This window comes from Ceratotherium simum, chromosome 34 (assembly GCF_057802395.1).
Source record: "Ceratotherium simum simum isolate JZ-2026a chromosome 34, ASM5780239v1, whole genome shotgun sequence".
Lineage (NCBI taxonomy): Eukaryota > Metazoa > Chordata > Mammalia > Perissodactyla > Rhinocerotidae > Ceratotherium > Ceratotherium simum.
Window position 1 is genome coordinate 1,032,939 of NC_141933.1, and position 109,338 is coordinate 1,142,276.

The following is a 109,338-nucleotide window of genomic DNA, read 5'->3' on the forward strand; positions in this document are numbered from 1 at the left end:
ACACCCCCCTCTCCCCCAAGGCGTCCACCATCACCGCCACAGCCACCCCCGTGTCACAAAGAGCCACGTCAACCGCTACCAGGCCCCGCACTGCCTCCACCACTCACTCCTCCGCCCCCACCTCTTCTGTCGCCACCAGCTCCCGAACCACAGGTCCGCCCACGGGAACATCCTTCCGGACCACCAACACCTTCCCCACCCCGTCACGCCCCGAGACCACTCTCTCCACTCAGGTTCCAACCTCAGCCACCTCCTCGGTCACTCCAACTTCCCACCGAGTCATCACCCCAACACAACCTGAAACCCGGTCTTCCTCACCCACTCAAACGCCAACGGCCACCTCTCCCCCATCAACTGTCGCCCCGTCACAGCCACAGCGACCACATCCACACCCCGGCCAGTGACAGAGACCACAACTCGGACCTCCCAAGCCCCCAGCTCAGTCAGCACAGCCAAAACCTCCCCTTCCCCGGTGACACAGCCCTCCTCGCCTGTCAGCCCTGAAGCCACGTCGACACCACACACCACCCTCTCCCGCAAGCCGTCCACCACCACCGCCACAGCCACCCCCGCCAAACACAGCGCCACGTCCACCGCTACCAGGCCCCGCACTCCCTCCACCACTCACTCCTCCGCGCCCACCTCTTCTGTCGCCACCAGCTCCCGAACCACAGGTCCGCCCACGGGAACATCCTTCCGGACCACTAACACCTTCCCCACCCCGTCCCACGCTGAGACCACTGCCTCCACTCAGGTTCCAAGCTCAGCCACCTCCTCGGTCACTCCAACTTCCCACCGAGTCTTCACCCCAACCCAACCAGAAACCCCGTCTTCCCCACACACTCAAACGCCAACAGCCACCTCTTCTCCATCTCCTCCCGTCCCCGTCACACGCACCAAGCCGACGTCCACACCCCGGCCAGTGACAGTGACCACATCTCGGACCACCCAAGCCCCCAGCTCAGTCAGCACAGCCAAAACCTCCCCTTCCCCGGTGACACAGCCCTCCTCGCCTGTCAGCCCTGAAGCCACGTCGCCACCACACACCACCCTGTCCCCAAAGCCCACCACCACCGCCACAGCCACCCCCGTGGCACAAAGAGCCACGTCGACCGCTACCAGGCCCCGCACTGCCTCCACCACTCACTCCTCCGCCCCCACCTCTTCTGTCTCCACCAGCTCCCGAACCACAGGTCCGCCCACGGGAACATCCTTCCGGACCACCAACACCTTACCCACCCCGTCACGCCCCGAGACCACTCTCTCCACTCAGGTTCCAACCTCAGCCACATCCTCGGTCACTCCAACTTCCCACCGAGTCATCACCCCAACCCAACCTGAAACCCGGTCTTCCTCACCCACTCAAACGCCAACGGCCACCTCTCCCCCATCAACTGTCGTCCCCGTCACAGTCACCGCGACCACATCCACACCCCGGCCAGTGACAGAGACCACAACTCGGACCTCCCAAGCCCCCAGCTCAGTCATCACAGCCAAAACCTCCGCTTCTCCGGTGACACAGCCCTCCTCGCCTGTCAGCCCTGAAGCCACGTCGACACCACACACCACCCTCTCCCCCAAGCCGTCCACCACCACCGCCACAGCCACCCCCGTCACACACAGCGCCACGTCCACCGCCACCAGGCCCCGCACTGCCTCCACCACTCACTCCTCCGCCCACCTCTTCTGTCGCCACCAGCTCCCGAACCACAGGTCCGCCCACGGAACATCCTTCCGACCACCAACACCTTCCCCACCCCGTCCGCGCTGAGACCACTGCCTCCACTCAGGTTCCAAGCTCAGCCACCTCCTCGGTCACTCCAACTTCCCACCGAGTCTTCACCCCAACCCAACCAGAAACCCCGTCTTCCCCACACACTCAAACGCCAACAGCCACCTCTTCTCCATCTCCTCCGTCCCGTCACACGCACCATGCCGACATCCACACCCCGGCCAGTGACAGAGACCACAACTCGGACCTCCCAAGCCCCCAGCTCAGTCAGCACAGCCAAAACCTCCCCTTCCCCGGTGACACAGCCCTCCTCGCCTGTCAGTCCTGAAGCCACATCGCCACCACACACCACCCTGTCCCCGAAGCCCTCCACCATCACCGCCACAGCCACCCCCGTGTCACAAAGAGCCACGTCAACCGCTACCAGGCCCCGCACTGCCTCCACCACTCACTCCTCCGCCCCCACCTCTTCTGTCGCCACCAGCTCCCGAACCACAGGTCCGCCCACGGGGACATCCTTCCGGACCACCAACACCTTCCCCACCCCGTCACGCCCCGAGACCACTCTCTCCACTCAGGTTCCAACCTCAGCCACCTCCTCGGTCACTCCAACTTCCCACCGAGTCATCACCCCAACACAACCTGAAACCCGGTCTTCCTCACCCACTCAAACGCCAACGGCCACCTCTCCCCCATCAACTGTCGTCCCCGTCACAGCCACAGCGACCACATCCACACCCCGGCCAGTGACAGAGACCACAACTCGGACCTCCCAAGCCCCCAGCTCAGTCAGCACAGCCAAAACCTCCCCTTCCCCGGTGACACAGCCCTCCTCGCCTGTCAGCCCTGAAGCCACGTCGACACCACACACCACCCTCTCCCGCAAGCCGTCCACCACCACCGCCACAGCCACCCCCGCCAAACACAGCGCCACGTCCACCGCTACCAGGCCCCGCACTCCCTCCACCACTCACTCCTCCGCGCCCACCTCTTCTGTCGCCACCAGCTCCCGAACCACAGGTCCGCCCACGGGAACATCCTTCCGGACCACCAACACCTTCCTCACCCCGTCCCGCACTGAGACCACTGCCTCCACTCAGGTGCCAAGCTCAGCCACCTCCTCGGTCACTCCAACTTCCCACCGAGTCTTCACCCCAACCCAACCAGAAACCCCGTCTTCCCCACACACTCAAACGCCAACAGCCACCTCTTCTCCATCTCCTCCCGTCCCCGTCACACGCAGCAAGCCGACGTCCACACCCCGGCCAGTGACAGTGACCACAACTCGGACCACCCAAGCCCCCAGCTCAGTCAGCACAGCCAAAACCTCCCCTTCCCCGGTGACACAGCCCTCCACGCCTGTCAGCCCTGAAGCCACGTTGCCACCACACACCACCCTGTCCCCAAAGCCCTCCACCACCACCGCAACAGCCACCCCCGTGGCACAAAGAGCCACGTCCACCGCTACCAGGCCCCGCACTGCCTCCACCACTCACTCCTCCGCCCCCACCTCTTCTGTCTCCACCAGCTCCCGAACCACAGGTCCGCCCACGGGAACATCCTTCCGGACCACCAACACCTTCCCCACCCCGTCACGCCCCGAGACCACTCTCTCCACTCAGGTTCCAACCTCAGCCACCTCCTCGGTCACTCCAACTTCCCACCGAGTCATCACCCCAATCCAACCTGTAACCCGGTCTTCCTCACCCACTCAAACGCCAACGGCCACCTCTCCCCCATCAACTGTCGTCCCCGTCACAGCCACAGCGACCACATCCACACCCCGGCCAGTGACAGAGACCACAACTCGGACCTCCCAAGCCCCCAGCTCAGTTAGCACAGCCAAAACCTCCGCTTCCCCGGTGACACAGCCCTCCTCGCCTGTCAGCCCTGAAGCCACGTCGACACCACACACCACCCTCTCCCCCAAGCCGTCCACCACCACTGCCACAGCCACCCCCGTCACACACAGCGCCACGTCCACCGCCACCAGGCCCCGCACTGCCTCCACCACTCACTCCTCCGCGCCCACCTCTTCTGTCGCCACCAGCTCCCGAACCACAGGTCCGCCCACGGGAACATCCTTCCGGACCACCAACACCTTCCCCACCCCGTCCCGCGCTGAGACCACTGCCTCCACTCAGGTTCCAAGCTCAGCCACCTCCTCGGTCACTCCAACTTCCCACCGAGTCTTCACCCCAACCCAACCAGAAACCCCGTCTTCCCCACACACTCAAACGCCAACAGCCACCTCTTCTCCATCTCCTCCCGTCCCCGTCACACGCACCAAGCCGACGTCCACACCCCGGCCAGTGACAGTGACCACATCTCGGACCACCCAAGCCCCCAGCTCAGTCAGCACAGCCAAAACCTCCCCTTCCCCGGTGACACAGCCCTCCTCGCCTGTCAGCCCTGAAGCCACGTCGACACCACACACCACCCTCTCCCCCAAGCCGTCCTCCACCACCGCCACAGCCACCCCCGTCACACACAGCGCCACGTCCACCGCTACCAGGCCCCGCACTGCCTCCACCACTCACTCCTCCGCGCCCACCTCTTCTGTCGCCACCAGCTCCCGAACCACAGGTCCGCCCACGGGAACATCCTTCCGGACCACCACCACCTTCCCCACCCCGTCCCGCGCTGAGACCACTGTCTCCACTCAGGTTCCAAGCTCAGCCACCTCCTCGGTCACTCCAACTTCCCACCGAGTCATCACCCCAACTCACCCAGAGACCCAGTCTTCCATCTCGCTCTCACCTCCCTTCATTCCTACTTCTTCCACCTCTGCTCCGTCCACCACACTCCCTCTGCATATCTCTCCCTATCCTCCCCAGGTCCCCACTTCCAGCACCATATCTCCTGTGTCTACATCCAAGACTACCGCTATCACCCGTGTCTCCTCCACTCTGTCTTCTCAGTCCACCACCTCACAATCTACCTCTCTCACCACCCAAGCTCCCACCCCTGCTCACATGTCATCCTCCCAGGGGGTGACTGCCATCCCCAGTTCTCCCGCCACCAACCTCACCACCCAACAGCCTAGTACCACTGGGCTGCTGACCACTGTATTCCTGACCAGCTCCGTCACTGTGCATGCAAGCTCTTCCTTTCCCACTGTGGGGTCCTATTCCACCAGGCGCCCCTCCGTCTCCTCTCTCGTCACATCTCTGCCAATCTCTTCCGGTAAGTGACATCACTCTAGGCCACCCTTGTGATCCTTGGTGCACATCTTCCTCTTCATGTTGCCTCTCCACCTTCAGCGCACTCTGGGACACTTCCTGGTGACTATCGTGGCCCTGCTGTCACCTCCCAGTCTCTTTTCCCATCACACCGCGCATGGCTGTCAGAGATTCACCCAGTCGTCCCAGTGGGAATGCCTCCTTTCCTCCCCCTAATGCATTCCATGCTCCTGGGGACAGCCTGGTGAGACAGGGTGCTGAGCACGGACTTGGAGTTGCACTCACTCAGGCTGCAGCTCCAGCTTTGCTTCTGAAAGCCATATGCTGTGTGTGTCACTCTCGGTCTCAGAGCTTTGGTGTCTTCAGCTGGGCGCTGAGGGTGTCTGGGAAGGACATCACCTCACCACCAGGCAGTTGCTGTCTGAGTCGCGCCGCCTCCTCTCTGTCTCCCCTCGCCCCCTCCCCTCTCCCTGGCTCATCCTCTGCTGTGTGTTGCCCCACGTCCTCAGGGCCTCATCTCAGCCCTCCTCAATTGGGCTCCGGTGCCTTTCTCCCCTCCTGACACCTCTCCAGCTAACTCTAGTCTGGCCAAAATAGGTGCCTGGCCTCCCCCAGATGGTCCCTTTTCCCACCTCTGGGTCTGTCCTGCACTGGGCTTGCTCGTGCCCCACCCCCTACCCCTCACGTCCCCTGTTGCAGTCCTGGCCTCCCTTCAAGGTGACCCCCTCAGCGGCCTCCCATGGCTGCCCCCGTCAGAGCTCAAGAGAGCTTTGGGCTGGCAGGGACCCTGGGGTTCAACTATTCCAACCCTCCCCCCGGTTGCAGAAAGGAAAACAAAGTCCTGGTGGGAACGTGCCTCAGCTTGGGTAGGGACTAGCAGCCTGGGCTCCAGCCCTCCAGTATCAGCGCTTGCCCCAGTCTCAGTGCCATAGCCTCCTCTGGCTCTGCTCTGCTCTCCTTCCCCTATGCCTGCCAGAGCCCATCCTCTTCTCCGGAGACGCCCCTCCTCTCCCTTTTGGGTGTTCCCTCCATGGCACCCGTCCTCCTGAACCAGGCTCCCCCCACACATCCCTGGCCTTCCCCCAGGCAGGTCTGTCTGCAATGACATGTTTTCTCCTGTGAGACGAGGACTGGGTGCAGGCTGTCCATGGGGGGGACCCCAGTAAGCAGGGTGAGGGAGCAGGAGGGGAGGACAGTTGAGGGCAATGGGAAGCCACAGGGACACACCCAGAGCCCCATCCCCACTAGCCCTCTCATTCCCACCTCCAGCGGAGAAGCAAGGCAGGCAAGGGCTCAAGGTCATGGGGAGGCCTTAACCATGGGCACGGTGGGGAAAGCAGGGTAGACTGTCCAGTCTTTGCTCAGGAACCTCTTTTAGCTTTTTCACTCAAGTTCCACACTGACAGCTTCTAATGTCAACGCTGTACTGCCAGCTGCCAGGGTGCCCAAAGTGTCTCGCCAAAATTGTCCACTGGGATAGACACAGGCCAGAGCTCACAGCTAGGTCTGCACTCCACCCCCTTTGTGAGCACAGACTCCTGCAGGGGGTTCCCGTGATGCCATCTGTTCCCTCTGGGGACAGTGACATCCTCCCCTCGTCCCTCCCGCAGGTTCTGGGCCCAGCAGACCAGAGACAACTACGCCCACAGGTTGGTGTCAGGCCCAGAAGGGAGGTGCCCAGGGAAGGCTGGGGCTGAGGGTGGCTTACATAGGCCCAGTGCTGGGAATCTGCCTCGTCCTCTGAGAAAACCCTTGACCTGGGGGACTCCCAGTGTAGCCAACTTTCAGGAGGAAAACACACAGAATGAGAGCCCATCAGGCTTTGTTCCCAGCAAAGCTGTGAGGTCTGAGCTCAGGGGAGCTCGGACATGGGGAGACAGCCTGGGGCGGGCGCCCAGGGAAGACGCCACTGCAAGCGCCCCACACGGGGCCCCAGGCTCATCAAAGCAGTTACGCAGCTGGCGGCTGCAGCTTCCTCGTTCCACTGAGCCAGTGCTGCTCACTATTTCATACAGAAGTTTTAGAAACCCGAAGCCCAGTGCTGGGTGTATCAGGTCCTGCCCTCGTGAGGGGCAGGCACAGAGGCCCCAGAGGCCACACCCGCCCTCCAGCCATGCCCTGGGGCTGGCAGTGACCACCCAGCTCTTGGCTCCCAGGAGTCTGCAGTGTGAAGGAGCTCGAGGAGGAGATCACTTACCAGGGATGCAAAGCCAACGTGACAGTGACCCGCTGCGAGGGCATCTGTGCCTCCTCGGCCAGGTGAGCTGTTAGCCCCGGGTAGCCTCCGTTCGGGGCTGGGCCCTGAGCTTGGAACCTGCCCTGTCCAACAGAGGCAGCTCCAAGTGGGAGTCAGGGAAGATGTACCTGTGAAGTAGCCCCAGCCCACACCCTGCCCCAACTATGGGGAGGTCAGCAGCGGGAGGCCACGCCCTGGGGGCCCCACCTGAGTTCTCGGTGTCCGCCTTTCTCTGGACTGACCAGGGAGGAGCGGGAACACTCCCTAGGCGGCAGCCCTGACCCATGCTCCCTGTCATGGCTTCTTTGCAGCTTCAACACTGACACCAAGCAAGTGGAGACGCACTGTGGCTGCTGCCACCCCGTCAGCTCCTATGAGAAGCAGCTGGTGCTGCCCTGCCCAGATCCTGGAGCACAAGGACAGCAGCTAGTGCTCACGCTGCAGGTGTTCAGCAGCTGTGCGTGCCAGTCCCAGCGCTGCGGGGACTAGGGGCGCGAGCACGGAGCACCACTCCCGACACCTCCCCTGGCTGGCTGTGTCTGGCAGCCCCTTTCCTGGCCATAGGCCCGGCCTCGGACACAGCTCACCCGGGCACCTGCCAGGAGGGGGGCTGCCAGGCAGGGGTCCTGCAGACCCTGAACAAGCCCAATGGGCTGCACAGGGCACTTCCTGGCCATGCCCAATGATCATCCACACAGCCTCCCAGGCTTTGAAGGCAGCTGCCTGGCACTGCCAGAACCAAACCCTGGAGATAGCCCAAGGAGCAGACACCAGGGTGGGGGTGGCCAGGAAGGCTGCTCCAGAGGGAGCACGGGGCAGGTGCACAGGTCATGAGGCAGGCAGCAAAGATGGCAGTGAGCAGAGGAACCGTCCAGTCAGGAAAGGGAGGGTGACCTGCCGGAGGGCGGAGCAAGCACCAGCCAGCACCAACACCTGGCCCGCCGGCCGAGCTCACCCTGGGAAGGGGATGTCACAGGCACTGTGCACGATATGCCCACCATGAACAGATGAAAAATAAACTAGCATTCGTCAAGCAAAGAGGCTGGCCCATGAGCTCTGCTGGTGTCGTCTTCCGCACCCCTCAGGCATTCATGAGCCCTAGACCCACAGTGCTCCTCAGGGCCTGACCCGGCAGTGGTCTGGGCCGGGAAGGGACACCACTCCAGGCCCCGGACTCTCCCCATACCTCCCCTCAGAAACCCTCTCGCCCTTCCCAGGCCCACCTCCAGGGTCCCTCCCTCACTCAGGACCCTCCTAGGACACTCTCCATCCTGTGGGACTCTGCACCCTATCTGGGGTTGGGGTCACCCTCATGTGAGCTCTTATCCCTCAGACCAGGAAGGAATCCCCTGGGCCCACTTTTCCCTCAGACCCGAGGCCTCCAGAAGGCGGGACCCCAACACACACTGTGCCGTGGGTAGCGCCAAGGCAATGCTGAAGGCCCCACCAGGATGAGTCCCGCAGGCTAAACCACACAGCCGGAACCAAAGCACAGCACAAAGGCATGTCACCTCAGACACACCTAAGCTTCCACCCCTGTGACCCAGGAGAGCGGGCCCTGCTCCAGGGCAGGCACCATGCCCGTGTCCTCGGTGTTCAACATCCCACACAGCCCAGAGGACACGGCCTTGAGCTGAATGTGGGAGGCTTTTCCCTCCAAAGACAGCACATGCTCCGGTCACTGTTCTAGCATTTATTTTTCTTTGGAAAGGAACATGCTTTACTGATGGATCCTCACCTAGAGTGTCCCACACTGAGGGCCTACCAGAACCATCCTGCCTCTCTAGGGAGGGTGTCGACTGACACAAGAAACAACCGCCGAGCTGGCAGTCCACATGTCGGTACCCAAACACCGCGCACTGTCCAGCAGGTTGAACAAAAGCACGAGGAGCGTCACTTTGGTGGCATGGCCATGCTATCAATCTGCAATGCAAACCCGGTGCTGTCAGCTGCTATGTCACCACACACTGGCACAGCTGCAGACTCCATGGGACACACAGGCACCAGTTACTCAGATCAACATGGATCACAGACTGCGCAGTCCAGGGGCTACACAGAGTGATGGGTGTGGGAAACTTGAGTGGGGGTGTCTGCAGTGTGGCAGGGCCCCCAGCCATGCTACCCTGCAGTAGCACCAGCACCCACTCAGCAATTCCCTGAAGCTGCCTCCACAGGACTCACCCCGTCACAAAGTGCTGCCTGTGCTCCTCAGTGCCCCGTGTGGCTCCCCCACGGTGCGTCTCTGAGGACCCTGGTCCCTACTGGTAAACCAGGGGAACCGACAGAGGGCCCTGAGTCTTTCTAGGTCACTCAAGTGCCGATAACAGACACGTTTGTTTAGGACAAACCTGCCACCCTGTGCCTGTCACCCAGCTGGCACATCAGCCACTAACGGAACAGAGGCCCTGGCTCAGCTCTGCTCCTGTGGCAGCCACCTCAAGGTGGAGACCTGCAGCCGGGCAGCCAGCGCAGGCTGACGCCACATGAAAGCCGAGAGACCAGAGCAACTGCAGAGGATGGGCTACAGCTCTTCCCCAGCCCGGCTCTCTGCTTCCTGACCACACACAGGCCTTCCTCCTCCACCACACAGGCCAAGGTCCACAGCACCCCGGCCGCAGTCATGACCCAGGGCAAACGGCATCGACAGGTTAAGGCCACTGAACAGGTTAGAAACCAGCTCACCTCCTGGCCCACATTTAGCCCTCCAATCACAAACGGAACCACCACTTGGCCACTATGGTGACAGTGCACTTACTTGAGACCCAAAGACAGTGAGGCAACAGCATACCCTCTGGGGCCGCCAGTAACCCTCCTCCCAGCAGACTGCAAACGGAAGGTCTGAGACAGTCAGAGAGCATTACAAATACCCCTCTAAGAACACAAAGCTGGGAGAAGGGAAACAGGACACATCTGGCCAGGACACGTGGTTTTGTTGAGAGTCACTAAAAACACCAATGTTCCTAACTTCTAGATTTAGAACCCTGCCCAAGGAACACCGTCCAGCCGATGCTGCAGCAAGCCCACAGGCACCATACTCACGCACCCAGGGCCGAGGATGGCACCCAGGCTGCACGTGGACACGCCTCACCAGCCCGTGAGACACATCACGTGCCTCCCGCACCCGGCATCACCCAGCAAAATAGCGAAATGGCCTAGTTAAGATCTAGCCCCGCTACAGACAAAATGCCGCTTCTTCTCTCAGAAAATCAGAGATGAACCGTCAGCAATAGAGCAGTGGTATTTTGATAAAATTTCAAAAAATTTTCCATTTTCATTCAAATTTCTAATTTCCCTTTAATTTGCAGATTTAACCACAGAACTGTCTTGATTTCTATAAAAACTGATCCCAAGATCCAGACTCCCTCCTTCTGACTTGGCAGGCCGGCTGCAGTCCAGGCTCAGGCTCTTCCAGAACTGCGCACTCGTGTTCCCGTCCATCCCCAAGAGGGCCAAGGGCTGGAGAAGCAGGGCTGGGAGGCGCTGTACTGCGACAGCAGACAGGGGTATTTATTTGCAGCATGGTAATGAAGACAAATGGTAGAGACGAAGAAAAATGCACAGACACAGGAGCCTGATCCTCCATCCTTGTGGATTAAAACTGTTCTGACAGCAATTCACACAGTCTCTGAGAGACGGTTTCCTTGCTTGTCCGCAGCGTGAGTCGGTACATCTGAAATCAAGAACACAGCAGGTCAGTGGGCAGGCCAGGGCTCACGCAGCCCTGGGAAGACAGCTCGGGGCAGCAGATGGCCTTGGCGCCAGGCCCCACCCAGCAGCCACTCGAGCTCCCCCTGCTCAGCCTCTCTCTGGAGGTGCCCACTGTTTTACAAAGACTCAAGCATCAAACACGCTTTCAGCAGCTAAAGTAAAAAAGTTTGACAATAACAAGGACCAGTGCACGAGTGGAGCAACCGGAACCTTCATATGCTGTTGGTGGGAGGATAAAATTGTGCAGCCACTCAGGAAAACAATGTGGCAGCTTCTCGTAAAGGTAACTGTGCACATACCCTATGAGCCAGCAATTCCACCCCGGGTATTACCAAGTGAAATGCAAACACATGTCTGCATAAAGGCACGTCCAGCAATATTTCTAGCAGCTCTATTCAAAATGGCCCCAAACTGGGACAGCCCAGATGTCCATCAACAGGAGGACTGGGTAAACCAACTGGAGCACGTTCCTGCGAAAGAGTGCCGCAGGGCCAGCACGAGGGCCAACCATGGACACATGCAGCAACACAGCGGACTCAAGGAGCTCAGGGCCATGGCAGCCCGATGGCAGGCCCCGTGGTGGCTGCCTCTAGGGGAGGCCAGAGTTGACAGAGAGGGGGCACCATGGAACTTTCTGGGGTGATGGAAATGTTATATGTATCAACAGGGTACATATCTGTTGAAACTCATCAAACTACTACACTTAGGATCTATGTATCTCACTGTGTATAAATTACACCACTATAAAAAACCAATTTAAGTGTATTTAGCCATTTCCTCAAGAGGCCTGACCTGGGCTTGTAGATTTGGCTCCAAGCGCAATAAGCATCCAATCTGGGTGGTTTTGGTATGTATGATCCCGGCTCCCACAAAATTTGCAGGGTTAGGATCGACTTCTTCCAGGAGCGCAGAACCAAACCCAATAATCTGTGCAAAAGACACAGGAGAGTCAGGACACTGGCAGCAAGATTGGTAGACCATTCAAAGGGTGGGAATACAACCAGCCTCCTCAGAGCCCAGTGCAGTGTCCTAACTCTGGGAACGCCCACAAACAAGGATCTACCTTGGCTTTGGTGATCTCTGTGTCCATTGGATGCTTTGCTTTGAAAATGTTCTGCACTTCCTGCTGGGGACTGTGAGAAACAAAGACAAGCGTAAGCACTCTCAGCCGAGTCAGAGACTAGAAGGCCCTCCCCACCACTCCCTGCTTACCTGCTCAGCTGTTTCCAACGCTGAAAGAAATCCTGAGAAGCCATTTCTGTGGGCTGGAAAAATTTGTTGAGTGTGATAGGCAGCTTAACGGACACATTCTGAAAGGTTCCCCCATACCTATGAGCAACAGAGACATGTTGAAAAGAGCACAGGAGAGCTGAAACTCAACTGGAGAGCCAAATTCCTAGTTTGCAAATCTCCAGGGTGGGGCCAGGCTCCTCTGCCTACCAGTGGGGACTGTCCTGTCAACAAGGGCAGGACGGAGAGTTCTGGAAGGGTGGCACTGAGTCACAGAGAGGCTCAGTCTACCTCAGAGTGAAATGTCATTCATAGATGGAGACCCACGAGCTGGGCCCACGAAGTGAACTGCTCATGAGGGCATGTGGGTAGATGGGCCCATGAAACCCCAGGATGAGCCTGGGGACCTCCATCCCCTCCTCACTCTTCCCCATCAGTCCACCTCCTACAACTCCAAGTTGGTGTCAGTTGTGTGGGCTTTTTTTTTCTTTTTTCCATGAAAAGATTAAAGAGTTTGCCTTCAGAATGAAACAAGAATTTGCATGTCTATTTCCCTAAATTCTACAAAGTACACAATCTTCACTTCTCTATGTTTTTAATTTCAAATGTGCTTTTAAAAAATTTAACCTTACGAACACCCAACAGGGAACTAGTTGATCATGTACACTCTATTGTAGAACAGTAATGAATCCAGCAGCAACATAAAATACATTTTTTATTTATTTATTTTTTTTTTTTTTTAAGATTTTATTTATTTTATTTTTTCCCCCCAAAGCCCCAGTGGATAGTTGTGTGTCGTAGCTGCACATCCTTCTAGTTGCTGTATGTGGGACTCGGCCTCAGGATGAACGGAGAAGTGGTGCCTCGATGCGCACCCGGGATCCGAACCCGGGCCGCCAGCATCGCAGCGCGCGCACTTAACCACCAAGCCACAGGGCCGGCCCTAAAATACATTTTTTAAAAAAATAATCAAGATGGTGTGTGTGCTCGGAGTATGACTATGCAAAAACTCACACACCCAGACGAGGATCCGGAGGGACCCCATCACCCTGCAGCTGACTTCCAGAGCAGCAAGGCAAGCAGCAGCACATGGGACCTGGCTGGCCCCCAACCCCGTGGGGTAGGCCCCTCTGTTCCTCAGCTTGGAAGCACTCGCCTCACCAAGATAGCACCGCTTGCCAGGAATCTCAGAGGCTGGTTCATCCTGGCCTCACAGAGTCCTGGGCACACCTTCTGTCCCCGCACCTCCCATCCTCGCCACAGCTAACACTGCTGTGTGCAGAGCATTTACCTGGCCACTCCCTCAGTCCTCATGACACCCTCTGAAGGAAGGATGCTGAGCCTAGCGAGGACAAAGAGCTCCCAGGGACACAGCTGTGTGCAGGCCCAACCCCCACACCCCAACCTCCAGGCCAGAGCGGGCCAGTAATACAGCCTGCCCGGCTAGCAAACCCGTGACCCAGGGCTACTACCTGAACTGGATGTTGAGGACCGGCGCCTCTGTGAAGTCAGACACACACTCTATGTTGACAACCTGCTGCACCTGCGCGCCCCCGTCCACAGTCGGGTCCACAGGCTTGGTCTGCAGGCTCAGATGTGTCCGTGTCAAGGAGGCCATGTCAACGTTGGGAAAGTGGGCCCGAGCCGAGCAAGCCCTTTGGGCCCAGGGACCCAACAAGCCCAGGAGTGAGGCTCTGGAAGAGTCGGCACTCACATTCCTGATCTTGGATGAACCTTTAAGACAGGTGAGCCCCCATAATGTGTCTCTAATGACTATTTTGAAACACTTAGCTTGAAACACTTAGCCTATGTTTAAAACGTATTTATCTTACGTTTTGGATCTGGGGCTGGCCCAGTGGCGTAGCAGTTAAGTGTGCACACTCAGCTTCAGCAGCCCTGGGTTCGCAGGTTTGGATCCTGGGCTCAGACCTACGCACTGCTTATCAAGCCACACTGTGGTGGCATCCCACATATAAAGTAGAGGAAGATGGGCACAGATGTTAGCTCAGGGCTAATCTTCTTCACAAAAAAAAAAAAAAAGGATCTGGCCTGTGGTAAGGAGGCTACTGCTTCACACGAGTCTTCTTCAGGGAAGGCGGCACCCTTCTCTGGTCAAGCTGGGGCCTTCTGCACCCTCAGCTTATCTGGTCGTCCCATCCTTGGAGGAAGAGGTATCTGGACACCAAAGCTGACATTAGCTGGGAAAGTTCTAATTACATTTCTGGTATTTATTAGGGACAAGTCTCCAGTCGGAACACAGAGCCTCTGGAAGCAAACACAAGCTCATCCCAAGCGTGTGGCCTCGGTCCAGGGCAGCCCGTCCACCGCTCGCTCTGCTGTCAGCAGCAGCAGCTCGCTCCAGGGAAACTCCCAGAGAAGGAGACCAGAGCTCAGAGAGACTTAAAAATAATGTCCCAGGAGAACAAAACAAGTGAAAGAGGAAGTGACTCCAACGAGCCAAATGAAACGGGAGCAGACGCCACATGTCATTTCTACACGCACCATCAATAAATAACTCAGATGTGGGAAGACCATCTGATGTTACTACAGCACCTGGAAATACCTTGCTATTCTGATCAAGAGGGAAAAAAATTCCTCAAAACCGTCCTCTAAATCCCAAATTACTGTCTATCAGGGGCACGGGGAAATGGAACCAAGGATATTGGCCCGAAGGTCGTCTGAACAGATTAGTGTTGGAGTGAAACTTAAGAACTGCGTGGAGGTCTTATTACCATAAAATATAAACATCCGACCTAGAAGGACACAAACACAATTTGTTTCACACACGTCATTTCACACATATCCTGAATATTAACAGTGAAAAACAAGAGGCCCCCACCCCCAGCTGAATTTACGTGAAGTGTTGTGATCCACGACTCTGGCCACAAGGACACAAAGATCACCTCTCCTACTGCTGAGGGACTCCTGCTCTGCAACACCCCGCGTGCACGGCCTCCATTTACCCACCTTCCCACGACGGATGGGGTGCACCCACGTGTCAACAGGGAGCACACTCGAGCACCCCTGCTCCGGGGGTCCTGTGCCTCCAGGCCACCATAGTCACTGCCAGTCCCGCCCTGCCCGGGACCCCCCAGGGAGGCCTGGCTGGACCTGCCTCCACCACGGGGCAGGGTGTTGGTGCCCCCCTCCACAACGAAGCCCCTGAGCTCTCCAGCGGAGCAGCTCATGAACTCCAAGCTGGCAGGCACTGAGGCTACTCAAACGTCTTCAGTTATTTATAGCACAACAGAAATCTTTACACAAACCTCTGTGAATATTTTTATACCCTTTGAATTCAGAATGGAAAGTAAACCTCAAATATCCTGAAAAAGACAGGCAGTTTGGCATCACTCCTCCCACAACTTAAAAAACCACCAAAACCAAGGTGAAGCCATCGTGGCCCAGAGTCTAACACCTGAATCAAATCAGGAATAAACTATCCCACTCTATTTCAACACACAATTTCCCACAAGCACTACTCTGCTAATCCTCACAACATCCCTCAAAGATCCCTAGAAGGCAGCTGGATGACTTCTCTTTTTCTCCCCACACTTTCACATGTTTTTACAGACGAGAGAAAAATGAGTCCTCACAGGCTCAGTGACAGCGCCCAAGCAGGAGGTGGGCCGCCATCAGTCCACAAGTGCCTCCCCTCGGCAGCAGCCCCCACGGTCAGTGGGCATAATTTTGGGGGGAAGGGACTCAAAAGCTTTTTTTTTAAATTGTGGTAAGATATACATAACATTAAGGTTATCATTGTAACCATTTTTAAATGTACAGTTCAGGGACATTAAGCACATTCACATTGTTGTGCAACCATCACCACCATCTACCTCCAGAACTTTCCCTCTTCCCAAACTGAAAATCTGTCCCCTTTAAACACTGACTCCCCCTCCCCCAGCCCCTGGCACCCATGACTCTACTTTCTGTCTCTACGAATTTGACAACGCTGGGGACCTCACGTAAGTGGAATCACAGTGTTTGTCCTTTCGTGACTGGCTTACTTCACTCAGCATAATGTCCTCAAGGTTCATCCATGTGGTAGCAGGCGTCAGAATGCCTTCCTTTTTAAGGGTCAGTAATATTCCACTGTGTGAACAGACCACATTTTGCTTATCTATTCATCCATCAATGCACACTTGGCTTGCTCCTACCTTTTTGCTGTTGTGAATAATTCTGCTGTGAACACGGGGAGTGTACAAATATCTCTTCAAGACCCTACATGCACTACTTTTGGGAATAGACCCAGAAACGGAATTGCTGGATTATATGGTAGCTCTGTTTTTAAATTTTTAAGGAAGTGCCATACTGTTTTCCACAGCAGCTATACCATTTTGCATTCCCACCAACAGTGCACAAGGTCCAATTTCTCCACATCCTCACCATCACTCATTTTGCCCTTTTGAGAGTAGCCATCCTGATGGATGTGAGGTAATATCTTACTGTAGTTCTGAACTGCATTTCCCTAATGATCAGTAATGTCGAGCATCTTGTCACGTGCTTTTGGCCATCTTGTACGTCTTCCTTAGAAAAATATCTATTCAAGTCCTTTGCCCATTTTTTAACTGAGTTGTTTGTTTTTCTGTTGTTGAATTGGAGTTCTCTATACGTTCTGGAAACTAGACCCTTATCAGATACATGATTTGCAAGTATTTTCTCCCCATAATTTCTGAGAGAAGTTTTCATTAAGGAATTAAAACACATACCTAAATTCTGCCGAAATTCAGACTTCAGTCCAATTTGAAGCAGCTGGTTTTCAAATAACACACCGTTATTTTTACAGACAAACCTAGGGGAAAAGGGACATGTGAATCACTCAAAGCCGTCTACTGAAAACACAGATTTATTCTGAAAAAGGGATTAACAAACACTAAGGCCAGAAAAACCTTTATGGGACGTGAGGGAAGGGAAAAGCAGTAAAATATTCCAAAGAACACCATGAAGAGCGTCCACTGGAGACAGAGAGTGAGCAGAGAGCAGTGACACAGGCACGCTGAGGCATGACCACGGGAGACAGGTTGGTCGTCTGCTTCTCACCAGAGTGCTGGTCAACAAGTAATGGCAGGACACAGGCACTGAGGCACATGCACACACTTTGAGGTCGGACCACAGGCTCTCCCATCTGACTCCAAGCACTGGCCTCAATCCTGGGATCAGCATCCCATCCCAGGCTGTCTGTAGGCCACGCACACTCACGCCCGGGCAGCCCACCCCTTGGCAACTTGGTGCTCTGCTCCCTTCCCCTCTCTCCTCTCCTCTCTTCTCCTCTCCTGTCCTCTCCTCGCTCCCTGCTCCTCAGGGCAGGGTTAGCGTTTGTACTGCACAGGGGCCCAGGGTTTTGCTCACTACAGGTCTCTACACTACACAGAACTGGAGCAAAATAAAATAACGTGTGTGTTAGTTTTTACTTGTATTTACCTCAGAGGAGCTGAAACTGTTCTGGCCTCCTCTAACATAAATCATAATTACATAGTGAACTGGGACCAAAAGGAAGGGGAGAGGGAGTGGGCGGGCGTCGCAGTCGTGTGGACGCAGCAGGAGCCAGCCACTCTCGGGGCCCAGGCCTCACTCTGCGGCTCCTCAGCCAGCATGTGAGGGAGGAGGTGCAGTTCAGAGGAGGAGGTGGGGCGAGCTCTCCACACCGAGTGCTCCACGGGCATGGTGGCAGGGTGGCCTGAGAGACAGACACTCCGCAGCAGCTGCCCCCCACCTTGAAATCTCCAAGTCCAATTGTGCTGTTGGCTTGGAGAAGCTCAAAGCCAGTGATTCCTGCATTGTCCTATTTTGTTCGAATTTTACTGTTGGTGCCCACCCGCAGAGGTTCGAGCATTGCTTACTCGCGTATGAGATCATCAGCATCGTGCACAGTCAGCTGGTCTCTCAGAAACTCCCTCTGCTGAAGCCAGGTCAGGGCTAATTCAAGCAGCACAGAAGGAAGACAGAGGAAGCAGCAGCAGAGACGGCGAGAGGTGTGGTTAGTACGGAGAGAGCTGAGCCTGGCTCCACCCTGTGTCCACTCACCACAGCACAGGGCCCTGCTCCCCACGCGGCCCCCACAGAACACCGAGGGCCACAGCTGCCCCTCCACCTCATCCAGTCTTCCAGGCCTCAACACAAAAGGCTTTCTATCCAGCCTGAGCTACGATGAAGCTTCACAAAGTAACACAATGCATTCAATACGCACAACCATCTTCCAAAACACACCTGAGAACGTGCACAACTGCGTTTCCCGGAATCAATCACAGGGACCCAGGTGCTCCCAGGACTCTCAGAGCAAGAGGAGACTTGACCGAGGCGGCTGAGCCCCAAGCCACACAGCCACAGGATCGCTGCCCCACCCACACTCGACTCAAATCTACAGAAGCAGCATCCCACTGCGCCCCACGTCCAGACACAAGGCCGTGCAGCGTACGTGCTACAGCTGGTTTGCACTAAGCCACTTTAAGCTGACCTTTGTGAAGGAAACGGGAAAGGCATTGAGGCATCACCCACTAAGGGAGGGAAGTAACCTAACAGTCAATGTCTGGTTGGTTAGTTGTTTTTTCAAAGGGTCATCTCAACCAAAACGTGCTCCTGTGGAATTTATGGGCTAATAAAGGCCACTTTGGAAGGCCTATGAGAGTGCACACCTTCCTACACCATGAGCTGTGGGCAGCATGAACTGCGCCTGCCCCAAAGTGCTCTGCACCTCCACCCCCACCAAATCTGCATCAGGTACCTAACCACCCTTTGCAGCCATGTCAAGGCCAGACAGCCAAATGCCTGCACACCTGCTGAAGGGCCTAGGAACGGGGCAAGCCACTGTGAGATGGCACCAAGGCCTCGGGTTATAGCAAACTGCCTACTCATTCATGCCTTCCACCCACTGGGGCCTTCCCTGGCCCAAGGGGACACTCAAGGGTCACCTGGGAAGCTGCAGAAATGCCCCTGCCCGAGCCCAGCGATCGAGGAGGCCTGTGGCACGGGCACTGCACATTCCCGAAGCTCCTGGGGCCTGCAAACACAGCGAGGGCTATGAACGCTGAATGAAGCCCCTGCCCCAGACCACCGCCTAGACCAGGACGTCCAGCTAGGAGCCCAGCACTCTCCCCAGAACATGTGCTGCTTCACATCGCAAGGGCCTTGCAACCTGGGGTCTGTGGTGCTTCTCAGTCTCAAACTCAGCAGTTCTAAAAGCAGTAAAAAGTCTGTTTTCAGCCAAAGATGGGCAACTCACACCAGCCCAAGCCTGCCTTTCCTCAGTCATTTTCAACAAGTAACAGGAAATAATCAGCACGCACTACGAACACAAAAGAGACAGGGAAAATTGTAAAACCCAAGAATTCTGCTGTCTTCACAACAACCAAAGACAAGGAGCCATTCCTGGAAGACTCTCCACTCAAAAGCAGAGCCCTCCCACACCGCCTGGCCAGATTTAAGATCAGCAGAGACAGGGAGGGACAGAGAGCAGGAAGGAAAAAGGCACAGAATCTGCAGATCAAAAAAAACGGGAAAGAAAACATGCTGGGAAGAGCAGTTTGACAATTATATTTTGAAAATGGGGGCAGAGGGGCAACGACGACAGCATAGGAAGGCAGGGCTTGGCACCCAGCAGGTGTGTGAGCATCTCGATGGAGTCAAAGTGATGCTGACAGAGCTGGTCACAGGAGGAGGGTGAAGCACACCTCAGAACACAGGCTTTATGGGACCAAGCAGCGATTATGCAACGGGAGCGTGTTTCTTAAAACAAAAAGGCTTGGTAGCTGGAAGGCAGACAGCGAGAGTGATTTAAGGCAGAGTTGAAAGCAGCCTGATTAAGAGGAAAAGTGGTGAAGAGAGAAGAAAGAAATACAGCTCCGGAGAGAAATAAACATCCTGAAAAGAAGCAACAGCTGAAACAATACAATGAAACATCAGCACACAAACGAGACACAACTGAGCACCAGCCTGTGTGGCTTTTTTCACCCGTTTTTCTTCTTTTTGAGAATGTTAGCTATCTTCGCCTAGTGAAAACTGACAGTCCACGAAGTATGGGGGAAGGTACAGAGCAAACCCGCCAGAGCACAGCAGGCGCCCTCGCCTCGCCAGTGAGCGACCTGGAGGTAAGGACTGCAGCCCACTCCTTCCAGGTGACCGCTGACTGAGGGCCGGGCAGGGGGGCAGGTAGAGAGAGTCCCGGGTAGGGGGTCGGGGTGGAGCAAGTCCCTGTCTTCAGGACGAGGGAGACCGACTACCTGGCAAAGTTGTCCTCGGAGCCGGGAGCGAGAGGCGCGACCGCGGAGGGTGAGTCTGAGAACACGTCCACAAGCAGCCCGCCGGAGGAGGGCGGGGGGCCCGTGGGGGCAGGGGGTGCGGCCCCCAGACCCAGGAGATCTGCCGAAGGAGAAGGCGTGGACTGGAAAACAGGGAAGGAATGGGTCAGTGCCGAACCTTTCAGGCATGCCGCCACCAAGAAAGCGCAAGTGCCCACAGCTCTCCCCCACTGCCCACAGCTCCCAGGCCGGGCTGGACTGTGCAAGGATCCAGGAAGTGAGGGGTGCAACCACTTCTGGGGCGCAGCTGCACCCCAGAGTCAAGCCTGAAGACCATCACACTTGCAAGATTATCACAACCTCACATGACTGGAAAAAGAGCCAATCTTTCCTCACAAATGTTATTTGAACGAAAAAAGGTCCATAGAAACTTTGGCCATGAAAGAAATCAAACAGAAGTGTCTGGTTTAACAAATGAGACCATGAACGTTACTGAAAACCATCCACAGAGTAAGTTTGAAGAGCTGAAAAGTAAGCAAGTAACTTACTACGGCTCATTTTTAGTTTAACCATTGTTAAGTTTTATTGAGTTATGGAGAAAAAGTAAATAGCCTACAGAAGAGACAATTTTTAGAAAATAATTTGCTTTTTGATCCTAGGCAAAAGACAAAGAACAGAGCCACTCAGAAATCACTCTCAAACCCACACGGTGAGACGCACACAGCACAGCTCCTTCCACACTTGCTCCCAAAACCAAACACCACAGCACCTGTGTCGTCCCCCATACTCCCATGGGAGCGCCACATGATAGGGCCCACCACCGAGCCGCACACCAAAGCCGAGGCACGTGGGGCTCAGACGATCCCCAGATTATGCTGTAGGCAAGGACCAGGGAGGTAAGCAGCTCTGCCTTGAGAAGTCATCTGAATGACTTTTGAATGTTCCGCTGGACATTCACAAAGGTAAAAATCAGTTCACAGTTATCTGAGACTATATCCTAATGTCATCTTACATTATTGCAATTAATATTTTCCTCGGTTTTAATAAACACTCATCTGTCCAGGAACGCAACCACCCTGTGAGCTGAAAGAGGCCAAAGTACTTTCTTTCTCCGGCATGCAATGTACCTGCCCCGGGTACCGGCCAGTGACTGGCTCCTGCCTTCCAGTGGAGCCACGCTGAGCACTTACGTGTGAAATCAATGTGTCCATAGATATAACCGCTTATTTCTCTTTTATATTACATTACACTGAATTTCTAAAAAATTACATGTGTAGGGAGGTGATAGTACATATGAATTCCATTTCAAGATAAAAGAGGCATTACAAAATATATGTTTGGGGCCAGCCCGGTGGCACAGCGGTTAAGTTCGCGCGTTCCACTTCAGCGGCCAGCGGTTTGCCAGTTCAGATCCTGGGCGTGGACCTACACACCATTCATCAAGCCACGTTGAGGTGGCGTCCCACATAGAAGAGCTACAACTCTACAACTATGACACACAACTAGGCACTGGGGCTTTGGAGGAGAAAAAAAAAAAAAGAGGAAGATTGGCAACAGATGTTAGCACAAGGCCAGTCTTCCTCAAAAAAAAAAATATATGTTCTGCAAAGAGGGCGTGGGTCTGTGCAGGCCAAGGAGCCTGCTCTGCATGGCGGCCCTCCTTCCTCAAGGCTCCAGGAGAGGCAGCGCACTGAGGCCAACCCTGAAGAGAGAAGCAGGCCTGCCGGTGGGGCAGCTCCAGGGTGAGGGGCTCGCGGGCAGAGCGGACAGGCTGGACTCCTCAGTAAGGGGAAGGCCCTGGAGAAGAGGAGGTGGCCACGGAGGAGCTGTCAGGATAAGGAACATCAGAAATTTCTGCCATGTCAGGAAGTGTCCAGATGAAATTATCTAAAGGTGGTTCTCCGCCCTTATTGCACCTGGGATGGCCTCCTGCAAACACAGCCGCTCACAACACCGTCTGCCAGGCTGGATCACCAGGAGCGTGACCACGTGGGGAGGGTCAGGAGCTGATTTCAGGTGGCTAGAGCCTCACTACAAATTATGCAAGGAAGGTACCTGTTGTAGCTGATGCACCTGCAGCGAGAATGGGGATCATCTCCCCTCTGCACCTACGACAAGATTTTTACCACTGGTTCCTCAATAACGGTCCGAATGCTTTTTAAAGTAGGAAAACTCTTTTGTCCAATTAAATAAAATATGCACCCCAAAAGTTATGACAGAAGCAAGCCTGTTCTGCTGGGTGGACCTACCAGGATGCCATGCGCCCTCCCCAGACCCACGTGCCAGCTCTCCCCCACAGCCTGTCGGGACCCACTCCTCTTCTCCACCTCTCCTTTCAGGACGTGGGGACATCCTCCCAGGAGCCTGCCTAGTGCCCAGTCTGCACAAGTTACACCTCCTCAGTCTGACAGCAATGACGGCAGGAATCAGAACAGCAAAAAGGCTGGAACAAGACGGCTCCAGGCTCCTCCACCAGCCTGAAGGTCCACTTCAGGAAGACTGGGCAGTCTCCAAACACCCACCAGAGGCGGTCTGGCATGGCAACAAACACTCCAGATGCACAGATGTGCAACCAGGAGCTGCAGGTGTAGAAGCACCCAGGCCCACAGGACTGTGAACACAAGAAGAGCAGACTGTTGCAAAGAAAACAATCTGCTGGCATCACCTACAACCAGAAATCCAGGACATTCTGGCCAATATTACACCAAAGTAAAAGGCACCACTGGTTTTCATGTAAAATCCACACATCTCAATACCATTTTGAGGTGGGGCTCCCCTCTGAGGCTGAAACAGGAGGACACGAGGAGAATTCCAGTCAGGAGGACCCTCCCCTTTCTGTCCTGCTTCTCCTGTCTCAATGCCCCAGCCCCTACCACGGTCTTTCTCCCTTTGGAGGGGTTCTCTCTGATCTGACCCTCAGCCGTGTGAGCGCTGAGAACAAACAAGAACTCACGTGATCACGCTGCTATCCACAGCACTGCAGGCTCTCAATTCAGAAGGGCAGCCATCTGCTCACAAGGAACATCTGCTCCCTAAGCACACACGTGCCAGGCACGACTTACCATCCACAAGAAACCTTACAGCCCACGGTTAGAAAATTTACTCAATTAACCTGAAAGCAGGCCTCCCCCGTCTCCCCAAGCGCCCAGATTGGCCTTATCGAAATGTTAAATCTTCTTCTGGTTCCGTTTATCTCGCATCTGCCTTTTCAAAGTGGAGCTCACTGCTGACATCCAGGGTTAGGAAGGTTCCATCAGATTCTGGCTAAAACACTCAGCCAAACGCCAGAGCCTGGATCCCAGGCCCTGCTACATCCTGGGCATAGCTGGGCAAACCCAGGTGTGGCCAAAAGACCTGGTGTATGTGCACATTTCAAGAAAAATCAAGTAAGAGAGACCAATGACAACCATCAAAATAAGACATTAAAACCCATTTCCCCCACTCACGTTAGCTCACAGTCAGAGCTGCTAGGGAAGAAGGAGGGTGCCTGGGCTGCCTCCCTGGGTGCAGACGAACCACTGCAGTCTCTCCTGGGAGGCAGCCATGAGGAAGCCCCTGCATGCCCCACCTCACACAGTGTATGTCTTCCTTCAGAGACCGCTGCTGCCTCTGTGCAGGGCAGAGCTGCCATTGTCTCTCACTGGAATGGCACCGGCAGAGTAGCGGCCTCCTCCAGCACCATGGAAAAGGCCCCCAATCTGGTGTAGCAAGAACACCAGTTCATAAATAAACATGCACACACACTGTCTCCAGAAATCACGTCACTTTGCTAATCTATCAACAAACTCTCTGGCACTAGGATGAGCTTCATGACCTCTTCGCAAGTGTCAGCCTGAGAGGGTGAGCAAGTCACTGCCTTCAGGCTCCAGGTCCACTCCGTGCCCACAGGACAAGATCAAAGGCACGGGCTTTGAAAAGCCAACCCTATTAAATTACTCAGGTACCAAGGGATGATGACCACTCGGAGAAAAAGCACGCATTTATCATTCACTCCAAAACCAATTCATCACGAAATTCAAGCTGCCAAGAGCCACAAGCAGGCATCAGACGGAAACGCAGCAGAGGGTCCGGACTACAGAGGGCACCTCTGGAGAAAAGGTGTCAGGGCTCAGGGGAGGGGTCCTAACCAATACAGGACCCCAAGTAAAGGCTCATGGCGGGCACAGTGTCCTCAGCCTGAGGAGTAGGACACATGATCAACGGAGGCACACAAGCAGACATGGGGTCAGGCCAAGGGGACCCCGCCAAGGAGCACCTGGGCTCAGACACAAGCATTCAACAAGCAAACCACTAAGGCCCTGGGCTGTCCACGCACAGACACACGTCACCTCCGAAGCTCATCCTCACAAAGCCCACCTGACATGGCTAAGTGGCATTATTCACATCCCTGGGCCAGCACCCTGAAGACGAAACAAAGCTCTCCAGGCTTCCTTCCAGATGGACAAGCAGAAAGCCCACAGTCCTGGGTCCCATCAAAGGACATATTTTCATTTACAGGTGAATATTCTCACCACGTTATACACAAAAGGGCAATTTGCTCTAATCCAATTTACTACTGAAAACCTCTAAAAACAGCACAAAATGGGTCCTTCAACCAACCCAGAGCAGCTGGACAGGCCTCCTACACAAGGCAGTCCTACAAAAGAGGTGAGTGACGGTATATCCTAAAACAAAAGTCAAACCAGAGAAGATCTGGGAGAGTCCAGAAGACAGAACACAGGCGGTCTGCATGAGGCCGGCCATCTGGATGAGAGGAGTCTTGGGGATCCCAGGGGAAGGAGAGAGGAAGGCCTCAGGCTTGATGCCACCGATAGGCTCTTGGCACACACTCATATTTAACAGAAAATTCTCCCCAACAGGCAAACGCTCTGCTGGTCCCGAATCCCGGGGACTGGGCACCCCAGCACTCGTGCGGGGCACTGCCATCAGGAAGGGCCCCACCATGGTGCTGGCGCTGGCTGGGGCAGGCTCAGGGCCCCCATTGACGTCAGCGCTCCTCTCCCGCTTGGCCTCCTCCAGGTCTGTGACCGTGCTCGGGCCCTTCTTCTTCTTGAGCTTGGCTAGGATGGAGGACTCGCGCTCCGGGAACGGGGGCATCTCCTCCAGGACGGTGGCCTGGTGGGAAGGAAGCCTAGGGTCAGCACAGCTCTAAGCCACGCAGCTATCGACCCCCAGACAAGCAACACCACTGCAAGGGGTGGGACAGGGCAGTGCAGGGCCCACCAGGATGTCAGTGCTGGCGACCGTGCTGAGCCGCAGGTACTCCACGGCCCGCTGCTGCAGCTCCACGTCGGCGTTCTTCAGCTGGCTGTCGCTGCGCAGCACATCCTGAATGGTGGTCTTCACCTCCGGAAAGAGGTTCACGAACTTGATGTAGGTGGATAAGAGCAGCGCCCTGGTGGGGACGCTGCACAGGTGGAACTTGGAGTGCAGCAGGTTGAACTGGATCAGAGGACTGTGACGGGCAAGGAGAGCAGACAGGGCAGGAGCAAAACGTTACCTCCTCATCTCACTACCACTACACACCCACCCCACCCCTGCGTCGTCTGGGCCTCAGCCCCCCGCCGAGTGTCTCAGCAGGCGGGGGAAGGTGAGCGAGGACAGACTCGGGGAAATCAACGCCACACTAAACCAGAACCACTCTCGTGAAGGTGAAGGTGTCCAGGGAGGCATGCATTTCCAATTCCAGATGGAGCGCAAATTTCCTCTTTGAATAATGTTAGCCATAGACCACATCTCTATATTTTCAACTAGAATCCCTGTTTTTTGTACAGCTTGAAGAAAAACAGGAAGATGTCAATCCAGAGTGGAAGTGGTCTTGCTCTGGGCTGTCCCGACAGCACGTGAGGACGTTGGCCAACCTCTACTCAGACTGTCAGGGTGAGAACCAGGAGGCGCGGGCCCAGCATCAGAACTCGATGCTCACCTGACTCCAAAGGGTCTCTTACCTGGATCTTGGGTCCCCAGCTATCAAGTTTCCAAACTCCCCCAGGATGTAGCCGCCCACTTTGACCAGGTTCTCGTGGCATGCTGGTGCCTGAAGAGCCTGTGAAACAGCGAGCATGATGAGCCAGAGGCACAAGAGCTCAAGGCCCAGGCAGAGGAAGTTGGGAGGCATCCGACTTCAAGAAAAGTAGCTAAGTCGTGGTGATATGCCAGAAGTAAAGAGAATTCAGGTCACTTTCCTGTGGAGTCTATTTTTATGCTAGTGCAAGCTTCCCCAAAGCTTCCTAGAGACCCTCCTGATTTTAGTTCCCACCCCTTTCTTCCCTGGAGGCTACTTCAGCAGATGTCAGTAGCAGGGGAGCCTCACAGGCAGAGACGTGGCCAGTGCAGCCCTGGAATGGGAGCTGCGCACCCGAGAGCTGACACTGGGGCCCCAGGCGGAGGCAGGTGCTCACAAGCCCCCCACCCCCGCTGATGGAGATGGAGAATCCCACCACGGCAGAGCCCACAAGTACTCTCGTGCATACAGAGGCGAACTCAAGGCGCGGCCCTGGGCAGTTTGCTCAGGTGGCCCCTTGAGAGCTGAGAGTATCTCACCCGTGGCGACTGATGTGGAAATCGGGGTGAGAAGGAACTAAGACTCAAGCAGAGGTGTTAGCAATACAAGAGCTCGAACCTCCAAGAATGGCTGACAGGAGAAAGAAGGGAGGCATGCGGACCATACCTCAAACACCGTCTTGGCAGCATAGCCCTGCACGTCATCCCGGTTGATGACAATCTGAATGACGCGGTACCACACCTCTTCGCTCACGTAGTCGCCAGCAATCCGGATCAGGTTCAGGATGGTGTCCACGTACCACGTGTAGTCCACAGCGTACTTCTCCGCCAAGATGGCAACCTTCAGCACCTACAGAGGACAGCCACTCAGGGCAGGTGCCTACAGGCCCCACAATAGCAGGGTGAGCTGCTGCCGGGCATCAACACAAGGGCTTCAAAAGGACTAAACGCATGCGCCAAAGCTCAGGTGTGTGGGACACTTCTGCCAGATTTTCAAAGGAGCCCAGAAAGTTTAAGATTTGCAGATTTTGGGCCGGACCGTGGCTTAGCGGTTAAGTGCACGTGCTCCGCTGCTGGCGGCCCAGGTTCGCATCCCGGGTGCGCACCAACGCACCGCTTCTCCGGCCATGCTGAGGCCGCGTCCCACATACAGCAACTGGAAGGATGTGCAACTACAACATACAAATATCTATTGGGGCTTTGGGGAAAAATAAATAAATAAATAAATAATTAATTAATTATAAAAAAAATAATAATAATAAAAATAAAATTGGTTTGTTTAAAAAAAAAAAAAAAAAAGATTTGCAGATCTAACTGAGGAAAGCCAAACCGCCCTCCAGGAATAGACAGAAAAGGACACGGTTGAGGAAAACACAAGAGAGATGGGGCACAGCTGCAGGAGGGCACAAGCAGCCTTGCCGCCCTCCATCCAACCATGGCCAAGCCAGCCCTGGGGTGGGTCCTCCCCACCCGCGGAGCAGCAGCACTCTCTGGGTCTCCCGCTGCTCTGGCTGGCCTGTCACACCAGTCTCCCCTCTATTCTCCATGGGAGACCCCACCCACTCACTTACCCCACACACACCCCAGAGGACTCTGCGGGCCACATTCACTGCCCAGGGGCAACTGCACCAGGCTATCCAAAACCAGACCCCTCGCCTCCCCAGAGTCACCCTCCCCAGTTACCCCCCTGGCCCAGCCCTAAACAGCATCAGCTGCCCCCCTAATGTGGGCACTGCCACCTTTACACCACACCTTCCTCTCCTTTACCCTCCCAACTATGCCCCCAGAGCCCCTGCTGGAGCCTGGACCACCACCATCCATCTGTTCTGCCCACCTTCTGACCTTCAAATCAACTCTCCATAATGACCCCAGAGCATCATTCGCTGCCCTTGGCTTAAAATCCTTCGAGCCCAGAGCTCTCCCTGCAGCCGTGCACTCAGGACCCCTCAAAACCACACTGGCCAGTGTGTCAACTGCCTCGACCCTCGCCATGTACCCTCTGCTCCCACCTTGCTGAGCCACCTCCTGCCCCCCAGTAGCCTCTGTGCCTTCATCCTCTCCTGACAAGTTCACTACCACTTTCTGGAGAAGTCCCCTCAGTGTCCTGTGACGGACATGCCTCCCCGAGGCCCCGTGGGATCCAGGGCCCTGCCTCCATCCATCCTCACCCACACCATAAGCAGGTCTGCTGTCCTCCCCGTGGACCAAAAGGCTCCCTGTGGGCTTGGCGTGCAGCATGGACACATTCTCTGACATGCCTGGCTGGACAGATGGTTGGACAGAGCACTTACCCTGGGACTGAGAGTGTCTGTTTTACTCCTCATATGATTAAAACTGACTGAGGATTGTCACTCATCATTTAAAAGAGACTAAGAGCCAACACGGAGCTAACACTCAAGACCTTAAAAACCTACACCATTACACTGAAGAACATGCCCCTTCTGTCTCTGCTCAGGACACCCAGAACAGCAACGAGGAACGACCTTCCCAGAGTCAGCCCACTGCCCACAGGCGTCTAGACCAGGCCCCACTGCCCAGCCACACTCCAAACATGACCCCCGGCCCACCCCACACTGACCTCACCTCTCCCCAGCGCCTGTTCCTGGAGCTCCCAACCCAGAGCCAACTGGCCCCATCCCACCCTCCCCTACACCCGAACTCCCCCACTCCCCATCTCCCCCACATGCCCTCACTTTCCCCTACTCTTCCTGTCTCCCCAACATGCCCTTGCCCTCCTAGCCTCCCCAGCCCTCTTTCCTGGCTGGTCAACAGTTCAGCTCAAGAGTCACTTCCTCTAAGAAACCTTCCTTGACTTCTGCTCTAGGGCAGCCCCGCACTCCTCACTGAAACACGGCCATGTGGTAATTAAGCCCATGCCACTCAGCACTGAAGGGCCAGCACCTGGTCCCCAGCCTGGCCATGGTGGTCACAGCCATTCAATAAATGACCCCAAATAAACCTGCGAGTCTGACCACATGCAGAGTCACACAAGCTCAGAAACTCCTAGCCTTTTGTTTTCAAACCAAACAGCGCCCAGGAGCAATCCTGAAGCCACTCATGGCCAGCTACGATACTGCACACTCACTCTACAAAGTACCCAAGGAGGCCTCAGCTGTACTTTGCTCCCCAGAGAAACAAATAATAAACACTTATAAAATAAGCATTATAAGCTTATAAATAAGAACATAGGTTCACGCGGAGCCCGAGGTGCCTTGCAGAAACCAGCGCCAGACCTATGTGAGTTACACACATAGCTCAGGCCCTCCTCCCTGCTGGCCGCGGGCTACCAGGAATCCCACGCCCTCAGATTTTGTATTACGATCAGTCTTTCACACGGTAAATAAGTATTTGCTGAACTTCGACAATTTTTTAGGTGTGTGCACCCATTTTGCAGGTGACAAAATAATATTATAAACTAAGACTGCCATGTAGTAAAATGGTGGCTCAGACTCTTTCCTTCCGAGACACATCAGAGACAGATAAGGAAAATATGCCAAGTAAAGACGTAGGAATTCAAAGCTTCAAAATTACACAGACTTTTGCCCACAGGAATCCAAATTCATGCCCACCTCAGCCACAGACCACTGAAGCCTCATTTGGAGCCTGAGCTACAAGTCTTTCACTGAAAGGCTCGACAGTGCCAGAAAACCTTGCTAGCAGGGGACTGTTTAAAGTTATTTTGAAAGACTGAAAGGCTCTACCAAAAATGTTGATTAAAAAGCTAAAGCAGGGGCCAGCTCGGTGGTGTAGTGGTTAAATTCGCACACTCTGCTTCGGCAGCCCGGGGTGTGCAGGTACAGATCCTGGGCGCGGACCTACGCACCGCTCGTCAGGCCGTGCTGTGGTGGCATCCCATATACAAAATAGAGGAAGATGGGCACGGATGTTAGCTCAGGGCTAATCTTCCTCAGCAAAAAGAGTAGGATTAGCAATGGATGTTACCTCAGAGCCAACATTCCTCATACACAAAAAAAAGCTAGAGCAAAGGAATCTTTTACCCAGTATCTAGTAGATTCTCAATAAAGTCTGTGGAAAAGAATCACCAACACTGAGGAAACGCTTCGGCTGAGATTCACAAGCGTTCATGAACAGTGAGGGCACAAAGGCCGTCAGAACTCACGATCTCCTCTCAAATGGAGTAGTCGGCCGTCTCCAAGTAGCTCAGCATCTCAGCCACAATCTGCTGGGCATTGCTGCGGTCACACATGGCGTAGAGGAGGTCCACGGCCCGCTGCCGCACACTCACGTCCCGCTCCGTCTGGGGGAACGAGGCACAGAGAAGCCGTGAGCAAAGCCTGGTGAGGGTGGACGGTGGCCATCCACTGCAATACACGCGGCACCCAGGCGCAAGTGCACCCAGCTTTCCCACGGCCCCCAGCCAGCCGGCTCAGCACCCCCTCCGTGCCAACACTCACTCTCAGCTCTCCTCACTCGCCATCCGAATCCAGGGACCCCAATAGAGTCTGGTCACACAGAGCCCCTCACATGCCAACTCACTGCGCCCTCGCTCCCCACTTGGACCAGGCAGCTCCATCCTGCTCGCTGCTCTCTGAGATGGAGCGCCTGCCATCCCTGGGGGGGTCAAAGGCCGGCACCCTGCGTGCCACCTAGGAGCTTGTCACAGTGCCAGCTCTTTGGCCCCCTAGACCTGATCCTCAGCTTCTGCGTCAGAACAAGACCACAGTGGTCCCTTGGCACAGGACAGCCTGAGAAGTGCTGGTGAAGAACCGAACAATGTGCAAAAGCAAGGGCAAGTCTTTCTGACTCAGGCAGTGACTAGAACAGACACCAAAACCAGGACCAGGCAGAACTCAGAACACCAAAAAGCTAAATCCAAACCCAAAAAGCTAAATCCAAGCCCTTGCATGGCCTCTTGTACAAAAGACGCACCGGAAACGTCTGTTAAGCTACGAGCAAACAAAGGAACAGAATCAGACCTGTTCTTAACCACAAGTCCGGGACCAGAACAATGGGTTTTGTAGCTTCCCCGCCAGCCTTTAGTTTTCTAAGGCACTTGCCCTGACAACTAGGAACGTAGTGAACGCTGCTACGTCTAACCATGAGGAATGAGCCCTCAGAGCCTGTTTTGGAGACTCATAACAGCAGAGGACAGGAACAGATCACCTCAACTTGGCTCTTCTAGCTCTGGAATTTTAATTCCTTGAAAAAAATAAATTTTCCTTTGCAAAGCATGAGCTTTCTTGGAGACAAGGACAAACTATTTCATCTTTCTGCCAAAAAGAACTGTTCCTATTAATTCAAATACTTATTGCGACTCTGTTATGTGCAAGACATGGTGTTAGATTACACCATTACGATGGTCATCTCACAGACAGAACTGCCCGGGAAGACGGTGCATCTAGCAGAGCACGGAGAGTTGTAGACCTGGAGCAGCAGTGTGGCCACACCCGCTCCAGGGCCCAAGCCACATGGCCTTGAGGGACCTCGGGAACTCACCGATGGCTCTCGCACCCAGCTGCTGTGCTCACCACGAGCAAGCGACACAGCTGACAGAAACACCAGCACCCGACTAACGGCAGTTCTCCCCATGGTGATGAAGGACCCCCGAGGACAAAGCACTTGCCTTCAGAGCGTTGGTGACCGTCTCGATGTGTGTCTTCACCGCCTCGTGGGAGAACTCGGAGCTGGCCAATGTGCACATGCTCTCCAGGGCCAGGTAGCGCAGGTTGGTCTCCCGGTGCTGCAGGAACTGGCCCAGCTGGTTACAAGCACGAACGAGCAGGTTTGGCTCACTGGATGGACGGCAGAAGTGGGTTGGAAGCCGTGCGCATGGCAGGTGGCAATGTCACACCGTGTTCATGGTCACCACACTGCTGAAGTGAAGACTTCAGGGGCCTCCCAAGACATAAGAGCCTTCAACTTCAACCCTGAAGTCAGTTTTACATTCACAGTGAAAATCAACACATCATGTACCCACTGGAGCTTTCCGAGCATATCTGCAGAGTTCCACCAACTCCTAAGAGTTGATGACGACAGAGGCACCTCACAAACCAGGCAGCTCCTGAGCCTCTGCAGCCAGCTCATGAGTCATGCCCAGGGCTTTGGTCAAGGCGTGGTCAGACATGTGATCTCAGCCAGGGGCAAACAGCCCTGGGAAACGGCTGAACAAGAGCCTAGATGATGAGAAGACTCTTGAGAGATATATGAATAGACGTAGATACAAAAAAGATTAGTGAATATTTAAGTCCCAACTACCATGAAATGTAGGTTAAATCTCTACTTACTCTTTACTTTGTCCCTAGGATGATGATGTTCTTTAAATATGTTTAATAAAGACAAAAAGGCTTCCTCTAATATCAAAAATGTTGTTTTTAACAGTTCCCAACCCTGCTGCAGGAGCACTCTGAGGCTGAGTTCTTGTCATGAGAAACTACAGTTTTCCAAAAACACAGAGGTAGAAGATGGTGGAGAGAACATCTGCCCACAGCCCACTGTGCTCCCTGCACTACCTCATGGTGCACAGCAGCCTGCTGTCATTGGGATCCTGGTGGCAACTCCCACAGCCCTGCCTGTGAGCCACACTGTCACTCTAACGGAATTTAAAACATGGCACCACACACAAGGCCACGTGCAGGAAGTCCAACTACAGGAGCTGAGCAGAGAAGGCAAGGAAGCAGACTCCCCTGTCCCAGGACACCTGTGCCCTTTCACTCTGTACTGTACTGACACACTCGGTCATCTCGATCACTTCCCCTAGTGACCTCGAGCTACACTGAGCACTGCTGGGTGCTGCAGGAAAGCTCACAGGGGCACACACCCCCATCCTTCCTGTGCAACTCTGCAGGAAGCTGGTGAGGAGCGGGGTGCTCAGGAGAAACAGGAGAGGCCCCACGGGGGGAGGTGAGACCACAGCCCATGAAGCCAACAGTGTGGGAGTTCTGAAGCCAGAGAGAGAGCACGGAGCACTGGAGAAGAGACTAGAAAAGGGACAGCACAGGGAGCGTGCACCTGTGAGAGGAGGAGGGCAGAGGCAAGGCGTCAGGGCCTGCAGGATGGACACACACTCAAGAGCCCCTGCTAGGCCTGCTGTCAGCGAGAAGAGCACATGCACATGTTCAAGAGGACCACATTTTCAAACCTGCTTTGGGGAAAAAAGAGGTCACTGGAACAAGAACACCATCAACCACCGACTCACCTGTCGTGGTGAATGATGAGGCTGATCGCCTCAAAGAGCACAGCGTTCTTGGCATTGGAATGTTGGACTTTTTTGGACTTGGGCGGTTCTTGGGCTTTGTTCAGAATCGTCTCCAGGCACTCGGTCAGGCGGCCTCGCACAGCAGGGTCTTCTGGGCAATACAGAAAGCCGTTGGCGGGGCTCCCTCACAGCCCACCCCACCCTCCCAGCTGCAGGGCCTAGAGGACACCACGCTTCATGGCCTGACTATGTGTAATAAAGTTCTACCGAAATCAGAAGAAAAGAAATAATAGACCAAAAAAGAATAAGAAAACAATAAAAACACCAGAACATCATGGCCAACAGGCACATGAAAAGATGTTCAACGTCACTAATTAGTAAGGAAATGCACACACCTGTGAGAACAGCTATAATTAACAGGACAAGAAATAATAAGTGTTGGAGAGGACATGGGGAAAAGGAAACCCTCATACGCTGCTGGTGGGAATGCCAACTGGTGCAGCCACTATGGAAAACAGTATAGAGAGTCCTCAAAAAATTCGAAAAACCATATAATCCAGCTATTCCACTACTAGGTATTTAGCCAAAGAATATTAAATCAATAATTCAAAAAGATTTGTGCACCCCTATGTTCATCACAGCATCATGCACAATAGCCAAGATGTAGAAGCGACCCTAGTGCCCATCAACAGATGAATGGATAAAGAAGATGTGGTGTGTGTGTATATATATATATATATATACACACACACAATGGAATACTACTCAACCATAAAAACAAGACAAAATTGTGCCATTTGCGACCACATGGATGGACCGTGAGAGTATTAAGCTAAGTGAAATAAGCCAGACAGAGAAAGACAAACACCGTATGATTTCACTCATATGTTGAAGATAAACAAACACATAGATAAAGGGAACAGATCAGTGGTTACCAGAGGGGAAGGGGTAGAAGGACGAAAGGGATAAAGGGGCACATATGTATGGTGATGGATAAAAACTAGACTACTGGGCCGGCCCGGTGGCTTAGCGGTTAAGTGCGCGCGCTCCACTACTGGCGGCCCGGGTTCAGATCCCGGGTGCGCACTGACGAAGCACCGCTTCTCCAGCCATGCTGAGGCCACGTCCCACATACAGCAACTAGAAGGATGTGCAACTATGACATACAACTATCTACTGGGGCTTTGGGGGAAAAAAAAAGGAGGCGGATTGACAATAGATGTTAGCTCAGAGCCGGTCTTCCTCAGCAAAAAGAGGAGGATTAGCACGGATGTTAGCTCAGGGCTGATCTTCCTCACAAAAAAAAAAAAAAAAACTAGACTATTGGTGGTGAACACAATGCAGTCTATACAGAAACTGATATATAATAATGTATGCCCAAAATTTACATGTTATAAGCCAATACGACCTCAATAAAATAATTTTTTAAAAAAGAAAAAACTTGTGCAACCTGTCTGCCAAAACCACCAACACAGCCAGGCAAATGCAAAACCAGCCATTCAAGAGAGACAGCATCCCGTGAGCCCCATGCAAGTCACACGCAGAGCAGAGCCCCGCAGGAAGCTGCCCCACAGGGCTTGAGCAGAGAGGCATGAGGGTGAGAGGCAGAAGTTTCAGAAATAGCCGAGAAAGAATCAGAAACTCAAGCCTGAAACAGGCAAGTGGGGAGGGGTCTGGGTCTGAGTCTGTGCTGCCCCAGATCTCAAAAGGAAGAAGGCAGCTGCAGCTGAGAAGTGGGATGGGCTGCCCTGTGGGGCCTGGCAGGGATGGATGAGGCAGTGGCTGGGCCCCCGGGGAGGGGGGGAGGAGCCGCTGGGCAGCTCGGTGGGAAGCCCCTCCCACATGCAGACTCTGCTGCAGGGTCTGCAGTTCATACTTTAGTATAAAAGACATTCAGTATAAAAGTTATTTGAACAAAGAAATATCCTGCACAAAAAGAGATTAAAAAATAAAGGTTACAAAAACAAACCAATCTCAGTGGAGGGCAATTTGGAAGCATCTAACAAAAATTTTCATGTACATTCAACCAAGAAATTCTATTTCTAGATACTTACTATACTAGTCAAATGTAACAATTTAGAATGAAACATGAATATAAGATATCCTTAATGTGTATATTAAGGTTAGGAACACTATTAACAACTTAGGATACAAAGTTTCTAATGGTTTCAAGTTTTATTTAAAAAGATTATTTCAAAAATCTGCACAGATCTGATACTATAGGAAAGCAGAGATAATTCCAAATCTTAACAAATTGTGAGTTCTCTACTGGCTGCTCTGGGAAAGCCAAGATGCGGGCGCCTCACAGAAGGATCACAGAACAGGAGCCAGCGCCAGTAAAGGACTTTCAAAGACGACAAACAAACGAAAGCCCCTGACCCTGCGACACGAGGTAACCCTCTGGATACCCTTTGCTGCGCAACTGTTACCTGGGGGTGGATAGCACTGGAGCAACCTCAGCAGTTTTACCGACAGCCAGGGAGCCGGGACAAAATAGTAAGTATAATCCTGAAGGTCTGTTGATGCAGACGTCACAATCTGTAAAACAACACAGGGTGATGAGACACGCTGCGAGCAAGTGTCACCACAAGAGGCCCCCCCACTGTGGGGGACCCATAGAAAGCCACACTCGGTCCTCAGGTCACACAGTAACTGAAAAAAGGGTTTCGTTCAGTGTGCTGAGAATACTGAATACAGTTCTCTGTATTTTAGAGGTAAAGGAGCACAGAGACACCAAGCTCACACTGAGAGCGGCTGCCCGTTGTCACTTTCAGGGACAGTGCCGCTGGGCAATGGCAATCCCCCTCTGCAGGACACAAACCGGTAAGACCACTGACCTCTCAGTACAGAATCCTATGGCGCCTGGACTGAGAATTCAGACTTCCTTTGTGGACCGGAAAGATTTGAATGAAACACAAAAGGGAGAGCTTTGGTGCCTAAAAAGGGAGACGTTAGCGTTCTGACCCCAGAGGCACTCCCCCCACCCCGCAGTCCCCAGGTGTGGAGAGCTGCCATGAGCTCCTCGAGGCCAGGGAGCATGCTTCCTTCACTGACAGTTCCATCTCCTTGTCCAAAAGAGCCCCCGGCAGGGCAGACACTCCATCAACCCTCTGAATCCATTACTGTCCCTAAGACATCACATTTCCATTAACACACAGCCCAGTGCCTTCTCCATCTCCTGCGTCAGGGAGGTCAGAGTAGCTCCTCCCTACAAAGCTCACAGGTGTGACACTTTAGGCCAGAAGTGAGCACATTCAGGAAGGTTCACCCTGACTCCTGCCCTCAGCTGCAAGACACCAGTCCAGACTCGGAACGCGGCCCGTCCTGCAGGGAGGTGAGCTCCATACTGTGTCAAGCACTGACGGGACAAGCAGAGCAGTTAGGGGACACGCAGGCACAAGGCAGGCACACCGAGCAGGAGGACAGGGACCATGCCACTCCATGTAACACAAAAATGGCCCAACACAGACTACCTTTACAACACGTCTCATGCAGCTAAAGCCGTGCTGACAGAGAAATTTACAGGTTTAAATGTACACATTTGAAACAAATATGAAAATAAAAGCGATGAAGAATTCATCTCAAGGGTTTAGAAAGAGACTAGCAAATTAACTCCAAGAAAGTAGAGGAAAGAAAACAATGACAATATAGCAGAAAGTAAACAAGGTAGAAAAAAACACAATCGAGAGGACCAGCGAAGTCCAAAGAAATCATCGCACAGTCAATGAGACAAATCAAGGAAAGAGAAACGCTGCAAACACTCAATATCAAAACTGTGAAGGGAGGGGCCGGCCCTGTAGCTTAGCGGTTAAGTGCACGCTCTTGGCTGCTGGCGGCCCGGGTTCGGATCCCAGGCGTGCACCAACACACCGCTTCTCCGGCCATGCTGAGGCTGCATTCCACATACAGCAACTGGAAGGATGTGCAGCTGTGACATACAACTATCTACTGGGGCTTTGGGGGGAAAATACATAAATAAATAAAATCTTTAAAAAAAAAAAAACTGTGAAGGGAGACACACTACGTACGGATCCTACACACAATACTTTCTGTCAGTACATGTGAATCTTCAGATAAATTAGCAAATGTCAAGAAAATGCAACATAACCAAAACTGATGAAAGAAGAAACAGAAAATATGAAGTCCTGTAACTTATAAGTTGAATCCATAATTAGAACTCATCCCACAAAAACACCCTAAGATCAAATGGTTTCACCAGTTAATTATGATAAAAATGTTAGCAAGGATATAGAAAGGAATTTCCTTAATGTGATAAAGAGAACCAACAGCAACAAAACCAGCAAACATCATACTTAATAGTGAGATATTGAAGACTTTCCCTCTGAGACTAGAAGCAAGACACTAATCATCTCTCATATTCAACATTGCAGTGGAGGGCCAAATTGGAGTGATAAAGTAGGAAACACAAACAAATATAAATTGGGAAACAAAAACACTGTCATTGTCCATAGACAACATAATGGAAAACAAAGATCCAAAGCAATCAAGCACATAGAAAGGACTGAAGTTCATAAGAGAGTCTGGCAAAGTTGCCAACTCCAAGATCAATATAAAAAAATCAACTGCATAAACCAACACACAGTAGTTAAAAATCACATTTTTTAAGGTATTGTTGAGAATGCATTTTAAAAAAACAAAATAGAGATAAATCTAACAAAAGATAAAGGAACCTCTCCTCAAAAAGTTATAACACATTATATGGAAAAACAAAAGACTCCAAATAGCGAAAGCAATCTTGAGAAAAAAGAACAAAGCTGGAGGCATCACACTCCCTGAATTCAAAATATACTACAAAGCTATAGGATTCAAAACAGCATGGTACTGGCAGCAGAAAAAAAGACACACAGATCGATGGAACAGAACTGAAAGCCCAGAAATAAAACCACACATCTATGAATAGCCAATCTTCAACAAAGGAGCCAAGAACATACAATGGAGAAAGGAAAGTCTCTTCAATAAATGGTGGTGGGAAAACTGGACAGCCACAGGCAAAAGAATGAAAGTAGATCATTATCTTACACCATACACAAAAATTAATTCAAAATGATTGACCTAAAACCATAAAACTTCTAGAAGAAAACACAGGCAGTATGCTCTTTGACATCAGTCTTGGAGGTATCTTTTTGAACACTATGTCTCCTCAGGCAAGAGAAATAAAGGAAAAAATAAACAAATGGGACTACATCAGACTAAAAAGCTTCCGCACAGCAAAGGAAACCATCAACAAAACGAAAAGACAACCCACCAACTAGGAGAAAATATTTGCAAATCATATATCTGACAAGAGGTTAATTTCCAAAATATATCAAGAACTCATACAACTCAACAACAAAAAAACGAATGACCCAATCAAAAAATGGGCAGAGGATACAAACAGACATTTTTCCAAAGAAGATATATAGGTGGCCAACCGGCACATGAAAAGATGTTCACCATCACTAATGATTAGGGAAATGCAAATCAAAACTACAAGATATCACCTTACACCGGTCAGAATGGCTATAACTACCAAGACAAAAAATAACATATGTTGGAGAGGATGTGGAGAAAAGCAAACCCTCATATGCTGCTGGTGGGAATGCAAACTGGTGCAGCCACCATGGAAAACAGTATGGAGATTTCTCAAAAAATTAAAAACGGGGGCAGGCCTGGTAGCGCAGCAGTTAGGTTCGCGCACTCCACTTCAGCAGCCCGGGGTTCACGGGTTTGGATCCCAGGCACAGACCAACGCACCTCTTGTCAAGCCATGCTGTGGCAGCATCCCATGTAAAGTAGAAGAAGATGAGGCACGGATGTTAGCCCAGGGCCAGTCTCCCTCAGCAAAAATAGGAGGATTGGCAAGGGATGTTAGCTCAGGGCTAACCTTCCTCACCAAAAAAAAAAATTTTAAGACAGAAATACTATGTGATCCAGCTATCCCACTACTGGGTATTCATCCAAAGAACACGAAATCACTAATTCAAAAAGATTTATGCACCTCTATGTTCACTGCAATGTTATTCACCAACTGCCAAGATGTGGAAGCAACCCAAGTGCCCATCAACAGATGAATGGATCAAGAACATATGATATATATATATACAGTGGACTACTACTTGGTCATAAAAAGGACAAAATCGTGCCATTTGCGGCAACATGAATGGACCTTGAGGGTATTATGCTAAGTGAAATAAATCAGATGGTGAAAGAGAGACACCGTATGTCTCATTCATATGTGGAAGATAAACAAACACAAACAAATAAGGAAAACAGATTAGTAGTTACAAGGGCGGAAGGAGGTGGGGGGAGGGCAAAAGGGTGAAGAGGCACATATGTATAGTGACTGATAAAAACTAGACTATTGGTGGTGAACACAATGTAGTCTATACAGAAGCTGAAATATAATAATGTACACCTGAAATTTACACAGTGTTATAAACCAATACAACCTCAATAAAATAAAAAGTTATAACACCTTAGTGAGAGAAATTAAGGGCTATCTAAATAAATGGAGAGATAAGCCATGGTCATAGATTCAGACTCAATACTGTAAAGATTTTAATTCTCTCAAAACTGACCTACAGATTAAAGCCAGTCCCAGTAGGATTTGGGGGTGGGGGAAGAAGACATGAAGACTTGCTCCTCTAGACATCAAGACTTACCCTCAAGCTCCAGTAACTAGGACAGCATGTCACTGGTGCAAAGATGAACAGAGAAACCAACGGAGTGAGGCACAGACACAAGGCGGCACTGCAGAGTTGGGGGGTGCTTTTTAGCGGTAGTACTGGGACAACTGGATGTCATTCAAGAAAAAGTACCACCACACACAGAAACCCAGCCCCATGCGAGTTGTCAACCTGAATGTGAGAGCTCAAAGCAGGGAGAGACTTCATAAATAGGACACAGACAGCACTACCCATAAAGGAAAGGATGAGAAAATCTGACCACATGAAAATGTAGAATTTCTGATCACAGAAGACTTCATTAAGAGAGCCAAATGGCAAGTAACAGAGCAGGACATGATTTTTAAACAGAGTAGGTTGAACCATACAAAGCTGTCATTTTTGAAGATCAATAATGGTTAAACGTTGGCAATTTTGTTTGGTTTAACCTAATATAACCAACAAAGTGCCTATATCTAAAATATATTTAAAAATTTCTATAAAACTACAAAAAAGACAACTCCACAGAAAAATGGGCAAAAGACTTAACAGGCACTTTATAAAAGAAGATATCCAATGGCTATAATAAACAAGACAGGAAACAACATGTGTTGGAGAGGATGTGGAGAGAAGGGAACTCTCATACACTGCTGGTGGGAGTGCAAACTGGTGCAGCCACTATGGAAAACAATATGGAGATTCCTCAAAAAATCAAGGATAGAACTACCATATGATCCAGCTATTCCACTGCAGGGTATTTATCCAAAGAACTTGAAAACACCAATGCATAAAGATACATGCACCCCTGTGTTCATTGCAGCGTTATTCACAATAGCCAAGACTTGGAAGCAACCTAAGTGCCCATCAAGGGACGAATGGATAAAGAAGATGTGGTATATATACACAATGGAATACTACTCAGCCATAAGAAACGATGAAATCCAGCCATTTGTGACAACATGGATGGACATTCAGGGTATTATGCAAAGTGAAATAAGTCAGAGGGAGAAGGTCAAATACCGTATGATTTCCTTCATTAAGTAGTAGATAATAACAACAATAAACAAACACATAGAGACAGAGATTGGGTTGGTGGTTACCAGAGGGAAAGGGGGGAGGGAGGAGGGTGAAAGGGGTAATTCGGCACATGTGTGTGGTGATGGGTTGTAATTAGTATTTGGATGGTGAACATGATGTAATCTATGCATAAATAGAAGTATAATGATGTACACCTGAAATTTATACAATGTTATAAACCAATGTTACTGCAATAAACAAAAAATTAAAAAAAAAAAAAAAGTGAACCCTAATGTAAAAAAAAAAAAAGAAGATATCCAAAAAGCCAATAAACATGCAAAGTTGCTCAACCTCCTTGATAATCAGGAAAATGTAGATTTAAATCACAATGAGCTACTACTCTGCACCCAGAATGGTTAAAATCTCAAAGGCTGGGCTGGCTCCGTGGCTTAGCAGCTACGTGAGCGCGCTCCGCTACTGGCGGCCCAGGTTCGGATCCCGGGCGCGCACCGACGCACCGCTTGTCTGGCCATGCTGAGGCCGCATCCCACATACAGTAACTAGAAGGATGTGCAACTATGACATACTACTATCTACTTTGGGGAAAAAAAAGGTGGAGGACTGGCAATAGATGTTAGCTCAGAGCCTGTCTTCCTCAGCAAAAAGAGGAGGATTACCACGGCTGTTAGCTCAGGGCTGATCTTCCTCACAAAAAAAAAAAAAAAAATCTCAAAGGCCAAGCTGCAGAGCAGCAGGAACTGTCCACACGGCCGGTGGGAGTGCCAGCTGGTACAGCCACTTGGGAAGCTGCTCTGGCACTGTCTCCTCAAGGTGAAGAGTTGCTACCCCCTGCCCCAGCAACACCACTTCCTGGGGTACACCCACCAGCACTTCATGCACATGTAGCCAAGAGACAGCCACGACGTACACAGCAGGTTATTCACGACAGCCTCAGAGTAAGACGAGCCAAGTGCTCACCCAGACGATGGAGAAATACGTTGTAGTCTATTCCTACAAATTCTACACAGCATCAAAAACGAAGGAACAGCACACAAAACAAATGCAATAATTTCACAATGTTGAGCAAAACAAATCAAACACAAAAGAATATACGCTGTATAATCCATTCACATAAAATTCAAAACACAGTCAAAGCTATAAGACAGGTTCAGGATGCAGCCTCAGGTGGTGAAGGAAGGACGCAGGAGTGAAGGCCCCGAGGTGAGGACACCGGCTCCCCGCAGTGGGAGGGAGGGAAGATCAGGAAGGACCCAGGGCGCCTGCCCACCGACCCGCGCGGTGACACAGCATGCAGGCTCCCGGACATGAGCTGGGAGCTGCGCTCTGCGCGCTTCCCCGTAGGGACAGGACATTTCTCAACTGACAAAAAGGTTGAAAGAAAAGCCAACCAATGACTAACCAAGACAAATTTTCACTTGTGAATTTACAAACTGGGCCAAATATCTTGCATTCTAAAAATAAACTAATACATTAATTAAAGAAAATAACTAAGACCAATACCCACCCTGAGTTCCCGTCCCCATCACAGACTTACTCTGCTTAATCTGGAGACAGCCAGAGAGACAGAAGTTTTAAACTCTTCTGGGTTCTTTTGCGCTAAGGTGGTGATGAGGCTTGTGGCGGCAGTGACCACACCCTGCAAGAAAAATACACACATCACACATTTCCACTCCAGTCACATACCTGAAGCTGACCTCTCGTTTTAAACTCATTTTCCAAATAAAACTTGAAGAGAAACAAACTGGGCACCATGGCCACCCCAGGTCGACTCTGATGGGCCCACCAGGGTTGCAGAAATTGAAAGAGCACATACAGGTTGTCTTCTTTGGAAAAGCTTTTCTCTGAACATGGGGAAACCCAGCAAGGCCTCAGCCCAGACTCTGCCATCGTGACAGCAGCACAGGCAGCAGCAGCACCAGGCCACGTTTCCACCCGCCCTATCGTCTTTTCTGGGTCCGGTCCCCTGCCTGGCCCTGTGGTCGGCTGTGCTCGCTGCCCCTGGCTGACATCATTCCGTGTGGACTAGAGAAGGAGACACTATCTTTAGACTCATGTGAATCTTTACAAACCAAAACTAAGACAGTGGAAAACCGCAAATGAAAAAGTCCATTCTCCCCTTTTTGAAAAGTGGTCCAGGCCGTGTCTCTGTCACCCTGGTCCCTGAAGCGCCACCAGACCCTCTCTCCCTGTGGAACCCCCACACATCCCGGCCTCAGCGCACGGGGCAATCTTTGCTAAGCCCCAGGACAACTGGCAGTTACTCCCAGTAACTCGTGGCTCTTGGAGAAAGACACTGGTTACGTAAAGAAGAAGTCCTCTTGCAAATATAAAAAACTTAAGACAAACAAATGATACTTATTGACGGTGAAAATGCAAACAAAGCTCAGGGAACTAATTTAATCCTAATTTAATCGCTCCTGTCCCTCCTCCACCCCCACTCCTGAGCGGTGGGAGGACGACAGCAGAGTTTCTCCAGCAGGAAGCAGATGAGAAGGTGCGGGTCGGTGCCACAGCAACTCATCCCAGAGCCACCCTGTGCTGCTCCTTCAGCTTTCTAATGAAAACATAAAAGCTAGATTAAAGAAATGGATCCAACTCGCCTTACTCTCCATTTCTCAGTGGGCAAGATAAATGCCAACAGATTTCCCACCCAAACAGAGCGCTTTCACAAACTCGGTATTTGTAACATGCAAATCCCACTAGGCCAGGGGGCATTCCACGTGGCTCCTGAGTGTTCAGGGCCGGCCTGGTTCAGCAGGAAGCAGCAGCAAGTCTCTATGGATTAATCAAGAATGTTCTGACAAGAGCGGGTTGGGGCTCATGGGCTACTCTCTGGGCCCCTACAGGAGTCTCTGAGGGGAGGGCAGTGTGGGGGAGACTGGGGAGGCCCACAAAGCCCACCGCTATGCCCTTCTGGCCACAGCTGGTTGCCTCAATGGCCCCCAACCCCTCCCCCAACCAGGCAGCCTTCTCCACATGGCGGTCCTCATCCGCGCCATGAGAGGGGCCTGCTCTGACTCACACAAGGCTCAGCACATCACAGCCTGTCCCGCCCCACACAGAACTCCCCCCAGGCTCCCCTGCTGCTCTCAGAAGGGCACATGGGGGCTCGCTCGCTCCGGGTGGGCAACTGACACTCTTTCCGGGGATTCCTGACCTGGTGACCAAAGAAAGCCAAGTCTCGGGCCTTCTGCAGTGGCAAAGCCAGGAGGTATATGACACAGAAGCCACGGCCACTGTGGAGGACAGCAGCCAAGAAAACGACAACACATGCGAGAACAGCAGGGACGAAGAAAGAGCAGGGTGGGAGCACAGCCTTCCCACGGTCTGTCTGTGGCACCCCTCTACCTCTCCCACATCAAGCTGGGTTCCTGGGGCCTACAACCAAGAATGCGCCAAGTGCACCTGGCGACACAGAGTTGAGGACATGACAAGACAAAAGCAAGCGAAACAGCTGGAGTGCAGGATCACAGAGTGTCACAGGAGAGGAGCCCTGGTGGCCAGCTGATACTCGGCCCCCACCACCCTGAAAAGCACTTGGTGTAGACGCCCACCAGCCGAGGGCCTCGGCATCTGTCAGCCATGAGGCTGCAGGAAGCTTCCCTGACAAGGCAAGAGTGATGACAACATGTACCAGAATTTCACAAACCGTCACAAATTAGGTCTGCAGAGAGCACTGTGTGAGGAGGAGCCTACACACGCACTAGCGGCCCAGTGGCCCCACCCCAGGCCAACAGAGCAGACCAGGCCCTGCCTCCCCACCACCTCCTTCACCAACACTTGGGTCCTGGGACAGCAGAACACTCCAGCTCTGACCCTTCGTCAACACCTAGTTCAAGCTTGGATCTGTGCAAAGCCACTCAATCCCTCTGAGCCTTGGTTTCCTCATCTGAAAAACTGGAAAAAGCCCCACTGCCTCACAGGGTCCACCTGATGAGCGACTTGTGACCCGGAGCCTCACAGCCTCCAGCATCACTTCTCTGACTCCATGGGTAGAATGTGAACCTGAACAGACTGAGTGTGACCCAGCGTGCGCGACTGGCATGTGAAGGTAGCATTGCCAACCTCTCCTGCCAGGTCCGTCCCCTCTGCCTACAACACGGACTGCAGATGCCCAGCTCCACCCTGAGGAATGGCTGCCCCTGCTCAGACACGTGTGCCGAGTAAGCACGGGAAATGAGGATGGAGGAACAGCTCACAGGCTGTCACACGACAGCAAGCGTGCCGACACAACCACCAGCACCTTCCTCTGAATCTACAGATAATGATCATTTATTTTTAATTTTTAAGGCAGATCTCTCCTCTGGGAAAAAGTGTAGTAACCAGCTAACATACTCAACCTGCGTGCTCAGCAAGAAAATCTTTCTGTTTGTGCTGAATTTTAATTCTCTCATTTATACAACAGAACTCAGGCAGGACAAGGCCACTCTGTCCAACATTTGCTCCTACTTGACCCCGCATCCCAGGGCCATATCCCCGTTTGCCCCTCCAACGTGGACACGCCCTGTGAGTCACATCTAACAACAGCCACTGACTCCCTCTCTACCTCCAGCCCAGCTCGTGGAGTGGCAGTGCAGATTAGTAAGAGTGCATGCCGGAGCTCAGGTCAGGACCACAGGACACCCCCACCACAGCCCTCACGAGACGCAGACAGGACGCCACGTGGGAATGCCCTCCCTGGACGGGGTGTTTCCTGAAGACGCTGATCTTTGTCTTGTTCATCTATGCCGCCCCGGCATGCAGGAGGTCCTCCAGCGCCTCATTATAGGGTGAGCCAGAGACCGTATCTGACTCATCCCATCCCCAGGAGAGGGTGCTCCTCACCCCTAACTGCAGGCACTCACAGGCTCGATGGACTGAGCTGTGTAAGTGTCCCTTCGCATCGTAAGAAATCACACTGAGCTGCTTTCACAATGGCTAGTCCAAAAAAGGTTACTTGGTGAGGCGAGGGTGGACTCAAGTCCAAAGGCGTTTACCAAATGCTGGTCGTTGAGGAGGTGCACCACTCGGGACGTCCAGTCACCCATGGGGACGAGATCGGGAGACGTTCGGTACAAACGCAGCAAACACAGGGCAGCGCTCTGCTTCACACTGTCCATGGTATCCCTGGAAGACAGACACCGGCCGTCATGTGAGAACACAGCCGGCACCCCCCGTGTGTACCCGACAAGCAAGCAGAGCCCAGAGCTGCACGGAGAACACCCCAGAGCAACCAAGAGACCAGAGGCACCTCAGTGGGGTGGCTGAACGACATTCAGAATAAGGTCGCCTCAACCTGTCCGCATGATCAAGCTCATGCCCACCTCCTGCGACGGGTCTTCGTATGGACCATGTTTGGACAGTGACGGACAGTGACAACGTCTGCTCTGAAGAGCTACCTCCATGGACTTCACATCAAACACAACCAACAGGAAAGAGTCCTGCCGGCAAAAGTCTCCCACCATTAACCTTCTCATCTCTAAAATGATCAGTTCTAGTACTTTTCCCAGCTGCTGAATATGACCTTGGCTATGCAGGCTGATTATATCCAACTAGCGTTCCTCTGTAATTATTTGAATTACAGTATTTTTTTCTCCAATTCACTTAATAACACACAATCAAAACAGAAAAGTGTCAGAGAGCTTTGCACTACCACAGAACTCGGTGTCAACCTGGTGATTTCCTCCCCTGCCTCCAAAACAACCATCAGGCGCACTCCTCAAGCACCCCCCTCCCGCCCTGTACCCTGCCTTCACTCTGCACTGAGAAAGCAGAGGCAGCAGCTAGATGCCCTCATGCCTCTCGCAGTGGCTGACTGAGAAGAGTAGCACTTCTGGGCTGGGGAGCCCCGCATCCTAGAGTCGGCACGAGCACTGAGAGGCTAGGTCAGAACAATCGCAGACACCCCAGGAAAGGGGCATTTGGAGGGTTTTCTGTTCTGGTTTTAATACTGGTTGAGGGCACAGAATGTTTCCAATGCTGTTTATCCCTCCTCCTCCCTAACTCCAGACAAATTCTGCTAAGCAGCCGGGAAAGCGACAGGCCCACCAAGGAGTACTCCAGTGGAGGCTGTCCAAATACGTCTGAAAAAGAACTAGTCGGCGTCCTCAAAGCAGTGATGGAAGCAAGGGAGGCTCCTGTTCTATCTGGAGAAAAGAGAAGGGTTTGGGGCTATCTTTACCATTTATCTCCCTTTTGGATTTTTTATTCCTAAATGAGTCCAAACTAACATGAGAAACCCCCAAACTGCCCCCCATTCTATTCCAAAGAAAAATTACTTTAGTAAAAAATCCTCTTTTGGATGCAAACACCCCTGGGGAGCAGTAGATACCTGTCCCTCTCTCTGGCCCCAAGCTAGCCTCACGAGGAGCAGCAGGGCAGCCACGTCCTCCAGGCCTCGTGGCAGAACCTCAAGCCCACTCCATGAGCTTCCTTTCGTGCAGGTAGGTTGACAAGGCCATCATGGGTATCTGCCATCTGTGCCACCCAGTAATACATGGCTTTGGCTTAAAGTAGCCAGTTTGTTTCTATGCTTGCAGCTACAAGTCCTGACTAATACAGGAGGGCCTATCTGCCCACCGTTCCCACACTGCTCAACACCTTCATAGACAGCCACTCTCGGTAAGAACGTTTGAGGAGGAGAGGGAAAGACAACGTGTGACATCCAACAGGGAGACTAAGGGAGATGGCTGCCTACTTTGTTTCAATTCTGTCTTGAGCTGAAGGCCCAGAGCCCAGTACCTGGACAGCTTCTCTTTCTGAGCACCAACTGAATCCCGGCATGAAAGGCGTCCTATCATCCCTCCCCCAGCATCCCAGTTCTGGTGATACGACTTTTACTTTGTTATAACTAAGTTACAGCAATACACTCTCCTCTGCACCCATCATCCTTCCAGCTACTAGGCTCCATCTCTGGGCTCCTCCATCCTGAGCACTTTATTTTGAGTCCTCTATTAGTGAGCCAGATTTCAAGAGTTGATAATTTTTTCAAGTAAGGCTCGTGGGTGCCACGCTACCTAGACTTTTTGGTGTAGAACGCCTGCCTGTGACCTTAATTCTGACAGGACAACTCAGCTGGGGGTGACAACACAAGGTCCCACGGGCCTTCTAACTTGTAGACAGCGCTCAACTGTCTTCTTGATGCAGGACTCTTTTCTTATCCTTCCATTTCAATATTCTCGCAGCCTGTGTTTCAATGAACATCCTTCCGTGTCCTTTCAACCTGCAGTGGTGGTCCATCCTTTATTTCAGGGAAATGTTCCTGAATTATCCTCTCAATCCTTTTCAGAGATCACCTCTGTCTGTTTTACATTTCATTCATCCAACAGATATTTACCAAGCACTCACTATGTACCAGGTACTGTTCAAAATGCCGGAAATAAAGCAATAGCCATGGCAGACAATACCCTCAGACCCCGGGGAGCTTGCCTTCTGACAGGAGAGACAGGCAACACAGATGTGTTAACTGGGGTGCGCCGGGGGTGGGCAAAGGGCCCAGGCAGTGGCCAGTGTGGGAGGAAGGAGGGTCAGGGAAGGCCTCGCTGGACCTGGGGCAGCCCTAATAGGTGAGGAGGGGCAAGGGCGCCACGTGGCCCTCAGGGAAGAGTGTGGTCCTGAGCCGGAATCCTCTCCAATTTTCTTTCTGATGGTTTCTCATCTCCAGCCCCTCCGCCCCCCTCAAGTTCACTGTGATATCAAGTCTTTCTTTCGTCTTGGTGACTTTATTCTCATGGCACCCGCCATGTTCTCTGTGATTTCTGATTTATGGGTGTGCAATGGTGTCATCTTGGCTCTCCCCGTGCTTCCTCTGCTCTGCAAGTCCCCTTCTCGTGCTCATCCTACTGCTGGTCCACCAGCTCTGAGCTCTCACGCTCCAGAATTCGAATCTCCCCCAGGCTGTTCTGGGGCCTCTCTCAGCCTGGCCCCTCGTCTGCCTCTGCTGTGACACTCCTCCAGGGCTTGTGCAGCCACCCCGCTGCTGTGATTTCTGCTGCTCACTGTCAAGGTGCTCAGTCTAGTCCAGGGCGTCTCCCTGGCAGCACGGCTGACACTTGGGGCCGGATCATTCTCTGTCGTGGGGCCCGTCCTGTGCACCGTAGGATGCGGAGCAGCATCCCTCCCCGTTCTCCACCCACGAGATGCCAGTAGAACATCCTCCATTTTGACAACCAAACATGCTGAGACTTTGCCCGAGGTCTCCTGGGGCAACACTGCCTGTTGAGATGGGCCTAGACCCACTAGCACTGACAAGGTGTGGGTGAGTTTTCTGACAACCCCCCACCACCACCATCCCTTCCCCCCAACCACCACCCCACCACCCCACCACCGACCCCGCCATGCCGTCCGCCTGAGGGCCGTCCGCACTTTCCACAGCCAGAGGAACTGGGAGTTGCCGGATCCTGCTCCGTCTGTGCGCTGGGAGTCATCCTGGAGGACCGAGTCCTGAGTCCTGATGAAGGGCCCTGGCAGGGGGCTCTTGTTCAGCCAGGAGTGTTGCCCAGGTGTGGGCTCTGGGTTAATTTCTTTTTGTGTGTGTGAGGAAGACTAGCCCTGAGCTAACATCCGATGCCAATCCTCCTCTTCTTGCTGAGGAAGATTGGCCCTGGACTAACATCCGAGCCCATCTTCCTCTACTTTATATGGGACGCTGCCACAGCATGGCCTGACAAGCGGCGCGCTGATGCACGCCTGGGATCCAAACCTGCAAACCCCAGGCCGCCGAAGTAAAGCGCAAGCACTTAACTGCTGTGCCACCAGGCCGGCCCCTGGGTTAATTTCCTTTTTTTTTTTTTTTAAATAACATCATAATTTTATTTATTTATTTATTTTTCCCCCAAAGCCCCAGTAGATGGTTGTATGTCACAGCTGCACATCCTTCTAGTTGCCATATGTGGGACACGGCCTCAGTATGGCCGGAGAAGCGGTGCGTCGGTGCGCACCCAGGATCCAAACCCGGGCCGCCAGCAGCAGAGCGCGCACTTAACCGCTAAGCCACGGGGCCGGCCCCTGGGTTAATTTAACTCAGCCGAGTGTCCTGGAACACGAAGTAGGCCCTGCTTCGGCCAGGCCCCGTGGCAGAGACGGCCCAGCGCTGGCTGAAACTCTTCCAGAGCTGCCGGCTCAGCCCCACGCGGCTTCTCTCCAAATGGAAAAGGGTGGGAGGTGGGTTACCAAGAATTCTCAGCGTTTGGGTGCTGACCTTTTCCTCAGTAATGCTTCTGGGAAAGGGCAAGAGGCGCCGTGCCACACCACAGGACGACTGCCTTCCTTCTTCTGTGGCCCCGCGTGAGGCTGAGGCCCCTTCGTGGTTGGGTTGTGGTAGGCAGGGTTCGGCTTTTTTCTTTAACCCACTTTAAAATCTCAGTGGTCCTGGGGGAGGGAAGGTCTAACTGGACTTCACCTGACATCTAAACTCGTAGTTCTTGATCCCACTTTCAACTGTGTCACATCTCCCCACTACATGAGCTTGGAAGATTAACTCACTCTATAAATTCTTTTTTTTTTTTTTTTTTTTTTTTTAAGATTTTATTTATTTTATTTTTTCCCCCCAAAGCCCCAGTAGATAGTTGTATGTCATAGCTGCACATCCTTCTAGTTGCTGTATGTGGGACTCGGCCTCAGGATGGACGGAGAAGTGGTGCCTCGATGCGCACCCGGGATCCGAACCCGGGCCACCAGCATCGCAGCGCGCGCACTTAACCACCAAGCCACAGGGCCGGCCCTATAAATTCTTTAAGTAGTTACCTATTTGACTTATTCAACACGAGAGAGAAACCTATTTTCAACAAGTCACAAGACACGTACCCAGCTACGAGGATTTTAGGAATCTCCCCAGCAAACGCCTCGGCCATCTCTCGGCTGCCCACGTTGGCGATGCAATGCAGGGCCAACCCCATGAAGGTGGGGTTTCGACTAGCCAGGTCATTCTTGATGGCGTTGTTGATCAAACGGATCAGCTCACTATTAGAGTTCACCAACACAGAGATGAAGAGATATCCCTGGGTTCCACAAAGACAAGAGAACAGAAAGCTCATGACAATCTAACTCAACAAGGGCCCTGAGATACCTAGAAGACAACAACACAGACACTTTCCACCTTCAGAGGGCCTCCAGCACTATTCCAATCTGTTCAGTGTACTGCTATAAGACTCGTGCCACCTGCATTGTGATGAAAACATCAGTTCTGTTACAGAAGCAAAGTCTCCGCTTCCAATTCTGCCATGGGACAGTCCTGCAGGACAAACCTAAGCGGTACTTAGTCAGATGTCACCCCAGGAATCAGACATCTTGGTCCTCCCCAGTCCCACTCACCTATCTGTGGTGACACGTCTGAGAGACCTGGACTCACCACTGTCCTGAACAGGATAGGAAGGGGCCTTCATTCAGTGGGCTTGCCTTGGCTGTAACTAAGAAACTGGGGTGATTTCCAGAAACCCAGCTGACTGCTGTTGCCCCCTCTCCTGAATCTGTCTTTGTGTCCCCAGCTTCCCCTCACCATCCAGGCCAAAATCCAGCCCCATGTCACCCCCACTCTCTACGCCCTCCCCAGGCAGGGGGACACAGCGATTTTCTCGAGACTCGTCTGATCACTGACCACGCACGTTAAACTCCTGCCCAGCTTCCCGTCAGTCTCAGGAGAAAGGCCCCATCCATGAGCCCACTCCTTCTCTCCATCTGGCAGCTGCTGCCCTTTCAGTTCTGCACTCCCACGCACGTGCCCTTGGCTGGGTGCCACGTGCTCTGCCCACCCTCATCCCCCAGTTAACTCCCTGCTTTCAGTCTCAGCTCAGGACGCCCTCCCCAGGGAGCCCTCCCTATAGCTACGTCCTTCTCAGGGTCCCAGAGGGTTCTGCAAGCCTCCTTCCCTGGCACAAGCCGTTATTCTCTATTTCTGGGGCTGTCTGATGCCATCTCCCCACTGGACAAGAGCAGGGCCCGCGACTGCTTTTGATCACTGACTGTGTCCCCAGGGGTCTCCCCAGCACACTAGTTGGTCCATGGCAGACACTGAATAAATTCTTAGTGAGTAAATACCAACACTTAACAAAATTCCTGGGGCATCGAGGGTATTTTTTTACTTTCTGTAAGTTAAATTTTTGGACAAATAGGGGGAAATGTTTCTTTGTAATACTAGAGAAAACATACAGAAATAATGTTACTCCAACAGGATGCAGGGCTAAAATTACAAAGCTGAGAGGCTTCAGAAGCCCGGGTACAGCACTGTCTGAGAAGGTGCTGGGAGCAAGGGCACATACCCATCTGCATGTGGGTGTGATACCCGTTTCAGAAGCAGAACCTTGTACAAGAGGCCACGAGGTAAAGTGATTTGTGACAGTGCATCAGCAAGGCACTGTAGGGAAGGACACAGCCTCCACTCCCTCTGAGGCGGACCTCAAGGGAAACAGTCGCACCCAAGGCACCATCACAACACAGCTGGGCTTTGTGCAGCCCTGTCCAAACCCACAGGAAATTCCCAGACTGGATGGAAGTTTTAAAGAAAGAGCAAGAAAAGAAATGGCCACCTGATCAAAAGAACCTTATCCCCGATGCCTGGAGAACACTCGATGGTGGGAAAGGGCAGGGAGGCCCCGGGGCCAGCTCAGGTGTCAGCCCCTGCAGCTCCGTGGGTGTGACAGGAGGCCTCAACTCCATCCCGCCCCACCCCCACCGCCACACTCACAATCTGCTTCTCCGTGTATCTGTTGGAGCTCAGCAGGTTCACAGCCTCCATGTGTCCAAAGTCAATGTCGTGACCCAAGAGAAAGATGAAGAGCAACTTGCAGACGTATTTTTTTTTACTATAGCCATCAAGAGCCTTGTCACCTATGGAAAAGGGGGGTGAGGCAGGGAAAGCAGAGAACTCATCAGCAGGCAGCATATGAACCAACCTCCAACAGCGGGGCAACTGGGTCCCCAAACAGACACACCACAGACACTGTCCAGCATGAATGGTACTTCTAAACCGGGTGGTGCACATCAGAATCCACGTTTGGCTTCTCTTAAAAAATAGAAACCAGAACACATGGCAGCAAGAGTTCTGCCCTCCCAGGACAGCCCTAGGCAGGCGCTGTCGGGCCAGGCCCCCGGGCCTCACCCCACCCTGCCACAATCCACCAGGGTCCCAGGAGCCAGCTGGCCTTAAACCAGCAAGTTACTCTTTAAATACGTTTATCAATTTAGGCAGATGAACATACTCTAAATAATCTTCCATTTCACACCAGTTTCAGGACAAATCACCCATTCACAGAGATCACACACACAGGGATCAGAAGGGCATCTGCGTCTTCACCTAATCACGGCTGACTGGGCACTTCACTAGAGGTCCTAGCACAGCAGACTCCAAACAGGTCACTGGCAGAATATAAAACGTCATTTTGAAAAGGACCACATGCACCCCCGTGTTCATTGCAGCGTTACTCACAACAGCCAAGACGTGGAAGCAACCTAAGTGCCCATGGAGGGACGAATGGATAAAGATGATGTGGTACATATACACGATGGAATACTACTCAGCCATAAGAAATGATGAAATCCAGCCATTTGTGACAACATGGATGGACGTTGAGGGTATTATCCAAAGTGAAGTAAGTCAGAGGAAGAAGGTCAAATACCGTATGATTTCCTTCATTAAGTAGTAGAAAATAACAACAACAAACACACACATAGAGACAAAGATTGGACTGGTGGTTACCAGAGGGGAAGGGGGGAGGGAGGAGGGCAAAAGGGACAATTCGGCACAAGTGTGTGGTGATGGGTTGTAATTAGTATTTGGGTGGTGAACATGATGTAATCTATGCAGAAATAGAAGTATAATGATGTACGCCTGAAATTTATACAGTGGTATAAACCAATGTAACTGCAATAAACAAAAAATTTTTAAATAAATAAACAAATAAAAAGGACCACTCAGCATTGCTGTTTTAAATACCAGAAGTTCTTATTTCACCTGAGAAGTGCAAAATATCCCTTAGAGTCAATCTCTAGAGACTGTGGAGGTGACAACCAGAAAGCGTGATTGTCTTATTAAGCTAGTCTTACGGCGACACTGCTGCCACAGTATGAAGGGCCCGTGTAGGACATGGGGGACGCGGAAGACAATGACACGATGCTCCTCATTGGTAAGGAGTTGGGACACTCATGTTCCGTGAATGCGCACTGGCAGACCTCAAAGAGCTGTCTAGGAGAAAGAGCCCCCCCCACCGATTTCCTGGGGTGACAGTCGATTACATGTCAGCCAGCCAGCTGGACACCTCACCTTGAAGAGCTCTTAGAACCCTCCCTCCTTTTCAGCAGCAAACTGACATATAATTTAATGACCAAACAATATAAAAGCAGACCGGGCCTGGTTCCCCCCAACACCCCCCACCAGCTCATCTGCTCGCTGTGCCCGAGGAGCCCGGCTCTGTCACTTTCCGACTGGAACACGTCCCTGTCAACTATGGGAAAGCGTCTGTAGGTGTAGAGCATGCAGCCCACTGCAAGGGGCAGCCATCCCCCATCTCCCACCCACCCAGCTGTCCTTCAAGAACCAGCCCAGATTCCATTGCCTTCTGGAAGCCTCCTTTGACAACCAAGTCAAAAGTACCACCCTATATCCTCTCCTTCTGGAGACAGGTCCCTGCTCCTCAGTTAGAGCACGTCTTACAGGAAAACCTAGCAGTGCGAGAGAGGAGAGAGCGAATAGCCCAGTCAAACTGAGCTCTGTGCAGACGGCCGTGGAGGCACGTGGGGCTCTTTCCCTGAAGCACCTTGACTGGTTTCTGCTCCTGCAGGACCCCAAACGCAGGGTCCCTCCTACAGCCCTTCCCAACACTGGCAGACTCACAGCAGGCACACGTTTAAAGGCTGAGCCCCCAGGAAAGGCAGGCTGTGGCTAAGGTGAGAAGAGTCACATGTCTCTCAGCCCTGACGCTGCGCTGACACGGGGTAAATGCCCACACCCAGAAGGCAGTGTGGGCACTCACAAAGCACTGACAAGAGCTGGAGACCAACCTGGGTCCCAGCCCAGAGGGGAGACAACAGGGAACCCTGCCTGAAGCCAGAGCACCCAAAGGGGCTACATCCTCAGTGAGACGGTGGCGGGGGAACCTGCACTCGCAAAGGGAACCAAAAGGGAGACTTGTCTGTTTGTATCACAGCTCAGTGCAAACGGGAAAAAATGACAGTCCCCGAGAATACGTGGCCCAGGCCTGCTCTCCTCTCCCTCAGGTGCCCACCCTGGTCTGATGCCACCTGGTTTGAGGTACTCCCTTTCCACTGATTGCATCCAAATGAGGCCCAGCCCTGAGTCCTCTCTTCATAGCGGTTCTTTCTCATCGGGAACTGTGCGGCTGGGCGGGCGTCCGCAGTGCCTCCCTCCACTGAGCAGCTCCCATGAAGACTCGGGCCTGACAGCAGGAGGCACCATCACTTCCCGAGACATATGCTGGAGTCAGGCTGGGGGGTCCTGCGGAGCTTCAGTTGGGTCTGGTGGGTGCTTGCTGCAGGCTCGCCTGCTGGTCTCAGGGTTGATGATGACCCCACTGTTTTCTCTGGCAAGTTTCAAACCATCAGCCCTCCCAGACCCGGCTTCTCAGCAGCAGCCAGCTGTGAGGGCTGCAGACTAAGGGGCAGGGTCACCTCCAAGCTCGAGAGCGACATTATAATGCATCCTGCCTCGGGCACGCCTCACACGTTCCAAGAGTGCCTCCATCAGGGGCAAGGAGAGTCACCCCAGGGGCTCGGTCCCACTGCTCCAAGTGACAGCACGTGCACTTCAGACTCGGAAGGCCTTGAACACAAAAGCCTGCTCATTACATGCAGCCTAGATGCTCATCACTGTCAAAGCGTGTTCACTGGCTCCACCTGCATTCACCCCATACATCCCCAACACCTATCACCTACCCATCCAGGAGCAAGGCCCAGGGATGGAGTGCGCGAGAAACCCCTTCCATGTGCATGAGGAGCCCGGCATCCTGACAGCCCTCCACAAGGCACCGCTGGGCCTGGCTCTTCATTCTTCAGGAGCCCAAGCCAGTCTCCCAACTTCGAAACTCACTGTCAAGACACAGAGGCTCCTCACACCACTGGTCAGCTCCAAACACATGTCCACGGATGCTCCAGCCCAGGGCATAACACCTCTGTGCACCTCTCCTTCACGGTGGTCTCCGTAGGCCACGCAGAGGGACATGGCTGCAGGAAGGGGCCCACCCGCAGTTTAGGGGGAGGACGGGAGAAGCTCTGCGGTCCCACAACACCTCTCACCCCACCCTGGCCATAACCTTCCCACGGCCCTCTCTACAGGACCCCAGTGGCCAGACCGGCTCCTGCCCTCATGAGCACCCAGATTTGCCTAGCAGCCCCACATGACTCATCTGTGGATAGGGTGGGTCCCCGCCCTCTGCCCACCCCCAGTGGCCTGCACCCTGGCCAAACCAGCAACGACCTTCTCTGCTCTCCGACCTTCTCTGCTCTCCGGCGGGATGAGCTACCCCCTACCCCAAGCAGAGGCCTCCAGATCTGTTCTCCTGGGGGCTCTCCTTCAGCCCCGGCCACACGGTCCCCTTGTGTCTTACAGTCACTCTTATCAGAGTTCAGTAATTCTTTACAGTAAACGTCCCTACTCCCTGTGGATTCTCTTCCTGACTGGACCAGCCTGAGACAGTACTCAAAATGTCACTTTTAGTATTGGGCTAGAATTGTTTTTGATTCCAATAATCTCAAACTGTTAAATAGAGCCTTTTCTGAGCTGTAAATGGGGATGATGATAGTGATTCCCGTGTCCTGCTCGAGAAAGCTGGCCACAAACCACAAACGCATCCTGACTGAGGATCGGGGTCCAGGCTGTGTCCTGGGGTCTCTCAACTTCTCTAAGGCCCGTTCCTCAGTGGGCCATTACAGAAATGAAGCAGGACACTGCTCCTGGGGCTCAGTGGTGCCTGGGACAAAGTGAGACACAACAGAAGCTAATGAGGACCACATTTCACTGGCTCTCGAGATGCATGCTGATTTCAGAATGTGAAAAATGTGAAAAAAATCTATCTTAGAATGACTAAAACCTGACGTTTTTATAACAAAATATCAAATAGATAAGACACAAGACTGGAGAGTGGGCTAGTCACCACAGCATCTGGAGGCACAGACATGTTCCCTCTTCCTCAAGTGCTGGGGCCAGAACGAAGGAGAGGCACCCTTGACAGTCACTCGCCATCTGGGCCAGAGCCAGGTCGGCCCTCCGTACCCCCATGATGGGGGTCCCCAGCACCTGCCCCTCCTGCCACACTGCATGTGTCTCCTGCCTGCTTTGTCCCTGTCACACCCCAGCACCACACCCCAGTACCAGCACCAATTAACCTAATAACAACCCATCTGGTCACTTGTGCATCTCAGGCCCCATCCTGTGTCCTTTCAACAGTGGCCATGGTCAAAATTAGTCCAATATAACCACTTTTTAGGGATGGGGAAATGTAGCCAGCCCAATGTCTGTAAGCTTTGCTTATGACCCTAGGAGGCCTCAGGCTGACACGAATTTGCCATCTGTGCCTTAAGGACAGGACCCTTGTGCTAACACAGACATGGCCCCAGACAGGTAGGTTTCTAAACCTCTAGGCTTTATCGGGGTGGGGAGGTCACACATGTACCCACATAAAGGCAGGAAGAGGGCTCCTAGCCCACTGTGATAACTGAACCTGACCACCCTAGTCAGACTCTACCCTGCCAAGAAAGGTGTTCTCATCTGACAACTAAGACGCTAGGAATAACCTACAGGTCTCTGCATGATCGCAGGGATAACTTTCTAACACTAGGGAAATGCATCCAAGACCCAGGAACCAAAATCTTCTGGATGATTTTTAGGCTGTGATCCTTTTTCACCCTTCCTCTCACAGAGATTGGTGCTCAAAGAGGTAAAAAGGATAAGATGCCAAGGGCGGATAGGAAGTCCCCTGCTTCTGCACTGTGCCAGTACCACTGCCTCCAAGGCTCCCCTCTCACCCCATGTCAGATAAAGCGCCCCCTCCTCTGTGAAATCTTTTACAACTGCTGACTCCATTCCCTCCCCAGTGTCCCCACAGACAGAGGACATGTTCTTTACTCTCTCTATAATGCTTAACCGAATTTAGTTGCTTAAAAAGGGAGACACGAGGGGCCGGCCCCGTGGCTTAGCGGTTAAGTGCGCACGCTCCGCGGCTGGCGGCTCGGGTTCGGATCCCGGGCGCGCACCGACGCACCGCTTCTCCGGCCATGCTGAGGCCGTGTCCCACATACAGCAACTAGAAGGCTGTGCAACTATGACATACAACTATCTACTGGGGCTTTGGAGGAAAAAAATAAATAAATAAAAATTTTTAAAAATAAAAAGGGAGACACGAATTAAAACCACAATAAGGTACCACTACACTCCCAGTGGAGTAACTAAAATTTGAAAGATTAACCATACCAAGTGCTAGCGAGGCTGTGGAGGAACCGGGACTCGCACAGGACTGTTGGGATGCACAGGGGTGCAGCCACTCTGGAAAACAGTGTGGCAGTCTCTTACAATGTAACACACACACCTTCCATATGACCCAGCCAGTCCACGCCTAGGTGTCCACCCAAAGGGAATGAAAACATGTGTCCACACACAGACTTGCACTCCAATATTCACAGCAGCTTGACTCACAGCACTCGAGAACTGGAAACAACCCAAACGTCCGCCGACTGGTGAGTAAAGCACGCCGTGTGGGAACCAATCACTGACACCCGTGACGTAAGCAAACCCCAAAAGCACCGTGCTAAGTCAAAGAAACCAGATACAGAAGACTATCACACTGCACGATTCCTTTCATGTGAAATTTCTAGAAACAACAAAACTATAGTGACAGAAAGCAGATCAGTGGCAGCTGGGGAAGGTGGTTAAGTGCAAAGGGGCATGAGGATACACTTTGGAGTGGCAGAAACATTCTCTATTTCATCTGTGGTGATGGTTGCATGAATACACGCATTCGCCAAAATTCAAAGTGCACATTTAAAATGAGTGAATTTTATTGTGAATAAATTGTATCTCATAAAGCCAATTTTTAAAGATTACTGTGTCAAAATATCCCAGGAGAAAAAGAAGAGCAAAAGATGAAGGAACACTGAACAATGATGGAAACTGGGGAAGCTGGGCAACGACCGCGTGTAAGAGGACAGTATAACGAATCCCCTGACAGGTGAGCTTTCACATTTCCTCAGGAAAAAGTTGTGGGTTTTTACGTCTTTCTACACCTACAATAACAGATGTTCTTTACGGGAACTGTTTTTATTCACCTCTGTAACCCTCGTGCCTGGAACTTAGTGAACACCTCCAGCAAATCAATGTTACATCATCTGGTCAACTCCTGAAGACGATCAATAATAAGAAACTGTCGTCTCTCTGCATAGTCTAACACGACAGCTGTTCTCTAAAGGTTTCAAGACTGAGGGTATGCCAGTTAATGTCATCCTAACTAACCCATTCCATGCCAAAACTTAGTGGCTACACAACCAGCAGGGATTCCTGCTTGCGAGTCTGCAGGTCAGCCGGGGCTCGGCTGGGGCTGCCTCCACCACCCGAGTTACCGGAGGTGGATCTGGGCCTGCTCCGTGTGTCTCCCAGGCTCCCAGCCCAGCCGCCACCTAAGCATGTGCTTCTCGTGGAGGAGACGGGAAATGGGCAACCCCCTTCAAGTTTAGGTTCAGAAGCGGCGCACAGCCACTGTCTACATTCCACGGGCCATGTCACATGACCAAGCCCCACCTCCTTCCTCAAATGACAGAGCTCACTGGGGAAGCCATTGGCCTCGAGCTTTCTTGACAGCAAGGTTTTTAATTATAGATACAACTGTCTCATGTTCCTACGACTATCCAAGTTTTATGATCCTTTGTTTGTTGTCTAGTATTTTACTTCTATATCTATATCTACACAAAACCTTATTAAACACAGAGATCGTGTAAATTTACCTACCTATCTACCACTTCTTTCCTTCTTTTCTGCATCTCTGACCTTTCACGTGCGATTATTTGCTTCTGGCCTGAAGTACATCCTTTAGAATTTCCTTTAGCATGGGCCTTCTGGTGGGAAATTCTCTCCATTTTGTTCTGAAAAAGGTCTTTTTTAGCTTCATTCTTAAAAGGCCTTGTTGCTGGGCACTGACTCCAGCTGACGGTTATTTTCCAGCATTTCAGAGAGTCTTCTGCGCAGTTCTGCTTCCCTGTCACCGTGCGAAGCCAGCTGTCAGCATATATGCCGCGCCTCTGAAGACAACCCATCTTCTTCCCTCTGGGGCTACTTTTAAGATTTCCTGTCTTTGGATTTATGCACTTTCACAATAATGTGTCTAGGTGTAGATTGCATTTTATTTATTTGACCTGTGTTTGTTTAATCTGTTGTTTGGTAAATTTCATGAATTCTTGCAAGTTCTCAGTCTCACAATTTCTCCTTTCCTTCTGGGCACCGATTAAACCTTTTAGACCTATCCCCACATCCCTATGTCTCCTACCCGCTTTTTAGTTTGCCCTTTTCGTCCTCCATCTGGGCTACATTTAAGAAAGGGGTTTTTCTTACCTATCTTTCAGAACACTAAATCTCTCTCCAACGATGTCTGTCATTATACCTGGCTGCTGAGTCCTTCATTTTGATTACTGCATGTTTCAGTTCTAGAACTTCCATTTGATGTTATTTCAAAATCTGCTGTGTCTACACTTTCCAGGTTTCCTACTGAAATTTTCAAGTTTGTCTTTTATCTCTTTAAAAATGGTAAAACTAGGGGGCTGGCCCAGTGGTGTAGTGGTTAAGTTCATGCACTCCGCTTCAGTGGTCTGGAGTTCACAGGTTCGGATCCCAGGCACGGACCTATGCACCATTTATCAAGCCATGCTGTAGCAGGCATCCCACATATAAAGTAGAGGAAGATGGGCACAGATGATAGCCCAGGGCCAATCTTCCTCAGCAAAAAGAGGAGGACTGGCAACAGATGTTAGCTCAGGGCTAATCTTCCTCACCAAAAAAAAAAAAAAAAAAAGGTAAAGCTAGTTCTCTACTATAATCTGAATCTGGTATTGGAGATCTTTGTGATTCTGTTTGTTGTCTCTGCTGGTTCTTGATCATGACGTCTTGATTCTCTGTGTGCCTGATTATCTGTGACTGTATGCTGGACATTATATGTGAAAAATTATTTGTAGGAATCATTTGCAGCCTATAATGATAATATCTTCCTCCAGAGAGGACTGTTTTTCTTACCTTAGTTTAAGTTTAAGGCTGAGGTTCTGCAAAGCATCCAGATATTAGAAGCCCAGCTGCAAGTCTGTGACAAGAGGGGCTCACTTCCAGTTCACTCTTGCCCTAAGGGCATTGCATTTGAGGGTCTCAGTTTAAAGGGGAAGCGGGGCTCTACTGTTGGTGGGCTCTGGGCTTTGACTTTTCTCCTTCTAGACCAAAGGTGCTCAACCTCAGCACTTTGACATCTCAGGCCAGATAATGCTTGATGAGGGGCTGTCAGGTGTTTAGCACCCTCCTGGCCTCCACCCACTAGATGGCAGGAGGGCACCCATTCTGAGTTCTGACAATCAAAAATGTCTCCAGGTCTTGCCAAATGTTCCCTGGAGGGCAAAATCACTCTGATTGATAACCGCCCCTATACACTTCCAAAGTCACCAAAACTCCAGCTGTTTCACAGCTGCTCCTTTGGGATTACCACGTGCTCTCAAGGCACAAACAGCTGAGTGCTGTACTTATTTCCCTGGGCACTTTCCTTCTCCCAGATAAGGCCCAGTAATTCTCCTTTTTTCTTGTTACTGTATGATGCTCTCAAGATTTTTTTTAATACTGTGTCTCTTTTTAAGTTGTTTTCAGTGAAAGAGTTGGTCTAAGTCTGCATCATCATCCAAAGTGGCAGCTTCTAGCCACACGTGGCTACTAAGCACTTGAACTGTGGCTGGCAAACTGAGTGTGCTCTAAGTGTAAAATACACACGAGATTTCAAAGACTTGGTGTGAAAAATAACTTTTTTTATTGACTACATGTTGCAATGATAGTATTTTAGGTATACTGCGTTAAATAAAATATATTAAGATTAGTTTCACCTGCTTCTTTTTACTTTTTTTTAATGTCCCTACTAGAAAATTTGGGGGGCCAGCCCGGTGGCGCAAGCGGTTAAGTGCGCACTCCGCTGCGGAGGCCCGGGTTCACTGGTTCGGATCCCAGGCGCGCACTGATGCACCGCTTGTCAAGCCATGCTGTGGTGGCACCCCATATAAAGTGGAGGAAGATGGGGACGGATGTTAGCCCAGGGCCAGTCTTCCTCACAAAAAGAGGAGGATTGGCAGATGTTAGCACAGGGCTGATCTTCCTCACACACACACACAAAAAAAGAAAATTTGGAATTATGTGTGTATTTGTGACTTGCATTATATTTCTACTGGACAGTACAGTCTAAATTATCTCATCTACTGTAACTGGAAGTAGAAGTTCCCCAGAGTGCACATTTCTGCGGTGAGCAAGTTGGTTTTCTCTCATCTGCTACCAGTCAGGGCACACACATGCTCAATAAACACCAGCTGGTTAACAGGTAAGAGGCAGCCTCCCACCCTATCTAGGAGGGCTTAGCCTAGACAGGCATGAAGGTGGAAGAAACCAAAGTCTTGTTTGTCCCAAAACATCTATACAGATGGTGTGAAGATCTACCATCTGCAGGGCCATCACCTCTTTTTATAATAAGAACGTGATTAATATTTGTTAGGCACTCACTTTCTGTCAAGGAATTTATATGTATTTCTTCATATAGATACAATTAGCGTAGCAGACATGGACTCTCCCTTCAGTAAGGGACTGGAGCTGCCAAGAGTGTGGTTAGCGACAGCGGTTAGCTCCGTCAGGGTCTGCCTTCCTCAGCTCTTAACGGGGCCGTACGAGGGCTCAGCCCCATTTCCACCTAACACCAGACTCCTCTAACAGGCAATCTTCACTCCAAAGCTCCCTAACCAGCTAGTGACAACTTCAGCAGACCAGCATCTCCATCTGAGGCTTCCCGAGCCCTCTCTGACCCTGCTTCCTCCTCTACTTTTAACTAGTGGTCCTCTCTAATAAAACTCTGTCCTCCAATCCCATCTCAGGGTCTGCTGAACGGAGAACCCAGCCTGAGGTAATCAGTATCCCATTTTACAGCTGAGAAAAAAGACACAGAAGGGTAAGTAACTGGACAAAGTGACACAGCAAATAAGCATCAGGGCAGGGATATGAATGTGGGCATAGTCAGGGCAACCTCACTCTTCACCACCACGTGACATCCCCTCCCTTTAAGAAGCAACGAAAGTTAATAGACACCTCACCACACAAGATGTACAGATGGCAGATAAGCACATGAAAAAATGCTCCGCATGACAGGTCATCAGAGAAATGCAAGTTAAAACAAGAGTAAGATATCACTACACACCTACGAGTGTGGCCAAAATCCAGAACGCTGACAACATTAAATGCTGACGAGGATGTGGAGCAACAGAAACTTTCACCCTTTGCTGGTGGGAGTGCAAAACAGCACAGCTACTTTGGAAGGCAGTCTGGCAGTTTCTTACAAAACTAAACATACTCTTACCATACAATCCAGCAATCACACTCCTTGGTATTCACCCAAAGGAGCTGAAAACTTATGTCCACAGAAAAACTTGCACACAGATGTTTACAGTAGCTTCATTTATAATTGCCAAAACTTGGAAGCAACCAAGATGCCCTTTACTAGGCGGATGGATAAACCATGGTCCCTCCAGACAATGGAATATCATTCAGCACAAAAAAGAAATGAGCTATCAGCCGTGAAAAGACATGGACGAACCTTAAATGTATATTATTAAGTGAAAGAAGCCACTCTGAAAAGGCCACATACTGTATGATTCCAACTGTAAGACATTCTGGAAAAGGCAAAACTATGGAGAGAATAAGAAGATCAGCGGTTACCAGGGGTTAGTGGAGAGGGAGGGACAAATAGGCGGAGCACACAGGATTTGTAGGGCAGTGAAACTACTCTGTATGATACTGGAATGGTGGATACATGTCACTATACATTTGTCCAAACCCATGGATTCACCAAGAGTGAATCCTGATGTCAACTGTGGACCTTGGGTGATTATGATGTGTCAATGTAGGTTCATGGATTGTAATAAATGTCCCACTCTGGTGGGGGATACTGATAATGGGGAAGCTGTGCGTGCAGGGGGGCAGGGGGTATATAGGAAATCTCTGCACCTTCCTCTCAATTTTGCTGTGAACCTTAAATTGCACTAAAAAAAATAAAGACTCTTATATATTATATAAGTCTTTGTTAAAAAAAGATAAATAAAAAATTTTTCTAAAAGCAATGCCAGTTATAGACACCACCCCCACCTGCCCAAAAATCAAATATATATAAGCAAACCATTTCACATACAATTTCAGGAGTTTCATAGACCTTCCAGAGGATCCTTGGGCCTGGTTAAAAATATTAACCATAATACTTTCCCTAGGGCTCAACAGGGGATATACCAATTGGTAACAGCTCTAATTCTACCAGTTTTTGCATCACCTGATAACACACAATATCCATTCTCAAGCCCTGAAAAAGCATCCATTCCAAGAAATTCTGTCTTCCGCCTGTTACTACGGTTCCTCAGAGTTCAGTCCTAGCCCTCTCCTCTACTCATTGTTCCTGGACAATTTTAGCCACTCTCACGGCTAAAGTCTACTCAGAGACTTGAACTGGGTCTCAAACCTATAAAAATTAACTGAAAAACTAAGGCTTAAAAGATTAACCAGCCTTTCACAAATACGTCCTCAAGACTGAAAATCTACATTTTACAATTCTTCAAAATGAGGATGTTCAGGGAAGGTGTACCCCCCAAACTAGCTTACAAAGAGGCAGTCTACCTGGTGGATCAGGTAACATGGTACGTTAGTCATTTCATCAACACAGAAAACACTTCGGGGCCGGCCCCATGGCTTTGTGGTTAAGTGCGTGCGCTCCTCTACTGGCGGCCCGGGTTCGGATCCCAGGCACGCACCGACACACTGCTTCTCCGGCCATGCTGAGGCCACATACCACATATAGCAACTAGAAGGATGTGCAACTATGACATACAACTATCTACTGGGGCTTGGGGGGGAGGGAGGAGGATTGGCAATAGATGTTAGCTCAGAGCCGGTCTTCCTCAGCAAAAAGAGGAGGATTAGCATGGATGTTAGCTCAGGGCTGATCTTCCTCACCAAAAAAAAAAAAAAGAAAAGAAAAGAAAAGAAAGAAAGAAAACACTTCAACACAGGAAGTGCTTAGATTACTTGATAATACTCCAAACAAATAATAAGCGGCCTCAGGTAGAGCATTTCTTCATTTGAGATGCCCACTTTGAGCCCCTAACGCATCAGGTCTGTGGCTCACACCACTCCTGGCCCTTGTGGAGAAGAGGCCGTGAATGGAAGGAGCTGCTCTGTATTAGTGTCCTTCCAGCTCCAGGAAAAAACCAGGTCCCTGGACGGGGCCACACTATCTGATCCAGTGCATATAAACCATCAAACAACTTAAGAATAATCAACGGCTTAACTTTAAACACTTTTTAATTTTAACAGAGCCATGATAGTAACTATACCGAGAACTTAACTTTGGTTTGAAGTGAAAAAAAAATGATATTAAAAGATTAAGCTCCTACTATATGAAATTTACAACAAAACGTTTCACGACAAAGGTTAAACACACTTACCTTTAAATTTTGATCTAATGTTTGCCAGCTCTTTGTTTATTCTCTTTATTTCTGCTTCTTTACTTTTGCCTAAAAAGAGAGAACACAAATACATTCTTACTTTAATTGATTTCTAAACACTTTAATTGATTTCTAAACAAACACCCATTCACTGACAAGACCGACATATCCCAATTAAAGGCAGAATCACTGCTTTTAGGAGCCCACGGAAAGAAGCAATCGGCCTCCAACCAAAGCCAGTGCGGAGGCAGCTGAGGCAGAAGCCTGGGCCCTGACCCAGCCCAGTGTGGCCTTCCCAGGTCAGGGTGGGGAAAGTCCATAAGCGCCACACAGGAAAGCAGCCACTACACACGGGGAGGGGATCTCTGGCGCCATTTTTAATTCCACCTTTGCACCACAGTTCTGGAATTGGAAGCACTCAAAAACCTGCTGAATGTTTTCCACAATACATCATTATCAGCTAACAGTTTACTCCTAAAATTGACTTTTACTGCCACAGATAATTTTTCAAAGTATAAAGTTTCAACTACTGCAGGCTTCCAATTTTCTTTCCTTATGAAATCCACCAGCCTACAAAATCTGATAAGTCCACTTTTATAATATTCACTGAAGTTTGGGAATGCTTCATTATATGAAAAAAGGACGAAAGGTACATTACATATATGACAAACTTTAGCTGCATCCTAGATCTATTGCTAAATTGGCCTTAACTCAACAAACATTTGCACATATCAAATGTGTCCGACGTGGACTGGAGATCAAACCATATTCAGTTTTATTCCACCTTGACTAAGTGTGGAAACTGAGGCCTAGAGAGCACATATGATTTTTCGAGGTCTACACATCTTAACAAGTACTGTAAAAATATAAGAAATTATTCACCACACAGGATAAGATGAGTTGTATGCAAAAACAAGTCTGTGTAAATTTCTATCACTTTTTGAAAGAAGGAATAAAGTTTACTATTAAAGACCCTCTCCAGGCGAGTCCCTGGTTTAGTGACTATATTTTCAGTGGGAGGAAAGGCTTCCACCACCCCCAGAACACTGCCAGCCCCGGGTGCCCACAGATGCCGAGACACTGGGCTCACCTGTGCCCTCCTCCAGAAATGCCATCCACTCGGCTCAGCCTCCATCGCCGCTCCTTTTGGAACTTATCTCGCCTCCCTCAGCAAGGCAAGCTCCCTCTCTCCAGGACACTCCCAGAACATCATTTATCTTTTACTACTAACTTGCTAATAAATAGGGCTTAATATTTGCTGAATTAAAGGAACATTCCTTTGAGCCAATCCTACCCTAGAAAAGCCCCAAGGGAGCAGGTGGTCAGGACAGCGCCGTGGGGCAGGCTCACTCACCAGGCACTGTTCGGGGTGCTGGGACTTGGGTTAAAGTAACACTTCCTGCCCTTGGGGAGCTGCCGTTCCAGTTGGGGGAGAGGGTGGGGGCTGGAGACCTTTAACAAAACAAGGACAGCAGTCAGCTCTGGGGAACGAGGAGTGCAGGCTGGGAGGAGATGCCCAAACCTCCTTCGCCAGCCACTCTCTCCTCCCAGCCCTGACCTCGTGCGGCAGGAGAGCCGCTCACAGCAGTGCCCCAGTTCCTTCATCTGTAAGAAGCTGAGCAGCTGAAGGCCCCCTGAGAAATTAAGGGGCACCGCGTGGAGCAGTGGGCCTGATGCCACTGGGTGGCAAGTCAAAGGCAAACTTTTCCTTAAATTTTTCTCAAAAAGTACTGTCGTTGCTGAAGTAGGCTTTTTGGACCTGGCCAAAAAGGGCCATGAAAACAATGTCTTGGGAGCCTTCTGACACGCTCACAAAGACTGCAGGCAGCTTCACACAGCCTGGACCGGACAGGCAAAGCACTGCACACAGGAGGGCATGCGTGTGGGTGCACATACGCATGCCTGCGTGCGTGCCTGTGTGTGCCCGTGTTCGTGTGTGCATGTGTGCGTGTGCGTGTGCCTGACAAGGGGTCCAGGAATCTGGGTCTGTGCTCCTCCCTCTGGTGTGTGCACTCTACTCTACCTACCCAAGCCCTAGGGAAAAAGAGACCCCGCCCCACCCCGTGGCAGGAACTTACGCTGTGCAGAGAGTCAAAAGGGGTCAGATCTAGAGCAGAAATAATAAAAAGACTGGGAAGCAGTGGAAAGAAGAAATAATGTTAAATGAGCTAAATCACCTTCATCAGGGGAATCTATAGATATCACTCAAGATTGACAAATCATGAAATAAAACTAAAAGTACATAATTTAGCATATAGGGGAACCACTGGGAGCAACAGAAATAAATTGTTAAACTGCACTCCCTCTGTGGAACAAGACAGGGCTGGGGCAAGAAGCTAGAAGTTTTCATCCAAAGCTTGTTCTTTAATTGGCCAATTTACAACACACACACACACACATTTTTTTTTTAATCAGGGCAGGTTGTGTTCTCCCTGAGAGGCACAGGCATATGATGATAAGAGTGGGCTTTGGAGCCAAGCATGAGAGGCTGGAATCCAAGAGCAGCCTTTAATTCGCTCTGCAACCAAGGGGGAAGTTCCTTTACATCTCTGAGCGCAGTTCCCTCAAAAGGAAAATCACCAAAAGCCACAAGATCTCATGACAATACATCTGTGCAAGAGAAGGTGGAGAAAAGAATGGCGTACCAGCCAGACCTGAGGAAAGAAGAGCCCCAAGCAGAACCAGGTTACCTCAAAGGGCTGAGTGCGAGGACCGTGGGCTGGAGCAGCCTGGCCCCTGGGCCTCCAGCTGAGCAGAGCCTCTGGGCCAGGAGTCCACACTGAGCGAGAGAGGAACACAGCAACAGGCACAGGGAGGGCCCACAGGAGCAGGCAGACAGGGCCAGGGAAGCCAAGTGAAGACAGCAGAGGAGAGAGCACTGTGCGACAGAAAAGCCACCCTGGGCTGTGCCTCCTCTGACATTCAGAAAACTCATTTCATATAAAAATAAGCAACAGGAAAGTACTGAGGTCAAATTCCATACAAAGCGACTATAAGAAAAAAGGAGAACAAACAACAGAATAATGGACATTGTTCCTACAAACAATGAAAGCCCCTTGGAAAGATGTCCCCACAGAATAGATCAAAACTGGAGAACTCTATTTCTAAATAAGCTAAAAGATATCAAGAACAATACAGAAGATATTTAAAAATCCATTAGAAAAACTCAGATATCAGGTAACAGAAATCAGGAAAATGAGAAATAAAAAATCATTTCAGAAATGAAGAGGGCCGGCCCCGTGGCTTAGCGGTTAAGTGCGTGCGCTCCACTGCTGGCGGCCCGGGTTCGGATCCCGGGTGCGCACAGACGCACCGCTTCTCTGGCCACGCTGAGGCTGTGTCCCACATACAGCAACTAGAAGGTTGTGCAGCTATGACATACAACTATCTACTGGGGCTTTGGGGGGAAAAAAATAAATAAATAAAATCTTTAATGGCCGGCCCTGTGGCTTGGTGGTTAAGTGTACACGCTGCAATGCTGGTGGCCCGGGTTCGGATCCCGGGTGCGCATCGAGGCACCACTTCTCCATCCATCCTGAGGCCGAGTCCCACATACAGCAACTAGAAGGATGTGCAGCTATGACATACAACTATCTACTGGGGCTTTGGGGGGAAAAAATAAAATAAATAAAATCTTTAAAAAAAAAAAAAAAGAAATGAAGAATAAAAGAATAAACACAACAGAGGTCTCGAGAGGAAGAGAAGATGAAAAGAAAGAAAATTACTTAAATCAAAAAGAAATGAAGAGGGCCGGCCCTGTGGCTTGGTGGTTAAGTGCGCGCGCTGCGATGCTGGTGGCCCGGGTTCGGATCCCGGGTGCGCATCGAAGCACCACTTCTCCATCCATCCTGAGGCCGAGTCCCACGTACAGCAACTAGAAGGATGTGCAGCTATGACATACAACTATCTACTGGGGCTTTGGGGGGAAAAAATAAAATAAATAAAATCTTTAAAAAAAAAAAAAAAAAGAAATGAAGAAACAGATAAAAGATTCAAGACAAAGTGGCAAATACGGAAAACGGACAAAGATGCAACGTATGGACAGTAGGTGTCCCCGAGGAAGACGACCAACTGAGCAGTGGAGCAGACGAACAAGCGTCATTTGAAAACACTTTCCTGAAATTAAACAAAGTAAATAAAAGCTTTAAAACCACATTAAAAAAACACACCACATTCCTGTGAATATCGAGCCCAAATAACATACACCAACATATATCCTAATAAAATTATTGGACTTTAAAGAAAAAAACCCTTTGAATATCTGGGAACAAGAGCAGGCAGCTTACATGAGAAAGAAAATCAGATATCCTCAGACTGTGGCATCACTTTACACCAGAAGAAAAGGGTGAATACACTTAAGATATGCAAAGAAAAGAAACGTGAGACAGGGACTTTATATCCAGCACAATTAGCCTCAAGTGTACCACCTTTATCAACATGCGAGAATTCAGAGACCAACGATGTGCCCCAGGCCCTTCCCGGCACTCCAGAGAGTGAGCTTCTGCCACCCAAAGTTACCAGAGACATTGATCAAAGGATTGAAGGGTCTGCAGGGAGCATTCAGCACTGAAGTGAGGGTGAAAAGGGAGAGCGTGCAGGTAATAGTACACTCTCAGATAATACACTTAGACAATGCACACCTGCTCCCAGGGTGGGGCAGGAGGCGCCTGGTGAGTGCTCATTGACAGTGGCAGGGTCGGAGCCTGTTGTGGGTGCAGCCCAGGGTAAAGTTCATGAGTGATGAGGACACAGTCTAACTGGATCATCCCCAGTGTCCTTGAGATTCCTGGTGTGGAAGAGGTTCAACAGAAAACCCTGGCCATACTGAACTTAAGGATTTTCCTGTGAAGACAAGTATGCGTATCTCCTAGAGCTGTCCTCCAAAGAGGCTCAGAATGATAACATTTGGTAGCCATGAGCACCCCCACACCCAGACTATGGTCTAGGAGCACCATTTCCCACTATACAAAACTAGGCTTCTTGGAGAAATTGCTGGCTCCAAGACTGAGGCAAAGCACACGACGAGCCTGGACTTCTTCCCTATCGAGGATTGTCGAAGACCTCAGACCACCAGGGCCACAGCAAAAACACTCAGCACCCTAAAGAAGAGACTCCATGAGCCAAACGTGGGACAGCCTGAGCTTCAAAAAGGATAAAAAGTGCAATAATCAAAATTCACAAAAACGTTAAAATCCGTGAGTTCAAATTACATTAAAAAGAGAAAACACCAAATTGGTCACCTGACTTCAGAGGATGTTAAGGAACAAGTTATCTTGAAAACTGCTAAATAAAGGGAAAGAAGGAAGCAGCTATCCTGCCTCTCCCACATGAACATCCCCCAGGGAATCAGACAGCACATACAGTGAAGGGTCTCTTTATAAAAGCATCCAACAAATCAGTGAAAAAGAAATTACAGAAGGGGCGTATCACCATTTTGCCTCCCCAAAGGAATGAATGGAGCCAGGCAGGGGACGTGGACAGCTGCCAGCCTCACCAAAAGGGAGTCAGCCAGGGGCTGGCCCCGTGGCTTAGCGGTTAAGTGCACGCGCTCCGCTACTGGCGGCCCGGGTTCGGATCCCGGGCATGCACCAACGCACCACTTGTCCAGCCATGCTGAGGCGGCGTCCCACATACAGCAACTAGAAGATGTGCGACTATGACGTACAACTACCTACTGGGGCTTTGGGGAGAAAAGGAGGGAGAAAAAAAAGAGGAGGATTGGCAATAGATGTTAGCTCAAGGCTGGTCTTCCTCAGCAAAAAGAGGAGGATTGGCATGGATGTTAGCTCAGGGCTGATCTTCCTCACAAGGAAAAAAAAAAAAAAAAGGGGGAGTCAGCCAGCCACAGCACCAGCCCCATATGAAAGAGCAGGGTATCACCTGGAGTCTGGCCAAGGGGTCAGCTACATGTGATCTGGCCTTCGACCCGCTGCCACACAGCCAAGAACATGGGGAAATGCACCATGACCTCTACAACTTCATGTGCCTGCCAGGCCTTCAACAGACCATTGTAGGGAAAAGAAAAGGACGTAGATTAAAAGATTAAAGAACACAAAACGTTTAGAAACAGGAAGACCAAACCATAGTGTTCAGGAGGCATCCTCGGGTGAGAAACGTAAAGAAAACAAAGAGCCCAGCCCTGGTAGTTTTGGGGAAAGGTGAAGGGGACTGGGCATGTGGCAGGGCTTCTGGTGTGGTCACCTGGGTGCAAGTCACAAGGGTGTTTGCCTTATAATAACTCATTAATCTTTAAACATGGGTTTTGTGTGATTTTCTGTATCTGTGTTTTACTTTACAACAAAAAGGAAAAAATAGGAGTAGACTGCTTTGTGAGGCAATGGATTCCCCAACTCCAGAAATGTTCAAGCCGAAGCTGAATGTTCCCCTGCCTCTGGCGGGGTCCCTGGATCCATCTGACCACAGCTTCCCCGGTACAAACCCGAGTGTTCCAAGGGCAGGGGGTGCTGTCCACGCCCCATGTGGCCTATGTTCAAGGCCCCGCAGTTCTGGGCCCTGCTCACCATTCAGCCCCCCTCCCTTAAGGGGAAAGCCCAGTAAGATTCACCAGAGCCCCCCTTCAGGGCACAGAAGGCCATGCCTGCCTTCCCACCCTGGTCCCCAGGCATTCTACTGCCTCTGCAGTAGCCTCCCCTCCACCCCTTCAACTAAGCAGTGAGGCTGTCACCTCTTCAAGAAACCCCCTTCCCCTCCAACAGAGTTAGATACCCCCTTGTCTGTTGCCACAGTGAACGCTAGCCTCCCAGGTACTTCCTCTCACTGTCCCCACCAGCTTCTCCCACCTAAACAGCCTTGCACAGGCACATCCCCCACAGGGCAGGATGGCCAGGGCACCCCTAGGAGGAGAGGCAGGTTTGCCCACCTGGGAACTCAAGAGATGGTGCAGGGACACAGACGGTGGAGGGCCTGGTGCCGGAGCCTACCCCGGTTCAGGTCTGGGCTGTCGCCTCGGTGCCTTCGTCTCATGGTAGAGACACCATCACGAGGATCAAGGAGCACAAGCCCTCACACAGTGCCCAGCACATAAGCCCACAAACACTAGCCCTTAACCAGATGGTAGCTGTTGCTTTTACTCAGCTGAGCAAGGCTGACCCTAAGTGTTAAAGCCTAGAAAAGCCAAAGGGGAATTCCATCGGAGCAAGCTGCCACGCGGGTTCAAAGGCGCCTGTCTGAGGTAGTTTTAAGAAAAATCTAGTATGACTGTGGATGACTGACAATCCATACGCAGATTAACACATCTGAATCAACGATTATGTCCTAAATTTACCAAAATGCCCTGGAAGGAGGCCTCTCCCACTGTGCACGACCAATTCATCACCCTCCACGGGGGAGGACACCTCATCACCCTCCACGGGGGAGGACCCCGTAGAGTAGCCTGTGCACTAGGGCCCATTGGGGCCTTTCCTGGCAAAGGCTACTTCACGCTCCCTCAGGCTACACTTCTCTCCAGGCAGAGGGCCTCACCAACAACCCCAGCCACCCCATATTGCTGGGAGCAGATCTAGCAGAAGATGTTATGTTTTTAGGTAAAGAATTTGCTTGGGTGGGGGGTGGAGGGGTTTACTGCCCTCCCCTGACCTCAGATACAGTCCTGACATGGCAGAGCGGCAGCAGGAGAGCCGGGCCTGCAGCGGTAAGCCCTGCCAGGCTTGTAGTTTGATCTTTGCTCCACACTGAAGAGATTCTCGTCTTTGCCACCCTGCGTCACCTCTACCTAAAATGCAGCAGGTCTGTCAGCCACTGAGGATCTGAGCTTGTAACAGGCAGTTCCCACAGTGGACTTAGGAGCTCTGGTGGCTAATGAGTGACCTAGAGCAGTCCACAAACCACTGCCCAAAAACAAGCTACACTCCGCGCCCAGTGAGTAGCCAAGAATGCACTCTGGGGACGACTTTGATAAAAGCTCTTGGATTTTTAGAATTAGCGTCTCTGGTCATTCTTCTGGAACAACATGCTGGTTAATGATTTCTTCTTGTTTGCAAGCTGAACTAACCAACTGACAGTATTAGTATTCTGGGAAGAGCCCAATTTCGGGAACAAAGAGTACAGGAGGCTATCACAGCTCATTACAAAACACCAAACCACCAGAATCTTAAGGTAATAAATTTGAAATTTACAAATTTTACAAAAGCCTATTTTTGAAGGAAGATATCACTGCTAAAATTATACGTATGAAGGTGGTCAGCACAGTGGTCAACAGAGCAAACTCTGCAATCAAGCCTGGATTGGAATGTCATTCCCTGTCTGATTGGCTATGTGACACTGGGCCATCAACTTAACCTCTCTCCATTTCAGTTTCTCCTTCATCAAATAGAAGTACCATCCATCAAAGGGCTGCGATGAGGACCACACAAGATAACAATGAAGAACCAGACACGAAACACAGTCTTGCCCAAATAGGCTGTCAATGATCACCATTGGGGATATTCTCTACATTTTCTCTTTATTAATGCCCAGGAAGGATGGGCCTCAGAACAGAAATCCTCAACAACAACAAATGGGAATAAAAGATTTCAAAGTAGATTAAAAGCTGTTATGCCACAGAAGATAAAGCCACATTTGAGTCTGACAAACGTTAACTGGTATATCTTTTTTTAATAGCTATAATTATTGAGATACAATTCATATATCATACAATTCACTCATTTAAAGCATATAATTCAATGGCTTTTAGTATATTCAGAGTTACGCATCCATCACGACGATCTAATTTCAGAAAATTTTCATCTCCCCAAAAAGACCCATACCCATTAGCAGTCACTCACCAACCCCTCCCTCCTCCAGCCCCTGGCAACCACTAATCTACTTTCTATCTCTATAGATTTACCTCTTCTAAACATTTCATGTAAATAGAATCATACATTGTGTGATCTTTCTGACTGGCTCCTTTCACTTAGTATAATGTTTTCAAGGTTGCATGAATCGGTACTTCATCCCTTTTTATTGCTGAATAATATCGCATTATATGCACATACCACATTTTGTTATCCATTCACCATTTGATGGATTTTGGGGTTGTTTCTACTTTTTGGCTATTATGAATAATGTTGCTATGAACATTTATGTAAAAGCTTTTGTGTGAACATATGTTTTCATTTCTCTTGGGTGAACACTTAAGAGTGGACTTGCTGGGCCGGCCCAGTGGCGCAAGTGGTTAAGTGTGCACACTCCAGTGCAGCGGCCTGGGGTTCGCCGGTTCGGATCCCGGGCGTGCACCGACACACTACTTGTAGAGCCATGCTGTGGCGGCGTCCCATATAAAGTAGAGGAAGATGGGCATGGATGTTAGCTCAGGGCCAATCTTCCTCAGCAAAAAGAAGAGGATTGGCATCAGATGTTAGCTCAGTGCTGATCTTCCTCACAAAAAAAAAAAAAAGTGGACTGCTGGCTCATACAATGATTCTATGTTGAACATTTTTGAGAAACTGACAAGATGTCTTCCCAAAGGGCAGCACCATTTTACAACACCACTAGAAAAGAATGAGGGTTCCAATTTCTCCACAACTTGCCAACATTTGTTACTGTCCTTCTCCTTGTTATAGCCATCCTAGTGAGTGTGAAGAGGTATCTCATTGTGGTTTTGATTTCCATTTGTCTGATGGCTTTTAATGTGCTTACTGCATTTATATATCTACTTTGGAGAAATATATATTCAAATACTTTATCTGTTTTTAATTGGGTTATTCATCATATCACTGAGTTCTTCATATATTGTGGATACAAGCCCTTTATCAGATACACAATTTTCAAGTATCTTCTCTCATTCTTGGGTTGTCTCTTCACTTTCTTGATAGCATTTTGCAGCACAAAAGTTTTTAATTCTGATGAAGTCTAATTTATTTTTTTTATCACTTGTACTTTTGTTGTCATATCTAAGAAACCATTTCCCAAGGTCACAAAGATATACTCCTATGTTTTCTTGTAAGAGTTTTATAACTTTAGCTTTTGCATTTAGGTTTATGATCCATTCTGAGTTAATGTTTGCGTATGGTGTGAGGCAGGAGTCCAATTTCACTCTTTTGCATGTGGATATCCAGTTATCCCAGCACCATTTGTTTAAAAGACTGTTCTTTTCTCCTACCAAATTGTCTTGGCGCTCTTGTCAAAAATCAATTGACCCAAAATGTAAAGGTTTATTTCTGCACTCTCAATATTATTTCATTGATCTACATATCTGTCCTTATACCAGAACAACACTGTCTTGATCACTCTGTGTTAAGCTCTGGAATAGGGAAATGAATCCTCCAACTCTGTTCTACTTTTTCAAGATTGTTTTGACTCCTCTGGGTCTCTTGCATTTCTATATGAATTTTAAGATCACTCTCAGCTAAAAAGGCACCTAGGATTTTTTTTTTTATAAGGATTGCATTAAATCTATAGATCAGTTGGGGATTATTGATACCTTAACAATATTAAGTCTTCCAGTACATGAACATGAGATGTCTCTCCATTTATTTAGGACTCCTTTACTTCCTCTCAACAATATTTTGCAGTTAAGTATACAAGCCTTGCATTTTTGTTAAAACTTATTCCTACATATTTTATTCTTTTTGACGCTATTGGAAACGGAATTGTTTCCTTCATTGCTGGTGTATAGAAATACAGTTGATTTTTCTGTATTGGTTTTATACCCTGCAACTTGCTGAACTCATTTATAATTCTAATCTAAGATTCTTTAGTATTTCCTATATGCAGGACAATGTCAAATACACATCGAGATCATTCTACCTATTCCTTTCCAACCTGGATGCCTCTTATTCCTTTTTCACTTGTAACTGCCCAGGCTAGAACTTCCAGTACAATACTAAATAGAAGCAGCGAGAGCAAACATCCTTGTCATGTTCCTGATCTTAGGGGGAAACATTCAGTCTTTCACCATTAAGCAGGATCTTAGCTGTGGATTTTTCATAGATATCTTTTATCAAGTCAAGGAAGTTCCCTTCTATTTCTAGTTTGTTGAGTGTTTTTATCATAAAAGTGTATTGGGTTTCGTTAAATGTTTTTTCTGCATCTATTGATATGACCATGTGTCTTTGGTTCTTTATTGTATAATATGGTCAATTACACTGCTTTTCAGATGTTAAGCCAACCTTGAATTCCTGGGATAAATCTCACTTGGACCTGGTGTATAATCTTTTTTATATGCTGCTGGACTCAGTTAGCTAGTATTTGATTGAGGATTTTGACTTCGACATTCACAATGGATATGGCCTGTAGTTTTCTTTCCCATGATGTCTTTGTCTGGCTTTGTTAGGGTAATACTCACAGAATGAGTTGGGAAGTATTCCCTCCTCCTCTATTTTTCAAAGAGTTTGTAAAGGATTAGTATTGATTATTTAAGAGCTTGGTAGAATTCACCAGTGAAGCCATCTGGGTCAGGGTTTGTTCCTGTGGGAAGTTTTTAAATTACTAATTCAACCTCTTTACCTGTTACAAATCTACTCAAATATTTCTTCTTGAGTCAGTTTCAGCTATTCGTGTCTTTCTAGGAATTTCTCCATCTTATCTAAGTTATCTAATTTTTCATACAATTATTCATGGTATTCCATTATAATCCTTTTTATTTCTGTCAAATCAGTAGCAATGTCCCTTCTTTCATTCCCGATTTTAGTAACTTGAGCGTTCTCTCTTTTCTTTTCTTGGTCAGTCTAGCTAAAACTTTGTCAGTTTTGCTGATCTTTTCAAAGAACGAATCTTTGATCTAATTTTTGTAATTTTCTTCTTTCTGAACACTTGAGTTTTGTTTGCTCTTCTTTTTCTGGTTTCTTAAGGTGGAATATTAGGTTAATGATTTGAGATCTTTTTTAATGTAGGTATTTACAGCCATAAATTTCCACCAAGCACTGCTTTCACTGCATCCCATAAGTTTTGGTATGTTGTGTTTTTATTTTGATTTATCTCAAAGTATTTTTTTATTCTCCCTTGTTTTCTTCTTTGACCCACTGGTTATTTAGAAGTGTGTTTAATTTCCACATATTAGTGAATTTACCAAATTTCCTCCTGTTACTGATTTCTAATTTCTCCATTGTGGTTGGAGAACATACTTTGTAGATTTCAATCCTTTTAAATTTATTAAGGTTTTTTTTATGGCATAACATACAGTCTACTCTGAAGAACGTTCCATGTGCACTTGAGAACAACGTATGCATTCTGCTCTTGCAGGCTGGAGCAGTCTCTATATGTCTATTAGGTTCAGTTGGTTTAGAGTGTTGTTCTAGTCTTCTATTCATTGCTGATCTTCCGTCTAGTTGTATCTATTCCTGAAAGTAGAGTATTGAAGTCTCAAACTATTATTGTTGAATTATCTATTTCCCCCATCAATTCTTCATGTATTTTGCTTCATGTATTTGGGGCTCTGTTATTAGGTATACATATGTCCATAATTGATATATCTTCTTGAGATATTTACTCTTTATCATTATAAAATGTTCTTCTATGTCTCCAGTAATAATTTTTATCTTAAAATCTATTTTGTCTGATATTAGCATACCACTCCAGCTCTCTTCTGGTTACTATTTGCAGGGCATATCATTTTCTTCCTTTCATTTGTATCTTTTAATCTACATTGTCTCTTGAAGACAGTATATAGTTGGCTCATGTTTTTTTTAATCCATTCTGCCAATCTGCCTTTTAATTCAAGTGTTTAATCCATTTACATTAAGATAATTACTGATAACATAGGATTTACATCTGCCATTCTGCTATATTTTCTATATGTCTTATGTCTTTGTTCCTGTATTATTCCATCACTGTCTTCTTCTGTGTTAAATACATATTTTTTAATGCACCATTTAATTCCCTTTTTTCTTTTATTTTTTTTTTAGTTACTTTCTTAGTAGTTGCCTGAGGATTATAATTAACATCTTAACTTAAAACAATCTAGTTTGGGTTAATACAAACTTAATTTTTTTTTTTTTATAATTTTATTTATTTATTTATTTTCCCCCCAAAGCCCCAGTAGATAGTTGTATGTCATAGCTGCACATCCTTCTAGTTGCTGTATGTGGGACACGGCCTCAGCATGGCCGGAGAAGCGGTATGTCGGTGTGCGCCCGGGATCCGAACCCGGGCCGCCAGCAGCAGAGCGCGCGCACTTAACCGCTAAGCCACGGGGGCCGGCCCAATACAAACTTAATTTTAACAGTATAGAGAAATATTGCTCCATGGGCCGGCCCCGTGGCTTGGTGGTTAAGTGTGCGCACTCCGATGCTGGTGGCCCGGGGTTCGGATCCCGGGCGTGCACCAAGGCACCACTTCTCTGTCCATCCTGAGGCCGAGTTCCACATACAGCAACTAGAAGGATGTGCAGCTATGACATACAACTATCTACTGGGGCTTTGGGGGGAAAAATAAATAAATAAATAAAATCTTTAAAAAAAAAAAAAAAAAAAAAGAAATATTGCTCCAATATAGCTCCATTTCCCCCCCTCTTTTGTGCTATTATCGTCATACAAATTACATCTTTATACATTATAAGCCCATCAGTACACTTTTATTTAAACTATTAAAATCAATTAAAATTGTCTTATGTAGTTGTCTTTTAAGTCAAATAGAAGACAAACATATACTTACACTGTCTTTTATATTTACCTATGTAGTTGTCTTCAATATTGCTCTTTACTTCTTCATGTATGCTACCATCTACTGTCCTCTCATTTCAGTTTGAAGCACTCCCTTAGGTATTTATTGTAGAGCAGGTCAGCTGGCAACAAATTTCCTCATTCTTGTTTATTTAGCAATATCTTAATTTCTCCATTTTTGAAGGATGGTTTTGCTGGATACAGAATTCCTGATTGACAGTCTTTTCCTTTCAGCATTTTACATATGTCAGCCCACTGCCTTCTCATCTCCATGGTTATGGATGAGAAGCTAGCTGTTAATCTTGAAGATCTCCTGAAGATGATGAGTCATTTTCCTCTTGCTGCTTTCAAGATTATCCCTTTGTCCCTGTCTTCCAGTAGTTTGACTAGGATGTGTCTATGTATTGATCTCCTTGAGTTTATCCTACTTGGAGGTCTTCTTGGATGTGTAGATTAATGTTTGTCACCAAATTTGAGGAATTTACATCTTCAAATATTCTTTCTGCACCCTTCTCCTTCTCCACTCTTTATGAGACTCCAATTATGCATATATCAGTATGCCTGATGGTGTTCCACAGGTCTCTGAGGCTCTGTTCATTTTTCTTCATTCTTTTTACTGTCTATTCCTTAGACTGGGTCTACACTTACTTTAATATACATCTTAAATTAATTATCTTAACAAATCTATTCTCAAATTCACTGATTCTCTCTTCTGCCAGCTCAAATCTGCTATTTAGCCCCTCTAGCTATTGTATTTTCAACTCCAGAATTTCTATTTGTTTTTTTTTTTAATAAATTCTACCTCTTCATTGATATTCTCTATCTGGTGAAACATCATTCTCATATTCTCCTTTAGTTCTTTTGACATGGTTTCTTTTAGTTCTTGGAACATATTTATAACAGCCAATTTAAAGTCCTTGTCTAGTAAGTTCAACATCTGGACCCTTTCAAGGATAGTTTCTATTGACTACTTTTTTTCCTGTGTAAAGACCATATTTTCCTGTTTCTTTGTGCCTCTCGATTTCTTATTGAAAACTGGGTATTTTAGATAAGGCACTGTGGCAACTCTGGAAATCAGACTGCCCCCCCTTCCCAGGGACTGGTGTTGCCATTTGCTGTTACTGTTGTTGTTGTTGCTGCTATTGCTGTTGCTTGTTTCATGACTTTCCTGAGCTAGTTCTGTAAAGTCTATAATTCTCTATCATTTACAGCTCCTAAAGTCTTTGCTTAGTTAGCTTAATGGTCAGTTACTGACTGGTCAGGGATTTGCTTAAATGCCTTGAACCAAAAAGTGTCCCAGACATTGCCAAGAAACTGTATGTGTTGAGGCACATCTTCAAAACTCAGACAGTTACAACTCTGCCTTTGCTTTCACTTCTTATTTGCACAGGGACTCAAGATTAGCCAGAAACTGGTGCCCTCTCAAGACTTTCCTTGGCATATGCACAGTCCTGCACATGTGCAGCCTTCTAACTCCACAGGAATCTATCAGGGCTTTTCAAAGCCCCCTAACGGCATGTCATTCTTGTTTTTTTGTTTTTTTTTTTGTTTTTTTTTGTGAGGAGGATCAGCCCTGAGCTAACATCCAATGCCAATCCTCCTCTTTTTTGCTGTGGAAGACTGGCCCTGGGCTAACATCCATGCCCATCTTCCTCTACTTTATATGGGATGCCGCCACAGCATGGCCTAACAAGCGGTGAGTCGGTGCGCACCCGGGATCCGAACCGGCGAACCCCGGGCCGCCGCAGCGGAACATGCGCACTTAACCGCTTGCGCCACCGGGCTGGCCCCCGGCATGTCATTCTTCACATCTTACTTTTAAGATGTTGGCCAGACTCTCATTTGCCCTCAACTGTGATACTAAACAACTGCCACTGACTGTTTTCCACAAACACACTAAGGATAGGGCTTTTCCCACTGAGCAAGGTCAAATAACGATAAGCCCTGCAAATGAGGCTTTTCCAGAGAGCTGCAAGACAGGTCAAATAGTAATAATGCTCTGAGAATGGGACTTTTAGAAGGGCTCCAAATCTGATCTGTCCCCTCCAATGGCTGCAAGCCTGCTGATTTTCACAGTTACCATGGTTGTGAGGATGATTTTCAATGCTACCAGAGATCATGGGAGAGTAGAATGACAGTAGGTCAAGTTAGAGGTTCAGCAGTTTTTCCTGAATAAATCCTCCTGAGACTGTTTCAGCCTTTGGTTAATTTCCAGAGTTCTGACAAAGTTGATGTTGACCATTTTTACCATTGTTTTCACTGCTCTTATGGAGGGGTGGATTTACAGAGGTTCTCACTTCACCATTCTGATGAAATGGCATTTCTGCTATAGATTCAAAGCGACTATGAATAAAGAGCACTTTTTCACGTCTCCTGTCAATTTTGATTTCTAAATCTCCAAAATTCACCCCTACTTTTCCATTCCTACTGCCTTGCTTTAGACCCTTGACATCTCCTCTAGACTACAGCAATCAATCTTTTCCTAACCGGCTTTCCTGCTTTTAAGCCTAGTCTGAAATCCATCCTCTGCATTCAAAATGATTATCACACTAATAAAAAATAAACTGCATAATGCCACTCTCCTGCTTAAAATATGTCAATGGTCCACATCCTAGAGAGGAGATTCCCTAGGAGCCTATGAGCTGGTTTGGTCCTGTCTCTCCTGCCATATCCCCACCACCTACTAGGCACTACTCATACTAGGAACCACCCACGACTCCTTGAGGGTGTCCCGCTGTCACTCATGCCTCTCTGCAGTGTGATGCATGGTGTTCCTCCCTTTCCTGGATCATCCCCCTACACCCTGTCAGCCTAGCAAGACCTGACCCAAGCATTACCCCTGTATTATCACACCTGACCACCCTCACCTAAGCCGATAGTCACTCACGTTCACTATTCATCTCACACCACTGACCACTTTGCATTACAAGGGCTTGAGCTACTCCGAGGTTAGGGACCATGTCTCATTATCCTCAGTGTCTAGTATGCAAGGAAAAAAAGCCACAGTCTTTATAATGTTCTACACAAGGTCCTACACCACCTCCACCTTCCTAACGTCCTGCCACCTTCCTCTTGGCTCACTTTATTGCAGCCATACAGGCCTCCTGCTGTTTCCTCCATATACTGACTATCTTTCCCCATAAAGGCCTTTGTACTTGATGTTCCCTCTGTCCAAGATGTCTTCCCCCTAATTTCTATGTGGCCCAGTGCCTTCAGGTCTTTGCTCAAACCTTACCTTCACAGCAAGACCAATTCTGGTCACCCTATTTGAGGTTGAAAACCCACAGCCCCAGATTTCCCATCACCTTCTCTCCTTAATTTTTCTCTACTGTACTTATTGTCTTCTAATATACAGTATCACTCTCTTATTTACACTCTCTCTCCAACCACAAGTAAAGAAGCTCCATATGAGTGGGTAGTTTTGTCTGTTATATTTACTGCTATAGTCCCAGAACCCAAGACAGTACCTGGCATTTAGTAGGTGCTCAACAGACATTTAGTGAAGAATCAATGCCCAGCATATAGCATGTGCTCAATAAGAGCAGCATACATCTGAGTACTTATAATGTGCTAAATACTGGCCCAAGAGCTTTTAAGCAATTGAGCTAGGAAACAACTATCATTTATTGAGCCCTGGAATCGCCACCAATGCAGGTGATGTTTTTATCACCAACAGAAAACTCTCCTTCAAAGTCCTCCCTCTCTCCCTCACATCCATCCTATCAGCGAGTCTTATCCATTCTTCCTCCAAATGAATGCTCTATTCTCACATCTCCATTGCCACCATCTCTTGTTTGGACTGTATCAACTTTCACCTTCCACTCCTGGCCTCCTCCAACCTATTTTCCACAAAGAAGCCACAGTAATCTTTTAAATATAATTAGACCTGTCATTCACTTGATTTTCTTCAGCAGCTTCCTATATGACACCAAAGAGAAACTCAGATTCACTGCCAGGGCCTTCAAGGCCCAGCACGTTCTGGCCTCCACCCAGCAATTCGCCTTCATTTCTGCCACTCTCCCTCACACTCACTGCACGCAGCTGCACTGGTCTTTCAGGTTCCGAAGCAGAACTAGCTCTTTACCAACCCCTCACCCCCAAGCCCTTCTCCCCTCAGCAGGCTGGTCCCAGGCAGCTTCAGGACCCAGCTTACGTGTCTACTTCTTCAGAGAGGCCATCTACAAACACCCTACCTAAGGTAATCTGCCTTTTATCCTCCACCATGAGGAAGTGTATTCTAAAAAATATTTCTGTTTTTAAAAGTTTGAGTTCAGGGTTTAAGGTAACTTTTTGGAAAAATTAGGTATCCAAACTCCCCTGGACTGACTCATCATTACCAATAACAGAATTTACTGCATTAACTTTAAAGAGAAATTTCCATTTACTATACTCCATTACCAGCAAGAAACCACCTCATCAACACAGATCATGTCAACAAAACAATCCTATCAGATGGCTATCTCCCTTGCTTTGATTTCTGGGTTTCAGAGCACTGCAAACTAAACCTGTAAGAAATAGGTATGCAAAAATATATACCGTATTGTTCTGTTTCATGGAAAACAAGGTCCTCCCTGCTTGCTTGCTTCAGGTAAGAACCAGAATAAAATGCCCGAGTCACAGGTTCTCTTTAAAATTCCACTTAGAGGGCCGGCCCCGTGGCTTAGCAGTTGGGTGCGCGCGCTCCGCTGCTGGTGGCCCGGGTTCGGATCCCGGGCGCGCACCGACGCACCGTTTCTCCGGCCATGCTGAGGCCGCGTCCCAAGTACAGCAACTAGAAGGATGTGCAGCTATGACGTACAACTATCTACTGGGGCTTTGGGGGAAAAATAAATAAATAAATATAAAAAAAATTATAAAATTCCACTTAGAAACACATGCCAAACAAGCTTTATAGTAAGAACCACCTGCCCAAATTAGATTTAATAATAAAAGGTACTATTATCTAATTTAAGAATTAAAACATAGGGGGCTGGCCCGGCGCCATAGTGGTTAAGTTCACGTGTTCTGCTTCAGCGATCCCGAGGTTCACCAGTTCAGATCCTGGGCATGGACCTACTCACCGCTCATCAAGCCATGCTGAGGCGGCGTCCCAGATAGAAGAACTAGCAGGACCTACAACTAGGATACACAACTATGTACAGGGCCTTTGGGGAGAAAAACAAAGAAAAAAGAGGAAGATTGGCAACAGATGTTAGCTCAGGGCCAATCTCCCTCAAAAAATAAAAACATGGGCCGGCCCCGTGGCTTAGGGGTTGAGTGCGCGCGCTCTGCTGCCAGCGGCCCGGGTTCGGATCCCGGGTGCGCGCCGACGCACCGCTCCTCCGGCCATGCTGAGGCCGTGTCCCACATGCAGCAACTGGAAGGATGTGCAGCTATGACAGACAACTATCTACTGGGGCTTTGGGGGAAAAATAAATAAATAAAATCTTTAAAAAATAAAAAAAATAAAAAAATAAACTACTGAGCTCCACATGAGCTATAGAAGAAATCAAGATATTCAGGAATTAAAATGCTACAAAATAAAATAAAAGTACTAAAAGTCAAATTATTCTTTCCCAAGGACTTCTCTCAAGAAGTGATTAATCCAAAGTATATAAACAATGGCCATAACCGTCATGAAGGTCCGTGTGTATGTATAATATATAAAATTAGTCAAAAGCTTATTTAAAAGGAGAAGACTGTATGACAAGAGCAGTCACCACAATTTTGGACGCTGGAAAGAGACAGTCAAGTGGTAACAGACTCAGCCTAACAGAGCAAGCTGGAACCAGCTGCGCGCAGCGGGGAGGACCAGTAAAAAGCAAACCTTCTCAAACAGAGAACCAGAAAAGGCTCAGGAACTGAAGGTGCCAGGTGCTTCAGGAGGCAGACGCCAGGAGCATGGGCTGGAAGTCTATATGAGGAGAAGCAGACTGCCTCCACCAGACCCTGCAGCCAGACAACCTACCCCCCAATCCCAGAAGAAGACAAGAGGTTTCCCCTCTGGAAAAGCAGGAACATAGAAGCTCTAGGCCTGGCAACACCCTAAGTGGCAGGGAGAGGTGCCACCCTAAGAAAAGCACAACTGAGTGACAGAGTCACTAAATGGGGAGACACCACCTCCCAGAATAACGGCAGCCAGGCTTACAATACCCACCTACCCCACCAAACAAGAGAGGAGTCTGAAGAGTTATTCTGAGGAAGACTGAAAGGATGACTGACATGTAGGTACCCCCAACAAAACAAAGATCCCTCACCCATTACCATGCAGTGACGCCTCCTGCCCATGACGGCCAACGCTGTACAAGTGAGGGGTGCGACCACCAGGCATCCAGGAAGGTCTCACAGCATGAGCCAGAGACCAAAACAAACCTACAGAAAAGGAATTCAGAGCAAGAGGCTATGCAGAGAAGGAAACTTCAAAACGATGAATATTCTTACATAGATAAGAGAAAATATGGCTTTAAGAACCAGATGCCACCAAAAAAGGAACACTCAGACAATAAGAAAGCCCTCAAATTAAAAAAGAGACAGCAGAAATAAAAAATTCCAAACAAGGGCTAGAGGACAAAGTTGAGAGCCTCGGAAAACAGAATACCACAAAGACAAGGAAATGGAAGATGAGTGACAGAAAGGTAAGAAAATGTAAGCCAGGAGGTCCAAATTTCAACTATTAGAAGATTACCGAAAAAGGAGAAAGTAAAAGGGAATTATCAAAGAAACAAAACAAGAACATTTCCCCAAACCCAAAGGACATGACTTTCCAGACTGAAGAACACCATCAAACACCACTCCTGGGCACAGCATCTTAAAATTTCAGACCACTAGAAACTGAGAGTAGGGGAAGTTATTTCCAGTCTAGAATTCTACCCAAGCCAAATTCTCAATTAAGTATGAAGGAAAAAACACATTTTTTTCAAAAATGCAAAATTCTCAAAACAATTTTACCTCCTATGTGCTCTTTCTCAGGTGCACAAAAGATGTACACCACCAAACTGAGTGCAAATGAGCACACACCTAGAGGAGAGACACGCAGACTCCAAAGAACAGAGGTCCAGCCAGAGAGCAGACCCTCAGGACAAGGGTGAAGGGAAGTCACAGAGGGCAGCGTGAACAACGACCTGCCCAGACACAGCAGAACTGACCACTCCAGGAAGAGCATTCCCAACGGGGAAAGGAGAGGCTGAGAGGCTACCTGCTGCGTCTGACCACGTGAAGGGGAATCTTACAGTCATATCCGAACCTGGGGCTGAAAAGCAACAGACGCATTAAAAAGTAAGCAAAGACAGGGCCAGCCTGGTGGTGTAGTGGTTAAATTCACGCACTCCACTTGGGCAGCCGGGGGTTCACAGGTTTGGATCCCAGGCACAGACCTATGCACCGCTTATTATGCCATGCTGTGGCAGGCGTCCTACATATAAAGTAGAGGAAGATGGGCACAGATGTTAGCCCAGGGCCAATCTTCCTCAGCAAGAAGAGCAGGATCGGCAACAGATGTTAGTTCAGGGCTAATCTTCCTCACCAAAAAAAAAAAAAAAGGTAAGCAAAGCCAAAGGCAATAGTTCTTTCTCCAAAGAAATTAAAAGTTGAACCACTGGGCCAGCCCCGTGGCTTAGTGGTTAAGTGCGCGCTCCGCTGCTGGCGGCCTGGGTTCGGATCCCGGGCGCGCATCGACACACCGCTTCTCTGGCCACGCTGAGGCCGCATCCCACATACAGCAACTAAAAGGATGTGCAGCTATGACATACAACTATCTACTGGGGCTTTGGGGGAAAATAAATAAATAAATAAAATTATAATTAAAAAAAAAGTTGAACCATTATTCTCAGAGAAGGATATTTTTAGACGTTAGTTAAATGCTATACATTAATTAGATACAATATTGTGACACACTAGAGAATGGGAGAAGGAAAGCTTGGGTAAATTGAATCCTCATCTTCCATAGTAAGAAGTCAATAAATAATGACTAAATGGGAAAAAACACCCATAAACGGCATAAACATGTAATTTAGAATTAATAAGTAATCATATTTTTTAAAGTATATATGGGAAGAAATGGCTATAAAATGAAAATATTGACTGAAGTTTAGGAATCAGGGTGAGGCGGGGGTCAAGTGTTTTATTTTTTTTTATTTTTTTTTTTTTTAAAGATTTTATTTATTTTATTTTTCCCCCCAAAGCCCCAGTGGATAGTTGTATGTCGTAGCTGCACATCCTTCCAGTTGCTGCATGTGGGACTCGGCCCCAGGATGAACGGAGAAGTGGTGCCTCGATGCGCACCCGGGATCCGAACCCGGGCCACCAGCATCGCAGCGCGCGCACTTAACCACCAAGCCACAGGGCCGGCCCTGGTCAAGTGTTTTATAATTAACTTTTTAAGCTACATTCTTGACTTTAAATTTTTTTATTTTTCTAAAACATTTAATTAAAGACTAGACAAGAAAGTAACAACAACGAATACATTGGGAGGACCGGCCTGATTAGCGACTATAACACCACGCCTCTCCCCACCACGCCAGGAGCACCACTCTTGATGATGGATGCCTGTGCACATGGCTCCCCTACACCTGCTGGCCCTGACCTCAGCTCCTTGGATGATTTGGTCCCCACCACGGCCGCGCCTCCAACAGTCACCCTCTCCACGCTCCACCGCAGGCATCCCACTGGCCCCAACCTTTCAGCTCTCTCAGGCAACCAAACTCTGAACACCCACTGGTACCCTCTAGGACCTATGACCCACTCTCTCTCTCCCCCTCCTGGTGCTCACCCCCTCTTAGCCAACTTCAATCCCATCACATAAACCAAGCCCTGACCCTCCTTCTCCAACTGTGCAGTTGCTTGGCAAAACCCCTTCCGGCTGAATCCAATTCTTGGGCAACTGGCACCTGAGCCTGGAGAGCAAGCGTGCCTGGTGAAACCATGTGCCCAGCTGCTGGGCTGGCCCCACACATGAAGCCCAGGGAGGCCCTGCCAGTTCTTCTAAAGGCAATCTCACAGCTTTTCCCCCACCTCCAACGCCTCCTCCCTCCCCTCACTGGCAGTTGGAGACCCTGCCCTTCCTCCTTTAGGAGAGTACTCAGGCAATCACCAGCCCCACCCCCACCTTTGCTTCTCTCCATCCCTCCACCTTCTCCCTGGCCCTTCTTTATCTTTCCCATCAGCCTACAAACAAGTGCTACCTCCCCAGGGGTCCTCACCTTTCTCACCTGGCCCAGAGCCTCCTAACTGGTCTGCCTGCTTCCCCTCCCATCTTCTCAACACAGCAGTCACAGTAATTCTTCCCAAAGCTAAGTCCCTCCTCTGCTCACCCTCCTCCGGCTCCCCATTGTCACACAGGGTGAAGTCAGTTCTCATAATGGCCGTCTACCCCTCCCCCTCCACCCAGCTCTGACGTTCCAGGTTCTCTCCCCAACTCCTACTCCAGCCACACTGGCCTCCCTTCCCAGCTGCCAGCACTCTAGGGCACACCTGACCCCCAGCTACACTATCTAAATTGCAACCCCCTTTTGCTGCTTTATTTTCCCCTTAATATAGTATGTAATGCACTATATATTATACTTATTTTATGTGTACCTCACTAGAATGTAAGCCACATGAGGGTATTCTTGTCTGTTTTGCTCACTGTGCACAATAGGCACTCAGTAAATTTGTTGAACAAATGGATTAAACTTAAAAAAAAAAAAAACCTTTCTTGACCCCACTGTGATAGGCAGAATGCCCCTCCAAAGACACCCACACCCTAATACTAGGATCCTGTGGAGTTACCTTCCATAGCAAAAGGAACTTTGTAGATGTAACTAAGATAGGGGACTTATCCTGGATCATGCAACTGGGCCCAATCTCATCACATGAGCTCTGAAAAGCAGAGAACTCTCCCTGCCTGGAGGCAGGAGATGAGGCTGACAGAGAAGTCAGAGAGATCCAAATTTTGAAAGGGATTCACTGTGGGGCCTCATGAAAAACCTAAGGAGGCAAGTGGGCCGGCCATAAGAGCTGAGACTGGCGGCAGCCACAGCCAGCAAGGAAAGGGGACCTCACTGCCACACTGCAAGGACTGAGTGGAAGCAGCTTCACCCCAGAGTCTCCAGAAGGGACCATAGCTCTGCTGACACCTTGATTTTGGCCTTGTGAGACTATAGGCAGAGCACCCTGCTAAGCCAGGCTGTGCCCAGCTTCTGATGTACAGAACATGAGATGATACAGGATTTGTGTTACTTTGTTACAGCAGCGATAGAAAGCTAATATACCCTCTGCCCTCTCCATCTCATTTCTCTCCTCTTTACAGCAAAACTCCTCAAAGGAGTTGAGACTCACATTTCCCAATTATTCTCCCTTAAACCACCCCATCAGGTTCACCCCTGCTCAATCCCCTTACGTGACCCACCTGACCGCTCCCTCCTCACCGGCCAGGCTCCTGCCACCTTGGTGGGGGCATCTCTCCCTGACCGCATAGGCCGGCACACCTGGAGCTCTGGCCGTGCTCCTGGAGAGCTGGTCAAGCACTGTGCTTCAAAGAGAAGACCTGGAGTCAGGCATCCTGGGTCTGAATCCTGGCTCTGCCACTTCACAGGCAGTCAAGTGGCCCTGGGCTCCTGTACCTCAGTCTCCTCATCCATGAAATGGGTAGAATCACGGTACCTACTGTAAAGTAGAACCATGAACATCAGACGCATAAATGAAGGTAACCTGCTTGGGAGCAGGTAGCACCCAGTAAACCCGTGGGAGAGCTCGCCACATTTTGATGATTTCCACTCCCACGCTCGGTGAGCTCCCCCTCCCATGGCTTTAAACACCATCTATAAACAACGCCCCATACTTTTACCTCTAGCCCAGACCTCTCCTCTGATTCCAGTCTTGGATATCTATCTGCATACTCAACATCCATCCCCAATACCTAGTGGTCATAAACAGGGAAGGGATTTACCCTTCCACCTTAGGCAACTAAAAATCTGGACAAAATCTATGAAACAATAGTTTTCAGACACTGAACAACAGACTATGGAAGACAGTGGTCACTGAGAGACAGAAAAACAAAGAAGATGAGCTTACTGTCCCCAACTTAATGCCTGGGGAGGGGGTATCCAAACAGAGCCTGGAGGTCTCCCAGAGTGAGGAGACAGGCATAGGAAGCTGGAAGGTGCAGGGCAGAGTGCAGGAGCGGAGCTTCTGCAGGCAGAGCAGAACACTGCAGAGGGGCCTCACAGTCTGTCTGATTACTCATCTGCCCACGCAGCACAGGAAGCTCATGAGGCCAAGGGAAGAGCCACTAGAAAGGAGCTGCAGGGAAAACCATAGAAGCTAGCACCGGGCCAGCAACCCAGAAGGGAAACCTCACAAAACACAGGGCATGGAGCAGAGTGCCGAGAAGGAGCGCTACCCCTCAAGAGCAGGGTAAAATTAGCCCCAGACTAAAGGCTGCTCTGGTGCCTCCTCCTAAGGATCAGACTGTTTCCAAGTAGCTTAGCTTCATCCCAGAAGAAAGCTCAGGAATATTTAAAGGAATACAAAAATATTCAGGACCGATAAGGTGAAATTCACAATGTCTGGCATCGAATAAAAAATTACCAGGCATGCAAAGAAACAGGAAAATATAACCCACAATGAGTAGGAAAAAAAAAAATCAATCAATAGAAACAGCCCCAGAAATAACAGAGATGATAGAACCAGGAGATAAAGACATTAGAACAGTCATTATAACTATATTCCATATGCTCATGAAGGTGGAGAATGTCATAAGCATGTTAAGAGATACAGACAACATAAGAAAGACCCAAACTGAAGTTCAAGAGATGCGAAATACAATGTCTGTGATGAAAAAATGCTCGATGAGATCAAATAATGCGGATGAGTGAACCTGAAGACACAGCACAGAAACTCTCCAAAATGAAAAAAAAGAGAAAAACAGACTGAAAAAAAATGAGCAGAGTGTCAGTGAGCTGTGGGGCAACTTCAAGCAGCCTAACATACTCGTAACTGGAGCCCCCAAAGGCAGGAATGGGACTGAAAAAATATTTGAAGAAATAATGGCCAGATTTTTTAAATCTCATGAAAACTATAAACCCACTGATCTCAGAAGCTCAAATCTCAAGCACAAGAAAAGTGAAGAAAATTACAAGGCACATCATAAGTAAAACTGACTAAAACCAACAGAAAGGAAAGATATTAAAAGCAGTCAGAGGAAAAAGCCACACGACATACAGATAAACAATGATAGACATGGTAGCAGACTTCTCTCTGGAAACAATGCAAGCCTAACACACAGAGCAGCATTTTTAGCATTCTGGAACAAAATATATTGAGAAGGTGACCACTCCTCGCGCTCTCCATCTGGTCCAAGCCAGCATCATCTTCCAATGGTTAATACAATAACCACCTAAACTGTCTCCATGCTTCAACCCTTACCCCTATCATTTCTTTTCAATACAGAAGCCAGAAGGATCCTACTAAAAGCAAAAATAATTTGGGTCAGATCACGCCTGTGCTGAAAACCCCCAAGGAATTCCTACAAGGCCTTACATGATCTGCCCTCCACTCCTGCACCCCACACTCCTCTGACTTGACAGCCCCTACCCCACAATGCCAGCTGCACTCTCACCTGAGGACCTCTGCCCTCTGCCAGCAGAACTTTCTCCCGATGTTCCCACGGCTCACTTCCGTATGTCCGTCAAGTTTCCTTAAAATATACCTTCTCCACGGCTGCCCAACCTGACCACCTTCTCTGAAGTTGAGAACCCCTCCCCATTCTCTATTCCTCTCTCCTACTTTATTTTTCTCCGTGACAGATGAACAGACAGAGGGAGGAGTGGAGGGATGGATGGAGATATACAGACAAATACATTTTCTCATTTATTTTGTCTGTCTATTCTCACAAGAGAATAAGATCTGAAAGTATAGAGATTTGGTTAACTACTGAACCCCCAGTGCCTAGAATAATGTCTAGCACACAGCAAGCACTCAATAGATTTCTCAAATGAATGAATGAATTGCACAATTATGTCAGAAAATAGAATCCAGAAAAATAAAGGAAGAAATTTTGAAATACACACTTTTAAAAACACCCTTCACCCCTGGGGTTGTATCCAAATTACAGCAAAATAATAAGAATGTAATCCGAAGAACTATGTTTTCTGGGCCGGCCTCATGGCTTAGCGGTTAAGTGCGTGCGCTCGGCTGCTGGCAGCCCGGGTCCGGATCCTGGGTGCGCACCGACACACCACTTCTCCGGCCATGCTGAGGCCGTGTCCCATATACAGCAACCAGAAGGATGTGCAACTATGACATACAACTATCTACTGGGGCTTTGGTGGAAAAAATAAATAAAAAATTTTTTTAAAAAAATTAAAAAAAAAAAAGAACTATGTTTTCTTGGCTACTTATTAAAAGACAGATTTAAATTAGATGTATAGCAAATGCTGCATTAGAGAATACACATCAAACCAACATCAGCACCCAACAAAAGAGCATCTCATGTCCCTCTGTGACCAGCATCCATGCAAGGGACCCACATCCCCATCCCGTGGACGACAATCTCAAAAAGGCCAGGCCTTGGAAACTGAACAAGCTGGCACCAACAGACCCTCTGACAATCACCCTCCCACCCTCCACTTCCTCCACATTCTCAGCGCTTGGGAAAGCTGGATGTGGTACTGTGTGCAAAGACAACTCAAATTGTAGTTACATAATAAGGCAACAAAAATTTGAGACAAAGAATTAACTGAACAGAAGCTGCAAGCTAATTAGAAGAAGTAACTGAGTTTGTGAAGAAGGAACACTACTGTGGATGGAGGCACGTTTCCAAAGCATCCCCCGGCATCATTCATCATGAGCTCGATCACGGAAGACTCTAGTTCTTATAGGCACAAGGAGGTTCAAAATAAGGTTCTGTTCTGATTGTACTGTATATAACAAAAAAAAGCTACAGAACTGTATCTTTCAATAGCAATAAATGCAATCCAAAAGTGTTCCAAAATACTCATTTTCTTGCTATATTTTTTTTCTATTGGCTGTTTTAAAAGACTATTCAACACCAATTTAGTGTCTTTTTTCAATGCTTTTTAAACTATAATAGACACACGATAACTGCTCTCTCAACCACATCACATGAAGGAAGGCTGGCCACAGAAAAAGCAAAACATAAATCCAACCCAGCACTGCCCGCCCTAAGGAGCTCCAAGTGCTTTAGGTACACTAAATAAGTAATCTTCATTACACCCTTGTGTTGCCATCAGAAGGGATTTTAAAGGTAAGAAAAACACCTTACAATGCAAAACAAAAACCAGGCAACCCTACTTGGATTCTGGTCTCCATACTTTTAAGCAATCCTGTAGACAGATCCCAAATCCTGAGGTAGGTGGGAACATCCTGAATATAAGGAGAAGGATGAATGCAAAACTACCACAACTCACACTGGATTTAAATTTCAGGCAAAAACGAAGACTCCAGGCTCTACAGGGCCACAATTTGCAATGTGAGAAAGAAAAGGGAACAGAATCAGGATCTGACCCAAACCATTGGCCACAAGTTTTTTTCCCTAAATGAACACATCCAGTCGAGTCAGCCCCTCAACATTCCGTTTCCTGAGGTACCAGGAGGCTACAGGAGCTCCACGGGGCCAGAACTTAGTGAAGGAAGAGGGTCTCAGCCTCATCACAAGACTTTCCTCTCCTTCTGGGGCACAGGGCAGATGTGGGCACATCACTGCCCTTCTTAATGCTGCAGCACAGACTGCAAAGTCCAAGGGCCAGACCACTGGCCCCACCCCTGCACCCTGTGCACCTCCCACCTTTCCATCTGGTGGCTCCCCGACTCCCACAGAAGCCTCTACCACCCTGCTTCCCACACTCGCATCATCAGGTGATTGTGGGCCCCGGCCGACTCCTCTCTGCCCACAGTGTTGAAGGAAAAGGCATGAAGAGTTGGCAGGTAGTGATGTCTGAAGGCAGGCCGGGACCAGAGTGTGGCTATAAGTTTAAATTGTATCTATGGGCAGTGGCAGCACTTTGGACAAGGCTGGGGCTCGCCTCTCCCTTTCTGGCACCGTGCATCTCACCATCCCCGCACTCTTGTTGGTCCTCTTCCCAACTCTGTCTCCAGGGCACTATTTTAAAACAGGGCTGCTTCCTCCTTGCATGCTATTTATTCTGTGCATTTTGGCCAAAGCCTTACAGCCCTCTCTCTACCACAGAGCACAAGAGCTAATCTTATCACACAGCCTCAGCTCCCACCTCTACATGGGAACGCCCATTTGAACCTATCACCCTGAAATTCTTCTCATAATAAAACAGCACATATGTGACATTTCAACCATGTCAACTTTCAGACCAAAGTCAGGAAGATTTTGAAGAAGGCAAATGCCAGATTCAGTAAATATAGTTTCTAAACCTTAGAAATCACGTGACCTAGTGAAAACTGTTCATTTCTGTTTTCTTATGAGTATCATTCAATTCATATTTTTTTAAGCTGGGGGCAAAGATACTTAGCTTATTCCATATTGCACGCAAACTGACAGAAGCCATCAACTAACTCTCAAACTTGTGTTTCAATCTCAAAGTTCGGTGCGGCTTCAGCCAGGCCAGAGTCTGTGCTGACCGAAGTGAGGCAGCAGGTCAGGAGCAGTGCCATTCCTATGTATCCTACATTCATTTCAACACAGTGGATGGGGGCGGGGAGGGCGGAGGGTGGACCAGACACACTTTAAAGGAAAAAGAGCGCCCAACAAGCCCACGGCAACCTGAAGCATTCCAAAGTCTGACACGGAACTACGTTTTGTGGATGTCCAAGCACCTTGTGTGCCTCTATGGTTCCCTCTGCCCTCCCTCTAGGACCTCCCCACCTCCAAATCGGAGAACCCCATTAGGGCAAGGATTCATGATATCCTCCTATTCCCCTTATTTATATTCAGGAGTCCTGAATACAGGAGGTGCCCAATAAAGATGAATGCACCGGGAGAACTCATCTCTCATTTGTCTGCAAGCTCCTTAGGGAGACAGGGACCACGTGTGCCATTTCTCTGAACCCCATACAGCATTTCACATAACAGGCCCAGATACCATCCCTTATCCAAAACCTGAGGCCCAATTTGTGCCAGAATTCAAAACTGCTCAGACTAGGAGGAAGCACAGTGCGTGGCCATAGACCCCCACATCAGCATCCTGGAAGCACACACTCTTCAACACCCACACGGGGAGGGAGACGCTACAGAGCCTCATGGCAGTGCAGGGCCAGCGTTTCTGCCAAACGAGTTTACCAGACTTACCAAAAATACTTCTAGTTTTTGGAGCCTTATAAGTTTTGAAATTTGAGCTAAGGGAGGGCAGCTTCATGCCAAAAAACCTGCAAAATGAACAGGTGAAATTCTGAGGAACTCAGAGCCCCTCCCGCTCAGGAGCACACACCAGAGAGTCACACTCTCTATTCGTATTAGTGCAAAATTATCCCTTCCCTTGTCACACTCAAATCTTCCCCTCTGGGCTGATTCTATTTGATTTTTTAAAAGCCAAGGAAATGCCATTTAATCCCACAAAGACAGCCTTTCCAATAACTCTGTGACTACAAAATCCTGACACACACTGTTGTCAAAAACAACAGAGTGAAAGTCATTTTTTAAGAGGAAAGAGAAGTAATGCTAAGTATCTGGCATGAGAATACACTTATCACCAGGACATTTCAACTTGTCATATAAGAAACAGAGTGATCCCCCCTTCAGAGGAGCCAGAAGGAAAACACAGGGAAGAATACATAGATATTTCCTAGAAGCAGCAACCCAACCTTGGCAGAAAAACTCAACCTGGACCAAACTTCCTTCCTCCTCCGGCTTGGTGGTTCGTCCCTCCCACACCCTCCATCACATACTTCCTAAATCAGGTTCTAAGGAATATAAATTATGTGTAAGAGTGCAAAAGAAAATATGCAAGAAGAGCATTCTTTTTCAAAAAGTCAGCATTTTAAAAATGTACAGTCAAGGCTAAAATGAACCTTAAATTTTTTTAAGAACCTTAAAAGTTAAAAAATAGACTGACAAACTCTGATTCTGATCTTTATTACCATACAGGAAAATCAAGTAGTACCAACTTTACACTTAATTTTTATACTGAAGTTTAAGCTGAATTTAAATTTTTATGTTCAGTTTCTCCTTGTCCAATTTATGACTCATTACAAGTGGAATTTTATGAACAAATAAAATTTTTTAAAGTTTAGTCATGCTAAAATATAATTCAAAGGGGTGCCCAATTTCAACCAAGTTAACAGAACGGACCAAGTTTTGTGAGAACCACAATGAGCAGAGCAGTGATAATTATTCTAGGAGTTTATCAATGCGCCTGCAGAAAAATTGCATGCTTTCTCCAAGAACATGGGAAATTCGATTTTTGCCAAATGGCTAATTACATCTCTCCACTTGTTCCCCTCATTTGAGTGAGTGCCAGGAGTGATTAAATAAAATGCCTCCAAGCACCATGGAAGTGTCTTGACTCATCTGCATAGCCCCAATGCCCACCACCATGTGCATGGAGGAATAAATGGCAATTTCCTGCCCACTGGCCACGTGACTGGTCTCACAAGAATAACCACCTATCTCTTCTCCCCTTTCATAGTAGTCCTGATTATTTTGCAGTCAATTCTGAGTCTGACAATATTTTCAGCAGTTTTCTGTTCTCTACAATATTCTAGTGTTGGCATAAAGACATGTTAATTAAGATATATATGACTCTCCTTCACTGATAATCACATGCGTAAAAGCAAACAAAAGTTCCAAAATAACTGAATAAATAGCAAATAACTATTATTTTCCCAATTTCAGCAGTTCTTTCGTTTTCTTTGAATCGACTGCCTGAATATAATGTCAATCAATGCAATAGACTGGATGGATGTCAAGGTGACTGTGCTGAGTGAGAAAGGCCAATCTCAACAGGTCACATACTACAGTAGTTCCCCCTTATCCGCGGTCTCACCTTTCCATGTTTCAGTTACCTGCGGTCAACCGTGGTCCTCAAGTATTAAATGGAAAATTCCAGAAATAAACAATTCACAAGTTTTAAATTGCACACCCTCTGAATCATCCCCTTGTCTAGCAAATCCATGCTGTATACACTACCCGCCCATTAGTCCCAGTCATCAGGCTGTTGTGGTATCGTGGTATGCTTGTATTCAAGTAACCCTTAGTTTACTTAATAATGGCCCCAAAGTGCAAGAGTAGGGATGCTGGCAATTCAGATATGCCAAACAGAAGCCGTAAAATGCTTCCTTTAAGTGAAAAGGTGAAAGTTCTCTACTTAATAAGAAATAAAATCATATGCCGAGGTTGCTAAAATCTACAGTAACTTTCATCACAGTATGTTGTTATAATTGTTCTAATATTATTTACTGTTGTTAATCTCTTACTGTGCCTCATTTATAAATTAAACTTTATCACAGTTATGTATGTATAGGAAAAAACACAGTATATACAGGGTTCGCTACTATCCGTAGTTGCAGACATCCACCAGGGGTCTTGGAATGTATGCCCCCCGCAGAAAAGGAGGAACTACTGTATACAACTCCATTCACACAACATCCTTGAGATGTTATGTAGATAGAGAACAGATGGAGAACAGATTAGTGGTTGGGGGAAGTAGGTTTGGCTATACAGGGTAGCACAAGTGGGCTGTGCTGTTATCTTGATTGAGGTGGGGGTTACACAAAGCTACACGTGATAAAAGTACAAAGACCTACACACACTCGTCAGTGCATGTAAAACTGGTGAAATATGAATATGCCCAGTGGACTGTACCAATGTCAGCTTCCTGGTGTTGAAACTGGACTGTTATGTGAGACGTCCACCTTAGAGGAGGCGGGGTGAAGGCTGCTGGGACCTTCCTGTCCCTTTCTTTGCAACTTCCTATGAACCTATATTTATTTCAAAATAAAGAATTATTTTAAAACTGGGACTAAATAAAAGGATTAGAATTTTTTCTAATACCAATTAAAAAAGAGAGAGAGAGAAACAGTTTACTAACTCCCACACGCTGAACTCACATTAGCCGAATTCAGTGACCCCTGGGCTGAAGTTAATCAGAAAGGATCAAGTTAATTCTACAAGGCACTGAATTAGTTCACTACCTGAGCCACAAAAGCTACAGGCTTAAGCAGAAAGGCATGGCACAGGCACCTTTTCAAATCCTGGAGCATGTTCATTGCTGCCTGTTCTAAGAGGAGTAACATTCCCAGCCAGTAAGCTGGGAACGGATTACTAACTTGAAGTGCAAATAAATGCAGAGCATGCTCTTAGAAGGTCTTAAAGGGGGAAACTTAAGAAACTAGCTTAGAAAGGTAAAAAGGGAGCTGCAATTTAGAGCTGAAACAGACTATAGTGATACCTCAGCTCAAAATCCACCCCTCTCTGTCAGTTGAGGAAACTGAGGCTCAGTGGCCGGCGGGTTCCAGTCATGGAGCCAGTGAGAGGCTGCCGGAGTGCAACCCCCTGCTGCCAGCTCAGTGTTCTGTCTCCAGAGCCTGGCTCCATCGATCATCCTCACAATAAGAAAACACTAAGCACACGATCAGGGACGGGCAGTGAAAGGGGAAGCAAGGACACCTCTCCCTGCCACACAGGGGTCAAGCTCAGACCAGCTCTGGCTGGGGTTCACTTTCCAAACCCATCTCTAGCCACCGGCCCACACTTGCTTAGAATGTTAATTCTCTGCTGTTCCTCACACACCTTAGCCCTCTGCCTGCAGTGCCCTTGACATAAAATTGGCCTAAGAATCACCTCCTAGGTGAAGTCTTCTCTGGCTCACCCATCTATTCATTCACTCAGCATGTGTCTCGTGCCAGACGCTGTGTGAGCAGGGGCGGAGTGACGTGACGAGCAAGACAGACGTGGTCCCCACCTTGCAGAGCTTACAGTGCAGTGGGGCAGAGCACCACAAGCTGACGACACTGCTCTGCAGAGCTACAGGTGAGGGGGAGCCAGACATCGAGGCTGCAAAGGTGTTTCTCAGGAAGGGGCTGTAACAAACAGAAACCTGGCCAAGAAGGATCACGCACTGCTTCTTCTTACATACGTTCCTTCAGGGGAGAGATTGTCTTGTTCACTGATCTACACCAATGGCTCTCAACTGGGAGCAATTCTGCCCCACAGGGCAACGTCTGGAAACCTTTCTGGTTGTCACAACTGAGGCATCCAGCAGGTAGGGACCAGGGATGCTGCTAACCACAGGACAGCTTCACACAACAAAGAAAGATCAGACCCAAATGTCAGCGCGGGGGTGGAGAATGTCCCATCTCCACAGTCAGTCAACAAGTGTCTGCGAGTCCTCACTATGCGGCAGGCCCCTTCCAGTGAAACACAGACCCAGCACAGAACACACGTCTAATACATGGGTAACCGGCTGTCTGAGAAAATGGGTTTCAATCTCAATGCCTTGCCCAATGCAGTTTTCCTCCAAAATGGAAGGACAGACGTCATAGATAATTGAAGGCTGCTAAGCAGTAGCACGCACACACTTAGCTCTGCAAGATGCACTATGAGTATAAAAACTATCGTCTCGAAAATTACATTCCATAGTAAAGGAAGAGAAAAAGGAGAATACTGCCCCACTTGTAAAAGCCCTGATCTGAGGGTGTGTTCCTACACTGATTTCTTGCAGAGTAAGGGAAGGGCCAGAGGGTCTCAACTTCCACGGTCCGGGTTCTCCACCCCAGTCCAGGGAGGTGAGGGGTTCAGGGGAAGGCTCAGCAAACAGCATTCACCAGTAGGCGAGGCTACAAACATTCTTCTAAATAGACATCAAACCTAAGGCGGGAGACAAACATCAGAGCCACCGATCTGGGGGGTAACAGGGAAAGAATAAAACACACCAGACAGGAAACGGGCTCGGTGTTCATTTTTCTAATTAAATAAAGAGGACATTTCTGAAAACCAACAGGAGTGTCTGCACACCAAAGCCACATTTCCTGGTGGGCCAACCGTGCCCCGGGGCCCGATCCACCTTCTGGCAAGCATTCTTCCACCCTGAGGGGACACGCGTGCCGCTGAGAAGGCCTCCCCGACGGGACGCGGCGGGCACCGCTGCCCACGAGGCCGCCCCGCGCCCCACCGCCCGCGCCCGGCCCCTCGGGGAATGAATGAGTCACTGCATTCGCGGCGCAACGCGCCGCAGAACCGGGCCCCGGGCCGCGACCCTGCAGGACCCCGTTCCGCTGCTCCCACCCCAAAGAAAAACCCGGGAAAGGCTGGGTTAAATGCTCCATTACCAGAAAGACGGAGACGGCCCGGGATGACATCATGCGGGGAGGGGCGTCTCCGCGGAGCCCCTCGGCCGCGCCGCCGCCCCCCCACCCCGCCCCCGCCGCCGCCGCCGCCGCCGGGCCTCGCCGCACCCCGGGACCCCCGCCCCGCACCCCCGGCCCCGGCCCGCACCCCGCCCGGCCCGCCAGGTCCGCGCCCCGCGCCCCGGACCCCCGCATGCACCCGGGACCCCCGCCCGCACCCCGGCCCCCGCCCCCGCAGGCCGGCCCCGCGCCGCGGCCACTCACAGTTGCGGATGTCCGAGATGAAGACCGCCAGGCCCCGCATCCCGTCCCCCTTCGACACGGCCGGCATCTTGGCCCCGGGGAGCGCCCGCGCTGGCGGGCCCGGGAGGAGGAGGACGAGCGCGGAACAGCCGCCGCCGCCCGAGGAGCCGCCTCAGCCGGAGCCGCCTCAGGCCCCCAGCACCGCTTCGGGGCCGCCGCCGCGCGCGCGCGCACGCACGTACGCTCGCAGACACGCGCGCGCGCACGCTCGCGCGCGCGGCGAGAGACGGCGGCCGGGGCGGGCGGGGCGAGAGGAAGCGCGCGCGCGGCCGCGGCGCGGGGGCGAGCACGTCGAGGGCGGGCGCGTGAAGGACTGCGCGGGGGCGCCCCTTGCAGGCCGATGCCTGGGCGGGGCAGCGCTGGGATCCACGGGTTCGCGTCCCGCGGTCCCTGGCGGCCTGCCCAGCTGGGGGCCCCAACGATCCTGCCCAGCCCAGGGGCCCCCACGGCCCTGCCCAGCCAGGGACCCCACGGCCCTGCCTAGCCAGGGTCCTAGGGCAGCTTGCTGCGGGTGTTGGGGGCCGGTCTGTGTCCAGAGCTCTGAGGGCCTGTGCACATCACCTGGGCTGTCCAGAGCCAGCCCCTTCTTTACAAAGGGGGAGGCTAAAGCCTGAAGAGAAAACACTGCCCACCTCCACCCCTGGCATCAGATGACCGTAGGGCCCAGACTAGAATCTGATCCCTCAGTGCCCAACCAGGGCCTTTAACACTGTTGCCACCACCGCCTCTCCCAGCAAGGTGGAGGCAGAGGACGGCCCCTGTGCGCCCACCCCGCAGAGCACTGCAGGGGCCTTGGCCTGGGGCAGACCCCTAGGGATTCTGTTTGCAGAGCAGGCGGCCCTGCCGAGCTGAACTATGTGAAGCCAGATGGCTTTGAAGAGGAAGCTCCCTCCTCATCGGGGTTATCCAGGCCCTGTACCTAGAGCTGGCCCAGACCCACGAGCAAGACGGCTGTCCCACCCTGGCTCACTTCCTCAGTTCCCAGTGAGAGGTCAGGCCTGGGTGGGCCCCTCCCACAGACCAGGCACCCCACCCAGACACCTCACCCAGGTTCTGGGCCTCCGGGACCCCTGGCGGAAACCACAACCCGTGGAGACCCAAATCCTTATAAGGCAGCAATTTCGCCACTTTCCAAGACCTTCCAAAGAGCTGGGCCAGCAGAAGGCATCCTGGAGGAGGGGAGACCCCCAGGGCCGGAATCCCCATGCCAGGAAGTAGCCCTCCCACAGCCAGCCCAGGGGATTCAGACAAGGAGACCCCGACCCACCCCCAACAGCCACTCACACGACAGGGCAATGCCTGGAGGCTGCAGGGCCCACCTGTGGACGGACAGGGCCCAGCTCAGCCTGAGATGGAGGGTGTCTCGGAGGAAGAGCTTGGAGCTAAGTGGGCATCCCACCTCCTCTCAGTGCTGCCTGGGCCTCCCAAGCCTCCTGGGATTCCCACAAGTGTAGGGGTGGTGGGCAGGTCCCCAAAGCCTGATGAGACACACAGGCCACCATGCAAAAGACCCCTCGCCTCCCATCGGTGCCTTAACCTTCCCAGACATGCAAGCCCTTCAGGTCGCTTATTACCATCAGGCTTCGGGCCTCTGTCAACGCGGCCCTCCCTGACCACGGCCACTCCTCAGTGAGGGACAGGCTGCCTCCAGCAGTGTGCAGTGCTTGGAAACAGTTTCATTTCTTAAGTTGCCTGAACTAGACATCTGTCACGTTTTAGCCACTCGTGGTCACAGCACTGTTCCCAAGGGCAGGGGTGGAGCCAAGATTCTCTTTTCTCCATCCGTGAGCATTGGGAGGTGAGAGCCCCACACACTAAAGCCTAACACTTGAATCACGAAGGAGAAAACGAAGGCTGGGGAGCCCAGAGCCTACAGCGCACGAGGCCACGGTGTCTGGGGCATCCTGAAGCGTTAGGTGGCTGTGTCTCCACTCCTACCCAGACCTGAGCCTGCTCAGGCCTCCTGTCAGTTTTACAAGTGACCCAGTTTCCTTCCCATAATCTCTGGAGTGGGTCGCAGACAATGACTCTTCCAGAAAATGGGGGTTGGCGGCCTGGTCTAAGCGTGGCTAGAGGCTCTGAGCACCCATGTGTGTTCAGGGACAGGGATGTGACAGTCTTTGGTGCTCCATGGCTACCTGTGGTCACCAGGAATGACATGCTTGGGGAAGGCCAGGCTCCGGAGACTGAGCACGTCCCCTGCCGTGGATGGTGTGCAGAGCATGAGGAATTCAAGAATCTGTGGTGGGTTCATTTTCTTTTTTGCGTGTGTGAGGAAGATCAGCCCTGAGCTAACATCCATGCCAATCCTCCTCTTTTTGCTGAGGAAGATCGGCCCTGAGCTAACATCTATTGCCAATCCTCCTCCTTTTTTTTCCCCTTTTCTCCCCAAAGCCCCAGAAGATAGTTGTACGTCATAGTTGCACATCCCTCTAGTTGCTGTATGTGGGAGGCCGCCTCAACATGGCCGGACAAGCGGTGCGTCGGTGCATGTCCAGATCCGAACCTGGGCCGCCAGCAGCAGAGCGCGCGCAATTAACTGCTAAGCCAGGGGCCAGCCCCCTGTGGCGGGTTCATTTTCGAATGAAGCAGGACCACTGAAGAAGGAGAGTGATGAGCTCAAAGTCCTAACTGCTCATCTCAGGGTGGCAGGAAGCTGCCTGACTGCAGATCTCATCTCTGACAGCCACAAAACTGAGCCCACGGCCACACACAGTAGAATTTGGATTGTTGCGAAATAGCCACAGAAGTTGAATCTATGGCCTCCTCAAATGTCTTACGGGAAAGCTAGAGTGCTGGTGGGGCATGCGTGGGGCCAGGAGAACTGGGATGGTGTACGTGGGACAGACTGGGGGACCCCAACTCTGCTCCAAGAGGCAAGAGCCCCCTGGCCAGCCTCCACAGCCCCTTTTCCCCATTGGACAAAGTTGTCCCCATACTTGAAGACCCTGTAATGACATCCCTTGAAGGAGTTGCTTTGTAAGAGAAAAGTCAGTTCCCTTTAAAGACCACTGGCCTGGCCCCATCCCTTGAGACCTGGAAGGGTCAGGTCCCAACACAAAATCACACACAGATGGGGAAGGCTTAGCTGCCATGAGAACTGCAGGAAGTTGAGTTTATGTCGGCAGAGCTCTGCAGCATTTACATAGGATGGCTTCCGAGAGAGCAGGCCTGGGACAACAGATCTGTCCCATGGGGCACCCAGCAATCTGGGTCAGCTGAACCAGCTCGGGCAGCCAACTGCCTGGAAGCTGGACTCAGGGTGGCACATGTTAAAACAGGGTTGAGATGGCAGAAATTCCTGGATATAATGCAGAGAAAGGAATTCAGAGATTTATTCTCTCCCAGTCCTGGAGGCTGGAAGTCTGTGATCAAGGTGTGGGCAGGGATGGTTCGTTCTGAGGCCTCGCTCCTTGGAGTGTAGATGGCCATCTTCTCCCTGTGTCCCTTCACACCGTCTTCCCTCTGTGCACATCTCTCTCTCTCTGTCCAAGTTTCCCCTTTTTACCAAGACACCAGTCATTTTGGATTAGGGGCCCACCCTACCCCAGTATGACCTCATCTTGATTAATTACACCTGCAATGACCCAAAGTAGGTCCCATTCTGAGGTGCTGGGGTGAGGACTTCCACATGTGAACTTTTACATGACACAGTTCATGCCATAACAGATGGTGACGTGAGCGCATCTGGGGACCTGATTTTGAGTCCAGCCCCTTTTCCATCCTACCTCCTTGGAACAGGGTTTTGGTAGTTAGAGCTCTGTCTGGAACTGTGAGGATGAGCACCACGCCCTCCACTGTGGGGTTGGTTGTGGCTAGGGGCTCTGTTGCACACTGCCACACCTAAATCCTAATTAATACCTATTCCCATGCCCAAGGGTGCTGGTCATTGAAGTTTCTGGGCCTCTAGGGGCCTGGGGCATGTCAGGATGCCCTCCTATCCTATCCTGTGGCTTGTCATCAAGACCACTTTGCATCCACCCACCAGGGCTCAAAGGGGCTTAACAAGGAGGAATGTAGAGGGTGATACCTGGGGAAGGGTGGAGGAGATGGCTATGAAAATTCTGCTGCCCTCCCCCGCCATGCTGCCAGATCAGGTATCCTGTTCACCCCTAGAGCAGGGACACATGACCTCCAGTCTCCCTAAGTTACCTGTTGAAAAATACACCCCTTGACCTTAAAGGCTAGACCAGCCATGCCAGCAGCCAGCCCGCTGTCCATCACTGAACAGACCTCGTGGTTTTGGGTGTTTTGTGGCAAGGGCTTCCATCCCAGGCCAACATCCACCCACCACAGCTCCTTCCTCTAAGAGCCCAGCCAGGGTGAGCTGATGGAATATATGCCAATTTTAAGATTAGCCTGAGAAAAATAGCTTTAGGAAAGAAAACATAGCTAAAAATATCAGTTCAGGCCTTTCAGCACGACTGTAGTAGTTTCCTGGGGCTGCCGTAACAAATTACCACAAAATGGTGACTTAAAAACAACAGAAATCAATTCTCTCGCAGTTGTGGAGGCTGGAAGTCCAAGATCAAGGTGTCGGCAGTGTTGGATCCCCCTGGAGGCTCTGAGGGAGACTGTTCCTTGCCTCTCTTCTGGCTTCTGGTGACTGCCAGCATCCTTGGCTTGGGGCTGCATGGCCCCAGTCTCTGTCTCCATCTTTCCTGCCCTTCTCCCTTGTGTCTGGGTGTCTCAAATCTCCCTCTCCTTCCTCTTAGAAGGATCCCAGTCACTGGATTTAGGGCTCATCCTCAATTCAGGATGATCTCATCCCGAGATCCTTAATTACATCTGCAGACACTCTATTTCCAAATAAGGTCACCTTCACAGGTGCTGGGGGTTAGGACATGGACAACCTTTTGGGGTCCACCATTCGCCCCACTACAGCCTCCAAGAAATGCTGTCCCTTTGACCTCATCGACACATATACTGCCCCTCTGCTTTGTTATAGGGGTATTATAAGGTGGGTGGTGTGTTGTGAGAAGCATAAAAGCCATGACTGATGCCACAAAGCACACAGCCCTGTGCAGGGCCACCTGCCTCTCGCAGACACCCACCTCAGGGCCCAGCACCTGCCCAGCCACTGACCAGACACCTACATGCCAGACAGCACATGGTGCCCAAGGCATAGCCGTCACCCTGGCCAAGGCCAGACGGGCGGGGGGCCCCCACACATGGGACACAGACAGAAAATCTGCTGTGCTGGCTCTGGAGCTATAGCCGGAAGCTTCTGCTGCACGTGAGCATGCCCCGCTCCCTCTCTTTTCTTGCTCTGGACTTTGCTTATCCAGCACCCAGGGAGGATGTCTCCAGCCACAAGCAAAGGGAAGGCTCAGCAGCAGGAAATCCTGATGTGTATCCCTCTTCCTGGGCTTCCGGCCTCCAGACAGGAATGTTTCAAGGCCCAGTAGTGATAGGACACAGTCAGTGATAGTGGCCTCCTGGGCCCTGCCCTTGGGACAACCCTCAGCCGAGGCCACCCTGTTAATACAGGACGAGTCACGAGTTGGCCCTGCCAGGAAGGGCCTTGCCTTGTGCTGACTCAGCAAATGAGCAGAGGCCCAGTGCTGCCTACGAGGCCAGGGACCCCACCTTCACTCCATCTGGGGAGCATTGCCCAGCCAGGGGAGATACAAGCCCAGCCCTCAGAAACCCCACAGCCACCAAGCACACCCAACAACCAGATGTGAGTGCTCTTGGGGTGTTGGCCATATAATGTGCTCCCCATAATAACTCAGGGATGCCCTCAAGGCTGTCCCGGAAAGGGAGCCTCAGGCTGGGGACCCTCAGCTGGCCAGAGTGCACCTGGGGTAGGGCACTGTGGTCCTGCAGGTGTCCCCAGAGCATGAGGAGATTCAGCTGGCAGAAGGAGGGCTTGTCTCTGCAGGCCCCCTCACTCTATGGGGCCTGTCCCCGCCCTTGCTGTCCTCCAGTGTCCACTGTACACAGTGAGAGGGGAGGCCAGATCTGGGCTTGCAGCTCAGAGCCTGGACCTTGACCTGGACACCCCGAATCCAGCCCTGACAGGGCAGGCTGATCCACAAGCAAGAGGGCCAGGAATGGGGGCTGAGGTCTGGGTTTAGGGTCTGGGCAAAGGGTTTATACTCATATTTACATTAAATTTAAATAATTAGGATTTGATCTATTGAAGTTATAAATTCAAAATCTAATTTTTTAACCTGTTAAGTTCAATTTTACAAACGCTCTTATTCCCTTTATAATCCTAGCAGATTTTAAAGGCATGTTTAAGGGGCCTTTGCATAACATTTGGTCCCATCTACAAACTCAGTTAATTAAGCATTTTCAACATTTCAAATTGAATTTATAAATTAAATATCTTTTACTTCCTTTTTAAGTACTTTAGCTTGTCTAAGTTGATGACAAAATCTAGGGTGCTTCAAGAACTCATACACTCAATAGATTAAAATTTTAAATGTGGTGAACCCCAAGTTGTCTTAAATGTTCCAGAAATATGAAATACCAAATGTGTTTAGTTTTCACTTAATACGTAAATGATAATGCTTTGGTTCTGATTCCCTTAAACCTTTCTACGCCTCATTCTAAATCTTCTTGTGGCTGAAAGATGTGTACCCACTTAAAGAAGTTAGCTTTCAATGCAGGTTCTGGGGCCCCTTGGCACCAGCTATGCCAGCTGGGAGGCTGACAACTCCACAGGGCCCAGTGGGAGCTCTGCACAGGGGGCTGGCACTGGGCTCCTTGCCCTTCCTTCCCACCTGCTCTTAGGGTCTGCAAGACTGGCCCAGAGTGCACCATGAGTGGATTTTGCAATTCTTTAGCTCCAAAGACCTCTGGACTCAGTGAGATCCTAAGGTGACTAAATGCCTTTCTCACTAAGGGACCTTTGATCTTGCTGAAGTCTCAGCATTCCTAGGACTGCACCACTGTCAGGGCATCTAGCATAGCTTACTGGGGCCCTCTCCAGAGCTCTGCCTGACTTGTGGTCACTATCCCAAAGGGCAGGCCTTAGGGCTGAGCTGGCTGCCAGGAATACAGAGCTGCCCACTGACACTTGAAGTTGGTACAAGACATGCCTCAGCACACGCACAAGCCCCAGCCCCCTCTGGGAAGACTGTGGGGGTCAGCTGGCAGGAAATATGGGGAAGAGAAAGAAGCAAACATGACTAGGAAGAAAAAGAACAAAGTTCAGTTCAGGGAGAAACCTCTCAAGCAGCAGAAATGGGGAAACAGCTGTGCACTGCGTCCTGGGGCAGGCCTAGGGAGCCAGGGTGGGGTCAGACTGTGTGGTTTTCTGCAGGAAACTGCTGGGAACAGCTAGGGATGGGGAGGGGGATCTATCAGCTTGTATCAAATGTAAAATGCCTTGCGATTAAAACTGCTGGCCACGTGTGCATTTAATCCATCCCGGAGGTGCCCCGAAGCCTCTTGCTGGGGGCTGAGATGGAGGGGTTCTGCTTGTCTCTGGGGGTTTCCAGCTTGTGAGGTCTGCAAGATGGTGCCACCGTTCCTGGAGGCGAGGACAGAGAAAGCGCTGGGTCTCGGATATGTAGGATTTTCGATGTCCAGGGGCCATCCAGAGGACCTAGAGCACGTGTCCCCGCTCCACACAGTGTGGTGGGGACCACTGGCCCGAGGACGGTGACCGAAGCTGAGGACTGAGATGCGCTCACCCAGGGAGAGAGGGGGATGATGGCGGAGGGCTAGGCTGAGGAGCGGCCACCAGGGGGTAGGAGGAAAGCCTGGACAGGTGATTCCCGCGTCCACGAGAGGAGAACATGGAAGCGGGGGGAGGTCGGTCCTGAGCAGTCTGCTCGCACGCTGGGCAGAGGCCCTGGAGCCCAAGGCGCTCCCTGGTGGTCACCCACGTGGCCGCAGCGCAGACGTCGCCCGGAGCCCTCCGAGGAGCGCGTGCGCTAGGAAGGCGAGGGGACCGTCCCGGACACGCAGCGGTGCCCACGAGGGGGACCGCGGAGCTCCCCGGAACCCCAGCCCCCGCACCGGCTCCCGAGCGAGGGCGTCAGGCTCCCGGGAGAGCCCGGCCCGCGGAGCGCCCCACCACGAGCACGCATTAGGAGCCCACCACGCAGCCAACGGCCCGGGGTGAGCCCGTGTCCCAGCCTCTCGGTCCTTCCCGCCCCGGGACCAGGCCGCGTCCCGGCTCCTCCCCTCGGACCGCCCGGGGCCCCAGCCAGTCCACCAGGACCCGCCCCTCGGCCCACTCAGGCTCCTCCCTTTACCCCGCCACACCCTTCGCCACGCCCTCGCCGGCAAAGCCACGCCCCGGCCCCCCGCCCCTCACCCCGCCTCTTCCTTCAGCACGCCCTCTCCGGCAAAAGCCACGCCCCTCGCCAAGACGCGCCCCTTGACGCGGGCCACG

General features: G+C 50.0%; 1 protein-coding gene across 1 annotated transcript; it reads right to left on the reverse strand.

Moving 5' to 3' along the window:
* Positions 1–10,370: 10,370 nt before the first annotated feature.
* AP2A2 (adaptor related protein complex 2 subunit alpha 2) lies at positions 10,371–101,123 on the reverse strand. Its single transcript, XM_087422399.1, is given in 22 exon segments — positions 10,371–10,820; positions 11,651–11,785; positions 11,922–11,991; positions 12,071–12,187; positions 13,561–13,682; positions 14,750–14,841; positions 16,795–16,877; positions 20,302–20,462; positions 25,261–25,434; positions 25,543–25,774; positions 26,268–26,365; positions 26,990–27,172; positions 30,443–30,580; positions 31,907–32,075; positions 33,479–33,629; positions 35,908–36,016; positions 42,713–42,814; positions 46,155–46,284; positions 50,962–51,155; positions 52,838–52,980; positions 65,857–65,925; positions 100,947–101,123. Coding segments are annotated over 22 exon segments (2,817 nt in total). The 5' UTR covers positions 101,014–101,123; the 3' UTR covers positions 10,371–10,742.
* Positions 101,124–109,338: the final 8,215 nt, after the last annotated feature.